This window comes from Babylonia areolata, chromosome 11 (assembly GCF_041734735.1).
Source record: "Babylonia areolata isolate BAREFJ2019XMU chromosome 11, ASM4173473v1, whole genome shotgun sequence".
Taxonomy (NCBI): domain Eukaryota; kingdom Metazoa; phylum Mollusca; class Gastropoda; order Neogastropoda; family Buccinidae; genus Babylonia; species Babylonia areolata.
Window position 1 is genome coordinate 42,957,249 of NC_134886.1, and position 120,000 is coordinate 43,077,248.

Below are 120,000 nucleotides of genomic sequence, written 5' to 3' on the forward strand. Positions count from 1 at the left end.
ACACACACACACACACACACACCTCATTCCCAACTGGGACACTTCCCTCCGTCAGCCATTTCAGCCGAGGTGGGTATCGACGTCAGTTAAACCCGGATGAAATCTCAGACTCTAAGTGTAATAGCATACCCGTCATAGAATAGTAGGCCAACTGTTTCACACCCCCGGCCTTTAGTGTGAGAAAAACCACAGCTAGAAGACGGGAACGCCTTGGGAATTAAACTGCTTGACGGTCAGTGACCTGCGTGCAACTGCATATAATTTCAGTAGTAGTTTCAGTAGCTCAAGGAGGCGTCATTGCGTCGGACAAATCCATATACGCTACACCACATCTGCCAAGCAGATGCCTGACCAGCAGCGTAACCCAACGCGCTTTGTCAGGCCTTGAGGGAAAAAAAATGAAATAAATAAATAAATAAATAATAATAATATAATTAAAATAAATAAATAAATAAATAAATAATCATAATAATGATAATGAAAATTAAATAAATATATAGATATAAATTAATAAATAGAATAAATAAATAAATAAATAAATAAATAAGACAACAATGATGATATAATTATCGGTGCATTATATATTTCAAGTGCACATGTCTTAGTTTCAGTATAGATATTTTGTCTGTTTGGGGGCAACCTTCTTATTCATCATCGTGAACGGCAAATCAGTGTTGAACTGGCCACAATAAACAAACAGTTCGTGAGCGCTCGCATTCCAGCTTACAAAAATATATACCTACTGCCAAGGGGTTTTGGAGTAGGGCTTAGTATATGCATCTCCATTATTTGGTTGGGTTTTTGTTGTTGTTTTTTTTAGTAATGTCCATCGCATTAATGTGTGTGTTCTAGACCCAGTAAGCAATAAACACTGAAATATCTTTAATGTCATCAGCTGCAAAGCTCTTGTGGCATGGGGAAGTATACCTACAGATTAGACCAACAATGGTGAAAACCAAAAAACTGGAACAGAAAAGAAACTAGATTTGGAGTCCAAATAACTAAGAGATAAGAGATAATTCAACACTTCTGTACTTAAGGTCCAGGTGACGTTTTGTCTTTTTCTAAACCCAGAGAGAGAGAGAGAGAGAGAGGAGAGTCATAGAACCACACAAATTGGCAGAGAGAGAGAGAGACATAGAACCACACAAATTCACACACACACACACACACACACACACACACACACACACACACAGAGAGAGAGAGAGAGAGAGAGAGAGAGAGAGAGAGAGAGAGAGTCATAGAACCACACAAATTGACAGAGAGAGAGAGAGAGACATAGAACCACACAAATTCACACACACACACACACACACACAGAGAGAGAGAGAGAGAGAGAGAGAGAGAGAGAGAGAGAGAGAGAGAGAGAGAGTCATAGAACCACACAAATTGACAGAGATAGAGAGAGAGTCATAGAACCACACAAATTGACACACACACACACACACACACACACACACACACACACACACACACACACAGAGAGAGAGAGAGAGAGAGAGAGAGAGAGAGAGAGAGAGAGAGAGAACGAACGAACGAACGAACTTTTTTTAAATGAGGGAAATGAAATAAGCATGCACATGTTTTTTGTGTTTTTTTTCATCCAGCCCTCAGGGCAAAGAGAAATGAAATCAAAATACTCGAAAGGTTATAGAAGTACACACATGACATTCAAATACACTCAAATGCACATTAAACATTTAAAGATACATAATCATAATGCAATGACAAAAATGGAGAGAAAGAGACAGACAGACAGACAGAGGAAACAAGGCAGGAATACCTTCTTCCCTAGTCATTCGAGTTATGTTCGTCTGATGGAAATGACGCAGCCAGTGTAATCACGACAGAGTCATAGAACCACACAAATTCACACACACACACACACACAGAGAGAGAGAGAGAGAGAGAGAGAGAGAGAGAGGGAGAAAGAGAGAGAGGAAACAAGACAGGAATACCTTCTTCCCCAGTCATCCCTGTCTTCGGGTGATGTTCGTCTGTTGGAAATGACGTAGCCACAGTGTAATCTTCTCCCACCTTTTGTGACGACGTTTGTGATTCAGAAAGGCAGAGAAGGAACTGAAAGTGTTTCTTGACGACACGTAGGCACAATATTAATTTGCTTTGGGCTCACCGAGTCATTGTTCAACAACACACTGTTTGCCGCCCATCCCTAAAATTACACCAATTGCTTTCTGCGAAACATGTCCACGTGGGGTAATGTCCTATTTTAGCGTCCTAAATCATTGTACCTATTGTTTACATTTTCATGGTTTGTGGGACCAAAAACGGAAAAAAGCATGAAAACCAATCGCTTCGCCAATAGCTTTTTCCTGAAAGCAGTCAATGCCCTGTCTTTTGAACAAATCCAGCATGATAACTAGAATAATTTTTGTGCAATCAACAACTATCTACCTGAAGATCTAGTCATCAGCGCCATCCATATGTAATATGCGGCTTATGTTCAAACGTGTGTGTGTGTGTGTGTGTGTGTGTGTGTGCACAAGTTTTTATATTGATATGCACTTGTATGTATCCTAATTATTACTGTATCTGTGTTTGTGTATGATTTTCGATTTATGTTCGTACACTTGGTTATGAAGGCATATTCTATTCTATTCTATTCTATGGTGGCACGTCAGGTTAGTGACTTAATCCACATCAAAATGAAGTAAAATAACGTTCAAAATAAAAGTCGAAATCCACTGGACATGGGTTACAACATGTACTAATGGAATATCGTTTCATACATGCACAGAAATTGCCGGTAAAATAGGTTCCTGAATTTATGATGCCAGAATAGGACTTTCACTTCCACCTGGTACTGAAGCTATAGCCTATATACTGAAAAAAGACACGAATAAGTGAAAGGAACAAGCGAAGAAGCAGTCATAATTTGGATGCAAAGCAGAATTCGAAGAAAGGTCAGTCCAAGATTCCTTTCCTGTTTCGAACCGGGCAAGGAGACGTCATGGAAACAGTGAAAGATCCTCTCCCATCAATGTTTCTTCGTTTTGTTGCCAATATCAGTTCCATCAAATTTCCAGATTTCTGTCCAAGGTCTGTTCGTCCTGCATGATATTAAATGGCTGGTCTGTAAATTCGAATTTAGGGTTTTTTAATAAATCGAAAATTTGCAATACTAGTGGAGTGATGGCCTAGAGGTAACGCGTCCGCGTAGGAAGCAAGAGAATCTGAGAGCGCTGGTTCGAATCACGGCTCTGCCGCCGATATTTTCTCCCCCTCCACTAGACTTTGAGTGGTGGTCTGGACGCTAGTCATTCGGATGAGACGATAAACCGAGGTCCCGTGTGCAGCATGCACTTAGCGCACGTAAAAGAACCCACGGCAACAAAAGGGTTGTTCCTGGCAAAATTCTGTAGAAAAATCCACTTCGATAGGAAAAAAAAATGCACGCAGGAAAAACTAAAAAAAAAAAAAAAAAAAAAAAAAAAAAAGGGTGGCGCTGTAGTGTAGCGACGCACTCTCCCTGGGGAGAGCAGCCCGAACTTCACACAGAGAAATCTGTTGTGATAAAAAGGAATACAAATGCAAATTAAACATTCTGCTATTAGGCTACGTCTTTGCTTTTGTTTTGTTGTGTTTTGTGCAGCCTGTTGAAGGCACCGCCTTGTGCACCGTGTTCTAGTCCTTGTCCCCCGCTGTGTGGGCTGCATTCAGAACCCTATTGTCTTGTGCTCTGTGTGTTAGTTGTTTGTTTGTTTACCTGTTTGCTACATATCATTTTCGATTTATGTTCGTACCTTGTTATGTACTACCCCCCACCCCCCACCCCCACCCCCCACCTCCACCCCAATATTCCTTGTGACCCCGGTACACTTGGTAATAAAGACATGTTCTATTCTATATTTTTTCTAACTATATTTATATGTTCTTTGTGATCTCGGTACACTTGGTAATAAAGACATGTTCTATTCTATATTTTTTCTAACTATATTTATATGTTCTTTGTGATCTCGGTACACTTGGTAATAAAGACATGTTCTATTCTATATTTTTTCTAACTATATTTATATGTTCTTTGTGACCCCGGTACACCTGGTAATAAAGACATACTCTATTCTATATTTTTCTAACTATACTTATATGTTCATAGGGTCTGGTTTTGATTGTTTGCTTCCATGTTTACTGTATTCACACACACACACGCACACACACACACACACACACACACACACACACACACACACACACACACACAGCGAGAGAGAGAGAGAAGGAGAGAGATAGTGTGTGTGTGTGTGTGTGTGTGTGTGTGTGTGTGTGTGTGTGTGTGTGCGTGAGAGAGAGAGAGAGAGAGAGAGAGAGAACAACAATGCGCAGGCTCAGCATGTTCCGTGACAAGTGTGTGCTTGCCTGCACATGTGAAAGAAGACACGACAGAAAAACAACAACAGCAAACAATTGGTTGTTTGCATTTCTGTTTGTATTGTTTTCTTTTTATCACAACAGATATCTCTGTGTGAAATTCGGGCTGCTCTCCCCACGGAGAACGCGTCGCTACACTACAGCGCCACCCTTTTTTTTCTGCGTGCAGTTTTATTTGTTTTTCCTATCGAAGTGGAATTTTCTACATAATTTTGCCAGGAGCAACCCTTTTGCTGCCGTGGGTTCTTTTACGTGCGCTAAGTGCATGCTGCACACGGGACCTCAGTTAATCGTCTCATCCGAATGTCTACAATTTAATCGACCAACAATGTTGTTTTATCCATCCTTTATCGGTCAAGTGATTCCGACGTGTCACAGCGGAAGTGGATGGACTGACTGCTTGGGGGTGAAGATAAGTTCCGCTTCTGTGTGGTACGTGTCTCCGATTTGAATTGAAACCAGTGGGTCACACGACATCCACCCCTTCAGCAAGAAACCATTTTCTACCTGATTTTTTTTTTTTTTTTTGGTTGTTTCTTTCTTTCTTTCTTTTCTCTCTCTTTCTTTCTTGCTATTGTCCCCCCCCCTTTTTTTGTTTTTGTTTTAATACCTCGCATCCCCCCACCCCACCCCAACCCTGGCAAAACTGCGATCGGAGTGCAGCACTCGAGGTTCAACTTTTTGAGATGCGCTTGACTCATTTTTTTCAAGATCACTTGGCGAATCGATAAGATGAAGATAAAATGTCTCATGTTCTTTGTCTCAAAAAAAAAAAAAAAAAAAAAAAAAAAAAAAGCGTGATAATGTGATATCTACACAAAGACGAGTTCTGTCGAGACCTGTTTGTTGTAGACCACTGAAAAAAAAATCTCAGTTAAAAAAAGTTATCGGTTTAGTCACATTTGACCACAGTCTCTCTCTCTCTCGCTGTCTCTGTCTCACTCTTATCCTCTGTCTCTCTCTCTGTCCCTCTCTTTGCGTCTGTCTCTCTATGTTTCTGTCTCTGTCTCCATCGTCCCCTCCCTCCTCCTCCTCCCCAATCTCTGTTTCTGTCTCTGTCTTTCTCACTCTTACCCTCTGTCTCCATGTCTCTGTGTCTCTCACTGTTTCTATCTCTGTCTCTTTCTCTCTGTATGCCTGTCTCTCCCAGTGTGTGTGTGTGTGTGTGTGTGTGTGTGTGTGTGTGTGTGTGTGTGTGTGTCTGTGTGTCTGTGTGTGTGTGTGTGTGTGTGCTCGCGTACGTGCGTGCGCACTAGCCTTCGTACGTATGCATGTGACTAACATGTAACATTCAGAGAGATTTTAATTTTCAGAAGGAAATTTTTTGGATCAGGTAGCCGTGGAGATAAAGGAAGACAGAAAGAAAAGGGAGGGGAGAGAGAGAGAGAGAGAGAGAGAGAGAGAGAGAGAGAGAGAGAGAGAGAGAGAGAGAGAGAGAGAGAACGAACGAACGAACGAATCTTTTTAATGAGGGAGGTGGAATAAGCATGCATATGCTTTTTTACATCCAGCCCTCAGGGCAAAAAGAAATGAAATCAAAATGTTCACAAGATAGCAAAAGGTTATAGAAAAACATACATGAAATTCAAATACACTCAATTGCACAGTAGCATTTTCAAGTACATAATCATGATACCTGCATTCATGACAATAATGTATATGAATATGGTAATGAGAGAGATAGAGTGAGTGAGTGAGAGAGAGAGAGGATGAATGAATGAAGGAAGGAATAAATGAATGATAAATGAATGAATGAATGAATCTGATTTCCGACAGCATTAGAGTAAGCAAACAATTGCTTTCTCTAGCCCTCGAAAGGGAAAAATGTCTAAAGAAAAGGTATGAAGAAGAAATGAGTAAATGTTAACAAATTCATAGAAAAACGATAAAAGAAACAACATTATAATAAGCATCATATTTATAAGAAACAACACGTAATTTATAAAAATGCGGAGCAAGAGAGAGAGAGAGAGAGGGAGGGAGGAAAAAAAAGCGACAGAAGAGAGAGGAGATAGTATTTATAGAGAGGATGAAATAAAGAGATAGAGTGAGACATGTGGTGAAATACAGTAATATCATATGACATAACATAATATGGTATACTAAACAGAATTTGCAAAATTTTCCATCAGGTATTCATGATACCTTTTCTTGAACACAGTGAAACTTGTATGAACATTAAAACTAGTTAAGATGTTGTTCCAGAGGCAACCGCCAGAGTAAGTGAGACTCGATTTGAATGAATCAATTCTTGGCAGTGGTACCATGATCTTGTTGTTGTTACGTATAGTACTTGTGGCAGACTCAGTGCAAATGTCTGGAACAGAAGAGGCATTAGTCTTGAGACCAATCTAAAGGTCTACAGAGCAGTAGTTCTCCCCACACTACTGTACGCCTGCGAAACTTGGATAGTGTACCAACGACATGCCAAGAAGCTGAACCACTTCCACACAACATGCCTCAGGAAGCTACTGAACATCAAGTGGCAAGACAGGACCCCAGACACAGAGGTGCTCGCAAAAGCCACCCTTCCCAGCATCTTCACCATCCTGATGCAGTCCCAGCTTCGCTGGGCTGGACACATGGCGCGCATGTCAGACCATCGGCTGCCCAAAAGGCTCTTCTATGGCGAGCTGCAACAAGGGAAGAGATCACACGGAGGTCAGAAGAAGCGCTTCAGAGATACTCTGAAAGTCTCTCTTAAAGCGTTTGATATCAACCCTGACTCCTGGGAGGAATCTGCAGTGGACCGTGACAAATGGCGCGCTGCTGTGCACAAAGGCGCCAAGTTGTGCGAGGCCAACAGGACTGCAGCAGCTGTCCAGAAGAGGCAGGCCAGAAAGTCACGGGCAAACAAGCTCCCTGACAATGATATGCCTGTCTTTGTCTACCCAACTGTCAGCGAACATTTCGTGCGCAGATTGGACTATTCAGCCATCTGCGCATTCACAGATAGATTCATGAGCATTCTCCCCCCACCCCACCACCACCCTCCCCCCATCCTCCAGCTGGATGACAACGATGGTCATCATCGATCTCGATGGACACACCACCACTTGTAAGGAATCGCTGTTTCAGATATGGAGGAGCAAAACCAGACATGATCGTAAACATGAAAAGCGCCTGATTATGAATGAGTTTCCATTTCAATGGCAGAATACCTAAATCTTTGTAATCAGAGACAGTCAATGATGAAGATTTCATATGTATCAGCTTTAAGGCTCTTCTATGTAGACTCATGAGTTGTTTTAAAACATTTTCACTGGCAGAATCCCATATTGTTGAGGCATAATTTACATGTGGTTCGATATAAGCATGGAAAAATAATTTACGGCAATGCTTGTTTTAGAAATGCTTGATTCTAGAAAGTTGATGAATCTTTTTGGATAAAGTTTTACAAGTCATCATAACATGTTGAGACCATGACAGGCTATTGTCAATAATAAGACCAAGTACTTTGTGATGACTGACTTCCTCAATCATTACGCCATTGATATACAATGGGGAACGAGTGGGCAGAAGGTTTTGGCGCTTTTGCCTTGTAGTAATGACAATGTATTTCGTCTTTTTCGGGTGTAAGCACATATGATTAAGTTCAGACCATGTTACTATATCATTAATACTTTGTTGCAAGGATGATGATACTCTTTCAATTCTATGATGCTTAGTGTGTATCGTTGTGTCATCTGCAAATAACTCACAAGGTGGTTCAATAAAAAGGGGCAAATCGTTCATGAAAATTGAAAATAGAATAGGTCCTAGAACAGAACCTTGGGGAACACCGTAACTTATGGGGGAAAGCTGAGATTTGACTCTATCAACTGAAACCATTTGCTTTCTGTCGGACAAAAACGAAGACATTAGCTTTAAAGTATTGTGAGATAACCCATACGCTTTTAGTTTTCTGATAAGAAGAGTGTGGTCAATAACATCAAATGCCTTTGCAAAATCTACAAAAAGAAATAACACCCGTTATTTCGTTGTTAATATTAGTGAGCCACTGATCAACGAGGTTGGTTAGTGCTGTATGACAGGAGTGGTAAGGCCTAAATCCTGATTGATTTGGGTGAAACAAACTAAATTCACTGAAATGGTTGAGTATATATTTCTTCAAATGATTTTCTCTAACGGTTTAGATAGTATAGATAATATAGAAATTGGCCTATAATTAGAGGGATCCGTACGATTACCATTCTTAAATATCGGTACAACTTTCGCAGTTTTAAGTGCCTTTGGGACCTTATTTTTTTATATACATAAATTGTAAACGTAAGTCAGTGTTTCAGCGATAATAGGAGCAGCCATTAAAAAAAAAAATTCCGTCTAGGTCATCAAGTCCTCTTGTACTTGTCTGTTTTAAGTGAACAATAGCATTATATACTTCATGTACACACATAGGGGGAATGTTCAAAGTGGATGTGATATTTTTGGACAAACAGAAATCTTCTAGAACATCTAACTGATTCAAGTTGGTTTTGTTGGATTTTATCGTAGAGCTGGATATATTACAAAAATGACTATTTAGGTTTTCCAGAGACATCTTTGGGTTTTGGGTGTTGTGAAATTTTGTTGTTACTGGTTAGCTGATTGATAGCTCTCCATTTCGATCTACTGTCAGCTTTAGAGGAAATCATTTCATGAAAATGCTTAATTTTTGCTGAACGTTTTAAACTGTTAACTTTATTTCTTTGTGTTTTGAATTCCTCTTGATTCCCTTTATCTAAAAGCTCGTCTCTCTGACTGATTTCAATTGCTATGCTTTGAGTCATCAGAGAGAGAGAGAGAGAGAGAGAGAGAGAGAGAGAGAGAGAGAGAGAGAGACTGACACTGACACTGACACTGAAAAACACTGAAATACGTTTATTGAACAGACCCCTTTCACTGGGGTTTCACATTTGACAAAATTAATACATCACAAATTACTTTTTTTTTCAAAGAAGCAAATTCATGGAAAGAATTACGTTTAGTGTGTGTGTGTGTGTGTGTGTGTGTGTGTGTGTGTGTGTGTGTGTGTGTGTGTGTGTGTGTGTTGTTTTCTTTTTGGTGGTTTTTGTTTTTTTGTTTTTGGAGTGTTTTTTTTTGTGTGTGTCTGTTTTTGTGGGGGGGGGGGGGGGGGGGTTGTTAGTTTTTTTGGGGGGTGGGGGGTGGAGGGTTGGGGTTGAGCTGGGGTTTCCTTTGAAGGAAATCTGGGCCTGCACTTGTCGATAAAAGAGTTTATCAACATCCATTGAAACAACATCGCCCCGACGCTGGAACAATGCCTCCTTGAACCGAGGTCTCCTCCTTCTCCTTCACCTTCTATATCTTCCCTTCTTCTCCTTCTCCTCCTCCTTCTTCTTGCTCCTTCTCCTCCTTCCTCATCCTCCGGCGTCACACAACCACTCCGCTCCCTCGCGTCCCATCATTGCACAATCAGCTGCCCCATTTCCCACGCGGCCGCGTAATCCGAGTACCCCATCATAAACAGATACACCCGAGCTCGTCTGACGCAGTCCTAGCGCTGGCAACCTGTCCACGGGGAGCTAATATTGACAGCTAGGTCGCCAGGTGGCCACAGACTAGAGGAGACCCTGCACTGCCGCCGAGTCACTTAATTCGGTGGTGTTCAGCAGTTCCTGTTGTGACTTGACATTCGCAGGACACCCCTTTATACTTACTGACGACAATAATCGCTTTGTCGCGGACGGAGCCAGAGTGAGCGAGCGACCCCTCCAGAGTGAATACAGAGGTGGGTTGCTTTTTCGGCCCGTCAGCAGTGGCCGGCTTCGGCCTCTCCTCCTCCTCCTCTTTCCTCTCCCCCTCTTTGATCTTCCCCCTCTTCTGCCCCCGCACCCCCACCTCCCATACACCCCCCTTTCTCCTTCATCTTCTTTATTTCTATTATGATCATCATTATCATCCCATCCGGCTCCCCCTCCTCATCTTCTTGATACTGATTGATTGATATGGATACCTATATAGCGCCTATCCTCGGTCGGAGACCAAGCTCAAAGCGCTTTACAAACACGGAGTCATTTACACAACAGGCTGCCTACCTGGGTAGAGCTACTGACGGCTGCCATTGGGCTCTCAACATTCGTTTCCTGTGTCATTCAATCAGATTTCAGCCACGCGCACCTACACACTCAGACAAACATGTAGCATTTAACATTTTCCGTGTATGACCATTTTGTTTATTTACCCCGTCATGTAGGCAGCCATACTCCGTTTTTGGGTGTGTGTGCATGCTGGGTATATTCTTGTTTCCATAACCCACCGAACGCTGACAAGGATTACAGGGCCTTTAACGTGCGCATTTGATCTTCTGCGTGCGTATACACACGAAGGGGGTTCAGGCACTAGCAGACCTGCACATATGTTGACCTGGGAGATCGGAAAAATCTCCACCCTTTACCCACCAGGCGCCACCGAGATTCAGACCCGGGACCCTCATATTGAAAGTCCAACGATTTTTGATGATGGTCTTGCTGTTGTTGTTAAAGTTATTACTACTCTCCTCATCCTTCTTCTTCTCCTCTTCTTCTTCTCATCTCCCTTCTCCTCCTTCTTCTTCTTCTTCTCTTCCTCCTCTTCCTCCTCCTCCTCCTCCTCCTTCTTCTTCTGTTCCTCCTCCTCCTCCTCTTCTTCTGTCTCTAAAGTTCTTGAACGTCATGTACACCATTATCTTACATCCTTTACTGAAAAATATCAGCTTCTATATACCAATCAATCAGGATTTAGACAGCACCATTCTTGTGAGACCGCTTTATGTAGAATAACTGATTCATAGCTGCATGATGTTAATAGCAAGGCGGTTGGAGTGATATTCCTTGATTTCACAAAAGTGTTTGACTGAATCAATCACGAAATATTGCTTCAAAAATTGAAATGTTATGGTATTGACGATAACTGCTTATTGTTTTTCAGGTCTTACCATTTATCTATCCAGAGTGAGCGAGCGTCCTCTCCAGAGTGAATGCTATAAGGCATTACTATTTATCAAAATCTTTCGTGGCAGGAACATATTCATTGCCTTATTCAATTCGGTGGTGTTCAGCAGTTCCTGTTGTGACTTGACATTGAATTGTAAGTCACTCTCCTTGGGGACAAGACTCCAAAATTCTTTTACATTTAGCGACATCTCTCGTAAGATCAAGATTGACCTACGGTCAAGAAATTTTCTTTTCTGCCCCGCCGACGTTCCTAAAGAAGCTGCGAATAATTGACAGTAAAGCTGTGAAACTGGTTTTAGGGGTACCTGTGCATACTAAGACCTCAGAAGCCTATAAGCTTGCGGGTATTCTACCACTAGATGAAATCAGAAAATTAAGTTCTGCTAAATATATTGTGAGATGTACAGCAGTGGATGATTTTGAGGAATTAAATATTAGGTCTGATATTGATTTTCCAAAAAATGCACAAAATAATTCAAATCTACAAACCATTCGCACATATGTGTCAGATATTTTAAATTCTTCAGACATTGATTTGCATGATATGGCACCTCGTGTTCTGGTGCCACCTGTCCCTCCCTGGCAGTTAACAAAAGCAAACGTCAACATTATGTGCTTCTGACATAACAAAAGGAGAATCTCCACATATAATAGCAGCATCTGTCGGAATTGAATTAGAAGAAAATTTTGATTATCATTTAAAAGTTTACACTGATGGCTCGGTCCTGGATGATAGCAGTGCAGGATCTGCTTTTGTCATTCCTGACCTAAAAACAGAAAAATCATATTATTTAGGTAAGGGACATTCAATTTTTACAGCTGAATTGGTGGCCATCCTTATGGCTTTAAATCATCTTGTTGATATACCAATCATAATAAGTAATATCCTATTTTGTGTTGATTCTCAATCTGTCTTAAAAGGTTTGGTCCTTTTTGAGAATAATCAAAGAGAAGATTTATTTTTTGAAATTAGGTATTTATTGCACTCCCTATTTGTGAAGGGTACAAATGTTGATTTTTGTTTGATACCATCCCACACTGGATTCCGTTATAACGACCAAGCAGATAGGGCAGCAAAAAGGGGAGCAAAAAATCATATAGATAGTATAAAAGTATATTGCCCATTGTCATACAAAGAAATAAGCAATATACTAGAAAGAGACTTTTATAGGTGCTTGAATTCAAGTCTAAAACCTCGTCAGTTGACTCTCTCTGACTTTGGTCCGATTCGCAGACCAATTCTGAGCTTAGCTCTCAGACTATTATCAAATTCATTACGGACCAAGTATTGTTCTAATGTCAAGTGTATATGCTTTAATAACCTGACAATTGAGCATATAATTTTTCACTGTAGCTTGATGAAGCCTTTTGTACACGAAAGTGTGTTTTCACAAGTGACTGAGAACGTTGATGTATTTGACTTTTTGCATTCATTATCAGTTGTTTCGCTTGTCAGTTTAACGACTTCTCTTTTACGAAGTCCTTTAAGTAATTTCCTGTAACTGTATTTAGAGGGTTTTTTTTGTTTGTTTGTTTGTTTTGTTTTTCTTTCAAATTTCACCCACATTTTTACCCTCATTTGCCCAGTTTCCCCCAACCCTCCATTCATCCATATCTCCCACCCCTTCTAACCGATAATACTCAGATGTATTCATAAATACTTTTACAAAATGTCTTCAATCACCGATATGTGTGACGGGACATTAAACAAAAAAATTCCTTCCTTCATTGCCTTATAAAAACAAGTGTCATCTAGTGTATTCCAGTTGTCACAGATCAAACACTTTCTTGACAATCGTTCTAGACGTGTGTTTTACTTTGCCGAAATCCAATCTCGTCTCAGCTATTGCTCGATTATTTGATGACCACCTTCTGCAATAAAGCCAATTTACTGTTCATAAAAACGTGCCATTAAGATGATTAGCCATGTAAATACCACAGGCGGATCTGTGCGCAATATGTAGAAAGAACTTCAAATATTACCTGTTCATCTACTTATATATAACACATTGATTCTTATGCATAAGATTGTTCTTAACGCATGCCCACAATATTTAAAATCATTATTTTGTTTCCCGTTCCAACGTAAATCAGACAGAGCTATTGTCCCAAAGCCTAAAATTGATTTATTTAAGATGAGTCTCTCATTTAATGGAAGCATAGAATGGAACATGCTTCCAAAGACATGTCGTCAAATTCCAGCTATATCTCTCTTGAAGTCTAACATAAAAATATTTCTATTCGATACTTTTGATAAACCTACTCACGGTCTTTTGCAAATGCTTGCTTGTACTCAGTCCACAAGCTGCCACGCCATGATGAATGAAAAATTGAATGAATGTGTGATCGTGCTAGCAAATGAACAGTAAGTGCGTGTGTGTGTGTGTGTGTGTGTGTGTGTGTGTGTGTGTACACGTACGTACGTAGGTACGGGATAATGTACCAATTGTTCTTTTCATTGTACTTTTAATAGACAATTCCAGTCACTATTCTTATTCGTCGTTCTTATTATTTTATTTTTATTTCATTTTATTTCTTTATTTTCATGTTTTGTGTCGTTAAATGGGCAGAATTGTAAAAAGGCCTTTACTGCGCCTAATTGTTTACCAAGTAAAGATTGAATCAGTCAGTCTTCTTTTTCTTCTCCCCCTTCTTCACTGCTTCTTCACCTCCCCTTTCTCTTATATATATATACATATATATAATTATGTGTGTGTGTGTGTGTGTGTGTGTGTGTGTGTGTGTGTGTGTGTGTGTGTGTTGGGGGTATTTGTGTGTGTGTGTGTGTGTGTGTGTGTGTGTGTGTGTGTGTGTGTGTGTGTGTGTGTGTGTGTTGGGGGTATTTGTGTGTGTGTGTGTGTGTGTGTGTGTGTGTGTGTGTTGGGGGTATTTGTGTGTGTGTGTGTGTGTGTGTGTGTGTGTGTGTGTTGGGGGTATTTGTGTGTGTGTGTGTGTGTTGGAGGTATTTGTGTGTGTAATTGTGTGTATGTGTGTGTGTGTGTGTGTGTGTGTGTGTGTGTTGGGGGTATTTGTGTGTGTGTGTGTGTGTTGGAGGTATTTGTGTGTGTAATTGTGTGTATGTGTGTGTGTGTGTGTGTGTGTGTGTGTGTGTGTGTGTGTGTGTGTGTGTGTGTGTGTGTGTGTGTGTGTGTGTCTGTGTGTTTTATCTGCTTCCTCGTTCTCCTAACTTCTCTTCTTCCCCCATTACAGTTACATTTACTCTTCTGTTCCTCATCTTTTCCTTTAGGAGAAGGAACTGAACACGTGGGCGACTTTCCCGGGCTGAAGAGGAAACTGGAAAGTTAGGGTTTGGGGTCTATTGGGACCAGTCGATTATTCCAAATGTCCGTGTCTTTCTTGTCTTTCTTGTCTCTGTCATAATAATTATTCTCTTTGTCTATCTGGTCTGTCTCGTGGCGTTATGTCTTGTGTTGCAACCACATCTAGGGACTCTGTGTGTGTGTGTGTGTTCCGGACGATTGGATACCTAGGGACAACCTGTCAACCAACGGTTAAACTGACAAAACAAATGACGCCGGCAAACCCTCCACCCCCTGTCCCCTCCACACACCGCACCCTACCTCGCAATAAAGAAATAGATAAATGAATAAAGAGGGCGGGTTGTGGGGTGTGGGAAAAGAGTATACGCCAAATTGTTCGATCCGAATCAACAAGCGTCTTTGTCGTTGTTTCGATTCGTCTCTGTGCTAGCTTTAAAAAAATAATTTAAAAAAAGAAGAAGAAGAAGAAGACAACTCTGCGTCATACGTCTGCTCGATTTTTATAATAAGCATGTAAATATATTTCTTTTAATTATATCTTAACGATTGCCTATAATTTGTCTAATCCGACTCCGCCGTGCGGGTTAAATGAAGATCTATTTATTAATGGTGTAGCAGTTGTGACTGCCGCCAGCTGTGTTGTTGTATTGAGGAGCGGTGGTCTTGAATGTGAATACAACTCAGTCGTCGATCAAAGGACACGATCTGTTGTTGGAATAATTAATAATGCGGCCTTTGTGCGTGTGTGGGGGAATCTGGGGGGGGGGGTTGGGGGGGGGGTTGGGGGGGGGTCCCTTTGTGTAAACAAAGTGAGTCTATGTTTTAACCCGGTGTTCGGTTGTCTGTGTGTGTGTGTGTATGTGTGTGTGTGTGTGTGTGTCTGTGTGTCCGTGGTAAACTTTAACATTGACATTTTCTCTGCAACTACTTTGTCAGTTGACACCAAATTTGGCATAAAAATAGGAAAAATCCAGTTCTTTCCAGTCATCTTGTTTAAAACAATATTGCGCTTCTGGGATTGGCACCAAAAAATAAAGAATGAAGCCTAATTATATGCAAACTGCATTTACTGTTATATTTATATTTTTTTGTATTCTCTAAACTTGGCACTTTGATCTGATATTCGACCCAACAGCTAGAGCAGTCATTATTATCATTTTTTGTTCAAACAGGAACTTCTTTTGCTAAGCATGGAATTTTTATTTATTTGCAAACGTTTTGCTGCAGATAGTAAAAAGGGGAAATTACTTTGTAATGCTAGTGGAGTTAATTTGCTTTAAACTGATGTTTCTCATCTTAAACATTATATTTTGAAACATGAGAGGCAAGGCCTTCAAGACTCACTTGTGATGCATTTTTTTTTTAAATCCAAGCTTTTTATGTATTGAGTATAATTTCAAAATGTAATGTTTAAGATGAGAAAGATCAGTTTAAAGCAAAGTAAGTTCCCCAGCAGAGTAATTTCCCTTGTTCTGCTATCTAAACCAAAACGTTTGCAATAAATAAAACTTCCATGCTTAGCAAAAGAAGTTCCTGTTTGAACAAAAAATGATAATAATGACAGATCCTTTGTTGGGTCGAATATCAGATCAAAGTGCTAAGTTTAGAGAATACAAAAAATATAAATATAACAGTAAATGCATTATACTCAATACCTAAAAACTTGGATTTTTTTTAAAGTGTATCACAAGTGAGTCTTGAAGGCCTTGCCTTTCTTGTTTGATATAGTTGTTGTTGTTTTTGGTGCTTTCACACGCCTTCTTCATTGGCCAAAAAAAACAAAAAAAACCTTTTTCCCCCTTCTGTTTTTTGTTGTTCTTGTTTTGTGGTTGTTGTTGTTTTTTAAAGTAACACGTCAGTTTTCGATTAATACATTGTTTCTAAATGTATTCAAAGTAGTATGTTTCCAAATACACAAAGTTCATTGTCTACATAATCGGTTTTCATGGACAATTTCAGTGAATATTTTAACATTATACATGAGTTTGGAGTTTTCTGAGATTTAGGTTGCTCTGATGTGAGTATGTGGATTCTATGTGTGGGTGACAAACACAATTATATTATGTATGAGAAGTGATCAACACAGCAATAAAAAATTGACCTTCTTGTCCCATACTGGGGCCAAACAGCCTCATGTGAGGAGCCAGGCACCCTATGTGGGCCTTTCTTGTCCCATACTGGGGCCAAACAGCCTCATGTGAGGAGCCAGGCACCCTATGTGGGCCTTTCTTGTCCCATACGAGGGGCAAAACAGCCTCATGTGAGGAGCCAGGCACCCTATGTGGGCCTTTCTTGTCCCATACGAGGGGCCAAACAGCCTCATGTGAGGAGCCAGGCACCCTATGTGGGCCTTTCTTGTCCCATACTGGGGCAAAACAGCCTCATGTGAGGAGCCAGGCACCCTATGTGGGCCTTTCTTGTCCCATACTGGGGCCAAACAGGAGTGGTGTGACTGTCGGGCTGACAACACAGGGCCAATCCTGTTCTTCGTTGTTCAACTCTTCCTGTTTTCTTTTGGCGGTTATTCCAGATTAATTTCTCCCTTGTCTCAACCATACTGCTCTTTGTTGCTTAGGTGCCTCCCCCCCCCCCCCCCCCCCCCCCCCCCCCCCACACACACACACCCGAGCCCCCCGGAAGAAGTCTTCTTTGCCGAATGAGTTGCAAAGGACAATCCACAAGACAGTTTCAGGTCAAGATTGGTGTCGTGCAAAGCTGCCTGTCAGGCAAAGGTCTACTGTGGTCTTATCCTGCATCTGCTGCTGGCTGTGGGCCAGCTGGGAAAGGTCGTCTGTCATCTGATGACCTGAACTTTGCGGATGACCTTTCCCTGCTATCCCACAACCAGCAGCAGATGCAGGATAGGACAACAGTAGGGATACTAGAAGACGAAGATCATGAGAACAACATTTTAACGCAACTAGTACTGAGCCAGTCACAGTCGAAGGTAAGGTACTGGATGAAGTAAAATCATTTACTGACTTGGAAGCACCATCAAAAAGCAGGGTGGTGCAGATGTACTGAGATGTCAAAGCAAGAATTTCCTAGGCCAGCGCTGCCTTATTACAAGTCATGAATTTCAAGGTCCACTTGCTCTGCTCAAACACATCGGATGGTAGGTTCATTGAATTAAATAAATCTCTGGGAAGCATATCTCGGATAACACAGATAAGTTTCATGTATGGAGATAAGAATGACTATAATTATATAGATCTGCTTGCGTTTATGGTTGCTATCAATAGAGTTTGGACATGTTGAATTTATCTGTTATTGTTATTATTATTATGACTGTTAATTTGTTGTTCATTATTTTGTTTATAGGCTGCCCACCAGATCAGTGTCTAGGTATATAAGGCAGATACAGATACAAGTAGACACACACACACACACACACACACACATATATATATATATATATATATATAGAGAGAGAGAGAGAGAGAGAGAGAGAGAGAGAGAGAGAGACGCCGGGACGTGCGGAAGAACGGACGGATCGATAGAAAAAGATAAAGCTAGATCGATGGATGAAGGATCGAATGACAGACAGATGCAAACATACAATACACACGGACGGTCAGATCGTAAGACAGATAAACAGACATAGATACAGGGTCTCATAGACAGACGTGAGGGATCGATGAATACCGTGGGAAAATGCAGAAATAGCCTATTGGCCTACAGTGGACAGTAAAAGACCAACTGACAAACAGACTTTCAGAGCGACATACATACATATATGCATACATACATCCACAGGCCTACTTTAGTGCATACATACATTCATACATACATACATGCATACGTATAGACAGACAGACAGACAGACAGACAAGCACAAAAAACGTCGAAAGATTGACTAGCTATGTGTACATCCAAACAGACACCCATTACGAATAAATTCTGTGTGCATAGACGTGAACGATTTGGCCGGCCTCCTCCCGTTAATTTTAGTCTGTCTGCTCATAAGATGTGAGCATGCACACGCTGAATTATGAACACAGCTGCCGCAGATGTGACCTCTAATTCAGGAAGTGCACATTTAAGATAGTAACTTAATAATAATTATTTGTCTGGACATAAAAATAGTGTCGGGTTGCCCGACGGAGGAGTTATCCGTGTCGCAGTGTGTGTGTGTGTGTGTGTGTGTGTGTGTGTGTGTGTGTGTGTGTGTGTGTGTGTGTGTCTGTGTGTCTGTGTGTCTGTGTGTCTGTGTGTGTCTGTGTGTCTGTGTGTGTCTGTGTGTGTGTGTGTCTGTGTATATGTATATCTGTGTGTTTTATTCTGATGTCAGTATTGTTTGCTGCAAAATTATCCCTCTTTTTATTTGACCCAAAAAAGTGTTTTGTTTTGGATGATAGCATTGGATTTACTTGTGGAGCAAAGTTTTCATTTTAAAATTACTGGAACTGTTCGACTCTAACATGTGATATTTCGTCTTGCTTACATTATGAAACCTCAATTTAATGATTGCAAACTGTAAGTGTGAAGTGAAGGTACACTTTGTTTTATTTTTGTCATATAGTGCAAGTGTGTGTATGTGTGTGTGTGTGTGGGGGGGGGGGGGGGCGGGGCGGGGGGGGGGTGAGAGAGAGACAGAGTGTGTGTGTGTGTGTGTGTATACGTGTGTGCATGTGTGTGTGTGTGTCTGTCTGTGAGAGAGAGAGAGAGAGAGAGAGAGAGAGAGAGAGAGAGAGATTGTGCACGTGGGTGTGAATACTTTCATGTCTTTGGAGTGGAGGAACTTGAAAGAGATCAGAGGTGACAAAGCAAATATACTTGGGAGAGGGGGTTGAGATGGGGGAATCTGAAAGGGCGTATGCCGTGTGCTTGCGTGCATGGATGTACGTAGAGGGTTGGTAGGGGCCTAGGGAGGGGAGGGGGGGGGGGGGGGGGGTACACGTCTGTGAGTATGTGTGCGTGTGCCGGAAAACATTTTTTGAGATACTGATGTTATTGATATTTGGTAAATTGATTTGTTGAATAGGTTTCTTTTTCAAACTGTATTCATTTCATTATTTTTGTCAAATTTGATTCTCGTTGTGTTGGCGGCTCAGTTAATATTAATTTGAATGACTGCTGAAAGTGTCAGAACAACAAATAGTTAATCTGAAAATAATTGTTTCAGTCAGTCAGTCACATCCGGCGCACATGTATGTCACGGTGATGGTGTGTGTGTGTGTGTCAGTGTGTGTGTGTGTGTTTGCGCGCGCGCGCGTGCACACGTGTTCATCAGTCACGGTAAAATGCATTAGAAGTGAATTACTGAAGAGGACTCGGAAGCAGATCCCCCTCACGAGTTTAACTCCCTCGCGGGTTGCCGCCGGCGCCCCATCAGTCCTCCTCCCCGCCCCCGACTGAAAACTGAAGAAAACATCAACAAAACTCATGGCTGATGCTCCACTGACTGACCTAGCTGCTTGCAACTCAGTGAAGCGAAAAATAAGAAATGACAACAACAACAACTAACAACAACAGCAGCAACTTGAAGTGAAGTCACTACTGAGCGGTCTTTGTCCACTGATGTACATGCCATCACCACGTACTCAGTATGCCAATGAGCTAGGTTGCATAACGTCGATCAGCAGAACAAACAGAACGTCAGTACAGGTAAATTGACAAACACGCCTGGACTGACGTACCTCGTTCATAACATAGCCTCAGTACAGTTTCCACCGCCCATACTTTCATGTACAGCTAGAGAGGAAGAAAGAGTGACGGAGACGGATTTTTAATACAGAATCATATACTGATTTTTCTTTACTTTTCATCAGTGGTGGAAGCCGGTACAAGCAGTAGAATTATGCTTTTTTTGTATCGTTATTTATTTATTTATTTATTTATTTATCTATTTTTACGTCCTAGCCCCAGTCGAACAAATAAAAAACTGAACAGAACAAGAACACACACAAGCAACTGATTGAAACCTGACTCGCCGGGCGGGCCGACCGCAGGGCGCACTCACACACTGACATGATCGCGGCCGCCGCCTAGGCCAGCACTGACATGCATGCACATAATTATGCGCATCAAAAATGATTCTTGCACACTGGCGCGTGATACATACCAATAACACACTGATACATACATACATACAGACATACATACACACACACATACATACATACAATACATACACCGGCAATACATATACACACATACATACATACATCAGTCAGTACATACATACATACATACTATGATACAATACATACATAATTTTCTACCTCAAACTTTAATTCCAGTACCGGCACATGTGGGTTATGAACACAGCAGCGAAAATGTGTCAGGTTTACAGTTTCTCTCGGTGAGTTCATTTCTGTTTAGAAAGTGTCCAGTTTTCCGTTTTAAACAAGGAGCTAACTGGAGCCGGAAATAGTTCCACTGAGAGGGTGGACAGAGAGCCGGAGAGATGGAGGGGGGGGGGGGGGGGGAGGGTCACAGGTCACGACAGCTGGAAGCAGGACAAACTGAAGCGGTTCATTTTCTTCAACGAACTTTTTTATTATTTTTTTTTTTTAATCCATCTATCTAAAAACGGCACGGACGGACACAGCAGGGTACACACACGCGCGCACTGACGCACGCACGTACTCCGGCAGAGGCACGGATACACACACACACACACACACACACACTGACACTCAGCAGCCGGGTCTACACGCACGCACACACACACACACACACACCGTGGCACAGCGTGAGAAGGGTTGGGGGCCGTGATCGAGATTCTGTTGAAAAAACAGTCTCAGTGCGGACACATTGACCTGTATTACTAACATCCATCTCGGTGTCAGAACGGACATAGGCTACTGATCGGATGTTTTGCTTGCCTTTCGGATGTTATGCAGATCAGTTGAATGATAAAGAGTTAACAAGTAAAAACCAAACGGAGTATGCGCACGTGGAGCTCAACTGAAGCACACAACGTGTGTATTCTTGATGTCCCAATTCCCACCATTTCTTGTCGAGTGGAAACCAAACAGAAAAAAAAAGTCGGTTAACCAGCCGAAATAGATATATATATATATATATATGCGCTCCGGCGTTCTGTTACACGTGCGAACACAGAACTTTGTCTTTGGTATTCTTTGTTCTTTTCACCCACCCGATATATATATACATGTATTGACAAACTTGCCGGAGAGGCGCAAGGAGTTGGGATTTTGCGGGCATCGATAGTTCAGGCAACACACGGAACAAGTATCTCTGAAAGAACTAGGGCCTACGTCTGACTGTCTGACTGAGGGAGGAGTGATTCAGATGTAATATCACGTGACACACAATTTCATGGCGGAAAGGTGAACAGACACGATTCACGGGGAAACCTTTATTCCTACACGCATCTCTCCAGTTCATATGCTTCTCAGATAGCACAGCGTTAAAGATGGGTAAGTGCTGTGTCTTGTGGTTTGATCGTCTTTGATAAAATGGCCAAGGATGGATCGTTATCCAACATTTTATTGGGTGTTGGGTTTTTTTTCGTCTGCTTCTGAGCCTTCTGTTGCCATGTGTGGCAAACCTGACACAATCATACTGATAGGCCCAGAGCAGTGACTGACGAAAACTCAAGTAAAAGCAAAACACGACAATAAATACGACATTTGTGTCTCGATAACATTTTTATTGAAGTTCCCAAACCGTTGACGGTAGATAACTAATAGAGATACTTTACACTGTTGTGTGAGTAATATCAGACGACTTTTTAACGGTGATAAATCATCTCAAGACTGATACTTCACACCTTACATGTTTCTGACGTGAAGGCCAGCCAACGTTCATGCTAGAAAGGGATGGTCTGTTAGTGTGTGATATGACTAAATATAAGTCTAGTCTGGCACGGGTCCATCATCCTTGTAAGACCGACTTTGGTAAGTGTACTGCTAAGTGTGGATTACCACAACCGCTTGAGCCACAAGGTATTTAACACTTTACACTTCATGTGGTGAATATGAGTACTCAGAACAGAACACATATATTTACGATACACATTAACTCATGTATTATGTAAATAAGAAGATGTAAGAGATCAAAGTTGTTGACATTTTTACTGATCAAACATGAAGCCAAAGGGGAACATTGAAAATGAATAAATAAATAAATAAATGAATAAATAGATACAAATTCATTCACCGCACAGCTCTTCGACAAAATGAATAAATAGATACAAATTAATTCACAGCACAGCACTTCGACAGTTTGATCATGCACCCGTGTTTCAATACGAAAAACAGATTCATTAGTATTTAGTAATACTTAACACAGCATAGGCCTATATAATACATAATATAGTATGGATAGATAGCGATACCGATTATGGATAAATAAATGGGTAAAAAATAAATGAAATTACAGTAAGGTAAATAAACAGTTGTAAACAGATTAAACAGACAAGAAATTTAAATGATTAATTTTTAACTTGTATGTCTAAGAAATGCATTTACATATATAGACATGTTTATATTTAGTATACTTATACCATCACCTAACACATGTTGCTAGTCAGGACCAGTTTGTGGAGTGGTGAATGTGCATCTTTATTGAAAACACGAGACGCGCATGTCTTTGTCTTCACATTCCAGCCTCTGAGTGAAGTATATTTCCTGTAAGCTTATTGTTCAGTTTATTTTTTAGACAGAGGGGAAAAATACATGATTGCATCAAGGCTATATTTAAACAGATCCAGAAGATTCATTTCTTGACAGAAATAGAACAGATGAAATAGGAGAAAATCTTGTTGATAAATCATTGCTACTTTCTGTATTGTTTTTGTTATAAAGTGTTTTTCCCTTGCACACACAAATTCTGATATGAATGCTTTACTGCATGCACACACACACACACACACACACACACACACACACACACACACACACACACACATACACACACACACGACATTGTGTGTATGTGTACATGAACCCAATGTTGCAAATTTGTATTTTTCATTTTTATTAAACATAATTTTGAATAATAATGAAACTTGTCCATTTGAAATTATGTCAAGATTAGGATATCATATCCTGGACACATGAGAAGAGCATCTGTCACCCGTCATTACTCCCCAAATCCCATGAAGACATAACTAGAGATCTTTGAGGCAATAAAAGGTTTTCCAATCAAACTCAGAAAGTGAGACAGCTTGCTGTATCATCTCCTGATCTCCAATGCTTTTGTTATCTTCAGTTAATTCAAAAGAGTGAGCCATAAAAGAAAGCCCCGAAAAGTGGAATTGCATGCACACACCCATGAATGTATTCGTGGTGCGCGTGGATACACACACACAGCTACCCTCATCCACCCCTGTCCCCATCCACCCATCCCCTTCACCACTTCCACACACCCACACACATACCCCTCAACCACCCACACTGTGACACACCATTTACCCACACAAACAACCCCCCCCACACACATACACACACACACACACACACACACACACACACTCTCTCTCTCTCTCTCACATGACACAGTATCACTGTAAGTCTAGACCACTGTACACATTGAAAAGGGTTTGAAAGGGACATTGAATGTGTCTGAGAAGCTTGCCTGAAAGAGCAGGTCAGGTCTAGGCCATTTCAAGTCATGTATAGCCTGTTGGGTGCCTTTGAGAGGGTGTTCCATGTGGCCTGTCCACAAGAATTTGTCATGCTTCAGTTGTTGTAAATACTCAATGGGTCACTTGGGTGTGTAGTTTGTCTCACACTTTTTGACTGTAGTCCTTTCAACTATACAGAACTGTCTTTCCCCCTCTGTTGTGGCCGGTTTCTCTGTCTGCCTGTAATTATGTTTATGACTCTTTCTTTCTCCTGGTTTTACTGAAGCAAATGTGTGTGTGTGTGTGTGTGTGTGCGTGTGCGCGCGCATGTGTGCATGTGTGTGTGTGTGTGTGTGTGTGTGTGTCTGTGTGTCTTGAGAGAGAGAGAGAGAGAGAGAGAGAGAGAGCAAAACTTAAATCCAGTAAATCATTCTCCCCCCTAACCTACCTACCCCCCCCCCCTACCCCCCTCCACAACCCCCCTTGCAACCTATCTTCTACCCTCAACCCCACCTTTCCCTCCCCCTTAACCTACTTTCCCCTTGTTCCCTAACCTACCTTCCAATCCACATGACCTGCCTTCCTGTCATGCATCGACACACAGTGACGTACAAACACAACACACACACACATACGTGTACATGGACACAAAATATGAAATATCCCTGTTTTCCCTTTCCCAACATGTGTTGTGTAACATTACAAGGTATTCTGGTATCTTTATATGATATTATATGGAATTTCAGTTTCAGTAGCTCAAGGAGGCGTCACTGCGTTCGGACAAATCCATAAAAGCTACACCACATCTGCCAAGCAGATGCCTGACCAGCAGCGTAACCCGACGCGCTTAGTCAGGCCTTGAGAAAAAAAAATGTTACACAACACATTTTGGGTTCGGAAGAGAAAGGGGAAACAGGGATATTTCATATTATATGGAGGAATACAGCTAACCATTTTTTTGTATTCTGAGCCTCTTTGACATGTGTTTTTGCAGGAAAGGGTCCCAATACGATCATGGGGCAGACGGGTCCCCCGCCCATGAAGCCTGGCAAGACCTATCTTAACCCAGAGCAGGATGACCAGATGGTCAGTCTCTCTTGTCAATAGCCAAGATTTGTCGTGTCTCTCTCTCTCTCGCTGCCAGTCTGCATCATCTTATCTCTATCTCAGTATCTGTGCCCTACAATGTCGTCTTGTCTCTGTCATGTAAAGTCACCCTGTGTCTGGAGCTCTCTGCCATGTGGAGTTGCCTTGTCTCCATCTCTGTCATGTAAAATCATCTTGTCTTTAGTAAATATATGTGCCATGTAAAGTCTTCTTCAAAGATTTTGTGAAGTATGTATGCTTCAGTGAGTTGGAAAAATCATTTTTATGAACATTTTCTGAGCCAGTCGGCTTGTTGTAGTTCTTCCCTTTCTAAAATAGCCACAAAGTGTGCTCAGCCGGTTTATGAAATATCTATGTTAATAACTTAATTAAACAGAGATAGGCATAACCAAAGGCTTTGAGAGCTCCTTCAGTTTAATGGACGCAGAAGTGAAAGGGTTAAGGTCCACCACCCACCCTCCCCCTGCAGCTATAAACTGTTGGATGTCGAATGCAAGGGACAAAACACTTGGCATTATTCCTGCCAGCAGTAGCAGTTAAGATAGATTTATGCATGGTGGAAAATAATGCTTATTTGTTATTGATTTTGTTGTTGTTCCTTTGAGGAGTACGGTGGGTGATCTGACATGATCAGTGAGGACAAACTGTACTCATGTGCACAGCAAAAAGATGGGGTGTTGTTTATCACACATGTACACACAAAAAGATGGGGTGTTGTTTATCACACATGTACACACAAAAAGATGGGGTGTTGTTTATCTCACATGTACACTCAAAAAGATGGGGTGTTGTTTATCACACATGTACACACAAAAAGATGGGGTGTTGTTTATCACACATGTACACACAAAAAGATGGGGTGTTGTTTATCACACATGTACACACAAAAAGATGGGGTGTTGTTTATCACATGTACACACAAAAAGATGGGGTGTTGTTTATCACACATGTACACACAAAAAGATGGGGTGTTGTTTATCACACATGTACACACAAAAAGATAGGGTGTTGTTTATCACACATGTACACACAAAAAGATGGGGTGTTGTTTATCACATGTACACACAAAAAGATGGGGTGTTGTTTATCACATGTACACACAAAAAGATGGGGTGTTGTTTATCACATGTACACACAAAAAGATGGGGTGTTGTTTATCACACATGTACACACAAAAAGATGGGGTGTTGTTTATCTCTCTCTCTCTCTCTCTCTCTCTCTCTCTCTCTCACACACACACACACACACACACACACACACACAAACAAATAGATAATGCCAAATGCCTGAGGCCCTCCTGTACAGATACTTCCCGTAACATAACACATAACACATGATAAGTGTGTGTGTGTGTGTGTACACGCGCATGCATACTTGAGTGTGCTCAGTCAGTTTTGTACAGCACCCAGAGTCCTATTTAGAGAAAAGGTGTTATAGAAATTCACATCATCATTATCACTATTATTATTATGTTATTATTATATGGAACAGTCACATATAGATATATGGCAGTTTCTGACTTGTTTGTCTAACCATGTACTCAGAGCAGAGCTGACTATTTTCAGTATAGACGATTTATCTCACAAGAATATGTACCAGTATTGTTAATTATGTGGATGATTATTTCTTTTGTCCTCTATGTTTTATTGTTCATGACAACAAGCAACTCCAGTGCCTCAAACTTACTTTGTATTCGGTTTCGTTCTCTCCCTGTCTTGTATTTTTATGTTTAGCTTCTATTAGTTCTAATTATAGACATTGTAATAGACATTTTTGTGGGATTTTGTATTTGTTGCTCATGGTCAGCATGTGAGTGTGTGATAAAGATACTTATCTTTGCGTCTTTTGAATGTTTTAGTTTCATATTTGTTTCCCTAGGGAAAATCTGTTCATTATTTATATTGTCATTTGGTGACTTTAGTTGTTGTTTTTTCCCATGGTGAGTAATTCAGTGTTATCACCACAGGAAGCCAATCCAGAGAGAGAGAGAGAAAGGAGATGAAGAGACATATTTTCTGCTCTTCACCTGAGTCAAAAATCAAAGCTGTTCGTGATAAGGAAATGACATTAAGTGTTGTTATCAACAGGTGAGCAGCTGGTCAGGTCAGGTGTTGATATCAACAGCAAGTGAGCAACAGGCGTTGATATGACCATGTGACTGGCAGGGTTGAGGACCATGGACTGAATTGTCCTGAGAACAATGGGTGCAGGGGGTGATGAGAGAACGGACGCTTGGAGATTAGATTAGTCAGCTGTATTCTGGTCAGGGAGAAACTGACTGACCTGTCTTCCTACCATTTCCTGTTTTCGTCAACGTGCTAAGACTCTTTCCGCTGGAAGAATCAAATTCTAGCTCAGATAGTCAGAACAGCCGTTGACTTCACTACTGTTCTGATGGCCATACTATGTAGTTGGACATGACTGACTGTCGTGTGTCATACATACTGGTAGCAGTCTCTGTTATCCTCTTTTTTTTTCTGCACTACGTCACCTTGTTTTGTTTTGTTTTAATATTTTCTGATTGTTTTTATCTTTTAGCATGTATTTTCTAAAAGGAAAAAAAAGGATTGAACCATTAAATCACAGCAAGATCTCGGCCAGCCACAAATACCCTCTGATGGTCACAGCAGTCCCTTGCACCAAATGGTGTATGTTGTAAAGCAGTTGCCAGTTGATGGTTGGTGCTGTATAAATATGTACTTTTTACTTAAATTTATATATATAGACATTAAGGTACAAACACAAACAAATATATAGAGCAGGTAAATAATAGACTGAGCCATCTCTCCCATGCCACCTACTTTGAGAAACAACACAGCAAACCCCCGCACTCTTCGCAGCCATTGAAATTGAAAGAAAATAGTTTTAGTTTGGGAGAAAACAACTAGTATCTGATAAGAATTAAAAAGAAAACCTGTGTCTGTTTAGAGGGGAACAAAATAAAAGAAAACAAGTCAAATAAAAGGATGATGATGATGATTTGGATACTTAAATGGTGCCTATCCTCATTTGGAAACCAGGCTTTAAGCGCTGTACAAACATGGAGTCATTTGCGTAACATGCTGTCTACCTGGGTAGAACCAGTTGACAGCTGCCTCTGGGCGATCATCTGTGTCATTAGATCAGGTTTCAGTCAAATGCATATGCACACTCATACAGACTAGTAACATTTTACTTGTATGACTGTTTTGTTTATTAACCATTAGCCATACTCCATTTTCGGGGATGAGCATGTTGGCTATGTTCTTATTTCCATAACTCACTGAACGCTGACATGAATTACAGAATCTTTAATGTGTGTATTTGATCTTCTGCGTGCATGCACACCCAAAGCTGTTTCAGACACTAGCAGGTCTGCACATATGTTGACCTGGGAGATCAGAAAAATCTCCACCCTTTACTCACCAGGTGCCGCTACCGAGATTCGAACCTGGCACTCTCAGATTCAAAATCCAGTGCTTTAACCACTTGGCTATTGCACCCAGCAGGGAAGGGGGGTGGAGATGGGGTTACAAAATAAAGTTTGAGTAACTCCAAAGTGTGCTCAGCTTTACAGAAGGGATAAAGTATTTGATTTCATCTGAAGCTTTGCCTATAGTAAGTTCACTCCTGTTAAGTACCACTGTGTGGATACGTAACTGGTGAAAATAACACTCGCAGCAATTGACCCCTGACACTGAATTAGGCAACAGACTCCATAGGAGATGAGCTTCATAAAAGAAGAGTCTTTCCAGGACAATGATAAATAAATGAAAACAAGAACTGAGCAACCTCTTCCACCCATTGTGCCCCAGAATTGCTGTGTAATGTTGAGGATTACCACAGCACTGTGTGTTTTTGTTATAAATCAAAAGTATTTTTTTCGTAACATGGTATCAATTAGCCTGGTACCATGCGTCTCCATTTTCTGAAGTCCACGTTCATGGGTTACAAACCCTATGCTCAATAGCATGTGTGCAAGTTGGGTTTCATACATGTGTTTGATCATTTTTATTCCACAGTTATATTCCACTAGTCATCCTCTGTTTTTGAATCTGTGTATGTTTCCCTAATCTTCTGAACATTGACACGGATTGCATAGTCGTGAATGTGTGGATATGTTGTAGTGGTATACACATGAAGGGGGTTCTGGCATTACCAGGCCTACACATTTGTTGACTTGGGAAATCAGAAAAATCTCCACCCATAACTCAGCAGGACCTTCAGATTGGAAGTCCAGAGCTCTTACCACTTGACTGTCGCCTCCCTTGCGTTATCACTGTGACTGTGTGGCTTTGTTACAGCTAGCAGTATTGTGGGGTCTACAGGGTGTCTTTGTCCTGTATGTCCTGTTGTGTGAACACCATTGTGAGTCTGTGTGACTTCAGTTGCTTTGTCACTCTGCTCCTGTACTGTAAATATTCAGGTTTCTCCTGGCCTGTGTTCTGGTGGGGCCATACGATACATACACTGATGTCTGGGTGTCTTAGCTCATGTCAGTGGGATCAGAGGAGGGGTGTGTGTGTGTGTGTGTGGGTGGGGCGGGAGGGGTGGGGTGCTTTTCGTTCTTCTTTTCCATGTACTTTGTTCTCTCTCTATCTCTCTTTCTCAGTCTGTCTGTCTGTCTGTCTGTCTCCCCCTGTCTCTCTCCTGAGGTGGATGCAGTTTTCTTTCTCCATTTCCTGTGTACTCTGTCTGTCTGCCTGACTGTCTGAAGATGTGAAGCTGTTGTTTTCTTACTGTGTAACTGGAGGGGAGAAGAGGGAGGGGATGAGAGGGCTGGTTTGCCCATGGTGTATGTGCTGTTGTATCGATTTGTGCACATATATGTTTTGTTTGTGTGTATATGCTCATTAAATGAGAACTGTTTTTGTTTTGTTTTTCTTCACCTCACAGTGTGTGCTTGTACAAGCTTATATGTATGTATGTGCTTGCATGTGTAAATGTTTTGTTTTTTTTATCAGTATTGTTAATCACCTAGCAGATCTAAAACAATGAAAAAACTGTTTTATGTCCTGTCACACATACTGGTGATTGTAGACATTTTGTTAGAGTATTGATTTTTTTACATTTTAATATTGTTTTGGAGAGGAGCGGGAGGGAAAGATAAATGGTGTTGTGGGGAAAACAAATAGATGGAGGGTGGTATCGAAGATGAATATTTGACATAAATATTTAAGTACTATTAAAGAAAATTATTTTATGGACATTGTAAAAGAAATCAAGAGAATCTGACAAAAGAAACAACTGATAATCAATGCAAATTTTGAAAAAAAGAATCGGTGTTCCCAGTCTCTTATGATGACACTTTTTCATGAGTTTGTGTGTTTGTACGAACATGCAGAAAAATACATATACATTACTTATGAACAGAACATAGAGAGTTGTGCTGAGGCTATGACACAGAGTAGCTGTATGTAAACAAATTAAGGATGTATTATGTATATGCTTATCTGTGTGGATGGGATGTCATATGTGCAGAATTCTGTAGACAGGTGGCGTGAATGTGTGTGTGTATGTGTGTGTGTGATGTGCCTTATGTGTGTGTGTGTGTGTTTGTGTGTGAGATACATTCTCATAGTATCATACAATGCATGCTGTTTTTCTCTTTCTTTCCTTTGCTCTCAAACACACACACACACACACACACACACACACACACACACACACACACACACACACACACACACACACACATACACACACACACACACATGCGCATGTGCTCACTTACACACACACAAATACGCGCATGTGTGCACATACACACACACAGACACACACATCCATGCACATGGACACATACACACACACAAGCATGTTTACATATATGTATGTCGTGCACGTTCGAACAATCTCTCAATGGTCTTCAGAAAAGAAGGATATCTTGCAAAGAATGAAAAGTTGTTTTATAATGACGAGCTTGTTGAAGTTAATAATCATTCTTATTTAGGTTTTACATTTACAATAAAATTAAGCTGAAAGCTAGAAATTATTGCTCATGTTACAAAAGGAAAGAAAGCTGTGCATCTCGAAAGTAGAGCATATCAGAAATGCAAAGAAATGACACAAAAAAAACTTCATTTAAGATATTTTACACAAAAGTGCAGGCAGTAAAATTTGGGGGTTACATAGACTTGACAATATTGAAAAAGTACTCAGTTTGGCTTGCAAACACTTCATGAGTGAACTACTGAAAACTCCAAACAAATTAGTATACAGCGAGCTTGGCAGATATCCCATTTTTGTGAACTGTACAGTGCGATCATTTAAGTACTGGCTTCATCTCATTGAGATGGAAGAAAATAGATTACCCAAACAGTGGTATAATATGTTATCCTTGGTAGGTAAAAAGACATAAAAAATGTTGGGCAATGGATATCAAAGAAATACTTTGTATTACTGGCTTTCAGTGTGTATGGGTAAACCAAGGTGCTCGGGACAAACACTGCTTTCTTAATGCTTTTAAGCAACGGTTGATAGACGTGTTCATACAGCAGTCATCATCTGCAATACGTTAACAGGACAGATATGTTTCTTTATAGAATGTCTAAGGATGATTTTGGAAAAGAAAAACATTCATTGAGTGTTGATGTGATGTGCTTTAGGGTAGCCATTTCCCACATAAGACTTGGTGTATTGCCTATTGATAGCAACTTAAACAGATATAGTGAAAATCCTGAAGATAAATGATGTCCAAGCTGTGGACACAGAGTCGAAAACGAACATCACTTTATTTCTGTTTGCCTATTATTCAGTGACTTAAGAAGTTCCAAAAAGATTTTCAAAATTTACCCGTAAGCATACTGTTAGATGGGAAAAAACGATAGCCTTAGTTGCCAAGGAAAGAATAAATCAATGCAAATTTACTGATTTTATCAATACCACCCTGGGAAATATGTATATTGTATTTTCATTAAAGCTTGAATGCCGGTGTTATCAGCAGTTTAGAATGTATGACATGCAGTAATTAACATTATACTCAGTCTGGAAAATGACTCCATTCTTAATCAGTATGAAAAATTATGAAAAGAATTATAGTTAATACATCATGTGTTCAAAGTAAATTTACTACATTGTTTGTAAATGATCAGTTGGATTACCCACTCCCTCTTCGCCCATCCCTCGCCCCCTTCCATGATGTGTATGTATGCCTATGGCCAAAGCACATTAAACCATCTGAATCTGAATCTCTCTCTCTCTCACTCTCTCTCTTTCTCTCTCTGTGTCTCACTCTCACTCCAAATCCATGAGGTTCTCATGGAAAGGCTTGGGGACTGGGAAGATAGGACAGTTCAGACTGAGGTGGAGGGTGAGGAGAGGAAGGAGGGGGTGTGGAGTGAGAGGAGGAAAGTATCATAAACATGCCAAGGGTAATGTTTGGATAAGGTCAGAGACAGTGGATTCCCACTCCCCACCTCTCTCAGCTGTGGTACTGCATTGTCGTGGTGCAGAGTGAAAGGAGTTTTCAATAATAACTATTGTACCTGTTGTTGTTCTTCTGGTTGGCATCATATTCATAAATATTGTCATAATTATTAACAGTGTTTCATTTGTCACTTATGTTATGTGTTTTTGATGGTGACACACATTATTGTGACTTTTTTTTTCCAGTGTAAAACAAATATTATTTGTGTCTTCTCAGCTATGAAGCTTAGATCATTCTCACAATGTGTGTGTGTGTGTGTGTGTGTGTGTGTGTGTGTGTGCGTCTTTAATTGCAGTGAAGCATAGATCATTCCCATGCAGTGTGAGCTGATGAAAACTGACTAGAAAGTAGAATGTTGCAGCTCGGCACGCTGCTATTATGTTCAATAATATCTTTGAAACTGCATAACAAGAGCTATAGCAAACGTTCAAGGTGTGAGAGAAGACATGTGACAGGCCAGTTGAAGTTGGTAGGGAGGTTGCTGGGTGTCATGCTCAGGTGTGTGTGGAGAATGTTGCTTTATAATTACACTCCTGTTGAGCGGCACCCCATGAGGTAGTCAAGAAATGGGATGGCCTGCCACTTCACAGAGTCTCGTCACCCAAATGGCAGAATTTGGCGTAACACATTGGCGGAATTGGAAATTTAATAATACTAATTGTATATTTCTGTAGTGCCTTTTATTTAAAATACAGATATGCTCAAAGCACATCACATGAGTAAAAAAAACAAAACAACAACACCAACAACCCCCCCCCCCAAAAAAAAAAACAACAACAACAACAACAACAAAAACAACAACAACAACAACAAAAATCATAATGCTAATCACAAGTAAAAAAAAATATCTTTAAATGTAAATTTGCAACACTGTCACAGTTTTTTTGTCTGGTTTATCCTCTGCTTACACTCCCGAAGGTAGAATATGTTGTGCCCTTCATACATGAACATACATGAATATACACATGCATACAAATTAAGTTTGTACAAATATGCATGCATGTACTCACTATGCTTGCACTCATGTGTACACACACAGACATCAGTCCCTGTATGCAGGCACATTGTAGTGCAGTGTATTTTATCCAAATGTATGGGCAGAAAAAGGGATGGCTATAAGAGAAGAAAATGTTTCATATCAGTATCCTATTATTTCCTGCAAAGCCCCACTGAACAGACTCGAGGATCAACAATATTTTGTTGCGCAGGTTCAAGGGACCAGTGGTAAATGTTTAAGAGATTCATAGATGAAAATATCTGTGCCATTCTTAAAACTACTGAAAAGCGTGACAGATACAACTATAGGTTCGAGCAGCAAAAAAAACAAAACCGAAACACAAAAAACAAAAAAGGCTTAAAGTTGAGGCTTTAGGAGGGAGAGACAGACACGCTTTGACACTTTACTGTCACTGGCCATGAGGTCCTTACGATATGAGTGAATGTGTCAACATATTTTCTTTGCATAACAAAACAGAATAAATGAATGCAAATAGGAGATAGAGTGAGAGAGAGTGAGAAAGAGAGAGAGAGTGTGTGTGTAAATGAGAACTAGACATGAAAATAGATATGTCAGATAATGATCAAGCAAAAAAAAAAAAAAAATTGGAATAAGCATGCACATGTTACAAGAACAGAGAGAGAGAGAGAATAAAACATGACAGTGTTGAGGTAATGGTATTTGTTCAGCGTGATGGTGTCACCTGGGCAGTATCAGTATCAGTAGCTCAAGGAGGCATCACTGCGTTTGGACAAATCCATATACGCTACACCACATCTGCCATGCAGATGCCTGACCAGCAGCGTAGCCCAACGCGCTTAGTCAGGCCTTGAGAAGGCCTTGAGTCAGGCCTTGTCACCTGGCAGTATGGTGAATGTTTTTCCATGGAGTCACTATAGGATTATTGTAGTTTGCTTATTTCAGTTTTCAGTTTTTGGACCAGCTTTCATCAAAGGAAATTGCTGTTGTGCCTTAAAGTCCTTCAACTGGTGGAGGGAATGTAGAAATTTTGAATAACAATTGATTAAGTTGAAAAAGAGAAATAATTAAACTTACCTTTTCTCCTGATTTGCATACTGCTTTCTGGTTCTTGATTATCCTGTCATTGTCATGTTGGATTTTTATTTTTACAATGGACATACTGTACACATAGATTACATGTCAAGCTGTAAGTGGCACGTTGTTTTTAAAAGACAGCCAATGTCATGAGCCAAGAAGACCGGTGATCAAATGAGGACAAACCAGAGAGAGGTGTTGATTGTGAGGGTTTGAGTTACAGAAACATGGCATCAACAGTGTGAAGGAGATGGCAAAGAGCAGATCGCATTTCCTGCTTTAGAAAAACATGCACTGGCCACACACAGTAGTCATTGCACACTTTCTGTCCCATCTCACGCATTTGTGCACACAGCATGCACATACACACACACACACACACACACACACACACACACACACACACAGTGGAGTGGTGGCCCAGTGGTGGAGAGGTGAACTGGTGTTCTTAGTTCAGTTCCCACAAGGATCAGGATTTTTATTTACTTCCCTCCCGACTACATCTTCACTAGTGGTTTTGACGTTTTTCAGATGAGATGATAAACCAAAGTCCTGTGTGCAGCATACATGTAGCATATATTAAAAAAAAAAAAATTTTAATCCCACAACAACATGACATGCCTCTGGCAACCACCCCTCCCCCTTCACCCCCATAAGTCCACATCCACAGGTAGATCAAAATCTACGTGTGAACAGCAAAAAAAACAACCCAAAAACAAAAAAAACAAAACAAAAAAACCCTAAAAAAACAAGAAAAGAATGATGATATAGGAATCAGCCAGGATTTCATGCTGAGGAATTTGTTATAACTGGGGTGTAAGACAATTCAATGCACACAGTGGCACACTGCATGCATCAACACGTGTATGAATGCTGGTTTGCATACTGAGATGCTAGTTTACACGTTTACACACACCTCTGTGTGTGTGTGTGTATATGTGTGTGTGTGTGTGTGTGTGTGTGTGTGTGTGTGTGTGTGTGTGTGTGTGTGTGTGTGCCAATGTTAATCATTATATCATCATCACTAACATCATGATCATCAATAATTGCTGGCTGTCATCATAATCATTGTTCTGAATTGACCACTGTCTTTCCCCCATTTTCATTTTCTTATCTTTATTGTGGCTTTTCCCTACTGCTTGATGCTTTAAACAAGGAATGTGAAGTCTTGGTTTGTTGGTGGTACATATATAGTGATCTCATTTTCACATGCACCTTGATCTTACTGATATATACAAATTGATCTTGGTGTATACATAATAATCATATTGATCGTACTGGTACATTCATATTATCTTACCAGTAAGTGCACATCGATCTTACAGGTAAATCTACATTATCTTTCTGTTACATGTGCATTGATCTTACTGGTACATTTTACATTTTCTTATTGATACATACACATTGATCTTACTGATAAATGTGCAATCTTACTGGTGACATTCAGTGGAGAATCATTCATGCAGATGAGCAATTTTGTGTTTCGTGTCTACATCTGATCAGTCAGTGGAGGTAACCTTGACCATTTTGTAACCAGTGCCGCATGTAGCAATGGAGAACAGTCAGTGCCTCTGAATAATGTTGATGGTTCTATGTGGAGTGGTGGCTGATGGTAACATCTCCGCCTTGGAAGGCAGAGAATACCGGTATGAATCCCACACTTGCCAGAACTTTCTCCACCTCTGCTAGACTTTTGAGTTGTGCTCTGAATGTTAGTCAATTTAGATGAGACAATAGACCAAGGTCGCGTTTGTTGCATGAACGTAGTGCATGTAAAAGAGCCCACAACAATAAGAGAGTTGACCCTGGCAAAAATTCATTGTAAAATCCACTCTGATGCATGTGTGTGTGTGTGTGTGTGTGTGTGTGTGTGTGTGTACTTGCATGTGCATGTGCGTGCGTGTGTATGTGTGTGTGCGTGCTTGCAAAATCCCTGGCAAAAATTCATTGTAAAATCCACTCTGATGCATGTGCGCATGTTTGTATGTGTGTAACTGAATCCCGATTGAATGACACAGGAAACGAAGAACAAGCGCCTAAATGACTCCATGTTTGTAAAGCGCTTAAAAGTTTGGTCTCTAGCCAAGGACAGGCATTATGTAAATAATCCATATCAGTAATCACATGAATCAATGACTCCTCAGGAAATCCAAGGGTACAAGCTGAACCCATGCCTGTACTGCCTGAGCTGGGTGCTGTACATCCTGACGGTGGGACTGCTGCGGCTGGTGTTCTACTGGCTGCCTCACCGAATGGTGCAGTTCACTCACACCCAGTGCCCCCTGGACCAGGCTGAGAAAGTCGTCATGAAGGTCTGCACTGGGAGCTTGTTTTCTTTCCTTTTTCTTTCTTTCCTTTTTTTTTATTTTTTTTTTTTTTAAAGTGTTATTATCAGTTTATCTGTTATGTTTTTCTATCACTTTCTTTTGTTTGGTTGTTTTTTTTTCTCTTTCTATAGTTCTCATCACTTCTTTTTTTTTTTTTTTTTTTTTTTTCGTTTTCTTTGTTTTGAAGAAAAGGTAATTTTCTGGGTGCCTGACAGTGTATCTATGTGTACAAGAATGAGTAATGCCCATCCCAGGATAGCAGGGGTAGGGGAGCTATCTGACATGACACTGACGCCACCAGAACACCACCACATCAAGAATGGCAGTGGAAGTGCCAGTTGTTTTTGTTTTTTTTTATATTGTTGGGTGTCTTGAGATTCGAACTTAAACCTTCTGACTGAGAGCTCAGCAATATACCAGTTGAGCCAGCAGGGCCCTGCAGTGCTTAGCTTTTCAGTTTATTTCTTTTTCTTCTTCTTCTTCGTAAGGTGGACATCCCAGTCTCCACAATGAAGGTTCTCTGTATGTTTGACCATACAATGTGTGCACATAATCTGTGAAGTCTGCGTGCGAGATGGCTTCAGAATTTATTATCTGGATTTTAGAACTAAAGCTGAAATGTCAGTTTCTGAAATCATTGTGGTGAGTGTTTTCTGTACAAATTTACTGATGTAAAGTTTAGAACAGGGGCAGAAATTAATGATAGGAAAAATTATATTGATGGTGCTACACTATAGCAATGCGCTGTCCCTGGGGAAAGCAGCCCTAATTTAATTAATACAGAGAAATCTGTAGTGACAAAGAGCTATACAGTACAATACAATTCAATGCAGTTTGATATATGATATGATACAACACAATGCAATACAATGCTATGCAGTACAAGAAAATGAATATTTTCTGTTTCAGAACCACTACGACCAATATTTTGTGGCTGACATTATAACAGAGGGTAAAGACCAGAAACGACCACAGTAAGTCTTTTTTGTTCTGGCTGTCTTTTTGTAAAGGATAAATATTTTAGTCCTTGTTTTTATGAGATTATATCACAGTAAAATCAGTTACAGCTTCCCACTATCACCAGCACATATAAGACAAAAGATGATGATTGTGACAGCAACTCTGTACCTCCCATCAACACAAAGACAAAAGATGATGATTGTGACAGCAACTCTGTACCTCCCATCAACACAAAGACAAAAGATGATGATTGTGACAGCAACTCTGTACCTCCCATCAACACAAAGACAAAAGATGATGATTGTGACAGCAACTCTGTACCCCCCATCAACACAAAGACAAAAGATGATTATTGTGACAGCAACTCTGTACCTCCCATCAACACAAAGACAAAAGATGATGATTGTGACAGCAACTCTGTACCTCCCATTAACACAAAGACAAAAGATGATGATTGTGACAGCAACTCTGTACCTCCCATTAACACAAAGACAAAAGATGATGATTGTGACAGCAACTCTGTACCTCCCATTAACACAAAGACAAAAGATGATGATTGTGACAGCAACTCTGTACCTCCCATTAACACAAAGACAAAAGATGATGATTGTGACAGCAACTCTGTACCTCCCATCAACACAAAGACAAAAGATGATGATTGTGACAGCAACTCTGTACCTCCCATCAACACAAAGACAAAAGATGATGATTGTGACAGCAACTCTGTACCTCCCATTAACACAAAGACAAAAGATCATGATTGTGACAGCAACTCTGTACCTCCCATCAACACAAAGACAAAAGATGATGATTGTGACAGCAACTCTGTACTTCCCATTAACACAAAGACAAAAGATGATGATTGTGACAGCAACTCTGTACTTCCCATTAACACAAAGACAAAAGATGATGATTGTGACAGCAACTCTGTACCTCCCATTAACACAAAGACAAAAGATGATTATTGTGACAGCAACTCTGTACCTCCCATTAACACAAAGACATAAGAGGAGTGAGTAGTTGACCAGTTTATTACCAATAGATCACTGCTTTTGTCAAAACAGAGGTGTAACAAATATTGATGAGATTTTCTGTGTGCATCTTCTAGGTCTGGAGTTTGTTTTTAATGGAATACAAGTTTGATGAAAGGAATGTTTATTATGCACACAGCATCAGTGGTGACTTCTGTCTTGCTGTGTTTTTATTTTGAAGCAAGAAAAGTGGAGGGGAAAAAATGTCTGTGTGCAAATGCAAGAATGGATGAATCTTTCCTTCCCTGCCGTCTGCATTTATGGGTTGTGACTCACATGTTCACCGACATGAAGTGGGCTTTTATGTGCATGACTGTTTTCACTCCGCCATCAAGGCAGCGTCACATGCAGGCCAGCTTCCCACAGCTGCGTTTCCTCAGTACAAGCTGTAAAACAATAGCAGCTGTATAGAGTAGCAACTGTAAAGAATGTGGTGATGTGGGAGTGGTGTTGGGGCATTAAGGCTCAGTTCAGTTCAGTTCAGCTACTCAAGGAGGTCTCACTGCATTTGGACGAATCCATATACGCTACACCACATCTGCCAAGCAAATACCTGAGCAGCAGCAGAACCCAACATATTTAGGGACTCCCACAGTTCCGTTTAGAGAGGAGGGAAGGGGGGATGGGGGGGATGTTTAGTTTTCCGTTTGGCAGTCTGTGTCATGAAAGTCATGTGCAGTTCATGATGTGATCTTAATTAAGTATGATTTCCCAGAGTCATTTCAAACACAAATGTGTTAATTATGATTATGTTTCATGGCAAATTATTTTTTAAAAATGAATAAATAAGTATTTCTGGAAATTAGATTTCATTTCACATAATGTGACAGGTGTGTTTAATTGATGAAGATATTGGAGTGAGAATAATGGGGGTGTCAAAGGGGAGTGGTAAGAGGAGGTTTTAATTAGATATACTGCATTCTGACTCATGTATGAAGACAGTCCATGTTAATCAATCAGTCCTCTCTTTCATTTGCATGTGTTTGTGTGTGCTTACATGTGTACGTGCTTGTGTGTGTGTATGCTCAGTGGCGCACATGTATGTGTGTGTGTGCCATGCTTCTCTTGCTTTTATTCATGTTTCATGTATGATTCATAAGTTTCAGTTTAACATGGTACAGTATATGACACCAAACATGGAGTATAATACAAACTCCTCCTGTTGATGTCACATACCAACCAGGTGATATTGTTATGAAATACATAAGAGATGCCGTTGTAAAGGACCATAGCAACCAAAATGTTTGTGATGAACAGTTTAATGACAGAGCCTTGGGCATAATGCAGTAGATCTGCAGTTGTTAGGGATTGGTATCTATCATTAGTTATACAGCTGTTTTGGATTGACGCTTGATAGTTCTACATTTATTTTGAATTGACTTTTGGTAGTTTTATAGCCATTTTGCATTGACACTTTGTAGTTTTACAGCCATTTTGGATTGGCGATTTGTAGTTTTACAGCCATTTTGGATTGGCGAATAGTAGTTTAACATTCATTTTGTGTTGACATTTAGTAGTTTTACATCCATTTGGGATTGACACTTAGTAGTTTTACATCCACTTCACACTGACACTTAGATTAACATCAATTTTGGATTGACACTTTCTCAGTATTTTACAGCCATTTTGGACTGACATCTGTCTAGCTGTTGAAAACTGAATGTGGCAATGATACAGAAACAGTATTTTGTATGTAGGCGGGTATGCCTATGTGTTTCAGAGCCACGGTGGTTTCAGCAGACAGTAATGGGGATGAGATTGGCCTGGAGACACCCAACACAAAGCCAGTAAGTACTGCACACTTCTCACACTCCTCCTCTCTGCAGCAACTACTTCTTCCGTATTATATGGTTTTCTGTGTAACTGTTGGTGGTTCATTTTTTTAATAGCGCTTTTTGTGCCCTTTATTTTACTTTGTCTCATAAGAGAACTTCTGTGTATTTCTGTGTTCGCGTTATGGGGTTATTTTTTAAATTGTGTGGGTTTTTTTTCCATTTATTTTACTTTGTTTCTGAAGAGAGCTACCTTACATGGATTTCCGTGCTGATGTTATGGCAATTTTTTTTTTTCAATAGTTCTGTTTTTCCCCCTCTCCTTTACAGTTACTTTACTTTGTTCCTGCATTAAGCATGCCTTTAACAGTCCCTATACTGCATTAGCAAGCTTTTCAGTATTACAAAAATCAGCCACTCCCGTCCATGTCTTCACAGCTGTTTTACCTTTTGGAACAAGAAGCTGCTCTCACTTTTTTTCTTTTTTTTTTTCTGTGTGAAGACTTTTGCCCATCTCCAAACAGCAGCTGAGGTATACACTGAAATGAGTTTGGCAATATCCAGAAAATGGATGATGAGTTTCCAAATCTTTATTGCTGACAAGGTCATTCACTTCATCTTTTGTCACAATATGAGCTTTGTGATTAATGTTTTGTATTGTATTCCTCTTGTCACAGCAGATTTCTCTGCATGAAATTTGGGCCGCTCTCCCCAAGGAGAACATGTCACTGCAGTGCAACGCAAATACTGGCGAGTGTAGGATTTGATCCCATGCATTCAGACTCTCTCGTTTCCTATGCAGACGTGTTACCACTAGGCCACCACTCAGCGTTACAGTTAACTGTGCATGTTTTCTGTCATGTTTTGCTTCATATCAGCCTGTTTCTGAAGCTTGACCTTTCTCTTCCAGCTGATGGCGCCAGGTACACGATGGTTCAGGAGCAAGAAGGTTAAGTACATCTGGGACCCTAACTCTCGTCAGTTTAATAAACTCAGGTGGGTGGTGTACTTGGTGGAGTTATGTCTGTGTTGTTGTTCTGTTGTATGTTTGGTGGAGTCAGGCATAGAATGCTCCTCCTGTGACTGTAAACATAATTATGTTGACACAAATATGTGTGTCACATGTGCTGAAAACACAGCTCAGTTGTGTCTGTTGACTGGTAACTCATTTTTGTGCATGATATCATTTTAATGCATATTTCATTTTAACAACCACTACTACAAAAAAACAACAACAACAAAAGTCAAGAAAAAAACGGTTGGTTCAGAGGCATGGTTTTGGAGCTTTTTTTTGTATATTGTTGTACACAAAGTAAAGAAGGCAGTTTAGCTGGTGAGGATATATTGGTGGCCAAGTTAAAATGAAAAAAAAGGGATGTTTTTATGTCAAACAGTGACTGGAATGCAAGCATGCACTTTTTTAACATATGAGTGAATGAATGTCAAGGGATTGCACTCCTGTCATACACAGTGTATTTGTTTTCAGGGGGATAGACACCAACTACAAGTTTTCTTACTACCACAACCTTCAGGGGTTCTCTGCAGAGGAACAAGCTGAACGGTAGTGAACAAAATATTTTACCTACAGAAATAAACGTCTTGTAAACTATTTACCTGCAGTAAGTTTGACGTATTGCTGTGTGAGCTTTATATCTTCCATGACAACCAGAGCATCAGGAAAGTATTTTGAGGAGTCTATAATTTGTCACAAGATCTCTGCGGGTAAAATGTTATATTTTATTGTTTTAGTATTGAAGGATGGCAGAATCAGGGGTCTGCTTTTGTGCTTTCATCGTGGATTCACTTTTGTTTGTGTGTGTGTTTGTGATAAATTTACTCTTTGAATCTTGGAAAGCTTTCTGATTTATGGGGTGGGGGGCGTGGCTTTTTATTATATGTGCTTGAAAAAAATTGAATGTGATACAATATCTGAACATACCATGGATTGGAAATGTTTTTGCAACACCCTTTTTCATACTTTCACACAAGTGACTACATTTTATTTTGGTAATTCAGACAAAAAAAAAGTATAAAGTAAGTGTTAGTTTAGTGACAGATTACTTTTAGTGAGAATCCATGTACACTGACATTGCAACTTCTGACTGACCATGTTACTGCATTGCAATGAATCCTTTATGTTTCAGGCGTGCTTTGTATGGGGTCAATTCCATCAGGGTCCATGTGAAGCCAATTATTGTTCTTCTTTTCAAAGAGGTAAGTTCACCATCAGTTTAGGGTACTTTATTTGATGATGTCCTTCTGCCCTGATACACCTTGTGAGCTATGGAGCCATTTGTGCTCACTTAACCAAACTGAATGGAACTCTGTGTGTGTGTGTGTGTGTGTTTTGGTAATTAATTTAACGTCTTTTCACTAAAATGATTTTAGATGGGGGGGGAAAAAAGTAGTGTGTTTGTGTGCTTGTGTCCGTGTGTATGCATGCTTGCGTGTGCATGTGCATGTGCGTGTGCATGTATGCGTGAGTGCATGAATTTGTGTGTGTGCATGTATGTGCACAATTAAAGCCTGACACTAACCTAGGAAATGAATGAAGAGTGCCTACAGGCTGCTGTCAGTCAGCTGTGCCCAGGCAGGCAGACTGTTGTGCAAATGACTGTAAAGTGCTTAGAGCTTGGTCTCCAGTTGAGGAACGGTGCTATATAAGTAACCATGTCAATCGATCAGTCAAAAAAACGAAGAATAAAACAATCGGTGACGTTGTGATGTTTGTTTGCTTGGCCAGGTGCTGTCCCCGTTCTACATCTTCCAGCTGTTCAGCATGATCCTGTGGTACCTGGATGAGTATGAGATCTACGCTTCCTGCATTCTGGGTATCTCCACCATCTCCATCATCATCACCATCTGGCAGACACGCAGGGTGAGGGGGGTGTGGGGGGTGAGGGTGGGGGTGGTGGTGTGCATGGGGGGTAAACCCTGAAAATGGAAAACAAATGAATCAGTGAGGAAAACAGAGCATCCATTTGTAAAGTGCCTTTTTGGAGGTGTGAAAAAGTATAAGTGAAAGTACAGTGTTTGACGTTCAGTTGAAATGAGATGTTCAAAGTGAAAAAGGTGTGGAGTGATGGCATAGCGGTGACATGTCCGCCTAGGAAGTGAGAGAATCTGAGGGCGCGGGATCGAAACTCACACTCGCCAGAATTTCCTACCCTTCCAAAAGACCATAAGTGGTGGTCTGGATGCAAGTCACTTGGATGAGACGATATACAGAGGTCACTTGTGAAGCATGCATTTAGCGCATGTAAAAGAACCCACAACATCAAAATGGTTGTCCCTGGCAAAATTCTGAAGAAAAATCCACTATGACAGTAAAACAAATACGCTTGGAGACCAAGAAAAAAAGAGAGAGTGTGGCGCTCTGTCCTCGGGAAGAGTAGCCTGAATTTGGAATAGAATAGAATAGCAGAAAATAGAATGCAATGCAATGCAATGCAATCCAATATGCAGTGCTATACAATACAATACAATACAATACAACATTACACAACACAGTGCAATGGAATGCAATGCAATACAAAACAATACAACACAATGCAATACAATACAGTGAAAAACTACAATACAATGCAATACAGTGCAACGCAACACAACACAACACAACACAGTTGCTTCCTGATATCTGGAAAACATTGAAAGTACGTGGTGTTTAGAAGGTGCTGATTGGAAACTGTTGATTGATGTTGATTTACCTGTTTGAAGAAGCAGAAGGTGAGGAATCATCAGAGGGGGTGGGGAAAGAAGATAGAGGGAGAGGGGAGAGAAACAGCTGTGAAGGTGGTCTGATCAGCGGAAATGACTGTTTCAGTTCCAACGAGCCCTGCGCAACACCATTTCATCATCCACCGTGGTCACTGTGTGTCGAGGGAATGACAGTAAGTGTTGTGTGGATTAATACTTGTGATATTAGGGATATTAGTGTGGTTTTCTGTATTTTTTATTCGGCTTTCTTGATTGATAGGGTGGTGTTATCATTCTCTGTGTGTTTGCGTGCGTTTTTGTGTACGCGCCTGTGTATGTGTGTGTGTTGGTGTGGTGCTGGTATACTCACAGACAATTTGTATGTGTGGACATTTTCTCAGTCATTGTCCATTTAAAATACAGGCCATCATGATCGTTATTAAAAAAAAAAAAAAAAAAAGATTAAAATATGCCTTTTTTTCTCTGAAACTGTGATATTCTAAAACTCTTCTCGTGCTGCTGTTTGAAAACTGATTTGTTTCATGAATACGTCCCATGTCCTGACCGATTCAGTCAATGTAATTAATGCCTTTCTGACCTGATCACTCTTTTAGCAATGACAGAAACAAGTAGTTTATTGGTCATTTGTGTGCTTGTCCTCGGATTCCTTCTATATTCTAAGCAAGCATGAAAGAGAGAAGTGCAAAAAAAAAATTAAAAAAAGGAACGAGAAGTTAAATCATCAGTGGACAGCTCCACAGCTTAGTGGAAATGCCGCTGTCTGTTACAGACTTATTACTGTTTAAAGAGAACTGAAAGGTGACAGTGTGTGGGCGTGTGGGTTCGGACATAATTATGAGTATTATGGAAGAGTTGTGGAAACCCATGGGGCTGTACGCTGGTCTTTGTTGCAGCTTTTCACGACATCTCCTCGGAAGACCTGGTACCAGGGGACATCATAGAGATTCCACGCCGAGGATGTCTGATGCAGTGTGACGCTGTGCTCATCAGTGGCAACTGTATTGTCAATGAGAGCATGCTGACCGGTCAGTGGGAACATGTTCAGTCTTGATGTTGGCATGCGAACATAATGCCCTGAACTCTTTTTTTAATTATGTCGCCTTTTTATCAGCAAACTGGTCAAGAATTGCTCTTTTAGAAATGATAAAGTGTTCTTGTATCTGTTGTTGTATGGTCCATTGACTTTCTGTTCTTTGTGTGCCTGTCAGAGGGGTTGTATTTTGAATTGCATGAGACACTGTGTGTGTGGGTGGGTGTCTGTGTGCACTCTTGCATGTCTAGCTTTCCAGCTGCCAAAATGAATGCTCTTTGTATTGAAAACAGTGGTATGATTCAGAAAAAAGAAAAGAAAAGAGAAACTGTGTCAGACTTCCTGATGAGCACTTTGATGGGAGGAAGGTGACAGAATTATTAAGAGGCAGATCTGCTGATACAGTCTCTGTGAGGGTTTTGGTTTGAATCCAAATCTTGCCTTTTCTTCCCCAGTTTAAGTGGAAAATCAAACTCAGCATCTAGTCAGTCAGATGAGATGATAAACTGAGGTCCTGTGTGCTGCAGGCACTTGACGCATTGAAAAAGAACCCATTGCAACAGAAGGGTTGTCCTCTGGCAAAATCCTGTGGAAGAAATCCACTCTGATAGCGCACACAAATACACATACAAGCATGTGCACATTGGGTTATGCTGCTGGTCAGGTATCTGCCTAGCAGATGGGATGTAGTATATATGCCTTCTTGAGAAACTGAAACTGACACTGTGATGGGGTGTGTTCAGGGGAGAGCGTGCCCATCACCAAGACCTCCATCCCTAACCCTGTGGCCGTGTCGGGTGTGGACGAGACCTCCTTCTCCATGCAGAAACATTCCAGACACATCCTGTTTGCCGGCACTGACGTCATCCAGACCCGTTTCTATGGCAGCCAGAGAGTCCGAGCTGTCGTTCTTCGAACAGGTTTGTTGTGACTTCTGCTTGATAGATGTTTTTTTATTGATGAAATGGTCACAGGTGGAAGTTTTATGATGTAAGGACTTTGGAAATGTGACTTTGATTTGTTTGTAAACTAAATGTGTTTGCTTGGTCAGTATAGTATAAGGGCTTTAAAATGTGGCTTTTGAATTGTATGTGAACAAAAGGTACTTGCTGCTTTTTAAATGTTTGCAGTTTTCTCCTGTTGGAATTATGTTCACAGCTGTTATGTGAAGCGAAGAAATTGGGGGGCTTTGATAATCTTTCTGATGAAGATAAGATCAGTGTTACAGAGAGGTAGCTTACATACACATGGAAGCCAAGCCTAACAAGTGTACATGCATTTGTGCATGTGCATGCTTCATGTATGCATGCGTAGACACATATTCACACACATACATACACACACACACATAGACACACACAGACACACAAGACACAGACACCCACATACTCACACCCACACCCACACATGCATACATACATACACACACACACACACACACACACACACACACACACACACACACACACACACACACACACACACACACACACACACACACACACACACACACATCAGATTATTACCTGTGTCTTATACACATGGAATATGAAAGAGCCCATTGTCACTGTGGCAGGATTTCTGACGTCCAAAGGAGAATTGGTGCGTTCAATCCTTTACCCAAAGCCTGTGGACTTCAAGTTTCAGCGTCATTCCTACTACTTCGTTCTCTTCCTGGCAGCAGTGGCCTGCATTGGTTTTGTCTACACCATTGTGCTCATGGTCAGTGCACTGGCTTTACCTCACAGCGTATCAGGTATCAACACCGACTGTCCTAAAGCTCTTTTGGCCAAGAGAGAGAGCAGATATGAATGAATGAATGATATGGATACTTATATAGCCCCTATCCTGGGTTGGACACCAAGCTCTAAGTGCTTTACAAACGCCAGGTCATTTGCACAACAGGCTGCCTACCTGGTTAGAGCTGACTGACGGCTGCCTTTGGGCGCTCATCATTTGTTTCCTGTGTCATTCAGTCAGATTTCAGACACACACACATGCACACTCAGATTGACATGTAACATTTTAAGCGTATGACCATTATGTTTATTTACCGTGCCATGTAGGCAGCCATATTCCATTTTCAGGGATGTGCATGCTGGGTATGTTCTTGTTTCCATAATTCACCGAATGCTGACATGGATTACAGGATCTTTAACGTGCGTATTTGATCTTCTGCATCAGTGTACACATGAAGGGGGTTAAGGCACTAGCAGGTCTGCTCATATGTTGACCTCGGAGATCAGAAAAGTGTCCACCCTTACCCACCAGGCCGGATATAACTTGGGCAAGACTCTCTCCACTATAATCAGTTTGTAGCCTAGATAGCCCGGACAGCGTTTGCCTCCTCTGGGTTATGATGGTCATAGTTGGGCTCAACTGACTTCCATACGATTATATATCTCTCCCTTCATTATATCTTTTTAGATATATTTAGTCATTGTTATGTCAGTGTTTTACACAAACCTAGTGTAAGGTCTTGGGGCCTGAGCAGCGTGTTGGGTCTGCCTAATTGGATTGTAATTGATCAGCGCAGTTGGATCAGTTGGCTTGCTCTGACACCTTGAAATTGAAACGGAAACTTCTCTTAGCCTGTGTTTCTGGCTGAAAAGGTGCAGATGATGGGGCAGCGAAAAAAAAAAAAAAGAAAAAAAAGAGAGAGAGAGAGAGAGAGAAATTCACCATATATTGTCTTGGATTGGCAGGTGGGTTATGGTGAGCCGGTGAGCGACATCATCATCCGTTCCCTGGACCTGGTGACGATCACGGTGCCCCCCGCCCTCCCTGCGGCCCTGGCCATGGGCATCGTGTTCGCACAGCACCGCCTGAAAAGGCGCAACATCTTCTGCATCTCCCCTGTCAGCATCAACATCTGCGGCACTGTCAACACTGTGTGTTTCGATAAGGTTGGTCTGATGTCAGTGGGTTGGTGCTGGTGTCTGTGTATGCGGGGGTTGGTCTGTGTGTGGGACTTGTTTGTGTGGATTTGTCTTAGTGGATTTTGTCTGTGTGCGGATTGGTCTGTGAGTGGATTTGTCTATGTGTGGATTCATGTGGAATTGTCTGAATGTAGATTTGTCTGGGTGTGGACTTGTGTGTGGGTTTATGTGCATTTTTCTGCGTGGATTTGTTGTATGTGGATATGTCGTGTGAATTTGTCTGCCAGGATTAGCCTGCATGGATTTGTTGTCTGTATGTGAATTTGTCTGTCTGGGTATGTATGTGTGTTTCCGTATGTGTGTGTGCATGTGTGTGCGGATTTGTCTGTGTGTGTTTGCATGCGTCTGTTGTATTGGTGTGACTGCATACATATATCAACCAGTGTCTTTGATTCACTTTTTTTTTGTTGTGGGTGCTTTTTCTTCATTCAGAATTATCACAGAGCCCATCATCGGTTGCCAGTAAGATCTATGAGTGATTCATTGCAAAAAAGATTTCCACTTCCTTGCTTGAGTGATTTTGTCTTTGTCATCTTCTTTTTCTAGTAGGTGTGGTAGGATAAACATGTTTTATTCCATGTGTCTGTTATAGACGGGGACTCTTACGGAGGATGGACTAAATATGCAGGGGGTGATACCAGCAAACGGAGCCAAGTGAGTACTGAAGATGTAGCATGCTTGTAACCATGTGTTATGTTTTTGGCTGTTAAGTAGATGTGTCTGCGCTGCTTGGTTTTTTTGTTTTGTTTTTGTTTTTGTTTTTTGTGTGTGTCATTTTGTTGTTGTTGTTTTTCTTTTACCTTGTGATTTTCTTTATGCAGAGGGCTGGATATAAACATATTTTCTTTATTCCTTTGCCTTCATAAAATTGAATTTCATTTCATTTCATTTCATTTTGTTTCATGTGTTTTTATCTGGTGGCTGTTGGGTATGTCAGTGTATGTTGCATGTCTGTTGCGATTTGTTGACGAGGTTTGTGGGTCCACAAGTGCTTGGTTGTGGGTTGTTGTTTTCTGATCCTATCTTTTCCCTTGATTTTGAAGACGTAAGTGTTTGTGTTGCATTTTGTATTGAATTAGTTCCTTGTCACAACAGATAAACAGAGAAATTTCTCTGTGTTAAGTGTGGGCTGTTCTCACAAGAGTGGCTGGCTTGGATCCTGCCCCTGAGATCAGACTGAAACCAGCCTTCGAAAATGGAATTGGCTGCCTAAATGTCAGGGGTAAAAATGGCCATACAGGTGAAAGCTCACTGGAGACATGAGCAAATGTGAGAGTTGCAGCCCAGGAAAAGGGAGGGGGTGGATTGGGGGGTGGGGTGGGAGGGGAAGGAAGAAGTATACCAACATTAAGTGAGGAAGAGAGGCGGTTGAGTGTGTGTTGGTGGTGTGTGCTGCAGGTTTGACCCAGAGCAGCGTGACCTGAGCAAGCTGGCCAAGGGGTCCCTGCTGGAGGCCATGGCCACGTGCCACTCCCTGACCATCATTGAGGGACAGCTGATGGGCGACCCGCTGGACCTCATCATGTTCAACGCCACCGACTGGGTCAGTGTGCTCTGTCTCTTCCTTGGGGGTTTCCCTCCTGCTGCTGTTGTTGGACTGCTGTCTTACCTGATGACACATTGTTTGCAGGTTTCACGATGTCTGATGGGTGTTTTTTGGAGCTTCTGATGGGCACACACACTATGAAGCTTCTGATGGGCAAACTGTTCGCACACTATGAAGTTTCTGGTGGGAAAAGTACAGAGCTTCTGATGGGCAGGTTATGAAGTTTCTGATGGGCAAACTGTGGAGCTTGTGATGGGCAAAGAATGAAGCTTGTGATAGGTTAACTGGAGCTTGTGATGGGCAAAGTATGAAGATTATGATAGGCAAACTGGGAAAAGTATGAAGCTTGTGATGGGCAAAATATGAAGCTTCTGATGAACAAAGCATGAAGCTTGTTATGGGCAAATGGTGGAGGTATGCAGCTTAAAGATCTTTTTGATGGTACTTCTGCTTTGTGGAATCCAACCTGGTTTTTTTTTTGGGGGGGGGGGGGGGTTCAGCAATGATGGTATCTGCTTGTAGCTGTAAACTGTTCAGAATGATTTTGAGCATTAATTTGCTAGCATGGACAGTCAAACTGATGGCTTGGTAGTTCTAGGAGCATTGGAGAGTTACTTTCTTGGGGAGGGTGATAAGTGATTTTGGTCCATGGCACGGAAAATGAATGATGAGCACCTAAAGGCAGTTGTCACCCAGTAGGCAATTTGTTGTGAAGACATTACTTGACGTGACAGAGATGTTTCACAGTATTTTACTGTACACTGCATGTATGTTGTATAGTGTATTGTATCTGTGTAACCCCATTCACAAGGGGCCTAGGCCCAAACTGAATAAACTTTGTTTTGTTTTGTTTCATAAAGTGCTTTGAGCTTGGCCTCTGATAGAGGATAGGCGCTTTTTAAGTACTTGCTTGCTGCACACTGTGTCCATTGGCCATATAAGTACCCATGTCCTGTTCATGTGACCAGGTACTGGAGGAACCAGGAGCAGAGGAGACTCGGTTTGACACCATGGTCCCCACCATTGTACGACCCAAACACCAGCCTACCTCGACCTGCACCAGCAATGGGGAGGTGTGTGCGGTGTGGGGTGGGATGGGGTGGGGTGTGTGTGTGTTTTTGTGTGTGTGTGTAGTGTGCGTGCATGTGTACAGGTGGGTGGGTGGGTGAAATGGTGTGTTTATGTGGTGTGTGTGTGTGTGTGTAGGGTGTGTGTGTGTTTGTGTGTATTTTATGGTATGGTGTGTGTGGGTGTGGTGTGTGTGTCATAAGTTTATGTGTGTTGAGTGAGTGTATGACGGGCGCAGTAGCCGAATGCTTAAAGCATTGGACTTTCAATCTGAGGGTCCCAGGTTCGAATCTCGGTGACGGCGCCTGGTGGGTAAATGGTGGAGATTTTTCGGATCTCCCAGGTCAACATATGTGCAGACCTGCTAGTGCCTGAACCCCCTTCGTGTGTATATGCAAGCAAAAGATCAAATACGCACGTTAAAAATCCTGTAATCCATGTGGGTTATGGAAGCAAGTACATACCCAGTATGCACACCCCCGAAAGCGGAGTATGGCTGCCTACACGGCGGGGTAAAAACGGTCATACACGTAAAAGCCCACTCGTGTATATACGAGTGAACGTGGGAGTTGCAGCCCACGAACAAAGAAGGAGAAGAAGAAGAAGAAGAGTGAGTGTATGTGGTGTGGGTGGGTATGGTATCATATGTGTGTGTGTGTGTGTGTGTGTGTGTGTTGAGTGTGAGAGTGAGTAAGTAAATGAGTGACACTTGTTCAGACCCCCCAGACTGTGCATTCTGTTACCTTGGTTTGCTTTTGACTCACTCAGTACGGCCAGTACTCTCTTCTCCTCTACTCAGATCCCTCGGATGTCCAGTGGGTGTCTAAATGACCCAGCCTTTAGCTTCCGTCGTCAGAATTGTGGTATTCTTTGTCAACATTCACATCTTCAGTATAAGAGCCTTCCGCTTGCAATATTTTGATGATGGTAATTGGGGTGAAACTCTGTTAATGTCGTCTCTTTCGCCGTTCGTATGGAAAGAGTTAATGTCATGTTGAAATTGTTGACATCTTTTTGTTGGTTAGTTATTACCTTTTTTTGTTTTCAAGTACTGGAAACAAAATAGAAGGGATTTTGGAATTGCTTTCTTCGCAAGGGATTTGGAATTGTTTTCTTTTCTTTTTCTTTTCTTTTTAATGAACCTTTTTAAATTTCATTTTTAACATCAAAAACAGAATAGTGATATACAATGAGAAAAAAAGCAAAAAGGCTGAACACCACTATTTCCTTATATTGGGTATATCAATTGATTTTTTGATGGAACTGCTTTCTTTGCAAGTCAGTGTACATGAGTGGTTGATGGGTCACAGGCATATTTGTGTGTATACATGTATTTTGAAAATGTTTTTTCTGTTGTTTTTTTGTTTTTTTTATAAAATTGTCATTAAAAAAAAGTGATGGTGCTGAATGATAGTGTTAACAACTGGGGTCACAGGCATATTTGTGTGTATATTTTTTTATGTGTATTTTTTTCTTTCTTTTTTTTTTTATTAAAAAAAGCGTCAGTGATGATGCTGAATGATTGTGTTTACAGCTGGGGGCACAGGCATATTTGTGTGTATATTTTTTTATGTGTATTTTTTTCTCTTTTTTCTGTATGTTTTTTTGTTTGTTTGTTTGTTTTGTATTAAATTAAAAAAAAGTGTCATTAGAAAAAGGTATGATGCTGAATGATTGTATTTACATCTCAGGTCACAGGCATATTTGTGTGGATATGTTGTTGTTTTTTGGGTTTTGTTTTTTGTTGTTGTTTTTTTTATATTAGAAAAAAAAAGTCATTAAAAGAAAAAAGTGATGATGGTGAATGATTGTGTTTCCAGCTGAGCGGTGAAGACATCGGCATTGTGCGCCAGTTCCCCTTCTCCTCCAGCCTGCAGAGAATGTCCGTGATCACTCGCAGGCTGGGTGCCAAGCACTTTGACCTCTACGTCAAGGGGTCGCCCGAGATGATCACCAGCCTCTCCATGCCTGACACAGGTTGGTTAGGAGACGCTGTGTCCGCATGCATGTCTGGGTGGGCAGGGGGCTGGGTATGGTTGTGGGGGTGGGGGTGGAGGTTTGTATGTGTATGTTTGTATGTAAAAGTGAAGAAACTTTTCAGTAATGATTATAATGATAAAATGAAGGCTTACACAGTGCAGTATGTACTCCCATCTCAGATGGGGCTAACCGTGCTTTACAATAGAATATACAAATTTAAGATTAATTTACTTAATAGTGTGTACAAAAAATCAACACAGGCAGTATCACAGTCTCACATCACATGGGCCCAAAATCACAGCAAAATAGATGAATCACATTTACCATTGTCAAAATGTACGTCAAGGAACCAGGCATCACAAAATAATGACAGCAAAAAATCACAAATACATAGAAATCTAAATGCTGACCAGCTGCCATGGTGACATGGTTAATGTTGTGGACGTTTGACCAGGAGAATGTGGGTTTGAACCCCAACAGAGGTGTGGGGTGTTTTTTTTTCAGCCCGTGGCCACATCCTACCCAGAGTTAAGTGTGTTACGGGCTCAAATGGGAAGGCCAGGACTACACAATGGAGGGTCATCCACTAAATGGATGTGTCTTTGGAAGTGATGTTTAAATTTCCTGACTAGCACTGCAGGCGTCAGTATCTATCGGCCTGCTTGATGCTGGGAGATATTGTGAGAGTGCAGCCTTTTCAATAGACCCAAACTTAATGTACCCCCATAGCAGCATCTTCATCACCCCCACCATCATTCGTCATCATCGAAATACAGAAAACAATAAAATAGTGGTGGTTGTAAAAACATCAAAAAAAAAGAAAAGAAAGAAAGAAAGAAAATTTGAAATGCTGAGTGGAGGGAGCAGTCTGCTGTTTGATTAAAATGCTATCTGCAGTTATTCACTAGAGTGAAGGCTTATATTTACTGTTTTGTTTTGCAACTGTTTCTTGTGAATCATTCATGTGTACAATTCATGTTAGGTGTGTGTGAAACTTCTTGTGTATTGTTACTCGTTCTCATTTTATTAACTTATGAGAGATGTTGTTTTCCGCAGATTTCCTCTGTGTTATACTTAATACATCTGTTGAGTATAAATATATATATATATATGTGTGTGTGTGTCTGTGTGTCTCTTAAAATAGTCAGCCAGTGTGCAAATAATATCCACTGTTGGAAAATAAAGTTTCATTCATTCATTTATATTCTCTCTCTGTGTCCCTCTCTCTCTCTCTTGCTTAAGCAGCATTGGTCTGTGCACACACTGAAACGAGTGTTTAGTTTGGCTAATGTGCAAATATCTCCACTGTTAGAAAAATAAAAGATTCACTCATTCATTAATCCATTTACTCTTTCTCTTTCTGTCTCTCTCTCTCTCTCTCTCTCCCTCTCTCTCTCTCTCTCTCTCTCTCTCTCTCTCTCTCTCTCTCAAGGAGCATTGGTCGGTGCACACACTGAAACAAACATGAAGCAAGTGTTTAGTTCATCTGTGAAATGAGATAGATAAATGAATAAATTAAGGCAATAATTACAGTAGATAAATAGATAAATATATACAGTAATGAATGAATGAATATGAAAAAAGGAATGGAACAGCAGTGATAATGTAAATAAATAGATTTAAAAAAAAAAAAAGTAACAGTGATGACAGTGTTTGCCCCATGTGGTGTCCACGCCGGTTGCTGTGTTGCCAGTGCCCATGGACTTCCACAGTGTGCTGACCAGCTACACCCAGCATGGCTACAGGGTCATCGCTCTGGCCAAGAAACAGCTGCCCTCCAAACTGACCTACCCCAAGATACAGCGACTGCAGAGGTGAGCCATGCTTTTGAGGCTTAGCGCATGTAGAAGAACCCACAGCAAGAAAAGGGTTGTCCCTGGCAAAATTCAGTAGAAGAACCCACTTTGATGGTAAAACAAGTAGCACTTGCAGACAGAAAAAAATATGATGAAATAAAAAGTGACACTGCACTGTGGTGACACACTGTCCCTGGGGAGAGCTGCCTGAATTTCACACAGTCTGTTGTGTGAGAAAAATGTATTGCAGTACAGTACAATTAAAAATTTTAAAAAGTGGGTGGGGGTTGGGGGGGGGGAGATGTATATAGATAAGTAAATAAATAAGTTTCAGTGATTGTTAAGTTGGCCATGCTGAGATGATTAAAAATTAACCCCAAAAACATGCAGCATGTAAATTATATAACAAAATGAAGAAAAGAAAAAAAAAGATGATTGCACAGGTGGTGTTGATCAATTCTGTCAGAATTATGGTTCAAAAAGATGTCAGGGGTTATGGTGACACAGACAGCAGTGACAGTGTCAGGGGTTATGGTGACACAGACAGCAGTGACAGTGTCAGGGGTTATGGTGACACAGACAGCAGTGACAGTGTCAGGGGTTATGGTGACACAGACAGCAGTGACAGTTGAGGGATGTGTGCACAGTGACACAGACAGCAGTGACAGTTGAGGGTTGTGTGCACAGTGACAGGACAGCAGTGACAGTTGAGGGTTGTGTGCACAGTGACAGGACAGCAGTGACAGTTGAGGGTTGTGTGCACAGTGACAGGACAGCAGTGACAGTTGAGGGTTGTGTGCACAGTGACAGGACAGCAGTGACAGTTGAGGGTTGTGTTGAGGGTTGTGTGCATGGTGACACAGCCAGCAGTGACAGTTGAGGGTTGTGTTGAGGGTTGTGTTGAGGGTTGTGTGCACAGTGACACAGCCACCAGTGACAGTTGAGGGTTGTGTGCACAGTGACACAGCCACCAGTGACAGTTGAGGGTTGTGTGCACAGTGGGACAGCAGTGACAGTTGAAGGTTGTGTGCACAGTGACAGGACAGCAGTGACAGTTGAGGGTTGTGTGCACAGTGACACAGACAGCAGTGACAGTTGAGGGTTGTGTGCACAGTGACACAGCCACCAGTGACAGTTGAGGGTTGTGTGCACAGTGACACAGCCACCAGTCACAGTTGAGGGTTGTGTGCACAGTGACAGGACAGTAGTGACATTTGAGGGATGTGTGCACAGTGACACAGCCAGCAGTCACAGTTGAGGGTTGTGTGCACAGTGACAGGACAGTAGTGACAGTTGAGGGTTGTGTGCACAGTGACAGGACAGTAGTGACAGTTGAGGGATGTGTGCACAGTGACAGGACAGTAGTGACAGTTGAGGGTTGTGTGCACAGTGACAGGACAGTAGTGACAGTTGAGGGATGTGTGCACAGTGACAGGACAGCAGTAACAGTTGAGGGTTGTGTGCACAGTGACAGGACAGCAGTGACAGTTGAGGGTTGTGTTGAGGGTTGTGTGCATGGTGACACAGCCAGCAGTGACAGTTGAGGGTTGTGTTGAGGGTTGTGTGCACAGTGACACAGCCACCAGTGACAGTTGAGGGTTGTGTGCACAGTGACACAGCCACCAGTGACAGTTGAGGGTTGTGTGCACAGTGACAGGACAGCAGTGACAGTTGAAGGTTGTGTGCACAGTGACAGGACAGCAGTGACAGTTGAGGGTTGTGTGCACAGTGACACAGACAGCAGTGACAGTTGAGGGTTGTGTGCACAGTGACACAGCCACCAGTGACAGTTGAGGGTTGTGTGCACAGTGACACAGCCACCAGTCACAGTTGAGGGATGTGTGCACAGTGACAGGAAAGCAGTGACAGTTGAGGGATGTGTGCACAGTGACAGGACAGCAGTGACAGTTGAGGGTTGTGTGCACAGTGACACAGACAGCAGTGACAGTTGAGGGTTGTGTGCACAGTGACACAGCCACCAGTGACAGTTGAGGGTTGTGTGCACAGTGACACAGCCACCAGTCACAGTTGAGGGATGTGTGCACAGTGACAGGAAAGCAGTGACAGTTGAGGGATGTGTGCACAGTGACAGGACAGCAGTGACAGTTGAGGGATGTGTGCACAGTGACAGGACAACAGTCACAGTTGAGGGTTGTGTGCACAGTGACACAGACAGCAGTGACAGTTGAGGGATGTGTGCACAGTGACAGGACAGTAGTGACAGTTGAGGGTTGTGTGCACAATGACAGGACAGCAGTGACAGTTGAGGGATGTGTGCACAGTGACACAGACAACAGTGACAGTTGAGGGATGTGTGCACAGTGACACAGACAGCAGTGACAGTTGAGGGTTGTGTGCACAGTGACAGGACAGTAGTGACAGTTGAGGGTTGTGTGCACAGTGACACAGACAGCAGTGACAGTTGAGGGTTGTGTGCACAGTGACAGGACAGTAGTGACAGTTGAGGGATGTGTGCACAGTGACAGGACAGCAGTGACAGTTGAGGGATGTGTGCACAGTGACACAGACAACAGTGACAGTTGAGGGATGTGTGCACAGTGACTCAGACAGCAGTGAGAGTTGAGGGTTGTGTGCACAGTGACACAGCCACCAGTGACAGTTGAGGGTTGTGTGCACAGTGACACAGCCACCAGTGACAGTTGAGGGTTGTGTGCACAGTGACACAGACAGCAGTGACAGTTGAGGGATGTGTGCACAGTGACAGGACAGCAGTGACAGTTGAGGGTTGTGTGCACAGTGACACAGACAGCAGTGACAGTTGAGGGTTGTGTGCACAGTGACACAGCCACCAGTGACAGTTGAGGGTTGTGTGCACAGTGACACAGCCACCAGTCACAGTTGAGGGATGTGTGCACAGTGACAGGACAGCAGTGACAGTTGAGGGATGTGTGCACAGTGACAGGACAGCAGTGACAGTTGAGGGTTGTGTGCACAGTGACAGGACAACAGTCACAGTTGAGGGTTGTGTGCACAGTGACAGGACAGCAGTGACAGTTGAGGGTTGTGTGCACAGTGACAGGACAGTAGTGACATTTGAGGGATGTGTGCACAGTGACACAGCCAGCAGTGACAGTTGAGGGATGTGTGCACAGTGACAGGACAGTAGTGACAGTTGAGGGATGTGTGCACAGTGACACAGACAGCAGTGACAGTTGAGGGATGTGTGCACAGTGACAGGACAGTAGTGACAGTTGAGGGATGTGTGCACAGTGACAGGACAGCAGTGACAGTTGAGGGATGTGTGCACAGTGACACAGACAGCAGTGACAGTTGAGGGTTGTGTGCACAGTGACACAGCCACCAGTGACAGTTGAGGGTTGTGTACACAGTGACACAGACAGCAGTGACAGTTGAGGGATGTGTGCACAGTGACACAGCCAACAGTGACAGTTGAGGGTTGTGTTGAGGGTTGTGTGCATGGTGACACAGCCAACAGTGACAGTTGAGGGTTGTGTTGAGGGTTGTGTGCACAGTGACAGGCCAGCAGTGACAGTTGAGGTTTGTGTGCACAGTGACAGGAAAGCAGTGACAGTTGAGGTTTGTGTGTACAGTGACAGGCCAGCAGTGACAGTTGAGGTTTGTGTGCACAGTGACAGGAAAGCAGTGACAGTTGAGGTTTGTGTGCACAGTGACAGGCCAGCAGTGACAGTTGAGGTTTGTGTGCACAGTGACAGGAAAGCAGTGACAGTTGAGGTTTGTGTGTACAGTGACAGGCCAGCAGTGACAGTTGAGGTTTGTGTGCACAGTGACAGGAAAGCAGTGACAGTTGAGGTTTGTGTGCACAGTGACAGGACAGCAGTGACAGGTGTATGCATGGTGACACAGGTAGCAGTGATGGTTGAGGTTTGTGTGCATGGTGACATGGGTAGCAGTTACAGATGTATATACAGTGACACAGGTAGCAGTGACAGGTGTATATATGGTGGCATAGTTAGCAGTGACAGGTGTATGCATGGTGACACAGGTAGCAGTGACAGGTGTATGCACAGTGACACAGGTAGCAGTGACAGGGGTATATATGGTGGCATAGATAGCAGTGACAGGTGTATGCATGGTGACACAGGTAGCAGTGACAGTTGTATGTATGGTGACACAGGTAGCAGTGACAGGTGTGTGCACGGTGACACAGGTAGCAGTGACAGGTGTATGCATGGTGACACAGGTAGCAGTGACAGGTGTATATATGGTGACACAGATAGCAGTGACAGGTGTGTGCATGGTGACACAGGTAGCAGTGACAGGTGTATGCATGGTGACACAGGTAGCAGTGACAGGTGTATATATGGTGACACAGGTAGCAGTGACAGGTGTATATATGGTGACACAGGTAGCAGTGACAGGTGTATGCATGGTGACACAGGTAGCAGTGACAGGTGTGTGCATGGTGACACAGGTAGCAGTGACAGTTGTATGTATGGTGACACAGGTAGCAGTGACAGGTGTGTGCATGGTGACACAGACAGCAGTGATGGTTGAGGGTTTTGTGCACGGTGACACAGATAGCAGTGACAGTTGTTTGCATGGTGACACAGGTAGCAGTGACAGGTGTAAGCATCATAGTGACACAGGTAGCAGTGACAGGTGTGTGCATGGTGACACAGACAGCAGTGATAGTCGAGGGTTTTGTGCATGGTGACACAGTGACTGTTGAGGTTTGTGTGCACGGTGACACAGTGACTGTTGAGGTTTGTGTGCACGGTGACACAGTGACTGTTGAGGTTTGTGTGCACGGTGACACAGTGACTGTTGAGGTTTGTGTGCACGGTGACACAGTGACAGTTGAGGTTTGTGTGCACGGTGACACAGTGACAGTTGAGGTTTGTGTGCACGGTGACACAGTGACTGATGAGGTTTGTGTGCACTGTGACACAGTAACTGTTGAGGTTTGTGTGCACGGTGACACAGTGACTGTTGAGGTTTGTGTGCACGGTGACACAGTGACTGTTGAGGTTTGTGTGCACGGTGACACAGTGACTGTTGAGGTTTGTGTGCACGGTGACAGGGAGCAGGTGGAGTGCGACCTGACCTTCCTGGGCCTGCTGGTGATGGAGAACCGCCTCAAGCCGGAGACCACGCCCATCATCCACAAGCTGCTGGAGGCCAGCATCCGCACCATCATGGTCACAGGTCTGTCCACACACACACACTGCTGTCATGATGTTTAGTTGTATCTGTTCGGTTCTTTGTTTATGTCGCTTCATTTTCTTCTTTTTGACTCACTTATGTAAACAAAGTGAGTCTATGTTTTAACCCGGTGTTCAGTTGTCTGTGTGTGTGTGTCTGTGGCAAACTTTAACATTGACATTTTCTCTGCAAATACTTTGTCAGTTGACACCAAATTAGGCATAAAAATAGGAAAAATTCAGTTTTCAGTCATCTTGTTTAAAACAATATTGCACCTCTGGGATGGGCACAAAAAAAAAAAAACGAAGCCTAATTATATGCAAACTGCATTTACTGTTATATTTATATTTTTCTAAACTTGGCACTTTGATCTGATATTCTGACCCAACAACAAGAGCAGTCATTATTATCATTTTTTGTTCAAACAGGAATTTCTTTTGCTAAGCATGGAAGTTTTATTTATTTTGCAAACGTTTTGGTGCAGATAGTAAAAAAGGGAAATTACTCTGTAATTAATGCTAGGGGACCTAATTTGCTTTAAACTGATCTTTCTCATCTTAAAAAGCTTGGATTTTTTTTTTAAGTGTATCACAAGTGAGTCTTGAAGGCCTTGCCTCTCCTGTTTACTTTTGTTATTGTTAGTGGAATATTCCAGTTACTCTTCTCATCCGCTGTTTTTGTTTCAATTTTATTTCAGTATATTTTATATATTTTTTTTATGTTTTGTGTCGTTGAATGGGCAGAATTGTGAAAGTCCTTTACTGTGCCTAATTTGATTCAATCAGTCCATCAGTCATCTTCATCGTTGTTGTTCATACGCTGTAACTCCCACTGTAACATGTATGCACGAGAGGGCTGTTACATTTTTTAATTATTTTTATCCCGCCGTATAGGCCATTATATACGCCGTTTTTTTTGGTGTGGAGGTCTGGGGGGTGGGGGGGGGGGGGGTTCATTTTATTTGTGTATGTTGTTTTATTGGTGTTACTTTCATGCCACTTTGATGCTGCTCACTCTGATTCACTCACACACACAGCCATCTCTGGGCTCATTGTGTCCTAGTGCTTGTGTGTGGGGAGTAATTGTTTGCCTGTATGTGGGTGGATGGAGTGGGAGTGTTTATGTCATTATCATGTGAGTATTGGTTTTAGAATCTTAATGATTTGCTGGTTGTTGTCTTTTTGTTTTTGGGGTTTTTTTTTATTGGCGTGGGAGCTTGTGAAGTGGTAGGATGAAGGGGGTGTGGGGTCAGAGGGCAAGGTAGAGGCATAGGATAAGGGGTAGGAGGGTTCTGAGAGTGAAGGGTTAGGTAGAGGGATGTGGATGAGTTTGTTGGTTAGAAAATACATTTTAATGTGCATGCTTTTTTTCTTTTTTTTTTATTTATTTTTAACTTACTTGTAACTTGCTCATCTTCATCTCAGTTACACTCTGTTTTAAAGTTTGCGTATGTCAAACAAATAATTTATGTTTCTGTGAATTGACATAAACCAGTCTTAAGTGGTGGCAGCTTGCAGGGGAGTCATCTGTTAAGCTGTCAAGAGGCTGGCGTTGACTAGCTAGTGTCTGTTAGTCCATTCTTTTTATTTGTTTATTTTTGTATAGATTATTTCACATGATATTTTCAGTCGTGTGCTCTCCTCCCTTTCTGTATTGTATTGTATTGTACTGTATTGTACTGTATTGTATTGTACTGTATTGTACTGTATTGTATTATATTGTATTGTACAATTCTCTCATCTTCTTCCTCCCCAGCCATATTTCTTTTTCAGTCCTTGTCCCTTTGCCCCCACAATGCTCTATTTTTGTGGCTGTTTTTCCACTGATAAGCACTGGAAGGTTTGCTTTGGGGGTACAAAAGTGTTGGCCATTAAATTGTATATTTGAATGGACACGATCCAATGTTTGTGCCACATGAACAGTGCCAAAACAAATGCTTGTCTCTGTTTATGAATATATATTAAAGTGTTTAACTTTGGTTTGGTTAGTAAATAAGGGATGCTCACTCAGTTAAGACCATCCAAGCCTAATCTAAAAATCAGTTTGAACAATAGTTTTTCATGTCTTTGATTATGGACAGGTCAGTCAAAAGATACATCTTAAACACCAGTATGATTTTGAATTGGTCATTATGTTTTGAACAGCAGTACAGTGTTAATGTGACTGTGAATTCTGATCTTACATGTGTGTGTGTGTGTGTGTGTGTGTGTGTGTGTGTGTGTGTGTGTGTGTAAAATATTAGGTATTATATATCCATTATTAATTTGACTTTAACGTTTGATTTTGTGACCACAGTACAGTATGATTCTGACTTGAATTACGGTCTCTTTGTGCTTGGATGGGTGTGTGCACATGTGTTTATGTATGTATGTGAATGTGCACACACGGTTGTGTATGTGTGTATTTGTGTGTGTGTGTGTGTGCGTGCATGTGCATGCGTGTATGTGTGTGTGTGTGTCTGTGTGTGTGTGTACAGGAGACAACATGCTGACGGCTCTCAGCGTGGCGAGGGAGTGTGGCATGGTGGACAAGACTGACAAGATCATTCTAGTTCAAGCCTACGAGCCTGCACCAAACAGCTCCAATCCTGACATTGAATTCTTCTATGCTGACGATCGGGAAACCAAAGTGGAGGAAGTCAATGTATGTCTGACTTCTTGGGTTTTTTGTATTGATTTCACAACCGTAGCTTACACCTGGAGCATGTAAAGGAAAACATGGCAACAAGAGTGTTGTCCCCAGGGGGTAGGGGTGTGGGGGTAGGGTGGGGGAGGAAAACAGAAAAGGTAGAAAACTACCAAAAAATGCATAACTAACATGCAGTTACATTTAACAGTAACAATTCAATAATGATAATAATAATCAGAAGCCATTAACACAATTCTGAAGTGTGTGTGTGTGTGCTTGCTTGCTTGCATGCTATCCGCATGCTACCACAGGACCTCGGTTTATCATCTCATCTGAATGACTAGCATCCAGACCACCACTCAGTGTAGAATGAAAGGGGAGAGCAAAGTGGTGAGTGTGGGATTCGATCCCATGTGCTTGGATTCTTTCACTTCCAAGGCGGACGTCTCACCGCAAGGTCACCACTCCTCTGTATGTGTGTGCAGAAAGCGAAGGGGTCGAGCGTGATCAACATTGATGAAGACAGTCAGCGTTTCCACTTTGCGGTGACGGGCAAGTCATGGGGCGTTATCAGGAAGTACCAGCCAGACCTCTTGTCAAAGGTGAGGGCAGTTTTCTGTGACAGGTAACAGGAGAATGGATCGCTACTTCTGTTTTGCCATCATTCTCATTTTAAGTCTCTGTCTTCATGTGTCTCTTGCTGTCTGTCTCTTTCTTCCCACCCTTGCTCTCTCTCTCTCTCTCTCTCTCTCCTCTCTCTCTCTCTCTCTCTCTCTCTCTCTCTCACCCTCTCTCTCACCCTCTCTCTTTCTATCCTTCTTTTCTTAAATTCCAAAACTTTGATTTTTTCTGTCTTCTGCTCCCCATTGCATTCACATCATCCTTAATCTTGAACTCCACCCGATCTTTTGCCTGTCACTTGAGATGAAGATTCATTTATTCAGACGTACAGATACAACATTTAAGAACATCTGGAAAACAAAATACTGAATTCAAGACCAAAGTGAGATCTTTGATGTGAAATGCAGACGGAAAAAAAAAAGTGGTGGTGCCAGAGTAAGATCTTTTAATTTGAAATGTAGACAGAGAAAAAAGGAGTGGTGCCAGATTATGTTCATCCAGCACCTGAACTGAGTTGTGACTGAAAATCATGCTACACAATGCAGCAGTACAATACAGTATCATCCCTTGTGGTTTGAATGTTACCTTATGAAGATGATGATGATGATGATGATGATATGGATACTTAAGTTGTGCCTATCGTCAGCTGGAGACCAAGCTCATCGTGCATTACAAACACGGAATAATTTGCACAGCTGGCTGCCTACCTGGGTAGAGCCGACTGACGTGCTCATCATTTGTTTCCTGTGTCATTCATTCAAGTTTCAGTCACACAAACACACACAGTCATACAGACATGTGACATTTTTTATGTGTATAATCGTTTGGCAGACTCGTGTGGTACAGACTTTGTGGTTTCAATTAAGTGTCATGTGTCATACAGACCTGCTAGTGCCTGTGATCTCTTTGTTCACATACATATTCAGAATATCAGATAGGCATGTTAAAGATCCTGTAATCCATGTTTGTGTTCACTGGGTTTTTGGAATAGGAACAAACCCACCATGCATGCCCCCCAAAACGGAATATGGCTGCCATACACATGAAAAGCCCACTTATAAATGCATTATAATCATATGAGTAAACATGGGAGTTGCAGCCTGATGAGTGAGAGAGTGGGGGTTTGATTTCATGTATGTGTTGTGCCATTGACACATAATTAAGGGGGTGGTATGGTTTCAGTTATGTTATGTCATTGATCTGTAACTGAGGGTGGTGGTGTTTCAGTTATGAGATGTGTGTCATTGACTGTGATGTGACGGGGTGTTTGTAGTTTCAGTTATGTGTTGTGTGACATTGACATGTAACTGAGGGGAACGGTGTGTGATTTCAGTTAGGTATTGTGTGTCATTGATGTGTAACTAAGGGGAATGGTGTGTGATTTCAGTTGTGTGTTGTGTGTCATTGATGTGTAACTGAGGGGAATGGTGTGTGATTTCAGTTGTGTGTTGTGTGTCATTGACGTGTAACTGAGGGGAGTGGTGTGTGATTCTAGTTGTGTTGTGTGACATTGACAAGGAACTGAGGGGAACGGTGTGTGATTCCAGTTGTGTGTTGTGTGTCATTGACGTGTAAGTGAGGGGAACGGTGTGTGATTCCAGTTGTGTGTTGTGTGTCATTGACGTGTAAGTGAGGGGAACTGTGTGTGATTTCAGTTATGTGTTGTGTGTTATTAACGTGTAACTGAGGGGAGTGGTGTGTGATTCTAGTTGTGTTGTGTGACATTGACATGTAACTGAGGGGAACGGTGTGTGATTTCAGTTGTGTGTCATTGACGTGTAAGTGAGGGGAACGGTGTGTGATTTCAGTTAGGTGTTGTGTGTCATTGACGTGTAACTGAGGGGAACTGTGTGTGATTTCAGTTATGTGTTGTGTGTTATTAACGTGTAACTGAGGGGAGTGGTGTGTGATTCTAGTTGTGTTGTGTGACATTGACATGTAACTGAGGGGAACGGTGTGTGATTTCAGTTAGGTGTTGTGTGTCATTGACTTGTAAGTGAGGGGAACTGTGTGTGATTTCAGTTATGTGTTGTGTGTCATTGACATGTAACTGAGGGGAGTGGTGTGTGATTCTAGTTGTGTTGTGTGACATTGACATGAAACTGAGGGGAACGGTGTGTGATTTCAGTTGTGTTGTTTGACATTGACATGTAACTGAGAGGAACGGTGTGTGATTTCAGTTAGGTGTTGTGTGTCATTGATGTGTAAGTGAGGGGAACGGTGTGTGATTCCAGTTGTGTGTTATGTGTCATTGACATGTAACTGAGGGGAGTGGTGTGTGATTCTAGTTGTGTTTGTGTGACATTGACATGAAACTGAGGGGAACGGTGTGTGATTTCAGTTAGGTGTTGTGTGTCATTGACGTGTAAGTGAGGGGAACGGTGTGTGATTTCAGTTGTGTGTTGTGTGTCATTGATGTGTAACTGAGGGGTGGTTTCAGTTAGGTGTCATACGTCACTGACATGTAAGTGAGGGGTGCGTGTGTGGTTTCAGCTGGTGGTGCGAGGCACGGTGTTTGCCCGCATGTCCCCTGACCAGAAGGCTCAGCTTGTGGAGGTGCTGCAGAATGTGGGGTTGGTTACTTCGTACTTCTAGGGGGGGGGGGGGGGGGGTCATCATTCTTTTTAAGTGTGTTTTCATCATGCTTGTTTTGTGGTTTTTCATCATGATTTTCGTGAGTCTTTCATTGTTACATCTTTTGGTCTTTAGTCACACTGCTTGTGGGTCTTTCATCATGCTTGTGGGTGTGGGTTTTTTTATTGGTCTTTCATCACATTTTTTGTGGGTTTTTCATCACACTTTTTGTGGGTTTTATGGGTCTTTCATCATGCTTCTTGTGGGTTTTGTGGGTCTTTCATCATGCTTGTGGGTTTAAGGTCATTCGTCACACTTTTGATTGGTTTTTCATCACGCTTAATGTGGGTTTTTGTGGGTCTTTCATCACACTTATTGTGGGTTTTGTGTGTCTTTCGTCACACTTTTGGTGGGTTTTGTGGGTCTTTCCTCACACTGTTTATGGTTCTTTTGTCACTCTGTTTTGGGTGGGGGGGGTGGAGGGGGGGGGGGGGTTGTGGGTCTTTCATCACGCTTCTGATGGGGTTTTCATCATGCTTAATGTGGGTTTTGTGGGTCTTTCATCAAGCTTCTTGGGGGTTTGGAGTCTTTTGTTACGCTTCTTGTGGGTTTTTCATCGTGCTGCAGATATATCTGCAGAGGCCAGTGGAGCCAAGTTAACATGTCACTGTTTGGTACTATGTCTTAACTTCACAAGCTCTTTCGGAGATATTTGTACGATAAAATGGATGATACATAAATGATGTAAATCAGCCTTAATGATAATGCCATTCTTCTTAAACAGGAAATGTTCAAATAATAGCATGTACCAAAACTTTTCTTTATAAATCTGGATGATTATATGTTTATGTACATGCCAGTGTATTCGTTTTTGTGTGTAAACTGTCCGTTTTAGTATTTGCATTCATTTTTTTCTTGTTATTATTTTGTTTTCTCTCTCTCTCTCTCTCTCTCTATTGTACTTGTTAGTTTGATTTCTTTGCCCTGAGGGCCAGATGTAAAAAAAAAAAAAAAAAAGGCATGACTTTGCTTATTCCACTTCCTTCTTGAAATTCAGTTCAATTCAGTTCAATTCAATTCAATTCTTGCTGTGTGTGCTGTGGCAGGTATTACGTGGGGATGTGTGGGGACGGAGCCAATGACTGCGGAGCTCTGAAAGCGGCTCACACAGGAATCTCCCTGTCGGAAGCTGAAGCCTCAGTGGCCTCTCCCTTCACCTCCAAAACGCCCACCATAGAGTGTGTGCCTTCTGTCATCAAGTGAGTCAGTGGTCTGTGGCTGCAGGTGCTCGGATGTCTGTCTGTCTGTCTGTCTGGGTGTCATGGCATTGAGTTCTTTTAGGTGTCTGTATTATTGTGTTCTTTAGGTGTCTGTATTATTGTGTTCTTTAGGTGTCTGTATTATTGTGTTCTTTAGGTGTCTGTTTTATTGTGTTCTTTAATTGTCTGTTTTATTGTGTTCTTTAGGTGTCTGTATTATTGTGTTCTTTAGGTGTCTGTATTATTGTGTTCTTTAATTGTCTGTACTATTGTGTACTTTAGGTGTCTGTTTTATTGTGTTCTTTAGGTGTCTGTATTATTGTGTTCTTTAGGTGTCTGTTTTATTGTGTTCTTTAATTGTCTGTTTTATTGTGTTCTTTAGGTGTCTGTTTTATTGTGTTCTTTATTATTGTGTTCTTTAGGTGTCTGTATTATTGCGTTCTTTAGGTTAGGTGTCTGTTTTATAGTGTTCTTTATTATTGTGTTCTTTAGGCGTCTGTTTTATTGTGTTCTTTAGGCGTCTGTATTATTGTGTTCTTTAATTGTCTGTATTATTGTGTTCTTTATTATTGTGTTCTTTAGGTGTCTGTATTATTGTGTTCTTTAGGCGTCTGTATTATTGTGTTCTTTATTATTGTGTTCTTTAATTGTCTGTATTATTGTGTTCTTTAGGTGTCTGTATTATTGTGTTCTTTAATTGTCTGTGTTATTGTGTTCTTTAGGCGTCTGTTTTATTGTTTTCTTTAGGCGTCTGTTTTATTGTGTTCTTTAATTGTCTGTTTTATTGTGTTCTTTAATTGTCTGTTTTATTGTGTTCTTTAGGTGTCTGTATTATTGTGTTCTTTAATTGTCTGTGTTATTGTGTTCTTTAATTGTCTGTTTTATTGTGTTCTTTAGGTGTCTGTATTATTGTGTTCTTTAGGTGTCTGTATTATTGTGTTCTTTAATTGTCTGTGTTATTGTGTTCTTTAGTTGTCTGTTTTATTGTGTTCTTTAGGTGTCTGTATTATTGTGTTCTTTAGGTGTCTGTGTTATTGTGTTCTTTAATTGTCTGTTTTATTGTGTTCTTTAATTGTCTGTTTTATTGTGTTCTTTAGGTGTCTGTATTATTGTGTTCTTTAATTGTCTGTGTTATTGTGTTCTTTAATTGTCTGTATTATTGTGTTCTTTAGGTGTCTGTATTATTGTGTTCTTTAGGTGTCTGTATTATTGTGTTCTTTAGGCGTCTGTTTTATTGTGTTCTTTAGGTGTCTGTATTATTGTGTTCTTTAGGCGTCTGTTTTATTGTGTTCTTTATTATTGTGTTTTTTAATTGTCTGTATTATTGTGTTCTTTAGGTGTCTGTTTTATTGTGTTCTTTAGGTGTCTGTTTTATTGTGTTCTTTAGGTGTCTGTATTATTGTGTTCTTTAGGCGTCTGTGTTATTGTGTTCTTTAATTGTCTGTTTTATTGTGTTCTTTAATTGTCTGTTTTATTGTGTTCTTTAGGTGTCTGTATTATTGTGTTCTTTAATTGTCTGTGTTATTGTGTTCTTTAATTGTCTGTTTTATTGTGTTCTTTAGGTGTCTGTATTATTGTGTTCTTTAGGGGTCTGTTTTATTGTGTTCTTTAGGTGTCTGTGTTATTGTGTTCTTTAGGCGTCTGTTTTATTGTGTTCTTTAGGTGTCTGTATTATTGTGTTCTTTAGGTGTCTGTGTTATTGTGTTCTTTAGGCGTCTGTTTTATTGTGTTCTTTATTATTGTGTTCTTTAATTGTCTGTATTATTGTGTTCTTTAGGTGGCTGTATTATTGTGTTCTTTAATTGTCTGTGTTATTGTGTTCTTTAGGTGTCTGTTTTTTATTGTGTTCTTTAGGTGTCTGTATTATTGTGTTCTTTATTATTGTGTTCTTTAGGTGTCTGTACTATTGTGTTCTTTATTATTGTGTTCTTTAGGCGTCTGTATTATTGTGCTCTTTAGGTGTCTGTTTTTTATTGTGTTCTTTAGGTGTCTGTTTTATTGTGTTCTTTAGGTGTCTGTATTATTGTGTTCTTTAGGTGTCTGTATTATTGTGTTCTTTAGGTGTCTGTATTATTGTGTTCTTTATTATTGTGTTCTTTAGGTGTCTGTATTATTGTGTTCTTTAGGTGTCTGTATTATTGTGTTCTTTAGGCGTCTGTTTTATTGTGTTCTTTATTATTGTGTTCTTTAGGTGTCTGTTTTATTGTGTTCTTTAGGTGTCTGTTTTATTGTGTTCTTTAGGTGGCTGTATTATTGTGTTCTTTAGGTGTCTGTTTTATTGTGTTCTTTAGGTGTCTGTTTTATTGTGTTCTTTAGGTGTCTGTTTTATTGTGTTCTTTATTATTGTGTTCTTTAGGTGTCTGTATTATTGTGTTCTTTAAGTGTCTGTTTTATTGTGTTCTTTAGGTGTCTGTATTATTGTGTTCTTTAGGTGTCTGTTTTATTGTGTTCTTTAGGTGTCTGTTTTATTGTGTTCTTTAGGTGTCTGTATTATTGTGTTCTTTATTATTGTGTTCTTTAGGTGTCTGTTTTATTGTGTTCTTTAGGTGTCTGTATTATTGTGTTCTTTATTATTGTGTTCTTTAGGCGTCTGTATTATTGTGTTCTTTATTATTGTGTTCTTTAGGTGTCTGTTTTATTGTGTTCTTTAGGTGTCTGTTTTATTGTGTTCTTTAGGCGTCTGTTTTATTGTGTTCTTTAGGTGTCTGTATTATTGTGTTCTTTATGTGTCTGTGTTATTGTGTTCTTTAGGCGTCTGTTTTATTGTGATCTTTAGGTGTCTGTGTTATTGTTTTCTTTATTATTGTGTTCTTTAGGTGTCTGTTTTATTGTGTTCTTTAGGTGTCTGTTTTATTGTGTTCTTTAGGTGTCTGTTTTATTGTGTTCTTTATTATTGTGTTCTTTAGGCGTCTGTTTTATTGTGTTCTTTAGGTGTCTGTGTTATTGTTTTCTTTATTATTGTGTTCTTTAGGTGTCTGTTTTATTGTGTTCTTTAGGTGTCTGTATTATTGTGTTCTTTAGGTGTCTGTTTTATTGTGTTCTTTATTATTGTGTTCTTTAGGTGTCTGTTTTATTGTGTTCTTTAGGTGTCTGTTTTATTGTGTTCTTTAGGTGTCTGTATTATTGTGTTCTTTAGGTGTCTGTTTTATTGTGTTCTTTATTATTGTGTTCTTTAGGTGTCTGTATTATTGTGTTCTTTAGGTGTCTGTTTTATTGTGTTCTTTAGGTGTCTGTATTATTGTGTTCTTTAGGTGTCTGTTTTATTGTGTTCTTTAGGTGTCTGTTTTATTGTGTTCTTTAGGTGTCTGTGTTATTGTTTTCTTTATTATTGTGTTCTTTAGGTGTCTGTTTTATTGTGTTCTTTAGGTGTCTGTTTTATTGTGTTCTTTAGGTGTCTGTATTATTGTGTTCTTTATTATTGTGTTCTTTAGGTGTCTGTATTATTGTGTTCTTTAGGTGTCTGTATTATTGTGTTCTTTAGGCGTCTGTTTTATTGTGTTCTTTATTATTGTGTTCTTTAGGTGTCTGTTTTATTGTGTTCTTTAGGTGTCTGTTTTATTGTGTTCTTTAGGTGTCTGTATTATTGTGTTCTTTAGGCGTCTGTTTTATTGTGTTCTTTAGGCGTCTGTATTATTGTGTTCTTTATTATTGTGTTCTTTAGGTGTCTGTATTATTGTGTTCTTTAGGTGTCTGTTTTATTGTGTTCTTTAGGTGTCTGTATTATTGTGTTCTTTAGGTGTCTGTTTTATTGTGTTCTTTAGGTGTCTGTTTTATTGTGTTCTTTAGGTGTCTGTTTTATTGTGTTCTTTAGGTGTCTGTATTATTGTGTTCTTTATTATTGTGTTCTTTAGGTGTCTGTATTATTGTGTTCTTTAGGTGTCTGTATTATTGTGTTCTTTATTATTGTGTTCTTTAGGCGTCTGTTTTATTGTGATCTTTAGGTGTCTGTGTTATTGTTTTCTTTATTATTGTGTTCTTTAGGTGTCTGTTTTATTGTGTTCTTTAGGTGTCTGTTCTATTGTGTTCTTTATTATTGTGTTCTTTAGGTGTCTGTTTTATTGTGTTCTTTATTTGTCTGTATTATTGTGTTCTTTATTATTGTGTTCTGTATTAGACTGTTCTTTAGGTGTCTGTATTAGAGTGTCCTATACCTTACAGGCTGTGTGCATTTAAGTATATATAATGGTGAATAAGAGTATATGCATTAAAGTACATGTTTGGATGTTGTTTTAGTTTGCGTTTGACTCTTCTCATTGGGTGGTGTGTGTGTGTGTGCGTGTGTGTGTGTATTTGTGTGTGTCTATGTGTGTGTGTGTGTGTGTGTATTTGTGTGTGTGTGTGTGTGTGTTGTTGTTGTTGTTTCAGGGAAGGGCGGTGCTCCTTGGTTACTGCCTTTGGTATTTTCAAGTACATGGCAGCATACAGTCTCACCCAGTTCACCTCGGTTCTCATCTTATATTACGTGAGTGTGTCATCCGTACCACAGTCTTTCTACCTTTTTAGTGCATTCGTAGTTACACTGTTCTCCCACAGTGTGTCATCCCTACCACAGTCTTTCACAGTGTGTTCGTACCACTACTGTTCTCCCACTACTGTTCTCCCATAGTGTGTCATCCCTACCACAGTCTTTCACAGTGGGTTCGTACCACTACTGTTCTCCCACAGTGTGTCATCCCTACCACAGTCTTTTGCAGTGCGTTTGTACCACTAATGTCTTTTGCAGTGCATTCATACCACTGCTGTTCTCCCACAGTGTGTCATCCCTATCACAGTCTTTTGCAGTGTGTTTGTACCACTACTGTCTTTTGCAGTGTGTTTGTACCACTACTGTTCTCCCACAGTGTGTCATCCCTACCACAGTCTCCCATCGTGTCATTCTTTCCACAGTCTTTCACAGTGGGTTCGTCTACTGTTCTCCCAATGTGTGTCATCCTCAGCACAGTCTTTCACAGTGCGTTTGTACCACTACTGTCTTCTGCAGTGCATTCGTACCACTACTGTTCTCCCACAGTGTGTCATCCCTACCACAGTCTTTCACAGTGTGTTCGTACCACTACTGTTCTCCCATCGTGTCATTCTCACCACAGTCTTTCACAGTGGGTTCGTACCACTACTGTTCTCCCATAGTGTGTCATCCCTACCACAGTCTTTCACAGTGGGTTCGTACCACTACTGTTCTCCCACAGTGTGTCATCCCTACCACAGTCTTTCACAGTGCGTTCGTACCACTACTGTTCTCCCACAGTGTGTCATCCTCACCACAGTCTTTCACAGTGGGTTCGTACCACTACTGTTCTCCCACAGTGTGTCATCCCTACCACAGTCTTTCACAGTGGGTTCGTACCACTACTGTTCTCCCACAGTGTGTCATCCCTACCACAGTCTTTCACAGTGTGTTTGTACCACTACTGTTCTCCCACAGTGTGTCATCCTCACCACAGTCTTTCACAGTGGGTTCGTACCACTACTGTTCTCGCACAGTGTGTCATCCCTACCACAGTCTTTCACAGTGGGTTCGTACCACTACTGTTCTCCCACAGTGTGTCATCCCTACCACAGTCTTTCACAGTGGGTTCGTACCACTACTGTTCTCCCACAGTGTGTCATCCCTACCACAGTCTTTCACAGTGTGTTCGTACCACTACTGTTCTCCCAGTGTGTGTCATCATCAGCAGTCTTTCACAGTGCGTTTGTACCACTACTGTCTTTTGCAGTGCGTTCGTACCACTACTGTTCTCGCACAGTGTGTCATCCCTACCAGTCTTTTACAGTGTGTTCGTACCACTACTGTTCTCCCATAATGTCATTCCTTCCACAGTCTTTCACAGTGCGTTCGTACCACTACTGTTCTCCCATAATGTCATTCCTTCCACAGTCTTTCACAGTGCGTTCGTCTATTATTCTCCCAGCGTGTGTCATCCTCACCACAGTCTTTTGCAGTGCATTCGTACCACTACTATTCTACAAATGGTATATCCATCTCAGATGAAGACACTCAATGTTGACGTTCAGCACATTAAGTTTTTTATCTATTTTGAACTGTCCATTTTGCTTGTCTGATTCAGTCATGTGCATAAACATTGTGCATATGTTATTTTAGGACTTTGGAAAATGATTCAAGACTGTGAAGAGCAGCATAATTTTACTCTGCTACCAGAATCAAAGAACATTCATGTTAGCCTTAACAAAGCAGCATAGAACATTGTAAAAGAGTAGGCAAAACTGGAGTTTGGCTTTTGTCATTTTCCATAACATTGGTTCAGTTATTCCTTCCTGACTTAAAAGCAGCTTGCTTATTTGTTTTTTGGTGGTTTTTTATTTGTATTGGTAGGGATTGTCACTTTTGTGATTTTACATGAATTTTGTATTGTTCTAGCAGACCTTAGAGTTTCACTTCATGATAGGCGGTACATCTTTGGCATTACAAGAAGTTTTGTTTTCTGAGGGATTTAAATAACAATTAATTGTACTTTTATCACAGTGTTGTGACCAGCTAGACCCATCAGCCCTCAATGCCTGCAGCTGTAGACAGCTTAGAAAAGATCATGCTACCATTGTCTCAAACATTGTTCTGATATGAATGGAAACTTGTTTTGTGACCACATCCAAGATCCATCTGTGTCTTGTTTGGTACAACAGCAGTATTACCACTGCTTGGATTGTCTGCCTTCCTCTAGTTGTAATGAAAACTTGATGTGGCGAGTGAGTTTCAGTGTGCGTACTGATCCATATACACTACATCATATCTGCCGCTGGAAGAAAAAAAGAGGAAGCAGATGCATGACTTTTGCACAAATCGAGTAAGTGGAATCGCAGACATTTGGATGTTTGACCAGCACCACTGAAGTATTTATAAAGAACACACACACACACACACACACACACACACACACACACACACACACAACAAAAATGAAGAGACTGCGTGGTGTTTTTATATATTCAAGTGAATATATGCACATGATGAATAAAAAAAATGGTCATAGGTAATTGTTTTTCTCTTCAGATCAATGCCAATTTGACGGATCCAGAATTCCTTTGGGTGGATTTGTTTCTCATCACCACCTTGTTCGTCTCATGTAAGTTGGTGGAGGAAACCCCAGGTGTCATTGTTGTTTCAAACATGTATGCATGTTTACTGATGTGTGCACACACAAACACACACACACACACACACACACACACACACTCCAGACAGATAAGGCGTTTGAGAGAGGCCAGAGAGGAATGTAAGATGTATAATGGTATTAGTAATCCTGGCAGTACTTCTGTTTTGGTATTTTGTTTTATGTTTTATTATATTTCTATATTCTTTTTTTTTTTTTGTTCTTTCTTTTTTTCATTGTACCAGATTTTTTAATCTTCCCTAGAAAGAAAGAAAAATATGCATTCGTAAAAAAAAAAAAAAGAAGACGAAACAAAAGACTACAGACTGTGTCAAGAATATAGAGATGCTTTAATATGAGACTTGACATTCACACAAGTTTACATGGTATATTGTCACAATATATATCACACATACTTGTACATATATGAATGCACACCCACACACACACACACACACACACACACACACACACACACACACACATGCACTGTGCACATGTGCACACAGGCATGCACACACACACACACACACATGCATGCCCACCCACAAAACCCACACACACACAGTGGGGAAGTGGGGAAACGCAGGGGTATAACCATGGCGATGGAATGTTGCTGCGTTCAGTCAGCATGACGCCCCCCCGTGAGGACCTGTCCCGGCAGTCGCCCCCCATCAGCCTCATCAGTGCCGGCCCCATCCTGTCCATCATCAGCCAGCTCATCATCGTCATTGTCGTCCAGGTCCTCGTCTACCTTCATCTGCAGCTGCAGCCATGGTAGGTTACCCCCCCCCCCCCCACCCCCCACCCAGCCCCCTCGCCCCTCGCCCCTCCCCAGCCAGCCCCTGCCCAGCCCCCCTTCCCTCCCTTTCCAAACTCCCACCCACCCACGCCCCTCGCCCCTCCCCAGCCAGCCCCTGCCCAGCCCCCCTTCCCTCCCTTTCCAAACTCCCCCTCAGCCACCCCCCTCACCCCTCCCCACCCAGCCCCTGTCCAGCCCCCCTTCCCTCCCTATCCATTAATTTAAACATTAAAGATTAAAAAAATTAAAATGAACCCGTGGTGGTCTTGCTTTTCCAGACACACTCATGTCTGAAAGCCAAACAAAAATAAAACAAAAAAACACTTTCAAAAAAGGTGGGGGGTTTTCCCCCTGGTTTGTACCATTAGTAAAGAATGATGAATATGACTACTTATATTACACCAGTGCTGCAGTATTTCTGATCTCTGCCTACCAGTACATTTAAAAAAAAAAAAAATTTATTCACTCTTGTGACTCCCCCCCCCCCAGGTTTGTACCCTTCGTGGAGAATGATGAGAATGAATACATGTGACATTAATGCTGCAGTGTTTCTGTCTCCTCCTACCAGTACATCTTTTTAAAAAAAATATATATATATATATATTCATGCTTGTGACTTTTTTAAAAGTCATTAAAAAAAATTTTTAACAGGTTTGTACCTTTTGTAGAGAATGACAGGGATGACTACATGTGTCACACCAGTGCTGCAGTGACTCTGATCTCCTCCTGCCACTACATCTTTTTTTTCTTTTTCTTTTATTTTATTTGTGTTTGTGGCTAAAAAAAAAAAAGAAAAATCTTTTTTTTACAGGTTTGTTACCCTTTGTAGAGAATGATGAGGATGACTATGTATGTCATACCAACACTGCAGTGTATTTGATCTCTGCCAACTAGTACTTCATTTTTTTTTTTTCTTTTGATTCATGCTTAAGACTTTTCTTTTCCGCAGGTTTGTACCCTTTGTGGAGAATGACGAGGATGACTACGTATGTCACACCAACGCTGCAGTGTTTCTGATTTCCGCCTACCAGTACATCATCCTCAGCGTCACCTTCAGCAAAGGGGCGCCCTTCCGGAAATCCATCTTCTCCAACTGTAAGTAGTCTTCAAACTGTCTGCTGCTGTTGGATTTTGTACCAAATGTCTTGAATTATCCATGTTTTTATGTTTTCCTGGTTTGTTTTTGGATTGGGATTTGTTAGTTTGTGACTGATTGAAAATGGGACAGTATTTAAGTTAGTGACTGATTGAAAATGGGACAGTGTAAGTTAGTGACTTATTGAAAATGGGACAGTATTTAAGTTAGTGACTGATTGAAAATGGGACAGTTAAGTTAGTGACTTATTGAAAATGGGACAGTATTTAAGTTAGTGACTGATTGAAAATGGGACAGTGTAAGTTAGTGACTTATTGAAAATGGGACAGTATTTAAGTTAGTGACTGATTGAAAATGGGACAGTTAAGTTAGTGACTTATTGAAAATGGGACAGTATTTAAGTTAGTGACTGATTGAAAATGGGACAGTGTAAGTTAGTGACTTATTGAAAATGGGACAGTATTTAAGTTAGTGACTGATTGAAAATGGGACAGTTAAGTTAGCAACTGAATGAAAATGGGACAGTGTAAGTTAGTGACTGATTGAAAATGGGACAGTGTAAGTTAGTGACTGATTGAAAATGGGACAGTGTAAGTTAGTGACTGATTGAAAATGGGACAATGTAAGTTAGTGACTGAATGAAAATGGGACAGTGTAAGTTAGTGACTGATTGAAAATGGGACAGTGTAAGTTAGTGACTGATTGAAAATGGGACAGTGTAAGTTAGTGACTGAATGAAAATGGGACAGTGTAAGTTAGTGACTGATTGAAAATGGGATAGTAATAAACTGAGTGAGATTGAAAATGGGTCAGTGTAAGTTTGTGACTGATTGAAAATGGGGCTGTGTTTTTATGTTATGCAGGTTACCTGTAGTTGGTTTTATGTATAAAAAGATGCATTAAAGTTCCACCCCCCCCCCCCCCCCCCCCCCCCCCCTCCAAAAAAAGAAGAAAATGCTTGTGTAGCTGTTTATTTTTATGCATTTTTACATTTTTTACGCATTTTTGCATTGTATAATTTTTGGAAAATCATAAGTTTATTTTGGCACACTGTATAGATCTCCTTTATGATCATTATTATTATTAGTAGTAGTATTGTTATTGTTATTAGTAGTACTATTAACGATAAAAGCTGCTGAACTTTTTTGTACCTTATTAAAAAAAAATACTGAAAGGAGAGATCGAGTTAGACAGAGACGATTTGTCTTATTCATGTTATGTCTAATATTTCTTGTTCAGTTCCATCAGTGCTATGCACACTGTTCAGTATTATGGTTATGTTAAGTATTGCACCATTTATAAAAGCCATGATTGGATTGATGTTATTGATGGGGAAGAAATGTTCAACACTTTAAAAAAGTCAATTCTAGTTTTGTAATTTTGTGTATTTTCCAGGGGTTTTCTTGATCAACCTCATTATCTGCACTGCTGCTACAATTTGGATCACCATTTACCCCACTGATGAGTTTGCTGAAATCATGGAGGTATGCTGTGCAGCAGGACTACTCTGACAACAGAACACTCTCTTGTACACACACCTGGTCAGGTTCCCATCAATATAACATACATGCAAGTTGATGTTTGGATTTGAGAAAACTAAACAAAACAAAACAACAAAGAAAAACCCAAAACAACAAAACAAAACAAAAACAAAACGACAACAGAATTTACTACATTAGCAGCATTTGAATATCTCAGAGAAAAATATTCAGGTGTTTGCCACTTTTCTTTGGCTTGTTTTTCCCTTTCCAGTATGTTGTTAGAGTGGGTATCCTGTTACAGTTGGTGTTGTTATTAAGGGAAGTGTGTGTTGTGTGGGTGCACAGTTATTAAGGAAGGTGTGTTTGCGGTGTGTGCACACTTATTAAGGAAAATATGTGTGGTGTTCTGTGCACATTTATTAAGGAAGGTGTGTGTGATGGTGTGTGCACAGTTATCAAAGAAGGTGTGTGTGTGATGGTGTGTGCACAGTCATCAAAGAAGGGTGTGTGATGGTGTGTGCACAGTCATCAAAGAAGGGTGTGTGATGGTGTGTGCACAGTCATCAAAGAAGGGTGTGTGATGGTGTGTGCACAGTCATTAAGGATGGTGTGTGCACAGTCATCAAAGAAGGTGTGTGCACAGTCATCAAAGAAGGGTGTGTGATGGTGTGTGCACAGTCATCAAAGAAGGTGTGTGTGATGGTGTGTGCACAGTTATTAAGGATGGTGTGTGCATAGTTATTAAGGATGGTGTGTCTGATGGTGTGTGCACAGTTATGAAAGAAGGTGTGTGTGATGGTGTGTGCACAGTCATCAAAGGTGTGTGTGATGGTGTGTGCAGCTGGCCCTCCTCCCCTCCATGGGCTACAAGGGTCTGCTGGTGGGTGTGGCCTTCATCAACCTCCTGGTGTCCATCAGTCTGGAGGTCAGCATGGCTCTTCTCTGGGTTTTTTTTTTTTGTTTTTTTTTTCTTTACTGCATTCACTGGGAAGGGGCTGGGTCAGTGGGGAAGTCATTGGGGGGTCAGTGTATGTGGGGGGGGAGGGGGCGTTAATGGGTCAGTGTATGTGGGGGGGAGGGGGCGTTAATGGGTCAGTGTATGTGGGGGGGAGGGGGCGTTAATGGGTCAGTGTATGTGGGGGGGAGGGGGCGTTAATGGGTCAGTGTATGTGGAGGGGAGGGGGCGTTAATGGGTCAGTGGATGTGGGGAGGAGGGGGCGTTAATGGGTCAGTGGATGTGGGGGGGAGGGGGCGTTAATGGGTCAGTGGATGTGGGGGGGAGGGGGCGTTAATGGGTCAGTGGATGTGGGGGGGGAGGGGGCGTTAATGGGTCAGTGGATGTGGGGGGGGGAGGGGGCGTTAATGGGTCAGTGGATGTGGGGGGGAGGGGGCGTTAATGGGTCAGTGTATGTGGGGGGGAGGGGGCGTTAATGGGTCAGTGTATGTGGGGGGGGGGAGGGGGCGTTAATGGGTCAGTGTATGTGGGGGGGAGGGGGCGTTAATGGGTCAGTGTATGTGGAGGGGAGGGGGCGTTAATTGGTCAGTGGATGTGTGTGCATGAGTCTATGTGTATGTGAGCAAATATGTATGTGTGTGTCAGAGAGTGTTTGTGTGTGTGTTTGAGAGTGAGTGAATGAGTGTGTGTGTGTGTGTATTTGGCTGTATGTATGTGGTGAGTGTGTGTATGAAATAATGTGGAAACAGCGTGAACATAATCAATTTGAAATGACAGCTTGTGACAACTTAGCAGTAGCAAACACCCTGACATAGCTCATTATGGACGTCATCACAAACCCTGCCAGAACTATGAGCGCCGCTACCACCACACATATGACAGATAACACCTGATCATTATGGACGTCATCACAAACCACGCCAGAACTATGAGCGCCGCTATCACCACACATATGACAGATAACACCCTGACATAGCTCATTATGGACGTCATCACAAACCCTGCCAGAACTATGAGCGCCGCTATCACCACACATATGACAGCTAACACCCTGATCATTATGGACGTCATCACAAACCCTGCCAGAACTATGAGCGCCGCTATCACCACACATATGACAGATAACACCCTGATCATTATGGACGTCATCACAAACCCTGCCAGAACTATCAGCGCCGCTACCACCACACATATGACAGATAACACCTGATCATTATGGACGTCATCACAAACCCTGCCAGAACTATGAGCGCCGCTATCACCACACATATGACAGATAACACCCTGATCATTGATGTCATGACCATCATGCCTCTGTCTTTTATTGTTTACTGTTGTTTTATGTAGACCTATCCAGGGCAGGGACAAGGTGGAAACAAAAAGCACCCCAGTGCTAATCTATTATCCTTGGAAACAAACAGTTGTCTGGTCCTGTCTTGTTTTTGTCTTTATTCATTGTGTATCAAAACCATCAGCAAAACTGTCACCACTTATATCCTTCCTCTCTGCTGCTGCTCATGTCTGGAACAACCTTCCATGTTCTGTCTCTGCCTTCCGCTCTTTTACCAAAAACTCATATTTTCAAAAACTGTCTGTAAGCACTCTCATTCTCTTACTTCAGCAGCGCTGCTCCATTCCTGCCAACTCAGTTTGTATGTAGGAGGTATGAGAGTTCATGTAAAGCACCCTTAGCTCTCAGAGAGAAAGGGTCTGTTCAAATGAACATTATCATTATTAGTATTATTATTAACTTGGTGCTATACAAATGAATATTATCATTATGATTATTATCATCATTATCATGATTATTATTAACTTCCAGCCCAACTATCATCACGCTAGGCCATTATTGTCATCAGAAGGGGGCATTGTAGGTGGTGTCCCAAGTACATTAAATCAGAACAGGCACCAGTAAACGCCACCAAAGTGACTCAGCAGCAGCGCAGGATCTCCACTGGTGTGTGGCCTTCTGGCAACCAAACAGCCAAACAGTGATGGTTCCCTGTGGTCTGGCGGTGCTGGAACCACGAAAGACTAACCCGGGTGTAGTCATGTATGGGGGAGGGGGGGGGGGGCACACGGATGTTCAGTGCTGGCACTTTAGTTGGCCCAGCGAAAGTTCATGAACCCAGGAAGTAGGGCATGGATATAAATAAACGTGGCTGACAAACAGGCCGTGCCAGCGGCACTCGCTGCACGCTTGTTCAGCGGTAAATCTGCTTTGTTTCTTTCGCGCATCATCTTCCCGGATGGATTGGAAATAACGACAAAAGAAGTGGGTTTCTACAAAGAATGCAAAATGAGCTTTCTATTGACTCCAAACACAATATATTTTCTTACATAGCAATTGTTGTGGCAACGGTTGAAACATACATGAAGAAAGAGGAGAGGTCAAGCAGAAACATGATCGCAAAAATCGTAAAATTTAAATCCCTCTCTAAGAAAACATACACTTATTACAATGAAATCGTAAAAATCACCAGAACATTTAGCATGCCTGCATGCAGATCAGCCCACCCTTTTGAGTTGTAGATTTTTTCTTGTCAGCACAACAAGTGTTTAAATGAACACACTGTAGCATGGTGAGTGCAAGCAGCAGGGGCATGGAGAGCAGGGTGAGTGTAATCGCTGCAGGAAATGTGTGGATGCTGTGGAAGCGTGAGAAAAGTGGGGCGGGGGCTGCGAGGCCGAGTGAAACAAAGAAGGCAGTGTCCAGGTTTGGCACGCGGGGCCAGAAATACCGCGGTGAATGCGCCGGCCAATGCAGAGTGTGGTGGGAAAGTCTGGCATTAAAAAAAGTTTGACCCCAGACGCTAGACGCTGCTCGGAAACTAAAGAGGTGGATTTTGTGCTCGGCTGAGCAGCCATGGGCACTCGGAATGAGTGGCATGGGATGAAACCGGCAGCAAAAAAACAAAAACAAAAAACTATCGCCACACAGGTATCAGCCTGCTGACTGACCCATAGTGTGTGTGCGATGATGGCAGATGTTTCTGGTGGACAACACGTCGCTGCATGAGAAGTGTTCCAACTGGATGGCACGCTGCTTCAAGACGGACCAGTATGAGTACGCAGCCATCGAGTCAGAGATGAAGGAGGACCCCAGCTGGCCACCTGTCAGCAAGAAGACCATCGACCTGGCCGCCATCTTCCAGCGACTGGACAGTGTCAACCAGATCCCCCCCGATCAGCCCGGCGTCGGGGTCAGTTGTTGTGTACCCCGTTTGTGTCATAGGTTAAAAGTTAAAGGTTCCAAGCCCAGCGCCAGGGTCAGTTGTTGTGTATTCTGTGTGTGTCATAGGTTAGAAGTTAAAGGTTCCAAGCCCAGCGTTGGGGTCAGTTGTTGTGTATTCTGTGTGTGTCATAGGTTAAAGGTTCCTAGCCTAGCGTCGGGGTCAGTTGTTGTGTACCCTGTGTGTGTCATAAGTTAACTCTTTCCAGAAGATGGAACGCTATAGCGTTCCTGACGTAAGGCGCAGTTCTGGTCGATGGAACGCTATAGTGGTTTCAATAAAAAAATGTTCCATGTTTTTCTCATGGGGTAGCATAACAATCGCAGCTGCACTGGCAATTGTGAATATGTCAAGGGTTGAATGGAAAGTTTCTTTGTGATATTCTGTAACAATACACTCGCCAGCAAGCCATTGAGTTGGGCACCCCTTATGTCAAGCTAATGCATATGTATTGAAAATGGCATCGCAGGCGATACAAGTGGAAATTTTTTGAGCAAACCAGATCACAACAGCGCCTTTTTACTGCTGCCGAAGTGATTGACATGCTTCAAACTGATGGTTTCGACATGATGAAGACTTTGAATAAAGTATCTGCAGTGAAGAAAGCTTCCAGAAATAAGGCACTGACAGTGACTGAGCTTCTGAGGGCAGTGAAGAGGGCAGGTAGTGGGCATACACACGATGTGAGGAGAGGGTCAGTGGGTCAAGTACAGCGAGTTTCATTCAATTACTGTATGTTTGGTATTTTTTGTGATTTTTTTCCCCTAACTCTAACAAATGGGTCGCCTGTAGGGAAAAGCAAGGGAGAAAACTATTTGTCCCGAGTGAGTTAAAGGTTCCTTGCCCAGCATTGGGGTCAGTTGTTGTGTACTCAGTGTGTCATAGGTTAAAGGTTCCTAGCCTAGCGTCGGGATTAGTTTTTGCGTACTCTGTGTGTGTCATAGGTTAAAGGTTCCTGGCCCAGCATTAGGGTCAGTTGTTGTGTACCCTGTGTGTGTCATAGGTTAAAAGTTAAAGGTTCCTAGCCCAGCGTTAGAGTCAGTTTTTGTGTACTCTGTGTACTCTGACATGGATTACAGGATCTTTAACATGCGTATTTATCTTCTGCTTGCGTATACACACGAAGGGGGGTTGAGGCACAAGCAGGTCTGCACATATGTTGAGCTGGGAGGTCGGAAAAATCTCCACCCTTTACCCACCAGGCGCCGTTAACGAGATTCAAACCAGGGATCCTCAGATTGAAAGTCCAATGCTTTAACCACTCGGCTATTGCGCCCGTTCAAGAGGGGTCAGAGGGTGAAGTTTTATTGATTCCTGGTTCTTGTTGGTCCCCTCAGAGCAAACTGGATCACATCTTGGAGCTGGATGATGACAGCCACGCCAACCAGCCTGCCACTCCCACCCCACCCCCCAACACCGCGGACTTAAGCAACGTTACCCTGGACTACGCAGCGTCAAACGGAGCCACGCCCGTTCAGCCCCTCATGGACCAGCGTGACCGCATTGCCACCAGGTTGTGAGGTGGGTGGGAGGAGGAGGAAGAACAGAAAACAGTCCCCCCTCTATCCCCCCCCCACCCCTCCCCCACATCACCCTGACTCCCCCGACCCCCTCTGATTGTTGCAGGCCGTAGTGGATCACAGGATCTTGGGCGTTGCTGTGCAGTCTTCCTTCTGTGAACTGGGCAGCTTTGGTGTGCGATTAACGCGCCAACCTTGACTGGATGCAAGTGTCGCCTTTCTTTGACCGACACCCCCTTCTTGCTCTTCCATGCATATCAAGTGTACAGTTAGATGCTTTTTTATGACTGTCAGTCAAGTTGAGTGATGGTTTCCCTGTAACTGCTAATTCCCGTATCTGCTGAAAGCCTGTCTTTTGAGTCATATTCATCTTGTCTGGTGTTTTGTCAGCGAGGATGTCACACTGAATTGTTTTTAACTAACACATTATACCTGTTTAATTAAACTGGTGGTTGTAGGAGTGCGATGCTTGCTGGTTTTGTTGCATGAACTGAATTCACTGTATGGGGAAAGAATGTTTGAAAGAACAAACCAAATGCAGGAGGTGTTGTATCGAAAATCAGTAAGGAAGAAGTTGATGAGAAAATGTAATAGAATGATTTGAACACAGAAATATTTCGAGGTTTTCTTTATTTACATCACCATATGATGTCTCTGTTTCTTTCTTGGCTCAAGGGTATGTTTACATACAACATAAGTCTGTGTGATAATCCTGCGTTTTGGTTGCCTTTGTGTGTGAATGTGAGTGTGTGTGTGTATCTGTGGTAAACAAATTCATTTTCTTTGGAAATTCTTTGTCAACACCAAATTTAGTTGAAAAATAGAGGAAAATCAGTTCTTTCCATGCATTCTAATGCGATTGTGGAAGGACAAAAATTGTAAAGAAACCAAAAATGTTTCCACAGTTATGTTACATTCTGTTTCACAAACTTTGCCTTTTTATCTGACATTGACACATCAATAAACAGGAATCAGTGTATCATTTTTAGTTACAGTAGAATCTTCTGTTTACTTTGGAAGTATCAATGCACACATTGCCAGGAGCAGCAAAATTGTGCCATATAATTGAACACCGATCTAAATATAATGTGGGAAAGTTATTTTTTGCTTGACGGATTTTACTCATCCCTAACATTAACTCATCAAATTACAGACTGCAACATTCCATGCCAGTCCGTCATTCACAAATTTCTGGAAAGTGCGCCAGCTGTCGGTCTTGTGATCCAAACCACTAGGCCCACAACCATCCTGATTTAGGCTGTACTTTCACATTGACAGCACTGTCTGGCACATAGCAGCACAATGTATCAGTAGATCTGCAAAGATGTGTATTTTGACGGAAAGCTTGAAAATAAATCTTGGATCAACTTAAGCAGTTTACTTAAGCAGTCTAGTTGAAAAAAATTTCATTTGTTAATGCGAAAGAAGATAACCCTAATATAGGAGATTACCAAAAGTCGTTTTTTATGTGGAGTGTTTGTTATGATTTATTGGTGCCAAAACACTGTGCTGAAGAAAGGAGAAGTTTGAAATTTTTATTTCGATCTATGTAATTTTGGTGAATGTGTCCGTCTGCTATCATAATTTTGATGAAAGAACTGGATTTGTCAGATCTGATTATCTGGTATATTACTGCAGAAAATCCATTTGGTGGTTTTGTCACAGTTTATTGTAGTGATGAAGATGGAAAGTTCAAAACTTTAATTGATCTGCATTGATTGTAAAACAATGAAATATGAATCAACATGGCCTGCTGCGTACTAGATGAATTTTTTTGTGGTTTCCAACTCGCAACTTTCAGTTCAACAAACACACTTGTTTCAGATGGTGAGCAAAACCGTCCTGATCTGCCACCTCTTTGGAAGATGGGGGAGGTTGTTTTTTTATATCTTTTTTATTGCTTTCAAAGTACCACTAAAGACTGCCGACAGTTTACTTCTATTTGAAAACAATATTCATGAAAGATGAATGTTTGGTCTGTGCTTTGATCAGACTTGGGATGGGTTTCTAGCGATGGTTTTATCGTTTTTCAAAATGGGAGAAATCAAATCATAAATTGAGATGGAATCCGATGACAATAAAGCAAACAATTTCCATCTGAAACAACAAACAACATATCAGAGAAATGGCAAACTGGCAAGAAAATAATATCCATAGACCTCATGGTGTGGACTAAACCTGGAAAGATGAAATGCTCCCCCACCCCTGCCCCTACCTTCCCTATTCCTCCATTGTTGGTAAGTTGTGTGTTGCAAGTTGTGTGTTGCAATGTGTGAAACAGTGTGAAACAGTTCCCAGCTGTGTGTACACCTGAAGAGGGCTCAGGCACTAGCAGGTCTGCACATCTGTTGACTTGGAAGATAGGAGAATTCTCCACCCTTTACCCACCAGGCACTGTGACTGGAATTTGATCCCAGAACCCTCGGATTGAAAGTTCAACACTTACACTACTCAGCTGTTAAGCCTGTCAGTAGTATCTGGTTGACTTTATAACTTTACAGATCGGAAATCCAGCACAGGTTGGTGTGGGTTACTCTACAGTTTTGCTGCATGAAAGGAAACTTGGGTGGTGATTGTTTTACAGTGTGGATTACAGTTCTCAGTAAATCTTTCCTGTACTGTCTGTGTAAATGAGTTCTCAATAAATCTTTCCCATACTGTCCACATGAATAAATGGTTCATTTGACATACATTTTTTTTTAATTTTTAGAGTACAAACTCTCCAAATTTCAGTGTGTCTTTGGTGATAGATTGAAAACAGCTTGGAAACTGCAGTGACACATTGCTAACAGCTGTTACATTGTAGACGAGGAAAATGTTGCACTGTAGACAAGGAAAACAGCTATGTTACAGTATGGACAAGAAAAACAGCTGTTACACTGTGGACAAAGTAAACAGATGTGTGATATTGCCCGTGCTGATTTGTTCTTATTTCCCTGCTTTGCTTCCCTTTATTAGGAAGGCTTTGCCGTGTTTTGTTTTCCTCCTCATCCATATTCCATGTCCTGACTGAAGAGAATGCATTGATGGTATGATCCAGAGCCGTGTTTTGTTTTCCTCCTCATCCATATTCCATGTCCTGACTGAAGAGAATGCATTGATGGTATGATCCAGAGCCGTGTTTTGTTTTCCTCCTCATCCATATTCCATGTCCTGACTGAAGAGAATGCATTGATGGTATGATCCAGAGTCGTGTATCTGTTTTCCTGTTGCATGTATAGGATGTCTCTGGCAAAACTTCTAACAGGTATATTTTTGATTGGAATGACGCAAACATGACTCTACATGTGATGTAGGTGTTGGTTAGACTTTCCTGGACACAGCCCTGTTGAATGACACCATGCAGAGTTCACAGGCACAAAGGTTGTAGCACTGTGCAAAGATCATGGTATTGTGCAAAGGCCGTGGCATTGAGTAAAGGTTACTGCTTTTAAAAAGTCTGCCTTGACTTTTCGGCAGTCTGTTGCTGAAATGTGTAGGCAACTGTTGAAGGTGAAAACCTTAGCTGTTGTGTAGTGTAAGCCAGACCATCAAGTGCAGTAGTTGAACAAAGGACGTTTTTCAAAGCAATAAATACCAAGGCAGCAATGTTGTGTCAGTGAAGAGTTGGAAGGTGTATGCTATGGTCTGTGCTTTCATCACTGTCTGGGAAGAGACTGGGTTGAAGGTGGTTTGTACGGGTTTGTGTTTACAGGTGCTTTGTCTTGGGAAAAAAAAAAAATCCTTAAAATGTCAGTCAGTAATGGCAACTCAGTGTCACAGAATTGTAAAAGAAGAAAAAAAGAAACAGAAAAGAATGAATAAAGAAAATGTTAAAAGTTAAAATATTTGAGAGGACTAGAGAAACGTGCAGTGGTGTCAACGCCAGCACTCACACATGCACAAACTAAACACAGGTCTGCACAGAAATGGACTTTTACATGTAAAAATATGTCTTCCCTGTACATCTTCTCGCTGCAGGTGTGGTGTTTTACTATATATAAAGAAATGTTCATTGAAACCTTGTGATTTGTACATGATTATTATGCTTGACTTGTGCATTCATAGTACACGGTGATAACTCTTTTAAATGATTCTGCTGCCGTATTTGTTGACTGGACCTGGGTTGATAGGTCTGCTGATTTCATCTGTTACTGTCCTTGTGTGTGTGTCATTGTGTGTGTGTGTGTGTTATTCTGTACTTGTTGGTGTACAAGTCTGTGTGTTTATGTCTGTGATGAAAACCTGTTTACCCGTACAGTTTAGGGATAATTTATACAATTTTTCATGTCAGATTATGTCTTTAAATTGCCTGTAAGTTGCAGTGTAAGGAAATTATGATTTTGTGACCGTTTGAAGTACAGTTGTGTAAAGTAGACATTTTGATTTGTTTCTGATCAAAATTTTACATTGTGCATCTCAGCTGAGCAGCATTTTTTTCATTTAGTTAATCCCTAGGCTGCCTGTATGACGAGATGACTCATCATCGCAAGCATGTATGCTTCGCTGCCACAATGACGAGATAACTCATCATCAAAATATTCAGACTTTTCCCTGATTTGCATTCAGTTTGTTGACAAAAATGCTGGTTGCTTTAGCTTGGGGAATCTTTCTAGATTCTATTCATAGTTAGAAACCCCATCTACGTCATGAGGCAGTCCTTTATTTGAACGTTTTGTTTGGGTCACTGTCATAGTGTTTGCCTAGCTCCATTCCTCACTCACTCAAGAAAATGTCGGACTGACGCCGTGCTCAAGACATGCGATTGTGGCGAACTAAATCAACCATGATTGCTTTCTTTAGCTGATGCTCAGAAAGAATTGAAGCATAAATTCGAAGAAGACCATGATGAACATTTATAGGACGATTTGATAGAAAATAAAGGGAGCAATCAAGAGAGTGGCCAAGATACGATTATCAGTGAGTGATGCCACCTGCACAACTGTAGCAGATGACACAAACTAACCAAATTTTTAGCAGGACACAATGTGAGCGATTTTCTTGGCACTCAGCCAATACGGTCTGATGAGAACGCGATAAAGTGATCATGTAAGAGGGGTGAAGAGGAGGGGGGTGGAGACTGAGAGGGCGTGGCCTCACATCCACATTATCACTTGGAGAAGTCACAATGCATTATGTATCTATCTCTTTTCATTTATTTTTTCTTTATTGTGGTTGTTCTAGTATGATTTTGCATATGCAGATATCCGTTTGTCCAGAAAATATGATGTTTTAGTGCAAATTACCAAATGTTTGTAATGAACAAGTTGAAAATGTGACAAAAAACAAAACACTGGTTTCAAAACAACAGCATGTCACTAAAAATATATAAAATTGGAAAACATTGTGTGTTTTGTATTCTTTATTCGTTTACCTTTCAGAAAATATATACTTTTATGAATCTTTCTCAAATAACAAAGAGCACAGAATTTTTGGAAAATTTATTCCCGTTTTTTGGGGAAAAAAACCCTGGCAAATAGATTTCACTTAAATCTTATTTTCCTGGCAGCGAAAGGGTTAAAGGGTGTGCATCTCAGCTGTGCAGTATTTTTTCATTTAGTTAAAGGGTGTGCATCTCAGCTGCATGGTATTTTGTTCATTTAGTTAAAGGGTGTGCATCTCAGCTGTGCAGTATTTTTTCATTTAGTTAAAGGGTGTGCATCTCAGCTGCATGGTATTTTGTTAATTTAGTTAAAGGGTGTGCATCTTAGTGCACAGTATTTTGTTCATTCAGTTAAAGGGTGTATGTGCACTTAGTTAAAGGGTGTGCATCTTAGTGCACAGTATTTTGTTCATTCAGTTAAAGGGTGTAAGTGCACTTAGTTAAAGGGTGTGCATCTTAGTGCACAGTATTTTGTTCATTCAGTTAAAGGGTGTAAGTGCACTTAGTTAAAGGGTGTGCATCTTAGTGCACAGTATTTTGTTCATTCAGTTAAAGGGTGTATGTGCACTTAGTTAAAGGGTGTGCATACCTGCACAGTATTTTTTTCATTTAGTTAAAGGGTGTAAGTGCACTTAGTTAAAGGGTGTGCATCTTAGTGCACAGTATTTTGTTCATTCAGTTAAAGGGTGTATGTGCACTTAGTTAAAGGGTGTGCATACCTGCACAGTATTTTTTTCATTTAGTTAAAGGGTGTATGTGCACTTAGTTAAAGGGTGTGCATCATACCTGCACAGTATTTTGTTCATTCAGTTAAAGGGTGTATGTGCACTTAGTTAAAGGGTGTGCATCATACCTGCACAGTATTTTGTTCATTTAGTTTATGGGGCACCGTTTTGAGAATTTGAGATGATGGAAAAGTTGGCTGACTCGAGTGCACAAAACCAGCTGTGAGGATGAAGGCAGAGGTCAGTCGCTGAATTAAGGGTCATGTGTATTTGCTCTGAAGCAACAGCATTGGAAAGGATCCATCTGGAAAAGCAACCATGTCTTGAATCTGCCCATGATCACAGTTTTTGTTACTTACTATTTTTGGCTATGCCTTTTGCTGTTGATGGAGTTTAGAGGTGAACAGTTCTGGTGATGGGGAATATAGTTTCACTGATGTAAATGTGAAAAATGTGGCAATGATCGATAGACCGTGAAATCCCCTTCTCATTCTTTGAGATGGTAGGGTTTATTTTGTTTTTTCTCTGTCGATCTGCATTTGTGGCATCATCTGTTCATGTGGTGGCTGATATTTTGCCTTACTTTCCCATTGACTTTCCATCCGGGGATCACTTTGTAACAGGATTTAGAACTTTTGGTCTGTGCTGCATTTTTCTTTATTTCTCTATAAATGCGTACAAAACTGTACATAAAAGTTGAGTAATGAGGGATAACTTGTATTTGTGTGTGTTGTTGTTGTTTTTTTGTTGTTCATTTTGTTTAAGGAAGCATGGTTTGTCCAACATACAGCTCATACAAGCTTTACCTCCCTTGTATCCCAATTGCCAAAAGAAGGATAAGTTGGCTTCTTTTTTTTATTTTTTTTTTAAACCACACACATAATACACACGTTTTCACAGATGCTTTGATGCTCACAACACACTCTACACTGATTGACCCTCCACCCCCCACCCCACACACACACCAGATTAAAACATTGAAAATTCCTTGCAATGAACTGGTGAAGTCATTTAAGGTAGGTGTGTGAGTGTGGGTTTTTTATTTATTTATTTTATTATTTTTTTATGCAGTTTTAGTTTGCAGTTGACTGTCAGGAGAAGCAGTGCACGTTGAGCCATTTTGTTGAAGGAATAACTGATGTGTCTCTAATGATTTGACCTATTCCTCCTTTCATGTTAAATGCTTTGTTACGCTGGTTTTGGGTTGTCGTTTTTTATTGAGGAGGTCCTTGGCACAGCCACCAGAGGGCTTGTTGCCACTGCCTTCCTATTGATGATTCTTGATCGGAGGAAACCTACCATCATCATCATCATCACCACCATCATCATCATCGTTTTTTAAAGTTAAACCTTGACTCTTGTCTTCTGCATGTGTGTGTTTCACGCATAATTGTGTTTGTTGGTACAAAATGCTGACTGACCATTCCTCAAGAGCTCCAGCCTCTCTGCTTTTTGATCAACAGTGCGTGAAGGCTGTGGGATGGGCTATTAGGGGAAGAAATCCATCACATCCTGTGAGGGGGGGGGGACACTCTGTTGTCTCCCTTACCCTGCTGTGTGTTCATTTGTTGCCAGGTTGTTGGCTCTCAGACTTTGTTCTCTTTCTGACAGTGTACTGTCTGTTCGACAGACTGAGAGTAAGTCTGTTAGTTTATTGCCATTTGGTGAATAGTTCTTCAGTGTTGTTCCCCATTGCCTCATTAGGGTGAGTAAGACACTCTGGCCAGCTTTTGTGCTGCTCTTGCCCATGAGCATAATCTAACACACTGGTTCACTTTTTTTTTTCTTTTTTCAAGATTTTCTTATATTATGTGGTTGGTTTTTGTTGTTGTTGTTCTTACTCTATATGCTGGCCAATGTATTGCTGTAGTTCATTTGTGCCATGGAATTCTGGAACTTCCCCGTCTCGCATATCCTACCAAGCATTGGCACATGGTTTCCATTCTTAGCTTGGAAGTTTTTTTGGGTTTTTTCCCTCTGGGCATGGAGCTTATTTTCTAGCCTTTGTTTATTTACATGTATAAAGTAGGGATAGTCCCTTTACAGGCATATTTTGTAAAGAATGGATACGGTTATATTTTCATTGGGCTTAGAATTTAATCAGCTTGGAATTTTAACTTTTCCCTACCCCCATTGAAAAAATGTTGTTGTTTTTTTATTGACTTGTGATTCTTATACCACAAAGTGTTACATTTATATACTTCTATGGTTGTACAGTATTACCTTTATGAATAATGTGACGTTCTTTAGGTTTATTTGGGAAGAGTACTAGAAAATGTTATATTGTCAGTTATCATCACAGTAAAAATGGAGGACGTTTTTTTTCTGTTTTAATTTTACCAGTGTTTGTCAGGGAGTGTGTTTATGAATATTTGAGGCTGTGCTGCTGAGTACAGAAACTTCTGTTTCTTTTTTCATGTGCTATATAGTGTCTGTTGATTGCTAAAAAATAATTCCAAATGGTACTGTCTTTTCTACCTTGTACAGAATTGAACAGAATGACCACAAATGTCAGTATTGTCATGATTTTTTTTTTTAATAATAAAACTGAACATAACATAATTGGCTTTTTGGCTAAGTGAGCGTATTAACAAGAGAACAAAATATGAACAAAGGAGCAAAATATTAACAAAGGAGCAAAGCGTTAACAAAGGTACAATGTGATGACAAAGGAACAAACTGTAAATACACAGTTTGGCTTGAGTGCTCAACATGCAAAGCATAGAAGTGAAGCTAGTTTTAGAGACCGTGTTTTCAGAGAGTGACAAAAGTGCTCATGAGTTTTGGCTGTGCCATCAAACTGAAGAGCGACTATATATATATATATATATATATATATATATATATATACATATATACGTATATGTTAGATATATATAGACAGAGAGATACTGAGATAGACCCAGATACATATCTACAGATTGAGATAGATGTATAGATAGGTTGATAGATATATGTGTGTGTGAGTAGATAGTGAAAAGCCTAGAAGTCTTCATTTTTAATAAAGAGGTGGATGAAGCCCCCCCCCCCCCCCCCCCCCCCCCAAACCCCCAGTCTTGGTCTGACTTTTAACCTTTAAAACTGATTTGTGCTTTGGGTGTGGGTGCTTTGGTGGGGTTAGGAGTTGGGTCTGAGGTATAAAAAAAAAAAAAAACCCTCTCATTAAAATGCTCATGTTAGCCTTTTTTTTTTTTTTTACTTGCCAACCAGAGAGAAAAACTGACACTCAAGCAAAGGGGAATATATATATATAGATATAGATATATATATATATATCTTAATGACCAGTTTGTACTCTCTGTATTTCTCAGTTTCAATTGCCATCTTAGCCAAAAATTTTACATGCTTTCCTCTGGTCCTTTTAATCATCATATTGATAACCAGAATTTGCAATGTATTATTATTATTACCTTTTTTAAAATCATATTTCGGTTATGCTTTGCTTTGCCTTGTCACCTTGTTGTTTTGATGACATTTCCACTTTTGCATGAAGAGGACAGGGAAAAGATGTGGATCTGCTTTGTGTCTTCCAGGGAAACCCTGAGGGTTAAGGTTAAGGACCATTGTGGGGGTGGACCAGATGAATAGTGGTGTAACAGCCTCAGACTACCCCCTCACTGAATTTTCACCTCTGAGTCATTCTGGGCTTGCCTTGAATAACCTCCAGGACCGTTTGTGGCCTGTCTAGGTTGCACCTCCCCTATCTCTCTTCCCCCACACCCCACCCCGTATATATTCCAGGCTAGTCTACATATATATATATAGACCCTGGTTAATCCGGGCTAGCCAGATTTGTCCCCAGGGTTAAAAAACAACAGGGGTACAACAAATAGGCTGCTACACCAGTATTAGTTACACAGTATTGATAACAGTCTGTAGGCAGTTGTTTGACTAAAGGACACAGACCCAAGAAATAAACTCAACAAAAAGATGAATTAAAAAATACACAGTCACACAAAACAGAAAGAAAATCCAAACAGGTGTTGTAGAGTCCGGGTTTATTCTTGTTACTTTTTTTACTTGCAGATCTAAACACACAGAAGATTTATCCTGGCCGGGGGCACCGCATCTAAAACACGCACCACAAAACAGAAGTTTAAATGTCATGAATATATGTGAACAAATTTAAAAACAAAACAAAAAAACCTACCATCCAAACTTCAAGTATCGTAAATTTGTAAGAGGGTGTAATAGACTTTCAATTAATGATTGTATACTATGAGATATATGATTACTTACATGGTCAATATTGGATTTTAAAAAAAAAGATAATTGGAGATGTTTGAAAGTAATTAAAATTCAGTTGAACACACAACTAGAGATATGCGCTATTGCTTTTACTTTTGTATGCATTCTTACCTAGCGTTTGAAAGGTTTTGACAAATTATTACATTTACATATGTGAATAATTAGTTGGATGGTGAAATGCATTTACATTTTGACTTGCTGTTGATTCACTCTGAGTCATGCAATTTTCTTCCTTCCATCTTGGCAACAACCCACTCTCTCTCTGTCTGTCTCTGCCTCTCTCTGTCTGTCTCTATCTGTATATGTTTCTGCCTTTCTCCATCTCTGTCTCTCTCTCTCTCTCTCTCTCTCAGTGTCTTCCATGTAACTCTTGTTTGTGAAATTAAGTATTATTATGAAGCAATATGAAGTATTATGATATAACATTAGCCAATTCTTTAGATGAATTTGTAACCAGAATTTTTTTTTCTGCTCATGGTCCACATTTACCATATTCTTCGGCTTCACTTTGTACCCTTCTGAAGGAAAATGGTTTCCGTTAGTAGAATGAACAATGGCAGGATTTGCTTATGATAAGAGAATATATTGTATAATTGTTTTGTTTTTTTTATAATTGATTTCTGGCTGAGTTTTATGTCTATATTTTTGACTGGAAGAAACTAAAAACCTTTTTTCTAATAAAAGTAGAAAATACTATCCTGTGTGTGCGTGTGCGTGTGTGTGTGTGTGTGTGTGTTTGGAACGAGAGTGCCATGGGCAAATCAAAATTAGTTAAAAGCACACAGTACTGTACATGCTCGCTCACACCCACACACATAACCACCACTCACAGACACATTTTGCTGTTGTGAAATGGAATTTGTATTTTTGACATGATACTCAACACACACACACACACACACACACACACACACACACACACAGAGTTTTGCTATCGACTTTTTTGGTGTGTAGGCGAATATGCTGGAGCTTTATGACAGTTGAAATTGATTCTGATTGTTTTGCATATACATTGCCACAGACCCTAATACACACACACATACACACACACGTACACACAAGCACATACACACACGCATACACATACACACACGCATACACATACACACACTAGTCACACACGCACCCTGATGTTTGGCAGTGTATACATATCCAGTAAGAAACGACGATACATGTGTATCCAACAGCCCTCTTGTTATACAGAACTCCGGGGGCACTGGGCAAGCGAGGAGGCGGGGAGCGGGAGATGCGTTACAGCCAAACGGACGAAACTCAGTCAGAAAAGCAGTGTGATAAATCCTGCGTCCGATAAACTGAGTTGACAGCAAGGTTGCTCGGCGTTCTTTGATCATCGCTTCCCAAAGGCCTGACAAAACATCGGACCTGCGATCATCCAACACGCGCTACTTCTGATAGGAACGTATTTATCGCAAGTGTTGAGTGTGCTACGTCTAAGGTTGGCTCGTTCTGAAAGGTGAGTGTGCACTCTTCTGATTTAAGAAAGAAGAGAGGGAGAGAATCTCACACACACGCACGCGCACACACGCACACACACACACACACACACACACACACACATGTAACATCCCAATCGACCACAAATCGGGGAAGCCATTATAATTACCACAACTTACAACACTGTTTAAACACACATACTGACATAGTATGCCCTGACCAAAACGCATGCAAGACTAAGACACCTGCGAAACGAAGATATTTCAAATATTCAAAGAAATTTTTATCCTTTTGCCCCATTTCGGGTGTGGAGGATACAATAACAATACTCCTTGAATCACGGCTAAAGTCCAACGCCGATGTCTTCGGAAACACGCAAAAACGCATACCCACGCAAGCACACACACACACACACGCCCGGCGCTAATGATGGTTTGCAACAAAGCAAATCAAACTTAAACATACTGGCAAGTATGTTTTAGATGTTACCACAAAGTTACACAATCTTTCCAAGACACTGCCACAACCATCCAACGAGCCGGGCCAAGTTGTTGGGTAAACTTCTCAAGTCGCTTCACGGACTCTGTGGCTATCAAAATAATTTGGTTCTCCATTATTTTATCGCTAATTCATTTGTCGCTGCTTCTTTTCAGCGGAGATCATCAAAGTGCAGACAAAGCAGATTAAAGCCGGTTGCCTTTCTTCATCATCTTCTGGTTTAACAAAAAAAAAAAAAAAAAAAAAAAAAAAAAAAAACAACAACTAGCAGCAAATCAAGGGACCAACCAAAAGGACATATTGCAAGCAACAACAACAAGAAGAAAACAAATGTTTAAAAAAAAAATAATGGTGTAAGACAAAGAAACAAACAACTGCAGAAAACAACAACAACAACAACAACACACACACACACACACACACACACACACACACACACACACACAAAACAAACAAAAAAAAAAAAAACCCTAAACGAAAACAGTGCAGAAGGCCAGTCTGGCAAGAGGCCATGGATGACTGGCTGGAAGCCACAGTGCTCATCCCAGTGTTCATCATTTCATTGCCTCGTGTCGCCGTCATACAGCAACCCAGCAAACGTTTAAAAAAATAAATAAAAAAGTGTGCGTGTAAAAGGGGTAGGTGGGGGATGGGTGGGTGAAAGGGTACAGACTTTCTGGGGCGAAAGTATGAATACGGAATGTTCAGGAAAAAGGCATATCCGGGATTAGGTAGAAAGATGGGATGTCTGTGAGGAAAACGGTATAAAGATGGGATGTCTGTAAGGAAAACGGTATAAAGATGGAATGCCCGTCGGTGAGGAAAATGGTACAACGATGGAATGTGCGAGGGGGAAAGGTATAAAGATGGAATATTCATGAGGAAAAGGGTATAAAGGTGGAACGTCCGTCGGTGAGGTAAATAGATTAAAGATGGAATGTTTGTGAGGAAAAAAGTACAAAGATGGAATGTCTGTGAGGAAAAAGGCCAGTATAAAGATAGAATGTCTATGAGGAAAAGGGTATAAAGATGGAATGTCCATGAGGAAAAGGGTATAAATATGGAATGTCTGTGAAGGAAAAGGTAAAATGATGGAATGTTCACGAGGAAAAGATATAAAGATGGAATGTCCATGAGGAAAAGGGTATAAAGGTGGAATGTCTGTAAGGAAAAGGGTATAAAGTTGGAATGTCTACGTCTGTGAGGAAAAGGGTCTAAAGAAGGTATGCCTGTGAAGAAAAAGGTACACAGATGGAACGCCCGGGGGAAAGATGGAATGGTAGATGTTGACGTTAGATGATGATATTGACAACTTGACACTATTAGATGATGACGATGATGATGATGGTGGTGGTGGTGTGATGATATTGATGGTGATAATGATCATGATGATGATCACGATGATGATCATGATGATGGTGATCATGACGACAATGATGGTAACTGAAACAGCATAAACATAACATTGTGATTTCGCACAGCTGCACAGTTATCATCAGACGAATATCTCGAACCCCACGCCTTCAGAATGGACTCAGTCGTAGGCTACATACCAACCACTGAGCCACCACCGACCGCAGCAGTCAGTTCACGCATGGCTTGAGAAGCGATGAGGAATTCCTCAATCATCCCCAGCACTGCCAGCTCCGCTTCAGAGCAACCCATAGGTACCGTGCTCAGTCAGTGCGCCCACCATGCTTCCATCAGATCCCCGTGCCAAAAATGCAATCGGCGTATCACAACAGGCGTCAGTACAGGGGCTGGCACCTCTGCCAGCTGTAGTTGTATGATAGAGGGGGAGGAAAGCAGACAGACAGAGCGGGGTTCCTTCCTTTCACGATACACGTCGCTCAAAGTGAGAGCTGTGAGGTCATGGTTTCTCCACTGCAGTGGGAAGTCATTTACAGCTTAATCTTCTCAGTGTGAAGGACTATGACTCTCAAACAAGGAGGCAAGGTTGCCCTTAGTGCTGCAACCTTAGGGGCTGGTTGGTTGGCCTTTGGGAACCATCCCAACGCCGACTGTCCTAAAACGCCTCTTGGCTGAGAGAGTGGGGATTTAACTCTCCATACGAACGGCGAAAGAGACGACGTTAACAGCGTTTCACCCCAGTTACCATCATCAAAATATTGCAAGAGGAAAGCTCTTATACTGAAGAGGTGAATGTTGACAAAGAATACCACAATTCTTACGACGGAAGCTAAAGGTTGGGCCATTCAGACACCCACTGGACATCCGAGGGGTCTGTGTAGAGGAGAAGAGAGGACTGGCCGTACTGAGTGAGTTAACTTGCGCAAGACACTCTCCACTCATTCCCCTCTGCTGTTTTGGTGTTAACACGGTCACACGACTGACTATCATACGCGTGGCTCCAAATCTTCTGTTTCTATTCCCTCACTGCCTTGGGGGAGGGGGAGGGGGGGCGAGGGGGAGAGGAAGGACGCGAAAAAAAAAAAAAATCACAGTTTTCTCGGAAACTGCTCTGAAGATTATTCCTGACATGACAGCATCTTTGGCTGTTAAAAGTGAAGGATCTCTTCAGGTCTTGAAGACATCCGCGTCTGCACGGCAGGATCGTACACTGGGTAAAAGGCAATTGTGATTATGACATATGCACTGGGAGGGCCGGGGGGTGGGGAGGGGATTGAGGGGGCGGAGGAAATGATAATAAATGCTGTTACCGGTTTCAACATTTGTTTGCTTTAGATTTGTTCTGTTGTTGTTGTTGTTGTTTTTCATGATACCTGTGGTATATAAATAGGTGCAAATCAGACTGGCAGAGAGAGAGAGAGACAGAGACAGACAGACAGGCAGAGACAGAGACAGAGAGAGGCAGAGAGACAGAGAGAAACTGAAACTGAAGAAAAGGTTTTACTGCCGTTGACATTACAGTCCCATTGGCATGGGACACCTCAGAATAATCGTCCAGCAACATACAAACAAACAAAACAAAAACAGCATGAATACATGAATCATAGCGTTTAGGTTGGATGGTCGACTCAAAGAAGCCGACACTTGTATATTTTTGTAATATGCACGGAGAAAGTCCAAATTGACTGAGAGAGAGAGAGAGAGAGAGAGAGAGAGAGAGAGAGAGAGAGAGAGAGAGGAAGACAGGTAGAAAGACAGAAAGGAGAGAGACAGACAGACAGAGGGAAGAGAGACAAAGACAGACAGACAGACAGACGGACGGACGAACGTACGGACAGACGCACAGAAAGACAGACAGTTGGAAATTCAGTTACATTCACAAATCCAAAGAACAACAACAACAACAAAATAATAATAATAAATAAATTTTAAAAAAATTGGGAGATTTTCCACCTGTCACAGTTCAGCACAAAAAAGGCACTGAAAAAAAACCCCAACCAAACAAACAAAAAACAACAATCGAAAAACAACATTTTATTGCAGAACACGCAGCCAGATACCCTGCCGGCCTAAACCGAAACGAATACTCTTATCACTGATTTCCTACCAGTCTGGGGTACAAGATGTTACGATTTCCCAGAAAGACATAACGCGGGCTATAAATATATATAACCCAGCAACTGAAGCCATGGGACACGCTGAATGCAAACAGCGTTCTACGGGGTGTGGGTGTGGTGTGTGTGAGGGTTGGGGGGTGAGGGTGGAGGGAACAGCAGCCGTGTTTTTGGCATGATCGCAACAAAGTTGGCATCAAGCCCTAGTAATTTTTTTCGGTTTTCCACTGAGAAGACACCCACCCCCCTCCCCCACCGTCCCCAACCTCACCCCTCTCGATACATGTCTGTTTGTTGTTGTTGTTGTTGTTTTTATATCTGTGTCGCTGATTGTGTGTGTGTTTTTCTGTTTGTCTGTCTGATCGTTCCATCATTAAACAAAATTCTCTCCCCACCCCCACCCCCGCCTCCCCCTTCCCCCGCGCCCTCCTTTGATCTCTCCCTCCATTTTTCTCACACTTGTAGTCCCCTCGTTAGTTAACGTGTATGCCCCCGAAAACGGAGTATGGCTGCCTACATGGCGGGGGTAAAACGGTCATACACGTAAAAAAAACCTACTCGTGTACATACGAGTGACCGTGGGAGCTGCAGCCCACGAACGAACGAAGAAGTTAACGTGTATCATCAGTCCAGGACGTGCACTGACTAAATGAAATTAAAACACACACACACACACACACACACACACACACACACACACAACACACACACACACACACACACAGCAACAACAACAACAAAGAATAAGAACAGCAAAACGTTGCTAAGTATGGTTTCACACAGTCAAGGTGTGCTGGCAACACGATCACCAACAATCCGGAAAGGAAAGGACTTCCGGGATATGACGTATGTTCGGAACTTTTGAGGACAGTACCAGATTGACCTGGACGGAAACGCCACACAGAGAGAGAGAGAGAGGGAGAGACAGACAGACAGACAGACAGACACAGAGAGAGAGAGAGAGAGAGAGAGAGAGAGAGAAACAGGGAGAGAGAGAGAGAACGCCAAAGACCATAAACTCAGTCATAGTCCTCCACGAAAGAGAGAGACAGAGACAGAGTGAGAGAGATATACAAAGACAGGGACAGACAGAGACCGAGAGGGGGGGGGGTAGGAGAGCGTGTGTGTGGGATGGGGAAGACGAGGAACCACCGAGGATGAACTGCATCAAGCCAAATGGATGACGTCAGGATGGAAATGACTTGTACAGACTGTCCACTCTCCACACCGACAGAACAAGAGGGGTCGTGTGTGTGTGTGTGTGTGTGTGTGTGTGTGTGTGTGTGTGTGTGTGCGTGTGTCTGTTTAGTGTGTGTGTGTGTGTGTGTGTGCGTGCGTGCGCATGTGTATATTTATGTGCGTGCGCGCGCATGTGTATGCGTGCGTGCTTGTGTGTGTGTGTGTTTAGTGTGTGTGTGTGTGCGTGTGCGTGCGCGCATGTGTATGCGTGCGTGCTTGTGTGTGTGTGTGTGTGTGTGTGTGTTCACGCTGTCACACCTCAGTGAGCACCACAGCGGACATTCCATCGACTGCAGTCAGTCTGCGTCAGTTGCTTCGCCCACAGCTGGACTGGAAATTCCCTGGACGGCCTGTACCAGCCTGACTCGTAGGAAATGAAGCACTTGTGTTTGCCACTCACTGCAAGACGTTTCATCAAGAGGGACTGAAGTGTCCTCTCACTTGAGGTGATACCATAGACATACATAGTGTGTAAACATATATCTCAGTGGATGATACACTAACGTAGCCTGCTACTCATATGAAAGCCTGTAGATTTTCATCAGCGTGGGAGTGGCATGTGTATGTATGTATGTATGTATGCATGCATGCTTGTATGATAGTCGCCGTGTCCGACTATGACTTTCACAACAGCAGAGGAGACAACTGCTGTCCCGGCTATTACCGGCTATTTGGGGGCCTGGACAGGGACATGAGGACAGTCGGTGTTGGGGATGGTCCCTAAGGGCCAATACTGTACAAGTTATAACAGCTGGTCACAGTACAAATCAGTTTTACCAGATTTTCTCCTCACGATCGTAGGGGCACCACGGAGAGAGAGAGAGAGAGAGAGAGAGAGAGAGAGAGAGAGAGAGAGAGAGACATAGGCAGGGATAGTTTCTGTCAAGAAAACACACAGCAACAAAAAACAACAACAAAAAAACAAACAAAAAACAACAAAACAAAACAAACAAATTTTAAAAAGCAACAACCGGTCATACACGTAAAATGTTACATGTGTGGTCTGTGTGTATGTGTGCGTGTCTGCAATCTGATTGAATGAAACAGGAAACGAATGATGTGCGCCGACGAAGTGGCAGCCGTCAGTCGGCGCTACCCAGGAAGGCAGCCTGTTGTGCAAATGACCCCGTACGAGTTTGTAAAGCGCTTAGAGCTTGGTCTCCGACCGAGGATAGGCGCTATATAAGTATCCATATCAATACCGATCATGATATATGTCGCGCCCCGACCCTCCTGGGACGGGACCTACCTTCTCACACAGAAGGAATCAGGAACTTGAAAGGGTAAATAAAGTTTTATTATACGACAAACGATTGCAAATGCAAACAAATGACAATAAAGAAAACCCCCCGCAAACAAAAAGTATACTGTCACAAACTACGGCATACAACCCTCATGCAATCAAAGCACACACATGCACGCGCACACACACATACACACACACATATTCATGATCACACACACACACACACACACACACACACACACACACACACACACACTTGGATCCCGAGTGATGACTAATGATGAAAGTCGATGTCCCTTTTGAGAACGTGAGGGAAAGAAGGGGAGGGGACAAACACAAATCTTGACCTCTTCCACCTACCCCTACTGCAAACGGTGAGCGGCACTGTTGAGGGGGCTGGCGGAAAATGGAGTGATGAAGTTCGACACAAGATGATAAACGACGATGCTGCGACGAGGGACGACGAGGGACGACGATGAGAAGATGGACGAACGGGTGATGTTCGGGAAGGGTCAAAGGACGCAACTGGACTGGGAAAAGGGAAACAAGGGAAAAGGGACGAAAGGGAATAGCTGGGCTGTAACGTCCACGCTCAACCCAGGACGCTATTGGAGTCTGGCGAAGGGACGCTGCCAGTCTGTCGTCCCAGCGGACTCAGGCGGGAAGGAAGATACCAAGAACAGGAACAGGAACAGGAGCAGGAACAGGAACAGGCCTAAAAGGCCAATATTACTATGACAGTAACATCACAAACTAGAATAAACATCAGAATAACGATTTTAAGACTTAATTCAATTACGTAATAAGAAAATCTGCTTTAATCACTGCACTTGGCAAACACGGCTCAGTTCCAATAAGTGGTTTATATAAAACCCAACCAAATGCAAAACAATAACTACTACTACCACTACCACTTCTACTGGCACTACCCCCACCATTACTTGGAAAATGAACTTATCCGAGACCTATTACGATACGGGAAAAATTACAACAATGAATTTTACTCAAAATCCCCCATAATACTAGGACGAGTAATGATTTAATACAGTGCAGCAAGAAAATCAATCAACCACGTGTAACATCAAACAAGCTAGCCAACCACTTTTACACTTTACAGAATCATTTCGAAAGAGGCCCCTTCCCATATCCAATGTAACATTCACACAGACACACACACACACAAAAACGAGAACATTTAAACGTTTAACTGAAGATAAATACTGGCTACTCACATGGAACAACTTGTTCCCCTGGTGGACTTGGCTAGTCAGGAAAACCCAACTTCAACACACACAGGTGTTATACACAACTGGGCAATACATATTGCCACACCCAGAACATCCACACGGATGTTACTCTTGAGAGCTCTACCGCGCGTCTGCCTTCCAAAAACCAGTTTTAAAAATTCAGCTGATGCTGCCCTGAGTACAGCTTAATGGAAAAATAAAAACCCAGCACGTGAAAACCCAAGAAATGACACTATATGAAACTCAAGCACAAAAACAACAGGCGTTCGATGTTTATACATTATACAAATCCATCCACACACAGGCACATGAAATAGGAAAAAGATCAAAAGGAAAAAAAAAATGTAATCCATCTCGCGACAATATATATCTATTGACGACTGTTGGCGTGACTGAGAAATCCCTTTTTCCGTCTCTCTCAGTGGCTTTATTTAGGGACTGTTGGCGTCTTCCGTTTCATTCAGTGCTGTTCTATCATAGTTCTGAGTTGTGGTCACAGCAGCACTCCTTGGTCACACCACTGGCCATTGTCATTGTGAGCAGATCGGCACATGATCCTCTTGGGTGACGGGCGCAATAGCCGAATGGTTAAAGCGTTGGACTTTCAATCTGAGGGTCCCGGGTTCGAATCTCGGTTACGGCGCCTGGCGGGTAAAGGGTGGAGATTTTTCCGATCTCCCAGGTCAACATTATGTAGAGACCTGGTAGTACCTGAACCCTCTTGGTGTGTATACGCAAGCAAAAGATCAAATACGCACGTTAAAGATCCTGTAATCCATGTCAGCGTTCGGTGGGTTGTGGAAACAAGTACATATCCAGCATGCACAACCCCGGAAGCGGAGTATGGCTGCCTACATGGCGGGGTAAAAACGGTCATAGACGTAAAAGCCCACTCGTGTATATACGAGTGAACGTGGGAGTTGCAGCCCACGAACACAGAAGAAGATCCTCTTGGGCGAATATTTGTCTTCTCCTCCTCCTCCTCCTCCTTCACGTACGTTCGTACGTGATAATGTACCAATTGTTCTTTTCATTGCTTTGTTACTTTTAATAGACTGTTCCAGCAGTTACTATTCTCATATATTCATTCTAATTATTTCAGCTTATTTCATTTTATTTCTTTATTTTTATGTTTTGTGTCGTTAGATGGGCAGAAATGTAAAAAGGCCTTTACTGCGCATAATTCTTTACCCATTAAAGATTCAATCGATCAATCAATCTTCTTCTTCTTCTTTGACTCTGTGGAGGCTCACTGGGGCACCGTAGGTGCAGTGTAATATGTGTGGTGTGTGTGTGTGTTGGAGCTCATGTACGTTTATATGTATTTGACTGTGCTTTCATATCTGTGAAACTGCATGTTTGGTGCATATCTGTTATGCATATGTGGGTGTATGTGTGAATGTGTGTCTTCATGTTTTACATTTATTTGCTTATTTATCATCATTGTTGTCTTATTTATTTATTTATTTTATTATTATTATTACTACTACCTTTTTATATTGTAATTATTATTTATTTATTTATTTATGTAAGCTTATCTATTATTTATTCACCTTTTTTTTTCTCAAGGCCTGACTAAGCGCGTTGGGTTACGCTGCTGGTCAGGCATCTGCTTGGCAGATGTGGTGTAGCGTATATGGATTTGTCCGAACGCAGTGACGCCTCCTTGAGCTACTGAAACTGAAACTGAAAACTGGGGCGCCGCACTCGGCAGAAGAACTGATCACCAGGTTCCCCCATGTCTGTCAGTTATTTGTCAAAGCCTGGCTCTCAGTCTGCAAACCAGCGGTTTTCCTGTCCGTTCTGCAATGTTGCCGGCCATTCCATCGCCGTTATTTTAAAAAAAAAATTTTATCATCATCATCATCACCATCATCGTTATCGTTATCATCATCATGATTATAATAATAATAATTATTATTATTATTATCATTATTATTATTATTGTTGTTGTTGTTGCTACCATCATCATCATCATTATTTTCATCATCATCATCATCATCATCAACATCATCATCATCATTATTATCATCATCATCATTATCATTATAAGTATCATCATTATCATTATAAGTATCGCTAGTTGTTTGTTTTTTTCGTGTCTTCCCCCTCTGTCTTCGTCCATCAACAGATCATTGGAGGATTTTTTTCAGCAAGACCACTGGATCTTGTTATGTGGCCTCAGTTACCAGCCGTATAGAGCTTTCAGTTCTGAACTGTTCGCCACGGAGAAGGAGAATAGGGATGATGTATTTCTTCACTTCTGTATCGCCAGGAACCATACAAAATGATGTGACTCCAAGCCGACCCTCCCTACCATTGATACCCACCCACCCACCACACCCCTCTCTCACATAATAATAATGATATTTATGTAGCGCTGAATCTTGGGCAGAGACAAATCAAAGCGCTTTCGCACCAGTCATTCACATGCATGCATAACTCTAAAACTAGAGAAACTGAAGACAAGGACGAGGCAGGGAAGGGAGGCTATTTATATGAATGAATGATCTCGAAAATTATATAGTGTCCATCCTTAGTCGGAGTCCAAACTCTGAGCGCTTTACAAATACGGAGTCATTTGCACAACAGGCTGCCTACCTGGGTACAGCCGGCTGAGAGCTGCCATTGGGCGCTCGGCATTCGTTTCAGGACTATATAATTCAGTCAGGTTTCAGGCACGCTCACACACATATTCAGACGCTAGTGTAACGCTCTACGTGTATGGCCGTTTGTTTATTTACCTCGCCATGTACGGAGCCATACTACGTTTTCGGGGGAGGGGGTGCATGCTTGGTATGTTCTTGTCTCCATAACTCACATAACGCTGACGGACATGGATCACAGAATCTTTAACGCCGTGTATATTTGATCTTCTGCGTGCGTATACACACGAAGATGCTTCAGACACAAGCAGGTCTACACATATGTTGACCTGGGAGATCGCGGGAAAAATCTCCACCCTTTACCCAACAGGCACCAACATCACCGAGATTCGAACCCGGGATCCTCAGATTGAAAGTCCAACACTTTAACCACTTGGCTATTGCGCCCATCAACCACTTTAACCACTCAGCTATTGCGCCCTCAACCACTTTAACCACTCAGTCGCCTAATGCGCCCCGTTATATGATCATTATGAACAGTGGCTGCCAGTCTTTCAGTTCCCCACTGATGACAACACCGTTGCTGACAAGGGATCGCTCTGTTGCAGGGTCTTGTCCTGACAGACGCCTGCTATGTGTTGAACTTGCACTACTGCACTGGCTCCAGAAGTAGGACACATTCTTCTTCTTCTCGCTATTATTAGTTCATTGTCTGTTCTCTTCATCCTGAGACTGGTCTAAAACACTCGTATGCATTCACTCTCTCCAGCTCAGCTCAAGGCCAACTATAGTTTTGCCGGCGGTTGCGTCACCACATTTCATGCTGATACGCAGAGAGAGAGAGAGAGAGAGAGAGAGAGCAAGACTGGAGAGAGAGACTGAGCGACTGAGAGAGACAGACAGAGAGACACACAGATATACACGCACATACACAGACACGCACAGACAGACCGTGCAGACACACAAAATACACACTGACACACGTACATAGTCCCTCCAGATCGACTTTAAAAGTTCAGGACCTCCCGGCGATAGACAAGAGTGCCACTGCCGGCCGACATGACTGCCGCGATGTGGTGTGCGACGTAAGTCCCAGTTTGTGCTGGAAGATAGACTGATTACCTTGATGCGGCGGTGAATAACACACACACACACACACACACACACACACACACACATGTATGTGAGTTCTTTGTCTAGCTTACATACCACACCAAACTACAATACAGACCCATAACACACATTTATTCAGTACTTGTTCTGAGCAGAACATTTTTAGTTACACTCGGGCAGTGAGTACAACACCATTCGGACATTCAAGGCCTGACTAAGCGCGTTGGGTTATGCTGCTGGTCATGCATCTGCTTGGCAGATGTGGTGTAGCGTATATGGATTTGTCCGAACGCAGTGACGCTTCCTTGACCTACTGAAACTGAAACTGAACTCGGACAGTCATGTCAGTTCAGGAAATATAGCAGTCAACAACACTGAGTTGCAGTTAACCCTGACAGACCTCCTTTAGGATTCCTAAACACACACACACACACACACACACACACACACGCACGCACGCACGCACACACCACACACACACACCACCACACATACATACACACGCACGTACGCTCGCACACACACACACACACACACCACACACACGTACGCACACACACACATACACATACACGACACCACACACACACACATACACCACATACACACACACACTACACACGCACACACACGCACGCACGCACACACACACACACACACACACACACACACCACACACACACCACACCACACCACACACACACCACACCACACCACACACACACCACATCACACCACACACACACACACACACACACACCACACCACACACACACACCACACACACACACACACACACACACACACACACACACACACACACACACACACCACACCACACACATACACACACACACACCCACACCCACACACAAAAAACCACCCACTGAGTAAGTTACGATAAGAAAAAAAGAAGCTGGGGACACAGCACCGTAACACCACAAACAATACCGGCCACCCTCCCCCATCCCCCACCCCCATCGCCATTCCCCGTCAGCTTGCAGGCACGTGCACAAACACTGCCCCCCCCCCCCCCCACCCCCCCACACTCAACCCCTCCGTCCTCAGTCTTACTTCTCATTAATCACGTGACGTTTTGCCCAGCGGAGCTATGCGGCTGGCACAAGAGAAACGATATAATATAAACAGTGCTCGGATGCCAAAGCACGTAACGGTTGCTTTAAAGTTTTGTTAAATAACCCTCGCTGACTCATCATGGAGCGAACAAAGTAAACTTGCAATCCAAACTCCGCTGTTTGGGTCTTCCCCACTTGTTCTGCTGTTTTGTCGTCAGTGTTCCACCGACGGTGTTAGTTCTCACGGAGGAAGCGGCCCACGAAATCCAACTGAACCTACTTCTTCAAAAGAAATCCAGTCTGATGGGTGCACAAATATATAAGTGCAAGTAATCAACTGAGGCCTGACAGTACTGAGCCGTGTTTGGGTTCTGCTGTTGTCAGGCATCTGCCATGCAGATGTGATGTAGCGTATGACATGGATTTCGTCCGGATGTAGTGATGCCTCTCAGAGAATAAACTACCCCCCCCCCCCCTACACACACACACACCCCCCACCCCCGTGCCCCCCCACCATAACAAAATTAAAAAGGCATTTTCACTGCCAACTTCGCAGTGCTGTCAGTGAGTGAGTGGGGTCAGTGCAGTGTAACACAGACGTTCCTTTGATCTCCCACCGCGACTGAGGCTCATTCCGGGTAGGGGACCGTTTGCAGCTCACCCAGAAGTCACCCGGTGCACCCGTACATGTGTGACCGGGCTACCCAGAGCTGCCAGCACTCAGTCCGCCGAGTTCTGGGCTGGTGACCACTGCTGGTTGTCATACTGCCCAGTTCAAATAAGGAGGGTGCTGTGATGTGACATCCGGCCGGTTCAAGTGTTCTGCAATTCATGGGCTATAACTCTCACTTGTTCTCCTTTTTTTCTTTTTTTTTTAACACAAGGAAAGAAAACTGTCATGAAATAACAATAATTCAGTTTGCTATTATTTTGTTTTACAAAGCTGTTCAGATTTAGATCTAAGGATAACGCCTTGACTGAGATGTCGACGTGTCATTGAAAAAACGTCAAGCAAGAGCATGACGTCACTCCAATGATGACGCGGTGTCTTGTTTCCGGCGTGGCCGTTTCCGTTCTCGCTCCTGGCCCAGCCAGTGCTGTGGAGTGTTATGGTAGGCCTACTGTAAACTACCTCGGGTTGGGAGCGCCCACCCCTATACAACTTCATACAAAGTGAGGCAGACGTTTAGTGCCTGGGATACAAAGGACCACATCACCACCATCCAGACAGTGCAACGAAGAGCAGCCCGTTTTGTTAACAACAAATACCACCGATATGCATGTGTTCAGTGAATTAGGATGGACATCATTGCAGAGCCGGAGAAAGGTTGCACGGCTCGCCATGCTCAATAAGATCAGACATGACTTAGTACATGTGGAGTTTGGAAAGGCCCTGTCTGGTGGAAAATCAAAACTCAGAGCTGCAACCTCACGTGACAGAAGATTGCACTCCCACCAGCTAAACCGCCTCCAATGTGTACGAGACTATCGACAAAACTCATTCCTGCCACGTATCATTCAGGAGTGGAACAACAACTTGACAGAGGCTGCTGTGACATGAACAACAACTTGACAGAGGCTGCTGTGACATGAACAACAACTTGACAGAGGCTGCTTTGACATGAACAACAACTTGACAGGCTGCTGTGACATGAACAACAACTTGACAGAGGCTGCTGACATGAACAACAACTTGACAGAGGCTGCTGTGACATGAACAACAACTTGACAGAGGCTGCTGTGACATGAACAACAACTTGACAGAGGCTGCTGTGACATGAACAACTTGACAGAGGCTGCTGTGACATGAACAGCAACTTGACAGAGGCTGCTGTGACATGAACAACTTGACAGAGGCTGCTGACATGAACAACAACTTGACAGAGGCTGCTGTGACATGAACAACAACTTGACAGAGGCTGCTGTGACATGAACAACAACTTGACAGAGGCTGCTGTGACATGAACAACAACTTGACAGAGGCTGCTGTGACATGAACAACAACTTGACAGAGGCTGCTGTGACATGAACAACAACTTGACAGGCTGCTGTGACATGAACAGCAACTTGACAGAGGCTGCTGTGACATGAACAACAACTTGACAGAGGCTGCTGTGACATGAACAACAACTTGACAGAGGCTGCTGTGACATGAACAACAACTTGACAGAGGCTGCTTTGACATGAACAACAACTTGACAGAGGCTGCTGTGACATGAACAACAACTTGACAGAGGCTGCTGTGACATGAACAACAACTTGACAGAGGCTGCTGTGACATGAACAACAACTTGACAGAGGCTGCTGTGACATGAACAACAACTTGACAGGCTGCTGTGACATGAACAGCAACTTGACAGAGGCTGCTGTGACATGAACAACAACTTGACAGAGGCTGCTGTGACAACAACAACTTGACAGAGGCTGCTGTGACAACAACAACTTGACAGAGGCTGCTTTGACATGAACAACAACTTGACAGAGGCTGCTGTGACATGAACAACAACTTGACAGGCTGCTGTGACATGAACAACAACTTGACAGAGGCTGCTGACATGAACAACAACTTGACAGAGGCTGCTGTGACATGAACAACAACTTGACAGAGGCTGCTGTGACATGAACAACAACTTGACAGAGGCTGCTTTGACATGAACAACAACTTGACAGAGGCTGCTGTGACATCAGAGACTCTTGACCTATTCAGGCCAAGATCTAGCAGCCTCCTGCAGTTAAGATTTTTTTTTTTTCGTCAACCCCCCAAAAGTGTCAGAATAATCAACCTGATGATCGTGGACACTTGACAGATGAAGATGAAGATACCCTATGCCAGAGCCCGTTTTCAGTACAGTTTACGGCACCTCAGTCTGCAGAGAATGAAGACTTTTCGGAAGGGTTTTATTTCTTTATTCATTTATTTATTATCTTATTAACAAGGTATGAGGGAGACGAATACACGACACACGGTGGTTCGATGCAGCATTGCACCAGTCATTGTTATGAGGACATTTCTGGCGAATAGTTTAACCACCCCCACCCCCACCCCCGGCCATCTCTCTCTCTTTTCCTTCCCTCTGCCCCACTTTTTCTCCCCCCCCCCCTTCTCCCTCTCCTCTCTCTCTCCCTCCCCACACACGCCTCCTCACCCCCCTCCCCTCACTCTGTGTAATACTACTTACGAACAACACACACATATATACATACCAACACAAACACACTTATATTAACTCGCTTACTCACATCACACCCCCCCCCGCCCCTCTCTCTCTCTCTCTTCCCTCTCACCCATTTTTTCTTCCCCCACTCCTCTCTCTCTCTCCCCCCCCCCCTTCTCCCCATCAGTCTCGCTGTCTGTGATACTACTTACAGACAGTGAAAACACACACACACACACACACACACACACACACACACAGCCATCCCCCATCTCTCCCCCACATCATCACACGCGTGACTGACTGCCACATCTCCTCCTCCACTGCCACTCTTGTTCGTTCCTGTTCAGGAGAACCGTACAGACAACTACAACCCGAAGAGAGCCATGCACCCTTCAACCCCACCTCCACCCCCCTAACACCCCCTCCCCCATTCCCCTCCCACCCCCTTCCCCTGTCGATCCCTAACCCCCACCCCTACCCCAACACCGTCATCTGAACATCAACACCCTCGTGACTGACTAGGTCGTGGTATGTAAACGAAACATATCTCAGTGGACTGAGTGCTGACAGCTCTGGGTAGCCGTCACACATGTATATATATACGGGTGCACCGGGTGACTTCCAGGTGAACTTTACTGACCGGCTGCAAGCGGTCCGGCTCTACTACCCGGAATGAGCCTCGCGGTTGGCTGAACGGCAAACACTGTTTTACCGTACCGTGACCTGACTGCCGTTGAGTGCAAGAGAGTGGATAGTAGAGCTCTACTCGTGTATGAATGCACTGACTGGACTCTCTCTCTCTCTCTGCGTGTGTGTGTGTGTGTGTGTGTGTGTGTGTGTGTGTGTGTGTGTGAGTGTTTGTGTGTGTGTGTGTGTGTGTGTGCGCGCGCGCGCGTGTTTGTGTTTTGTCCGTGGATCTTCTTCACAAAGTGATCCTCGTCAAACATGGTTTCTATAATAATTGTAGTCATGACTGGATTGTACCCTGTACGTCTACTGTTCGTGGACTGTTGGTGTGTCACCCTGCATCCAGGATATAGGTCTTCATTGCAACCTGAACCCGGGTACCCACTTCAGCAAAAGACTCGTCAGCTCATTTGTCATGGCGATGAGAAACTCAAGATATACAGAGTTCAGTGCAAGAAAAGCACGGCCACTTGTTGATTTGATGATGATTATAATGATACGGCTACTTATATATTTGTATTTGTATTTCTTTTTATCAGTGAAACTGAAACATTATCACAACAGACTTCTCTTTGCGAAATTCGGGCTGCTGTCCCCAGGGAGAGCGTGTCGTTACACTACAGCGCCACCCATTTTCTTTTGTATTTTTTCCTGCATGCAGTTTGATTTGTTTTTTTCCTATCGAAGTGGATTTTTCTACAGAATTTTGCCAGGAACAACCCTTTTGTTGCCGTGGGTTCTTTTACGTGCGCTATGTGCATGCTACACGGGACCTCGGTTTATCGTCTCATCCGAATGACTAGCGTCCAGACCACCACTCAAGGTCTAGTGGAGGGGGGAAAAAATATCGGCGTCTGAGCCGTGATTCGAACCAGTGCGCTCAGATTCTCTCGCTTCCTAGGCGGACGCGTTACCTCTAGGCCATCACTCCAGCGCCTATTTTCGGTCAGAGACCAGGTTTTTAGCGCTTTACAAGCACGGGGTGATCTGCACAACAGGATGACTGCCTGGCTAGAGCTGAGTAAAGCACGGGGTGATCTGCACAACAGGATGACTGCCTGGGTAGAGCTGAGTAAAGCACGGGGTGTGATCTGCACAACAGGATGACTGCCTGGGTAGAGCTGAGTAAAGCACGGGGTGATCTGCACAACAGGATGACTGCCTGGGTACAGCTGAGTAAAGCACGGGGTGATCTGCACAACAGGATGACTGCCTGGGTAGAGCTGAGTAAAGCACGGGGTGATCTGCACAACAGGATGACTGCCTGGGTAGAGCTGAGTAAAGCACGGGGTGTGATCTGCACAACAGGATGACTGCCTGGGTAGAGCTGAGTAAAGCACAGGGTGATCTGCACAACAGGATGACTGCCTGGGTAGAGCTGAGTAAAGCACGGGGTGATCTGCACAACAGGATGACTGCCTGGGTAGAGCTGAGTAAAGCACGGGGTGTGATCTGCACAACAGGATGACTGCCTGGGTAGAGCTGAGTAAAGCACGGGGTGTGATCTGCACAACAGGATGACTGCCTGGCTAGAGCCGATTGACGGCTACCACTGCCAGTGGGTGCGCATCATTCGTTTCCTGTATCATTCAGTTAGGTTTCAGTCACACACACACACACACACACACACACACACACACACACACACATGCTCACACAGACATGTAACTCCGTCACGCCATTTACATGGATGGTAATACCAGAAGATTCGTGGTTATAACCGAGTACATAAAAATTGTGTGAGTGTGTGTGTGTGTGTGCATGTGTGTGCGCGCGCGCGTGCGCATGCACTCAAGGCCTGACTGAGCGCGTCAAGTGTGGTTACACAGCAGGTCGGGCATCTACCTCCGTCGTACATGTGGTGAAGCGCATATGGATTTGTCCGAATGTAGTGACACCTCCTTGAGAACCTGAAACTCAGTGAAACGTCGTTCCGATCGCCATCATCGTGCGTGGCAGTCAGGGTGGGTACCCTGTGTACATGGGGCACTGCAAAACACCTCTGGCAGACCCAGGCCATGGACTGGGTTTGGCCGTGTCTGTTGATCACCAGGCATTTTTTAGTTCACACACACACACACACACACACACACACACACACACACACACACACACACACACACAGAACACACTTTCAACAACAACAACAACAAAACAAAGATGATTACCCTCACTGACTGTTACAGTTACTGAATGTTGTTCTGACTGACGGAGCTCACGTTCACAGCTCTGAAGGACTACCATGGTGGCACCATCTGCAAATTAAATGTTCTACTTTTCACGAGGCAGACATAAGGAGTTCTGGACACGCGTCATTGACGCCCTTGGCTCCTGCGTCAAATTAACTTCTTCAAATTTATGAAGGAGGGTGAGGTTATATACATGGCAGCCGGCACGGCACGGCGCGGCACACGGCTGCTGCACGTATAGTGCAGACTCGAAGGTTTGCCGGCATCGAGGCGTGCTTCCTGCTTTCCTTGGAAGTAAAGCGTTCTTTTGAAGTGTTGGAGGCAGCGGGGTTAATGGTGTGTCACTGTATCTTTGACTGCCTGTCACTCACTCTCTCTGTCTCTGACCTCTCTCTCTTTCAGTCTCTGCCTGTCTGTCTGTCTCTCTCTTAATCTTCTCCTACCTCTCTCTATCTAACTCTCTCCTCCTCTTCTTCTTCTTTGCGTTCGACAGCTACGCAGTCAGGGTCGAAGTCCGAGGGATGCCACAAACTCGGACGTCCGGTGAAGATCGGCTGCCGTCCCCCAGAGCTTGGTGTTGAGGTCAGCACCCCCAGGCCAGGACTGCTGCCGCATCTTCTCATACAGGGGGCAGTCTTGGAGAATATGGGATGGGGTCTGGTCAGCCTGGCCGCAGTCACATAGGGATGTGGCTATCTCTCTCAATCTTCTCCTTCCTTTCTCTCTCTCTTAATCTTCTCCTTCCTCTCTCTCTCTCTCTTAATCTTCTCCTTCCTCTCTCTCTCTCTTAATCTTCTTCCCCCCCTCTCTCTCTCTCAATCTTCTCCTTCCTTTCTCCCTCTCTCAATCTTCTCCTTCCTCTCCCTCTCTCTTAATCTTCTCCTTTCTCTCTCTCTCTTAATCTTCTCCTTTCTCTCTCTCTTAATCTTCTCCTTCCTCTCTCTCCCTCTCTCAATCTTCTCCTTCCTCTCCCTCTCTCTTAATCTTCTCCTTCCTCTCTCTCTCTCTCTTAATCTTCTCCTTCCTCTCTCTCTCTCTTAATCTTCTCCTTCCTCTCTCTCCCCCTCTCTCTCAATCTTCTCCTTCCCCCCCCCACTCTGTCTCTCTCTCTCTTAATCTTCTCCTTCCTCTCTCTCTGTGTCTCTCTCAATCTTCTTTCTCTCTCTCTCTCTCTCTTAATCTTCTCGTTCCTCTCTCTCCCTCTCTCTCTCTCTCAATCTTCTCCTTCCTCTCTCTCTCTCAATCTTCTCCTTCCTCTCTCTCTCTCTCTCTTAATCTTCTCCTTCCTCTCTCTCTCTCTCTTTTAATCTTCTCCTTCCTCTCTCTCTCTCAATCTTCTCCTTCCTCTCTCTCTCAATCTTCTCCTTCCTCTCTCTCTCTCTCTCTCTCTCTCTCTTAGTCTTCTCCTTCCTCTCTCTCTCTTAATCTTCTGCTTCCTCTCTCTCTCTCTCTCTCTCAATCTTCTCCTTCCTCTCTCTCTCTTAGTCTTCTCCTTCCTCTCTCTCTCTCTCTCTCTCTTAGTCTTCTCCTTCCTCTCTCTCTCTTAATCTTCTCCTTCCTCTCTCTCTCTCTCTCTCAATCTTCTCCTTCCTCTCTCTCTCTCTCTTAATCTTCTCCTTCCTCTCTCTCTCTCTCTCAGTTTTCTTCTTCTCCTTCCTCTCTCTCTCTCTCTCTCTCTCTCAATCTTCTCCTTCCTCTCTCTCTCTCTCTCTCAATCTTCTCCTTCCTCTCTCTCTCAATCTTTTCCTTTCTCTCTCTCTCTCTCTCTCTCAATCTTTTCCTTCCTCTCTCTCTCTCTCTCTCTCTCTCTCTCTCTCTCAATCTTTTCCTTCCTCTCTCTCTCTCTCTCTCTCTCTCTCTCTCTCTCTCTCAATCTTCTCCTTCCTCTCTCTCTCTCTCGATCCCTTCCTCACTCGCTCTACTGGCAGTCTCTCTCTCCCTCCCTCCCCTCCCCTGCCCCCTCTTTCTCAGTCTCCTTTTTCCTATGTATGTATCCTTTCCAGTGCATGTAGAAAAAGCAAGGAGAGACTGGCAGAATACATCATGCCTACAATCTTAATCTCTGAATACTGAAAAACCGTTTTGAGTTCTGAGTTCTTAGTCCCCCCCGCCCCCCCACCCCCCTTCTCTCTACCTGTCTCTCTCACTCGCTCGCCCCCGCCCCCCCTCCTCCCCCCCCCCCCTCTCTCTCATCATAGTATCCTTTCTTCTCCGGCATCCCCTTTCCTGTCTGTACTGTGGTGACTTCCAGAAACTGATGCACATAGCAGCACGTACCTGTGGTCTTTGTTCCTAAAGCGCTTTGGCTGAATTCCACATGTGGTGTGGAGCATAATGCAGATTCCTCATCTAGTTCTGTCAGTTTCTGTTTCAGTTTCAGTTTCTCAAGTTGGCGTCACTGCGTTCGGAGAAATCTATATATAGCTGAACTACATCGACTGGGCAGATGCCTGACCACCAGTTCAACCCAACATGTAAAAAAAAAATTCACAAGCTGGGAAGAGAGAGAGAGGAAAGAGAAGAGAGAGAGAGAGAGAGATGATTAAGAGAGAGAGAGAGGAAGGAGAAGATTAAGAGAGAGAGAGAGAGAGGAGAAGAGAGAGAGAGAGAGGAAAGAGAAGAGAGAGAGAGAGGGAGAGAGAGGAGAAGAGAGAGAGAGAGAGAGAGGAGAAGATTAAGAGAGAGAGAGAGGAGAAGATCAAGAGAGAGAGAGGGGGGGGAAAGAGAAGAGAGAGAAAGGAGAATATTAAGAGAGAGAGAGGAAAGAGAAGAGAGAGAGATAGAAGATTAAGAGAGAGAGAGGAAGGAGAAGATTAAGAGAGAGAGAGAGATCGGTTAGCTTGCATGTCGTCTTTTTGTCTCTGAGCCCCTACCCCCCCCCCCCCCCGCCACCGCCTTCCCACTCCCCTTCCCCCACCCTCTCTCTCCCTCCATCTCTTTCTCATTCTGTCACTCTCTATGTGTCTGTCTCTTTTCCTGTCCGGCAGTCTATCTCTCTCTGTCTTTGTCTTTCTGTCTCTGTCTGTCTGTCTGTCTGCAGAGGAAGCAGGCAGAGACATAGAATAAGTTCACTCAGCAGCATTCGGAAATGAGAGAGATAAAAGGAAACAGACACGGATGAATAGATGGATAGACATTAGAACAGGCAGGCAGGCACCACTCCTGCAGACTGACAGATCGCAAGAGAACTGAGAGACAGTACACAGAATACGGCAGCTGTCATTGTGGGAAATGAATGGCTTCCATTCCTCTGTGTGCCGTCACTCCATCAGCTCTGACTGTTAGTGGGCTCCTGTCAGCAACAGTCAGTTTAAGTTTACAGTCGGTTGGGCCAACAACAAAGTCAGTGAGAGCTGTATTATCAATGGTTTCTCAAATGCAGTGGGAAATCACTAACAGCTTGGTCTTTTTTTTTTTAGAAGGACTATGACTCAAACTAGGAGGCTAAACTGCACTCGCTCTTAGTGCTGCAGCCTTGGGGGGCTAGTGGGCCTTTGGGAACCATCCCAATGCCGACTGTCTTAAAACCCTAGTGGGGATTTAACTTGGGCAAGACACTCTCCACTATAGTCAAATTCTAGCCCAAATAGCCGCGACAGCAGTTACCTCCTCGATCTGTTGTTCTGATGGTCTCAGTGGAAAACGACTGACTACAAAGAGTATCATACTGGGTACCTACCGACTGGACACACTGCCGTTCAGTTCACAGCTCTGGCAGAGCCGGCACCACGCTGGCACCACCTGCAAATCAAATGTTCCACTTTTCACGAGGCAGTCACAACTTGATGTGTTCCGGACACGCGTCATTGACGCTTGTGACTCCTGCGTCAAATTAACTTCTTCAAATTTATGATAGAAGGTGAGGTTATATACATGGCAGCCGGCACGGCACGGCGCGGCACACGGCTGCTGCACGTATAGTTGCAGACTTAGGTTTGGCATCGAGGCGTGCTTCCTGCTTTCCTTGGAAGTAAAGCGTTCTTTTGAAGCGTTGGAGGCAGCGGGGTTAATGGTGTGCCATTTTCGTGTTTGTCTTCCCGTCTGTCTGTCTGTCTGACTGTTGTACAGAGATGTGAACTGACGGGAGAGAGGACTGTGGAAGAAGTGGCACTAGTAGGCACTGATCACTGTCTGTTTCTGCCTGTCTTTGTTTCTCTGTGACAGCTTTTTGTTCAGTCTTCCCAACGTCTACCTCGGTCAGCTTCATTGCTCATCTCTGTCTGTCTCTCGCTGTCTCTCTTTATATAATCTCCTCTCTCTCTCTCTCTCTCTCTCTCTCTCTCTCTCTCTCTTCGCTCTTTCTATCTCCCTCCCCGGCACTGTATTTCTCTCTCTCTCTCTCTCTCTCTCTCTCTCTCGTAATTTGTCTCTATATCACTCTCTGTCCATCTTTTTTTCTTTCTGTGTATATCTCTGTCTTTCTCCATCTGTACCTCTCGGCTCCCCCCTCTCTTTCTGTATGTCTCCAGTCTCTCCGTCTCTCTCTATCTCACTCTGTCTCTCACTCCCTGTCTCTCCGCTGTGTCTCTCTGTCTCTGTCTCTCTCCCTCTACCCCTGTCTGTGTTGTACTCACTCACACGCTTATCTCGTGGGCTCACAGCACATCCACTTGTTTACACACATATCAGGTGTCGAAGTATGAACATGGGCATCACGTACACAACTCGATCGCGCACGCACGCACGCATAAACACACACACACACACACACACTCACTCTCTCTCTCTCTCTTTCACTCTTTCTCATGCACACACACACACACACACATACACACACACGCACAGACCCACGCACGCACGCACACAAACAAACAACAACACACACCAACACTGACACACACACACACACACACACACACACACACTGACACACACACACACACACACACACACAGGTGCAAGCGCTCGAGCACAAGCGCATGCACACACTTACGCATAGACGGCTAGCCACGTGTGCCAAAATCGTCAAACTCAATTTATTTTCCACACCAGCCCAGAGGCAAATTGGAAGACTAAGACGCTAAGCTGCAAGCGCACGTGCTAGCACGTGCATTCACATCCACGTTCACTTTCCCACCTGCCCTCCCGTCCCCTCCCTTAGCACACATACATAACCAGCAGACACACACACACACACACACACACCGTGAGTCATTGAACATACAAAGCCAATACAACAGTGTCACTGACATCATTCATAACCAACATCACACAGTGTCATTGACATCATACACAACCAACACTACACAGTGTCATTGACATCATACATAACCAACACTACACAGTGTCATTGACATCATACAAAACCAACACTACACAGTGTCATTGACATCATACATAACCAACACTACACAGGGTCATTGACATCATTCATAACCAACATCACACAGTGTCATTGATATCATACATAACCAACACTACACAGGGTCATTGACATCATACATAACCAACACTACACAGTGTCATTGACATCATACATAACCAACACTACACAGCGTCATTGACATCATACATAACCAACACTACACTACGTCATTGACATCATACATAACCAACACTACACAGTGTCATTGACATCATACATAACCAACACTACACAACGTCATTGACATTATACATAACCAACACTACACAGTGTCATTGACATCATACATAACCAACACTACACAGTGTCATTGACATCATTCATAACCAACACTACACAGTGTCATTGACATCATACACATCGAACACAATACAGTGTCATTGACATCATACATAACCAACACTACAAAGGGTAATTGACATCCTACATAGATCACACACACACACACACACACACACACACACACACACACACACACACTGCACCACATTCTATCGACCCTCCAACCTCAGAATGAAGATGTCAGCGACTGAAAAGCCTCAGGTACCACGCCCACATTACATAACATTTACGAATATCACACGGGGAAGCTATACTGCTACTACTACCAGTCACAGTCAGTGGAGTGTAGTAGTGGTGATGGAGGGGGGGGGGGGGGAGGAGAGGAGTGAGAAGAATTAAGTGTCGGCGGGTGGAAACTGGGTTTGGCAAGGTGGGTTGGTAGGTAGGTGTGTGTGGAGGAGGGAGGGGGATGGGTAGAGGGGGGGGGGGGGGGGGTAAGAAAAATCAGGTAGAGTGGAGAGGAAAGAGGCGAGGTTGTGGGAAGGAAGGCGAGAAGGAAGGAAGGAAGGAAGGAGTGGAGGAGGGAGTGGAAAACCACTTCATGGAGTCTGATAAGGGCTGCTGGCACCCTGCCCTCACCAGACGGCTGCTATCCCCTGTCATGTAATGCCGGCGCGCACGTGCAGGCGAAGGCGAGGCGCGAGCCGGCGCGTTCAATCGCG

General features: G+C 42.4%; 1 protein-coding gene and 1 long non-coding RNA gene across 3 annotated transcripts; one reads left to right on the forward strand and one right to left on the reverse strand.

Annotated features, from left to right (window-relative positions):
- Positions 1–9,883: 9,883 nt before the first annotated feature.
- On the forward strand, positions 9,884–86,359 carry LOC143287755 (polyamine-transporting ATPase 13A3-like). 2 transcript variants are annotated; one of them, XM_076596016.1, is made up of 32 exons: positions 9,884–10,120; positions 25,138–25,229; positions 36,856–37,023; positions 37,948–38,012; positions 40,750–40,816; positions 41,712–41,797; positions 42,288–42,362; positions 42,946–43,015; positions 43,545–43,679; positions 44,625–44,691; positions 45,412–45,543; positions 46,292–46,468; positions 47,125–47,270; positions 48,254–48,454; positions 49,080–49,141; positions 49,886–50,030; positions 51,002–51,106; positions 52,922–53,078; positions 54,775–54,895; positions 59,901–60,025; positions 62,499–62,665; positions 63,136–63,252; positions 65,765–65,844; positions 66,952–67,104; positions 71,470–71,566; positions 74,111–74,183; positions 74,837–74,987; positions 75,962–76,107; positions 77,504–77,592; positions 78,431–78,514; positions 81,532–81,747; positions 83,115–86,359. In XM_076596016.1, exons 2-32 carry the CDS (start codon positions 25,158–25,160, stop codon positions 83,295–83,297), a joined length of 3,732 nt encoding a protein of 1,243 aa, XP_076452131.1. In that variant the 5' UTR covers positions 9,884–10,120; positions 25,138–25,157; the 3' UTR covers positions 83,298–86,359. The 2 variants fall into 2 exon arrangements, with proteins under 2 accessions (XP_076452131.1, XP_076452130.1); XM_076596015.1 differs by lacking the exon at positions 9,884–10,120 and adding an exon at positions 21,783–21,993.
- A 523-nt stretch (positions 86,360–86,882) lies between these two features.
- Positions 86,883–92,526, reverse strand: LOC143287756 (uncharacterized). The gene is made up of 2 exons (XR_013055994.1): positions 89,513–92,526; positions 86,883–89,445 (listed from the first exon to the last, which is right to left on the reverse strand). It is a non-coding gene; the product is annotated as an uncharacterized LOC143287756 (long non-coding RNA).
- Between the last annotated feature and the right edge of the window lie 27,474 nt (positions 92,527–120,000).

Coding starts and splice junctions, on each gene's coding strand:
- LOC143287755 (XM_076596015.1), top strand. Junction 42,363..42,945: donor GCAGAGGAACAAGCTGAACG/GTAGTGAACAAA, acceptor TTTATGTTTCAG/GCGTGCTTTGTATGGGGTCA. Junction 62,666..63,135: donor CCAAAGTGGAGGAAGTCAAT/GTATGTCTGACT, acceptor ATGTGTGTGCAG/AAAGCGAAGGGGTCGAGCGT.